At 43.6% G+C, this 144,179-nt stretch overlaps 5 long non-coding RNA genes across 5 annotated transcripts; 3 read left to right on the top strand and 2 right to left on the bottom strand.

Moving 5' to 3' along the window:
• The first annotated feature begins 46,527 nt into the window (after positions 1-46,527).
• LOC129384674 (uncharacterized) lies at positions 46,528-49,313 on the top strand. The gene is made up of 3 exons (XR_008612349.2): positions 46,528-46,611; positions 47,727-47,789; positions 49,140-49,313. It is a non-coding gene; the product is annotated as an uncharacterized lncRNA (long non-coding RNA).
• Positions 49,314-59,636: 10,323 nt separating this feature from the next.
• Positions 59,637-86,354, top strand: LOC129384672 (uncharacterized). Its single transcript, XR_011895291.1, has 4 exons — positions 59,637-59,729; positions 83,594-83,719; positions 84,826-84,888; positions 86,188-86,354. It is a non-coding gene; the product is annotated as an uncharacterized lncRNA (long non-coding RNA).
• LOC129384673 (uncharacterized) lies at positions 76,568-79,990 on the bottom strand. The gene is made up of 2 exons (XR_008612347.2): positions 79,743-79,990; positions 76,568-76,739 (listed from the first exon to the last, which is right to left on the bottom strand). It is a non-coding gene; the product is annotated as an uncharacterized lncRNA (long non-coding RNA).
• A 13,938-nt stretch (positions 86,355-100,292) lies between the features above and the next one.
• On the bottom strand, positions 100,293-103,124 carry LOC129384667 (uncharacterized). Its single transcript, XR_008612344.2, has 3 exons — positions 102,990-103,124; positions 101,824-101,886; positions 100,293-100,466 (listed from the first exon to the last, which is right to left on the bottom strand). It is a non-coding gene; the product is annotated as an uncharacterized lncRNA (long non-coding RNA).
• A 6,648-nt stretch (positions 103,125-109,772) lies between these two features.
• Positions 109,773-112,531, top strand: LOC129384669 (uncharacterized). Its single transcript, XR_008612345.2, has 3 exons — positions 109,773-109,865; positions 110,966-111,028; positions 112,358-112,531. It is a non-coding gene; the product is annotated as an uncharacterized lncRNA (long non-coding RNA).
• Positions 112,532-144,179: the final 31,648 nt, after the last annotated feature.

Genomic DNA, 144,179 nt, shown 5'->3' with positions numbered 1-144,179 from the left:
GTATTTTTCATTCTGCTTTACAGGCAAAATACAGTTCCAAAGGCTTGCAAAACAACACGGGCTGTTCCTTTCTGTAGGTCAGTTGTAAAAAGTGCTGCGAATAACTACAGACCTGTTTCTCTTGTTTGAGCGGCATGTAAATTATTCGAATCAACTGTGCACTCAATAATTCCATCTGCTATTCAATATAATATCATTCCTCCGAAGCATGGCTTCATATCTCGATGCTGCATCAGTACCAACTACGTTGGCTTCGTGATGCATATCTCTGAAGCAGTGTAGGAGAAAGGACGGTTGGATGTTGTTTATGTTGAGCTGAGAAAGGAGGTTCATGTTGTATACCATAAAATACTATACGAAAGATAGCGCCCATTCAGAGTGCCTGAATATCTTTTTGAGTGACAGGACTGGAAAAACGTTTCTAAGCGCGGCCCTCCTGCACCCCTGTCCAACAGAGTTACAGTGAAAAAGTTCAAAAGAGCGCAGTCGCCAGCTGGTTACGCAGAAGCAGAGCATGCCGGATCATCGGCGTGATGATATGGCACCAGTTGACAATCAAATCACCCCCTTTTAGCAGAGTTTTCCAAGCTCTGACAACACTGTGGACTACTTGCGCGTCAAGGACGAGAAGTCGCATCTCGCACCACCACAAATATCGATTCGGCAGCATCATCGTCTATGTCGCGCCGTCCTTTATCGTTCAATGATTCTACCAGGTCTTCTGCTGCGTTCCAGGATAACTGTAGAACCACCCCTCATGTATTTCATGGTCAGTCAGTTATCCAACTTGACATCTGTGATATTACAACGCCTGGACTCGTAATCCAAATGGCGGGCACATGTTTTATTGGTGTGTTGGAGTGGAATTGTAGAGGCCTCCCCACGAAAGTGCGGGAGCTCAAATCCCGTCTTCGCACGAAGAAGCTGGAGGCGTAGGTCCCGTTACTTGAGGAGACCAATGCCTTGCCTGCTATTCCGGGCATCAGTGGATACGTATCTCCTTCGATGAGTGACCATGACGTGCACATGGCTTCCCCTCCTGGAAAGGCGGCAGTGTATGTTGATACGCGTTATCCTCAGGTCAGCTTTTTTCTTGAAAACTGGTGTAACTAAGATCAGGAGGTAATGGTGGTAGCTGCGAAGCTAATCAAGGCAACATGTGTTGTAGTGTCATACTACGTAAGACCAGCCGGTGGCACTTCTTCATGAATTATTATGCACTGGTTATTAAATGTCCGTCGACAATACCCAGGATGTCCTATTTTCGTTGGCGGTGGCTTCAACACCCCTATCCAGATTGGGGGTACCCCCCTTCTAGCCCCCAACGTAGGGGTGTGCGGGACGCCTTCGCGAATGCATTGTTTGTTCTACAGAACCATCCAGATTCAGCAAAGCGCGCTCTGCCTCAAGCTCGACGTACAACATGCCCACAGGACCTTACGTGCTGATCGGGTCCCGGCACTCTCACTTGGCACCTGGAGCCCGACTGCTCGTGTAATGACCACCCCCATATCATCATCGGACTTTATGCGTCGCAGGCCTGCAGATTGTGCCGCAAATGAACTGCGGTCAACGGGGACACCTTCGCTCCATTCTCCAAGACCTCTGTTGACTCATCACCATTATTTGTAGACCACATACAAAGCGCGCTCAGTGAAGCTACAAGGATCAGCTGGGAAGAGATTTATCGACCAGCACGGGATGTGGGCCTGCACAACTTCTGGGCTGCTTGCATCCAAGCTGAGATGTCAGCATCCTAAGACCCCACTTTTGCACAACCACCTACAAGCTTGAATTTTCTTACTGATAAGGCCTGCAGATGCTAACAAGACCTCTCGCGGTGGCACTGGCATACGTTGTGTGAGCGGTTTTCATCCAAAACACCCAATGCTTCTCTCTGGCGAACATTCCGTGCCATGGAGCACGGTTGCCGCCGTCCCGACGCAACGGACACAGCCTGCTTTGCTGCTGACTTATCGCCGGATGATTCCGCCAGAGAAGCAGGCCGGAAGATTTTTGCCCAGTACGATGTGTTGCCTCAAACAATCACTGGTGCTTCCTTGGAGGCATTCCAACGCATACCGACAACTTCCCATGTACAGCAGACGCCGATGGAATTGCAAGCTCTTTCGCCATGCCTGAGTTGCTTCCAGCGATAGATGGGGCCAGTGGCAAGGCAATACCCGGTCAACACTTCGCAACTTATGAGGTTTACAAGAACCTGAGCCGCGCTGTACTGCCTCAGCTTCTCGACACCATTAAGAAGGTACGGCTATTTAGAATTCCCCCTCCGTGCTGGAAATGGGCTATAGTGATCCCGAATATTCAAACAGGCAAGCCGCCTTCGGACATGGCAACTTCGGACTCATTTCGCTTGCATCAACAGTAATCAAGCTTGCTGATAAAATGATAGCCACACTACTGTCGTGGTGGCTACAGCGCCAAGGTTTCTACACCGATGCTCAAATTGGCTTCCACACAGCCTTAGGTACTGAAGACGGGCTGGCTGTCGTGGCATCCTCAGTTTTACCATCAGTTTGCAGCCAAACTGCCCCTACTCTCCTGACTTGAGGCGTCGGAAAGGCGCGCCACATCAGCCATGTTGCCAACTTGGCTTCAATTGACCGATTGAATTTTCGCCCTAGAGTGCGGATTTTTATCAAAGCCTTCATTGAAGACCGGCAAATTGCAGTCCGTCTCAGTGGTAACGCCGTCGGCTCATTTGTTCTTCTTCGCGGCGTACCCCAGGCATTGTTATTGTCACCCACATTATTCAATATTCCTTCCATCTCACTTGGAGGTCCTTTACAGGATATGCCTGACATAAAGTCCTTGTTTTACGCTGATGATATCACGGTTTTGAGCACTCACTGCGACTTTCAAGCTCAAGCCGGTGCTCTTCAATCGGCTTTAGATATTACGATGACTTGCATTTATTCAGGCTGCCTAAAGCTTTCCGTAAGCCATTCTGGTTACGTGTCAGTCGCCAACCGCTGGGGCCGGCGTAAACTCTCTGCAACACCCTTTCGTTTTGATCTATCCGGTACTCCACTTCTGCAATGTTCAACTATAAAAATTCTAGGTTAGACGGTCCACTAGTCGGGAACTGAGACTGGTTGGCTCTCCAGCGATAAAAAAAGAGGTGATTGAGACGTTGCGTCTGACTAGACGCATTGCTCCTAAAAGAGGCGGCGCCGGCTCATATGTTGCGTGACAGTTGGTTAAGGCGTTAGTGCAACCACGCCTTGTTTATCAAACCAAATTCCTGTATTTGAGTGAGGCACAATGGGATCAACAGGCAATGAGGGTCATCACTTGCCTTGCCCACGTAACCCCGATCGTGGCTCTCCAAGAGAATGCACAGCTAAGCACAGTAAAGAGCTCGTGCAAACCCGACGTGATCCTCGAAGGCATAAGGCCAGCCTTTCGCACGCAACGTGTGCTCTCTGGGCTTAAGCTTTCGCGCACTCCTTTCTACATACCGCATCACCAGTTGTTCCTCCCTGGAGTTTTGTACAGCTGAGCGATACCAAGCCAACGGATATACGTCGACTGACATAAACTTACGCGGCGTCGTCGCTTTGTGACCAAACTATAACTCAAGACGCCCACGGCGCGTTTGGCTCCATCGTCAGCTACGTTGATGCAAGCATCCAGGACTGTGAAACGACCCATGCACTTTATTTTCCTTGCGCACCTGGGCTGAATAAGACGTCTTGCTTTCAAATCGAACGGCCGCCTTCCTCCTTTTGTGCAGAACTTCTTGCTATTCGGGAAACGCTGTGCTCCGTGACCGCCTTCCCCATGGTTCCCATGTCCTGCATCGTCATCAGCACTGATGCCCTCCAGATTAGGCGGTTCCTGCGACGCGCCAGTCGCTGACCTGAAATATATCCCAACTTTATATATGTAACTAAGTTTACGTTATTCATTGCACTACATTTGTCATTTGTATGTATTGGCAGTTTTTTTTCTGTTTTTGCACTATAGGCTTGTACACATACAATTTGTTTTCGTTTATTTTTTTTATGTTGTATATTCGCGATTTCCCGTGGCACATCCCGTAGCAAATATATATCGAGTTGATTCCACGCAACACCCTGAGCTTCCAAAGGATTACGGATTTTGCGACATGCATAGCGACCTATAAGACAGTTTTAATCATTTGATGCTCTTGAAGACAAGTCCCTCTGATAGCGATAGATTTGCATCCAGGGAAGGGTGATCGGAAAGCACGCCAACTCCGTCACTCTACACTTCGCTGTACACAGAGCCGAAGTACAAAGCCAGGACACCCGCTATATCAGAAACAGGTTGGCTGTCGCCGCTAAGTGGAGATATATATTGTTCGTATTGCTGGATAAGTGTTCATGAACGTGTCGCCAGAAAGATTTCCAATTTTTTAGAGCTACTAGCTCCCACATGTGCTATATAGTTGGAATAATCCCGCCTTTAAAGTCGCTTAAAAAGTGCCCTGTTCGTGATTTCTACGTTGTGCTTTCCTGTGAGCTTGGTCTTTAAGCTTTAAAGCGAAAAGCACTACCCCACTACCTTCCCCACTACCTTCAGCAGAAAGGTAGTGGGGAAATTTAGAGTGTTTAGTGCCTTTTCGTGGTACAAAGTTCTTCATACCATCGTGAATAAATAATAATAATAATAATAACAACAACAATTTTTGCCACCTTAATATATTCCATCCGAAGGCAGGCGCCTCGAAGCCAAGGAAGTGAAGTGTCCCGGCACATCGACAAAGACAACATGGCCACATGTACGAAAATGAAAAGCTGGTGAAGCTTATCACAAAAAATTGAAACACAAACTCAGCTCCAATCAGAGACAGCAGAAATACAAGAAACGAGAAAAAGATAACATTATATAGCTTATACATATCTTACAGTGCCTTCAACCAGTTTGGTTTCGTTGTTGCAGTAAATATATATACAGGTAGATCATTGAATATTCTTGCGACATAAGCCAACCCTCTAGCTTTACCAAATATTGTGTTGGAGGGCAGTACGATAAAACGCCATGTTTTCCGTAGGGCACGGGGAGTAATAGATTCCTGTTGGAAATCGTGGTTCCAAAAATGTCTTTCCACAACCATTTGAGTGAACAAACTTCTAAATGACGGAAGACCGGTACTTTTAAACAAGTTCACATTGTCGGTCGAGGGAGAGTTATACGCAATGGACTTCAACATACTTTTAAGAATTCTATCAATTCGACGCTGCCGTCGAGAATAGCAGAACCAGAACAATGCAATGCCATTACGTAACACACTGTATGCAAAGGCGTGCATGATAGTGACATTTACGGGCACCTGAACAATGGATTTAATGTTAAAAAGCAGCGATGAAACAATTCTGAGCCTGCCGCAAATATATGTCATGTGTTCATTGCATGAGAGGTCACTGTCAAAGAAAACACCAATGTATTTAATTGTGTACATATTCTACGGGGGCACCCTGGCACGATTGGCAAGTAGGGAAAATTTGTCACTGTTGTTTAGGTGGGTTTCCAAAACATAACATTTTTTTTCCCTTGTTTATTGACAAACAGTTGTTAGAAAACCAGGTCATGGCATCGTACACACTCTCTTGAAGTGACGCAACTGTTTTTGAGTAGCAGATACTTTTAATTAAAATGACAGTATCATCTTCATACTCAAATACCACAGACTTCGACACAGTTGAATAAAAATCAATTATAAATACCTTAAAAAGAAGAGGAGACACAATAGAACCCTGAGGCACTCCAGCTTTCAAAGGTAGTTTGTTATTGATGAATAACTGGTTGTGTAAAGATCTCACCGGCGAGCGGCCGGACAAATAGTTTTTTAGGAGCTGGTGAAATGGCCCCTGAAACCTAGCAAGTATGGTTTTTCAAGCTGAAGTTCGTAGTCCACAGTATTGAATGCTTTAGAAGTATCGAGAAACAATGCACATAGAAACGTGTGTTGTTCTAAACCTGTGTTTAATTCGTCTGAAAATTCCCCGAGCAATGCAATGGTGTTGAGTCCCGCAACAAAACCAAACTCACGGCTCGATATGACTGAAAACTGATCTAGGAATGACATCATGATTTGTAAGAGAATTTTTTTATTGTTTGTGACATGATAAGCAAGATCGAATTAGGTTGATGACTGTCCACAATACATTTCTTTCCTCCTTTAAATAGTTAATAATGTTAGTAATCATACTAACAATATTATTATTATTATTAGGCGTAAGCTAAATATGTATTTGAGAACATTGTGTTGATTGATGTATTCTTAAATAGTGCTTAAAAGTATGACAACATATATTTTATGTTTTATTTCCTGAGAGTCAGCATCGATGTCCTTGGCACTGGTTTTGTGATTCCTTTGTCTTTCTATTTCTTCAGCTGAAGCTATTGTTCGTTTCAATGAGTGTTACATTTATTGTTGCCATTTTGTTACTTCTGCTGTAACTGCCGGGCCCATTCCCTCGAGCCTCCTGTTCGGTTTGTCGGGCCAGAGTCACTCTGCATCCTGTACGAAGTGGCAATAATAATAATAATAATAATAATAATAATAATAATAATAATAATAATAATAATAATAATAATAGTACCTGGGTATACATGGATGCGTCGATTGAGGTAGAACGCATCACCGTATCTCTGCTTGTAGAAGCGCAGAAGGCGGAAGCGCTGATGAATTTTATTACTTATTGTTTGCCCTTATCGCACTTTCTTCACGGAAACTATATTGACACAATTATGTGGAGCTCCTGCACAAAAGGACGGCGCGCGCAAAGGTCGGCGCCATGAAAGACGCTGAAACGCGTTAGCTGCACGCTCTTCTTCTGAGATAGAGAGAAGTGGTTCGTGTGGGGCAGGAGGAAAGGCTAGCACTATCTTCTGCAACCTATGCGGGAGCACGGCTCAGCGCCGGAGGGTGGGTGGGATGGGATTAAAAGAGAGAGAGGGTAGGAGGGAGAAAGGTAGAGGATAGTCCCAGCAGCATCAGAGGGCCGTGGGTTTGACCGGAGCTGCAGGGTCCAGGTAGACCGTATAGGAGGTGGTGGGATGGCCGTTAAGCTATTCGTCTTTGTAGAAAGGTCTTACAGTCTCGCCGAGAGCCCCGACGAGTCGAGGTACGCGACGACACTTCGGAAGGCTGGTAGCTAATTACGGCAGGGGAAGAGGATATGTTCTTGTCGTGAACATGGGTGCCCCAGGTGGTGGAACTCCTACAAAAGTCGGCCGCGGTGCTGCAGGTGAGCAGGGAAAGCCAGCAGGAGGTGCTCCAGAGTCTGGTAATTTTTATTGTCAATCGTGACATGGTAGGACTAAGAACATTTGTGCAAATGTGCTGCAGGTACACTCTGGTGGCTCCTGCCACTGCGTCCTGCCACCACCGGGTCCTGACTACATCCACTAGGGAGTTGGGAGCCTTAGTGATGATGCCAAGCAGGCGGACAGCCGACAGAAAGATTCAGGTAAATACCTGTAATTAAGCGGTGTCTTTTTGAGTGAAGTGGCTTGTAGCCATTCAGCAATGAAAGAAGTAACTTCGAAGTAGTTTAGACTCCCTGCTATCCGTGCAGGGAGGCTCAAGTCCATGCATTTTGTCTTAGCTGCCAAGAGGCTATGTGTATTAGACGGAACGTGATGCAAATTTTGAAACTACAAGAGACCACTTGTAAATTTTTCTTCTTGCTTAACACAAAAACTACTTTGATAAAGCTTTACCAATTAAAAAACAATACAATGTACTCTCATACATGGTATTTGGCATAAATTTACGAGGGCGGCCTCAATGGTAAGTAGGCCGATAAACGTACACCAAAACTGACTTCTTTTCCAAGTTCATCCTCGTCTCTCTGCACTGCTGCATAATGTATCTTTCTGAAACCAGTTCTTGCACACAGCACAAGTCCCAAACATGTGGAGGACATAAATTTGCAGCTTTTGCTGTAGGTCACTTCTGTGACAATAAAGTTAATAAGCCATTTTGTCGATTTTTAATCAGCCATAATAAACTGAGCAGTGGCTAATAAGCAGTTAAGTTTGTGGTGTAAGGCCTCTCTTCATTGTCGTTAAAAATTTGGCCCTCCTAATGAAGGAACCATTTTCTTTGCTATGCCATTTAATGATGCGTAGTTTGGTGCGTTACACAAAATTTGACATAGTGTTTGCGCTTGTAGAAATTTTTTTGCTTTAAGTATTGCGTGAAATTGAGATTTGTTCCATATTGAAGGGCCCCCCAGTTTTCAAAAAGAAATTCCAAGTGGTCATGTGCCAGGTTAGAACAGCTGTCATGGATTAGCCTACTTACACAAATAGGGAGGGTCATGTACACTTGACTTTATGTTAAGATACTATTATTGATCCACAAAAGACAAAATGAAGGATTCCATCCTATAAGCAGCTCTTCACATTCATTTACACTTTTGCACATTTATATACCTTGAGTCTGGTGACTTGTGGCTGTTTTCATCATCTGCTATGTGCAGATGGTCAACTATATATTTGCCCGATGGTGCAGAATATTTTGGTGCTTATATATTTGGATCTGTGTTTGTCAGGTTGCCTTGAAATATTACCCAAGCCATGCCACACACTCGGGCCAGGACTCTTGCGAACGACGTGTAACCAGGCTCAACGAATCAGTGCCGAGTAAGTCCGGAGATCAAGGAAACCTGCTGTGCAACCAGCGCGCAACACTTGGTGACCCCTGTATGTGTTCCATCTATTTCATAGCTGTGCCTTACCTACCCCAAACAGCACCACCAGCTGTGGTCACTTATCGAACCATGGATGAATGTTGAGGTGGAGTGATTTGAACAGACATTCTATTTGTCTATTCAAATTCGTTGCAAATACTTCTGTTATTATAATTCATGTTTCTTTAGTACCTAGTTTTTAATAGTTCCTTTCTCTTAGAGTTCTCACCATCAACTCTTGCTATTATAATGTATACGTGTCTTTATGCCCCGTTTCTCATAGTTCTTTTGTACTTGTGAATGTAATTGATAGGTTCTTATTTCTTGTTGTACAAAAGGCTAAAATGCAAACTTACGGTATTTTTTCTTCCTTTGGTAACCTACAGCACTGCACTGTGTTCAAGAAATGTAACATAACACGGGCTTTGGTGCAGGATAGATTTAAGAGCCATATAGAGTACTTATTTCAAGCACCCGTTATTTTTGAAAAACTTAAGGATATAGGAGCACAAGAAAGAAAATATTAAACTAGAGAAACATGGGTTCCCCTCATAAGTATGGTAATAATGTGACTTCCTTTTACTGCAAAGATACCAATGGTACTCACATACAAGGTTTGAGACATGAAACCTATGATACCCTTCGCATTTCTCAGCGCTTATTAGTCATACTGACGAATGTCAAAGGCAGCATAGGTTTCATGCACACATTGGTTGTATTACACCTGTTGAGTATTGCATTTCTCTAACACACAGGTTTGCAGTAGTGCTTTAAATAGCAGATGTATCTACTAATTTTCTGAATTTGTTAATACAAGATTAACGCAACAGATCATGTTTAAATAATTTTACAGACTATATGTCCATGGATGCATGCTTCTGATGACGTAGCAGTGCCATGTGGTCGAGGGATGAATGTCTTTATTTCAGATTTAAACATTGGCTTCCAGGTCTGGGTTAGTCTCCTACACTCAGTATTCTAGATTAGAGCCCATTTACTAGAGGAAAGTGAATTAAACTGGGAATTATAAACATCAAAAGATCTTGTTCGGGATACTAATGTGGCAATCAGCAAGGTTCTTTGTGCATTCATTTCCAAATTTGTGAGATTATATTTTGACTGGTTTCACTAATGCGAGAACAAATATTTGTTTATTCTCACACTAGAGAACCCCTTTACAGGCTAAAAATTCATTGCATAATAGGCTGTTTTTTGGTTTTGCACACTCAGTGTTAAGGGATGCAAACGGTGACATACAACAGGATGCAGAAAAATGACTAAGGAATGCAAGCAGGGCGTGGGGCTTTTAGGCAGATGTGTGCGTGTGCTGTTTATAAAACTCCCTATGGTATGCCTCAAGGCATTTTCTAACCCTTTTGTAGAAACACTGACACCCACTTATTAAGGGGAAATGCTACTCGAAACAACTTTTTTTAATTATTTGTACGAGAGATTTGAATATACTGCCATTCATATGGAGTTTTATGTAGATTTGAATTGTCTTTGGCTTTTGTATAGCTGGTGTTTTTTAGTAATGTCCTACATAGTGGCAAAATATTTTTATGAGCACTTTCTTGCGTATAAAAGTTTCGCAAATAGTTTCTTGCTGTATCTTATTTAGCTCGTTGTATAGCCGCAATGTGGCAATACCTATCCAAACAACTTGTACAATTACTGGAACTATGCAAAAATGTTAGGCCACTTTAAATAATTTTTACAGATTGCAATTTCAATCGGATATCCGTATTCTGCATATCTTGAAGAGTATGTATGCCAACTTTCATTTGTATAGGACCATTATAAATGCACAAGGTCATTCTCATGCTATTGTGAGAAAAAAATTATTGAAGTATTCTCAATAATTTTTTCACACTACATGAGAAGTATGCAAGATTAGTAGGCAGGCCTGCCTGCCTGCCTACTAATCTTGCATACTTATAGTAACTTTACATGCTGTTTGAATAGATATCGGCACCTTACAGTCTACAGGGAGCTGAGTTAGCTGCAGCACACTGCTTTTTGTGAAAATTTAATACACAAGAAAGTGCCCGCAATTATCACTATGTATTTTGCCGTTTTGTAGGACATAACTCAAGAAGCAGCTAAATAAAAACTAATGGAATATATGAAATCTGCATGAACTCTACAGTTGGCTCTCTTTTCAAACCTCTAGTACAAATAATAAAAATATTTCGAGTAATATTCAATCAGAAAAACGTTCCCCTTGCTACAGTGACCTACAACATAGCGACGCAAAATTTAAGGCAAGTCCTCTTGTCGAAGCGAATCTGGGCTGTCTTCCCAAGGGCTTCTGTTAAAGACGGTGAATTTTCCTGCATTTGCCAGAAGTGCAATACTAAAATGTTTGTGAATGTGCAATAGGTATTGGCACACTAACAGAAAAAAAGACAGTTCTGTGAAATGTAGACTTTGATATAACTTTGTTCGACATTTACATTTTGAGTCTATATATTTATATTGTGTTTTGTACTGAGTGTTTCAGCGGAGGCTGCCACTAATTGCTGAACATAACTGCTTCATGAAAGTGCGACAATTTTCACTAACAGAAATTTATAGCAGTGGCAGGCATTAGAATTACAGTACTCAATAACGTCTACTTTGTAAGAACTCAGACTAGCACCAGTTCTGAGATACACATACCCAAAAAGTAATGATCAAATAGATTTCTCTTCCACACAGAATTGTCCCACAAGGCTTACAGAAGGCTTTTTGGCAAAGTAATAGCTGAAAGAGCAAAGCTTGTTCCACCAAGTATGGTGACAAATATTTCAGAGCTGCGAGTCTGAGGACTCCTACAAACTAACAATACCTTCAGCACTGACTAGCTTCAATAATGGGATGTCAGCATTTTGCTGAAATGAATGAAACTTCAATTATTGTGATCTTATTTAAGAAGACATTTGCAATTATCATGCAGTTCTAATCTCTGTCACTTTTGTAAATATTTTCCAATTATTTTTTGAGGCTACAATTTTTGGTAATAATGGTATTCATTGCAGAAAGAGCTTGTACATGGCATTTAATAAAAAAAGGTACTGGTCATTGTAGACTTTCTGTCTTCAGCATTTGTTCTGTTCCACAACGGTTTCTTGAAATCTGAAATGATGTACCCATCTCTTTGTTAGCGATAAACAGGGAAATCTGTCAGTATGATTTGTTTAAAATGCAGCTGATCAACCCAATAGTTAGGCTGTTTGCTAATTATAAATTACAATGGTAATAGTACAGGACCATAAAAACAGATTGATGCTTAATAACAGATGTGCCCAGCTACGTCCACGCAGCTGTGACACACAATGTGCATGTTTTCAGAAGAGCCAAATGCTCCAGAGAGAGAGCAACAGTAACTCTTTATTCGTCATCTTGTACAAGCAGATTATGCACCAGATGTAATTTATGCTCAGTAAATACATAAATTAGTCATGTGAGGTGTCTCACTTTAGGTTACAAGTTCGAACTTCTTGTAATCTTGCTTGTTTTTATTTTGTTTCCTTTGTGAGCATGAGTGACTTCGTTGCATTGGCACATATTGTCAAAACTGTTTCTTCATCACTGGGAATCACAAATATTCAATTACACATAAAATTCCCAGTTACTGATATGGTAGGCTTAGAGCTTAATTCTCTTATCTTTCATATGTTTATCTACCAAGTAGTTTTATTATTAATTGATACATATCCATGCAATGCACAGTGGGAACCCAAATAATAAATATCTGTTCTTGCTTTCTACCCTGCTCTACAACATAATGAAGATACAAAGCAAAACTATTAGTTCGCAATTTCCCCCCATAACCAGAGTTTCGCTTAGAATTTGAAAAACAAAATTGACATCCTGCTATGGTGTGAGAGTTGCTTTGGCCACCAAGTGAACTACGTAGCACCTGTGCTAAAGTACACAACAAAGCAGAAAATCACACCAGATTGGAATGGCAGTGGTAAGTTAAGCACAGATGTTTTATTTCACGCACCATTAATGTGGCCTATCATCTGCTCCTGTTTTGTTTTGTGGGAACGCGTACATTGGGAAGACAATTTTTTGCGCCAATCTTACCTTAGCGGGACACCAGAGAAAGGTAGAAATGAAGAACAGGTATTCACACTTGGTTGCCCACAGTTTAGTATCTGGATGTGTTTCACTCTAGAAAAGACTACTGTGGTAGATAATCATAAAGAGAAAGACAAAAGAATTAAAAGATGTATGTGTCAGTCATCCTTCCATGACCTCCAGTGTTTATGGAAACACTTCTTTCTGTGTATGTGCCAAGCCGTAGGGAAGCTTTACGTAACTCAGTCATGCTTTCCAAGTAAAAAATCGGAATAAGGACAATCACAAGAACATCGTATAAGTGATTTGTAAATGTGGCACCTAATGTAAGTTATTTATGCATGTGCTGACGGTAGATTACAGCCAGTGCATAATCTGCTCTTACAGGATAACTTGTGATGAGTAAAAGAAGCCTTCCTCACATCTTCCTCTTTGTTTCTTTTGGATCTTTGTGCACTATGGTGTATTATTACAGCTGTGTGCATGCTGGTGGGTATAGCTTGTTTATGTGTTCTGCTTCCTGCCTTGTCCTCATTATTCATGCGCTATCTTTGCCGCAACAAAATAGAGCTACCTGTGCTACATATTTTGTCAGCGTGTTTCCATTATGGCAAGTTTTGTATTAGTGGTTATTTCAATCTGTGAAATTGTCTGTGTCAACTATTATACTTCGTCTTGGAATAGTATGTTTGTCAACATAAATAAACAATTAGTATGAATGTTGCTGTATATATTTTTGTAATATTGTCTGTTATGAAGCTTTTATACACTGTTGCATGTTGTATGACAGAATAAAATTGATACACAACTTTTTAATGTGGTATTTTTCAGATCAATTTTCAACTGACGCTAAGACACACAAGTTGTGGGGGAAAAGTGCCAACAAGAGTGCCATAAGGTAAGACAGCTGTTTTTACTGTTAGATTGGGTTATCAATTGCCAACCAGTTGTTTTCAGCAAGCATAGTATAACGCGTAGAATATGTAATCTAAGTTGGAATATTGTTTTTATTGCACTTGATTATCTGGGTCTCTTTTGTAAATAAGTGCAGCCTTTATTATTTGTTATGTGTAGTTTACTTGCTTAAGATGCTAAATCGTAAGTTCTGAATAAGAACACGTCTCGGTGAAAAGTCAAACAGGTTTAACTTATAAATGTTTTGGCATTATAGACTTGTGCAGAGGTGAATTGAACTTCTACAAGAGTTACATAATATTTCGGGGTCTCATTATGGTTCTGAGTGGCATTGCAGTTTCATGCATATGCACCTGCATATGCATGCACCTGCATATGCAGACTGTTTTGCTTGGTTGGCTATTGATTCCAGTTTAATAGTAATGAGAACTGTCTTGCTTTCATGGTGATTCTATGCTGACTAATACATTTGAATTTTCCAGAAGACAACAAAGGGTGATGAAATATTACCTTTTTGTAGCTAACCTGTCATGTCCTTTTTGGCAAGTTTGCTATGGGTTCTTTCTCATATGTTGTCTTTTCACAGTAGTCATCTTGAGAACTAGCCGTAGTCATGTGTACTTGCAGCAAAAGTTGGTGACACATCTTGAAAAGCGGTTTGACACTGCCATCCGAGAGTCAAACGACTTACATGGATTAGTTATTTTACTCTTTTTGCAAGAGTCCTGCACCACGCACTAAGGGTAATTTGACACACACTGCTGGAGACATCAGACTCATCAAGAATAGTTACCAGAATCCTTCAGCAGTGGTCATGTGACCCTTTATATTGAGTCGTCTGACTCATGTAGAATAGTTAACGGACTCCCTCAGCACTAGTTGTGTAACCCTTCAGAGAGGGTTAGGAGACTACTACAAGAGAGTGTGCATGACTATTTTGTGTGGACACACGTAACCGCCTTGTATCGAGCACAGATAGTATCGGGACTCTCTCCGGAAAGAGAGTTCGGGTGTCTCCCACAAAGTGTGTCGTATACATCGCGAGTCCAGACTCTCCGAAAAGAGTAAGAGATACTTTTTTTTTCTTAGTGTGTACATAAACGGAGTAAATCTAGGAATTCTTGTAAATGAATATGAAATACAAGTTTACTTTGATGAGAAAATTTTATGCGTCTTTTTGAATAGTTTTTTCCCATAGCGTTGCTTTCATCTGTTTTTCCTGCCATACCCGGTATATTCAACCACCTTTCAAAGGCGGTTGCATTGCGGATGCGTGGAGAGCGCCAAACGCAATATGTATTTGAGAGAGAGAAAATAATGACCCAGTTCTAGAATCGTCGCTCCATGCAAGCCGCTATACACTAAGTCTCATTTCACAGAACCCAAATACAAAGCAAGCAGTTGCCCACGGCTCAACGATAGGCGCTCCACCTGTCTGCTTAAGTAAAAGCAAAAAGTCCCGACAGTTGAGAAATTCTGTTATTCATTGCTAGTTTTTTTAACGTACTATTGGTGCATGAAACATATTATTACTGCCCTCGTTTTTTTTATTATGTACAGTCTTTTTCAAACGACTACGGTTGTAAAGGGAAGTTCAAATTTATATCAGTGAGACAGCCGGCAATAAATGCTGTTTAGTACATTGAGAAATTTCATGCACCACAGCTGCTAAGACCACTGAACCCTCCAAACATTTGCAGTATATGAGAGATGGCGCAACCTTCTGACATTTCCTCCTACGCCTTCTCCTAGCGACAATGCTGACGCGCGCTTCAAAAGACCTACTGGTGAGTGAAGAACTTTCCATCGGGTGTATTGGGCGTAGTATTTTACCCTGCCTATTAGTGACACCTAAGTTTTATTGAGAGTGCACGTGCTAAGTAATGTGCATTATTTGAAAATGTTCCTCGAAAAGATAAAAGAAATGTCATATGGTGTATTATATAGTGCTTTCATAGTTTGCATATATATTTTTGTAAGAGATAGGCGTTCTATATAACTTAAACCAGATGTGAAAGGATATCGCGACCTCCAAATTTCTATTTCTAAACTTCTCCATGGACACAAATGCTTCTCGAAGGCACATAATCCTAGTATTATTTATTAAAAATAAGAGACATCGCAGTATCAAGCTTATATGTGCTCGAATAAGGAACGAGATTTAGCCGCTTTGGTGGAATTTCGATGGAAGCACATTCATTGTTCTACACTGGGTTAGAGAAACCCTAACCTGGAACATGGGTGCTTTACGATAATAAAGTGGTGTTAAGAAATATCGTTAACCAAAAGGAATACAAAAAATATGTTTAACATTAAAATAAAGCAGACATTAGTGGCATGACTGGAAAATAATATTTTAGTTGGATAGATTTTTCTTTTTTACAGAATAAAGATGACGAAACTGCATGTTGCACTTGTGGTTCTTTGTAGCTTGGGAAGTGGGGTGCAACGAGTGGGAGCTTGATCTCTCTTTCTAACAAAAAAAATGTGCACATAACCGCTGTCTCAGTGTTCTTACGGCATTCCTATGATGCAAATACATAATAAAAGAAAAACAAAATGAGATCTAATGCAGATTACCTGTGCAACTCATATGGTGCACAACGTATTTTTCTGCAGAACAAAGCAATATGAGCCGTCTGTTTGGACTGGACCTTCTGGTGGCGGCCGCTGTCGTATTTCGTAAATTCAATGCATTGCCTCTTGTAGACCTCATGGCGAAACAAAATCATGCACTACGATTTAGAAGCAGCAAGATTGTCTAATAAGCAATTTATTTAAACCGATTTGCTGCTCATTGTGGAGCCCGTGCAAGAAAATAGAACTTTACCACTTTGCGTTTTTATGCCATGCACTCACGTCACTTAGATGAAGATCACGAAAACGTTCGCGGCGTTTTTAGGAACCATCAGGAGTATACACATAAGAAGCCACGCTCTATTCTCGCATGCCTGCAGAATCAAATGCTTTATTTGGGTGTTCGCAGAGGCTGTGTTTTTTAAGGGAAACGCTCTAATATCAAAAGAATTCAAACCGATAAACAAACGCAATGAATCCCAGTGAACTGTATCCTGACGGTAGTCCATAAGAATGTGGCATCAAATAATTCCGTTTGTTTGTTGTTTTGCTGAACAATATATGTTCAAGAAAACAATGTTGGTTACTTGTATGACTGGTAAACAGGTAATACAACAGCAGAAATAACTAAATTTAAATTAGAATACTCAATCCTGGTCTATCCGACCAGGCTTTGTTATTGAGCGCTATTTGAAATGAAATGTATGAAAATACGAAATATTATACACATGGGAGCGATATAGTGAAGTTGCCTAGCCTTGTTGGTGGTGTCAAATGCTTAGCAACAAATTTGCAGACAGCGGGTCTCGTGGAACCCTTGTTGTCAGGGCAGAAAATGTGCAGGACAAACACCAAGCGCGTGTTATTACCGTAGAAAAAGTTGTCGTGCGTTTTTCGGACAGGCTGTTACAAGGCCGTCAACGGAAAAAATATGCCTCGGCTGGGACCAAACAAAATAGACCAAATATAGTGCACCGGCTCTTCAATCTCCTTTTTTTTCCCAAGTGGCTTCATAATTGCTGGCGAAAATGTTTCACTGCTTTTTCTGAGAACCCAAGATTTCATTTGAAATTCTACTTGTCGTACTATACATGCAAGTTATCATCATTTAACACATACAGACCTGATTTTAAGGAGAATTGGTGAATATAAATGTCCTTATTAGGCCCGGAACTGATATGTTCTGCGTTTCAGCTTTGACCGTCATGGCTTCGGATGAACATGGCTTTGACGCGGACGCAGCTGCGGCCGGAAGATAAGGTAGCCAAGGCTTGGTCAAGAAGTGAATTTCTGTGCATCCTGAATCTGAGCATTCCACTGTTGCCATTCTCTGGATGACCAGCTCACCAACAATAAAACGACTGCTGCAAAGATTGTTGTGTAAACATTTTCGCCACATTGCTAGGGTACAACTGCCTAGATATGGCTCAAGGCAATGCTCACGTTCTGTTTAATTTACAAAGTCGCAATTAATAAAGTGTTGTGCGTGTTTCCTGAAACGTATTTGGAAAATTTGGAGATCGAGGGTTACACGTGCAAAATTTTACGTGTCCTTGGCTATATGCTATATACTTCTATCGACATATTTCAAATGCTAATTATCGTACCGTTTATGTGCCCTCTGATCTCATGGCAGCACTGCCTCAATGTACAAGGATGCTTCAAAAAAATTTTTTTTGCAGTCACTCTCAGATCACCTTATGCTCATCCTCTCGCGCTTGACACCATGATTACCTTGACTCTCAACCTTGATGTTTCGATTCGATTATTTATTATCAAGGTTGGAGATTCCACGTCTGCAACATGCATGACCCCTACTGTTGTATATAAACCACAAGTCATGCTTCCAAAGCCGGGACTGGAGTACAGGAACCCAAGATTGCACATTTATTACAACATACAGAAATACAAGCACAAAACAAAGTTTACTGTCGCTTATTCGTCGCCGTTGGTCGACAGATTTGAAATTACGCCCTTCTCGCTGAATGTGCTGTGTCGGCTCCTTCCGGCGGAAAATTATTTTTTCTTCAACGTTTACTTCCGTTTCATGCTTATTTGTATGCAATTTTTATATCACCAAGAACAAGAAATCTTAGCCACGGTTCTCTTTATTCAATTCCTTTTCTCATACTGGGTGGGTTAAAAAGACTGGCACATTACAGTCTTGAATATTTATTAAGTTCGGATATATCTTTCCACTGCAACATTTCTATAGAAATGGGAATCAAGCGTACTGTCTACGCGAACGCTTCTTTGCTATTGTTTGCAAAAGCTAATTTGGAGAACTTCGAATATGCCTTACACGCACTTGAACAATTTACCAAGTTTAAGAGAGTGGATAAAGTTCTTTCAAGCCTTGGTATTGTCACGTTGTAGTGACGGAGAAGAAAAGAAAAGCGAAAATTGTAAATCGCTAAGCTCACACTTAATTCGCCGAACCTGTGCACAGAAACACAAGTGGCAGTGAAGATCAAATATAGCGGCAAGTACTCTCGGCGATCGTCCAAAATCATATCGTGTCGAGCGCGTGAGCTTTATTTGATGGCTCATCAAAGATTGCAGCGTATTCGCTCATGCCCGCATGCCTTCCAGAAAGTGCTCCACAATTTTCATCATGCATACAATGAGGTTGCACAACGATATAACCATAGATAACATTCGACAAATTTCCAACATATGCAGGCCAGTGTTCCGCCGAACGATAACGCTTAACGTTTGTTAGCCGCTGAAATGCGGTCAGCGGTAATCAGTACAGTACACCTTTGACTGCCCCCCTTTTAAAGAGCATCGCCCCAGTGCGGCGAATACAGAAGCAAATCATCCAAAGTACCAGTAGCAAAGAAAAAATGGCTGTGGCTTAGCTAAGGTTAAGCCCAGGATGCGAAGCATACTAGCCTTTATTTTAGTTGTTGAACCACTGTTTAGCCTGGTGAACTGCTGTTGCTTGGCTATATTTGGTTCGGCTAGACGAACAAACAACTCATGCAGGCGAGCGCACGAGCTGAGACCCGGCTATTTAGCTACGCGGCCGCAAGCGAGCGCACGAGTTGAGCCTCCGCTTTTGCAGCTGTTATGACGTCATATTGTCACGTGGTGGTGACGTTAAGAACGCAGTGGAAATACTGTGAAAGGCAAAACTAGATTTTATTGGGCGAACCTGTGCCCACAAAACAGGCTACACTTATAGCACAACGAAAGCGGCGAACACAGTCGGCGATCGTCGAAAATCTGATCAGCGGGTCAAGCGCGTCGGCTTTTATAAAGCAGTCGTCGAATGTTCCAGACTAATCGTTTGGACCCGCGTGCCTTCCACAAAGTTCTACACCATTCGCGTTACGCGATGAAATCAGATAACACAAGGTTCGGCGACAACAGACAGCCGGGTAGAAGCATCGATAACTTTCCAGAAACGTCGGATACATGCAGGCGCGTCCGTCGCTGTGCGATTACAGTTGTTAAGCGGCGAAACGTGGTCGCCCGATAAAGATAAGTACACGTGTCAATATGGTAGCTACGCGGCCGCGCGCGGCGCAGCAAGGAAGAGCGTGGTTGTGCGGCTAGTATGCTTCGCATAAAAAGCGACTATGCAACAAACAACCAAGAGCCAAAGTTCAACAGCGAGGCGCGGCAAGGTTTAAAACCCGCCACACGGACGACTGCGGGTCGCCTGCGGCACTGCTGATTCCAAATGCCTGTGTAGCACGACCGCATGTTAAGGAAAGCGTCTGATGTTTTCCGTTCGGTGTCGACGTTCCTGGATAACATTTCGGCCTGGGCATTATTAAAGCGCTATGGAAGATCGCTCGTCTGCGGGTTGTTGGTGGTTGTCCGGCGATGACTTGTCGGGCTGTACTGCAGGACGGCTTGAGCAAGCTCCGTCGTAAAAGCAGTTCGTCTGTCGCTGATCAGGGCTTTTGGCACACTATTTTTCAGCAGGATCTTATCGACGAAGAATATCGCTACTTCCGCCGCTATACCTTTGCTCAGGGCTTTCGTTTTCGCGTAGCGGGTACCGTAGTTGCTGGCGACAATGACCTACGAGTTTCCAGATGCTGCCGTCGGAAAGATCCCCAACAAATCATTCACCGTCAGAAACGGTCGGCCAGGAGGCTCGAACGCCTGCAGCTAACCCGGTTATTTTGACAGTGCTGTTATGCGTTGTTGGCATTCTCTGCACATATTGATGTAATTGTTGATATCGGTGGGGAGGCGTGGCGAGCAACATGCCTCTGGAATCCTCGCGAGCATACAGGAAAAGCCGAGATGCCCTTCCGTTGGGTTATTATGAAGGCCGTGCAGAAAACCTAGTCCCCGTACTGAAGGTAAAACCAGAATGAAGCTGGCGCGGACTGGCGAGGTTTTCTTTTCAAGAACGCAGTTTTGCAGCGAAAAGTGATCACGATCCGCGCCTAAATACCTTTGTGGCAAAGTGTGTTTTCCCTTCCAAGAATTGGGCATGGCTTCTTAGCTCCGGCTCAGCTCGGTACTGTCCGGACAAGACGTCGTCAATTCTTTTAGCTAAGAAAGAGGCATCGTCCTATTCGTCTTCCGACGGGTCACTAGGAGTGCTGGAGAGGCAGTTGGGATGAATGTTTCGGTCGCGACTTGTACATCACGGTGATGCAGAATTCTTGTAATCATTGGCTTCACGTTGCTAGACATGCTGACTGGTTCTTTAAATTGGCTAGGAAACGCAGTGTTTGATGGTAGGTTACGATGTTGAACGGCCTGTCATATAGCTAAGGGCGAAAAATCGTGTTAGGCGAAATTATGGAAAGCCGTTCGTTTTGCTTCGCTGAATAATTGTCTTCCGTTTTCAGCAGCGACCAGCTAGCTCAAGTTATGATCCGTTCAACTGCATGTTGCCCCTAGGCCGGGACAACGTCGAGGCAATACGCACCCTGCAAACAACGTCGGCAGCAGTCGGGCCAGGGATGCAGCTCTACTCGAGCATGTCCTTAACAACCACATTCGGGCAAGCTTCGTGGATGCTACCGTATATGTCCAAAAAGAAGCTTTCGCCGTCTCCATCGTGGACTCCAATTCCAGGCTGACTTGCTGCGCTACGGTACGCACTTCGAAGGCCACGGTAGCCGAACAGGTTGGAATCGCGCTGGGTGTGCTCGATCGTCGCACATGGGCAATATTTAGCGATTTCAAGGCAGCCATTAAGGCCCTACCAAAGCGGGATGCTCTCCCCTCAGGCCTTCTGCATACTTCAAAGCGTATCTTTCCTCATTCTGTCACTTTCCGCATTCTCTTACGCTCTCTTGAGGTCGACTGAGAGTTCTCCCTCTAACCATAAGGAGGGCGTGCATGAGGCCATGCGAGGACTCTCTGACCGCGTCGCTTCCGCAGTCCCCCTGCCCCGCGGGGTACCCTTGCTCTCGTTCAATAATATCACCCCGCGCTTCTATCTTTCAAGACAGGTATTCTCTCTCGCACACCCAGGTTATGTGGGGCACGGGCGGTCACCCTTCGTTCTTTACAAGCCTGTGTGTATGCAAACCTTGCGCTTCATCATGCAATATACCCTGAAAGGTATCCCAGTCGGTATGCCCTGCCTGTGGACTAACGGCAACATTAGATCATGTGTTATGAGAGTGTGAAGCCATCGGATGCTCCTTCAGGGTGGATAAGTAGGCTGCGCTCTTGGGTATCTCCGACGTCAACCACAACACCCTGGCTGTGCAGAGAGCCCGCAATCGGGCCGTCAAGCTCTGCTTGGCGATACCAACGTGGGACTAGCCGGGTCGAGCGGGGACTCCCCTGCGTCTTCTCTGGACCGAATATAGTTCTTTCATTGGCTCACTCACTGTCTGAACAAAGCCGAAACCATTTAATTGCATATAGCGTGACAACAATAAATGTCAAAATCGTTATTACCTTTGGAAGCCGTCCAAACTCAAGAAAAGCTTTCACATGACGCAATCACGAGGCTTTAAAGGCATAAATTGAAGCTTCTAGAGCTACAAGAATTATGTAAAATAATCTCAAATACTATACCTACAAATAAGAATAGCTGAAATCGCGAAAATGTTTCGGAATGGCAAACCTCAAACGAAAAAAAAAACTGCTTTAGAACCATTCAGTTCAGAATTTTTGGGGCGAATTGTGGCATTTGAATGTTAAAATGTGATTGCCACACGTTTTTAATAGCACAAACAATATTAAATATCGAACTGATGTACTTCCACTGACGAGATTTAAGTTATGTAGTAAGTGTACAAACTTGTGTTGGTTGATTTACACCTAATAATTTTATTTGTCTACAATGTTATCTGTACATATATATTTCGAGTTGTTGCTGTGAGTATAAGGACACAATATCATTCTAATTATTTTGACTATCTTCTATCCTTCGTTTGGTCGCTGGTGCGTAGCACTGATACTGAACAAGGGTCAGGAAAGAGGTCAGCTGCCACGGTTCACTTTTGTCGTGTACGTGTATGAAGTAATACCAGCAATTGCTGCAAAAGGCTAGCTGTGATGAAAACATCTCATGACTATGTTAAAATAAATTATTCCATTGTGTTGCTGTCATTGCTGCACTGCCCAGTATATTCAACTATATTTTAAAAAACGGTTGAATGGCGGATGCATGGAGAGTGCAAAACGCTAAATACATTTGAGAGAGGAAGTGACGATGCTGTGATAGAACTGTTGCAACATGCAACCTGCTATGCACTCATGGTTATATCACAGAATCTCATATGAGGGAACCAAAAATACAAGACAAGCAGGCGCCCACGGTTCAATGAAACGCCCTCGTGCTCTTTTTTTAAGTAAGAGGAAAATGTACCGGATGTAGGAGCAATAACTGGAATATTCTTTTGGGAGTTAGTTTCTTTGTATTGCACTGTTGGCGCATGGAACATTTTATTATTGTCCTCGTTTATTTTTGCGTCTCATGTATAATCTTTTTTATCATTCATGACCCCGATATGTATTTAGCAGAGTTCAAAACTGCACTTTTCATAAAATACTGCTGGGATACGTTGTCTCACATATCATTAGCCTTGATGTCACCATGATCAAAAATGCGGTAAATTTATATACAAGCACTTCTGCATTGCCTGCCTGGGCCACTCTGGGCTCAAAAGCATGCTGTTAGATATTCTGTAATAAGCCATATTGTAAGGCGGCTAACAGTAGTGTTATGCCAGTTCTTCAAATAGCTCAACAGATCAGGCAGTGGTGCTCTACGAAATCAGCAGTGCCCAAGAGAGGCAGACAAAAACTATTTTTTTTAGGTGAAGAGTTCACTTGTAAGCAAATATCTTTGTAAATGTTCAACCTTTGGTAGTTTCAGCACATTGGAAATTTCTTAAGTAGTACGAGGTACAAGCTACCTGCAGCTTGACGCATTAGAAAAATTTTAGATTGACAGATGTAGTCTGCGTGTCCCTAAAGTAGAACAGATTTCCCGAAAGAAATCTAAAAAATAAATAAATACCTAAAAATAAATGCACAAGCAGACTGACATGACAAGAAATTAGAGGAATCAAAAAAGGTACTTGCTTTATATTATTATGTAGCCAGTGGTACTATAACCATCGCACGATTCGCTTGAGCCCACATCACACTGAGACACTGATATGCGGTGTGGTCATCTCGAGGTTTTATAGAAATTTTAAGACATGCTGTTGCAGCTAACATATCTACGATTGAACTGATTTATACAGTGACAGACGTTACTTGCATGAAGAATGAAAACACATATAGTACAAATGGTAAACATTCACTTCTCTCGAAATTAATCAACATACAAATTGTAGCTGGTGATGTTATACGGTGTATGCACTTAAGATGAATTTCCAGAACGACGCCAGTGACCAAATACATGCCATCAAACTGTCCGCAAAAATGCACTGGTGTTCCACTTACGTTTTTACCACAACGCACTTTTATACATTGTAGCAAACAAATAACTGGAACGCCCATGTATTTCGTCCCATATTTCTGGAAAAATATCGAAAGTGCTATCAACCTGCAAATTAATTTCAAGTGAATACGTCTTTCGTACTCACTGGCTAGAATTTGAAAATTGCAATATTGTCCTAATGCAATTAGTGAATTAATAAATTTGTGAGAACAAATTCAATATGTGTTTCTATTTCTTCTGCCACTAATGTCCACCTCTCCATAATTGAGCCCAAAATAGGTTCACTATCTGCCACAGGCAATGTTAAACAGTTCTGTTATACTGAAAAGGGATCACTGTATAATGCTTATTTATTTGTTAAATGGCGCCTCCCAATTTCAGTTAACATTATCTGCTTCTGGAACAATATGCTCCCTGCAGTATATAATGCCATGGGAGCCATTTATTCTGCCGCATTGCTTGTTGCATGATCCAGTTGTGTTTTCTGCCATCATAACGTTGCTCAAAAGGTCATTCCATATCAGGGGACTACTTCAGATTTTTTCTGAAAAAAGAAACAGCTATTACTGACCTGCTGGAAGGCTAACAGAAATATTCCTAATGTGACCGCCATTTGAATTTTGTTCAGTGCCACAAGAAATAGCAAGAATTCACAAAAAATCCCGTTTTCTGTATACTGAAAGTCACACCATTGTCATTACCTAAGAGCATTTGTTGCACTTTAATAATAGGCTAACTTATAGCTATTAATTCTTGCTCGTGCCTTTTAGTTAGCAAAATAAATTATTTTTGTGAAGGCATCTAAAATGCAGTTTTTATTGAACAGAACCACTGACAATGGCACACATCCACTTGCATGTGGCTCATTCCATGGCGATACGACCAGCATTTATTCAACACAAGAGGTGTAGCAGAAAAAAATCTACACGTTTCCTGGAGTTCAAAAATCATTCACCACGTATTAAATTTTGCCACATATTTTGTAACATTTTTCTGGCAATTTATTTTTGCAGCCTAGCTCAGCTAGAAAACATCAATGAAAATTTTTTTCAACAGCATATGTTATTGAACGAGGCCTTCCTTTGGTGTGCATGCAAAGACGGTAAAGCGATGTGACTGCCAAAACAGCCAATCTTTCAAATACTTTGTCTTCGAGTACTTTTAGCACCAGCAAAATTGAGGAAAATTGCTATGTGTTAAAATTTCTCCTAACTCTTTGTGCGTCATCGGGACGCATACGTCTCACTTGTGCAGAAAAAAATATCTCTACATACACCCGTCAGGCAGCTCAACGGTAAAGTTCTGCCATCTAACGTAAGTCATATTAAGTTCAACAAAAATTGTTTTACTTCTACTTCTACAGGTGGCAGTAGTGCCTCAGTCAGTTGAAATTTGTATTGTTTTTTTAGGAAAGCGTCTGAATTTTCCTCTCGTTCAGTGTAAAAAAGCTGCCGTTCAAGATGCCGGTAAGTTTCTATTTGTGTGTTTTTTTCAGAGTGATCCTTCTAGATTCCAATCATCATGTATTTGCATAAATTTGTGCAGTAACTCGAGCTGTAAACATATCGAAGCGCAGTCATAGGAAGAATTGCCAAGTTTTTCGCCAAGCCTACTTGTAAATGGTACAAAGAAATATTTTTCTTGATTTCGCACGCTTTAATGCATTTCGTGGAGCTCGCTTACACCCGAAGAGGCCTTGGATTTGTTCTTTAGCCTTCCCGGTCACTCTGACCCCAGTGGCAATGAGGGCTAAAGTAGTGACTGATTTCGTGCCTTAGATTGCGCTGATAAAAAAGCAGCCAGGAGAGCAACCACATCGATACACAGCCACCCAGTCAGCGGAAAAGGTTGCAGAGAAAAAAAAAGAAAATCTAAGAGACCAGCTGACACCTCGGAACTGAGGGATGAAGGTAGCGACATGTCCGAAGCAGAGCAGGTTGAGCCTAGTTTGTGGAGTACTTACAAGCCTTTGAACATTGTTATAAGCCCCAAGATATGGGATCCGCAATTTTCTTCCAGAGCGCCGACAAATGCATCTGAAGCATTTGCTCTCTATTTCACCGATGTTCTTCAAGATGTCATAACAGAGCATACAAATCGCGAGGGTGCTCAAAAGTACGGACGCAAGTTGTCAGTTCTCAACATCAAGGAACTATAGGCATACTTTGGTATGCTTCGACTGATGAGTGTCTCTCCAAGGCACCATCTCTACCACTACTGGAGCCGTGACGGCTTGTTCCATATCCCCGAAATATCGCGAGTGATGACATTCAGGCGATTTCAGACAATCATGAACAGCCTGCACATGATTGACAGGAGCAAGAAAAAAACACGAGCGGATGAGAGCTATGATAGGCTTGTCAAAGTACGTCCGCTTATCGGCGCCCTCAACAAATCTTTTCAAGCTGAATATACTCCCTCTCCACACCAAACTGTAGATGAAAGCATGATTCCCTTCAAAGGCAGGTCCACCATGAAGCGATAATTGCCGCTCGAGCCCATAAAAAGGGGCTACAAGCTGTGGTGTAGGGCAGATGCTAAGGCCGGGTAGCTGTTAGAATTTGAAGTTTACGAAAGAAAAAACGCAAATCGGCCATCGGACCTGGGTCTAAGTGAACACGTAGTCCTCTCTCTTTCCAGCAACATACAGCCTGGAAGTCAACTTTATTTTGATAATTATTTACCGTTTGCGAGACTGATGGAAGACCTTGCAGGGAAGAGCATCCTTGCAGTGGGGACTGTGCGGGTAAACAGGAAAGATTTCCCCGACGAAATCAAGAAAGACAATAAGCTCTAGAAGGGCTACTACATATGGAGATCGAAAGGCCCAGTTACAGGTTATCAGTCGTGTGACACAAAAAACGTCCATGTGCTGTCTAATTTTCGCTATCCGGAAGACACTGAGGGGGTGTCACGCAAACTGTCCAAGACATCATCCATCGGTGTCACATACCCAAAGGCAACAGCTGATTACAACTGCTGGATGAATGCAGTGGGCAAGGTTGATCAAAAGTGAAACTCCTTCCGCACCGACAGACGCTCAAAGAAATCATGGTATAGGATTTTCTCTTTTCTTTTTGATGCAGCAGGGGTAAATGTATTGGTTCAACTCGCAGCAAGCAATAGCATTTCCTACATGGTTTTCCGCCTCGTTCTCGGCCGTCTCTTGATAAAAGGCAGAAATTCAGGGACAGCAGCAGTACTCGACCCTATTGACAGCAAAAGAAAGAACAAAAAATGGCCAGAAAATGGTTGGTGTATGCGATGAGGTGAGATTTGCGCCACAGACCACAGCCCCATGGAAGTTCCCAACAGGAACCTGTGTAAGTGGTGTTCTACTGCTGGGAATGAGGTGCGTACAAAGTTCCTCTGCACAACTTGTTAAGTATCCCTCTGCGCCACAAGTTCTGGCCATCTCATGCAAAAAACACGCCGAAGTAATCGAAAGATGGTGCCTTCATGAGTCAGCATGGGACAATGTTTTCCCACTTTTAAAAATCTCACATGGGTCAGCGCGACATATGTGTTCCACTTCTTTTTAATAAACTATTGGCTTGATATTCACAAAATTTGTTTTATAGTATTTCCTTGCGGTTTATATGCATATAGCACAGCCGTTTGTTATATTATCGTATGAAACTATCGTATCGACCCACAAAGGGGGAGTTCAAAACTCCTTGACCAAATTTTAGTTTTCCCAAATATTTTGTAGCATTTTTGCGACAGTTTGCTGCCTAGCTCAGCTAGGAAAGTCCAATCGACATTTGTTTTGCAAAGGCACTTTTATTGGTCGAGGCCTTCCATTGGCATGGATGCAAAGGGGGTAAAGTGATGTGGCTGCCAAAATAGCCAATCTTTCAGACATCTTAAAACTTCGAGTACTTTTAGTGCTAGCAAAAGTGAGTAACATTGCCATATGATAATATTTTCTCCTCACAGAGAAAAATTCAAAAGACGGAAATTAAACATACAATTATAGCCAAGCTGCAGTAGTGCAGCAGAAAAGTACTTTGAACTTTGAATGTTCAGCCGATTGGCTGCACGAAACTACAAAGTAGTAATATTTTAGAAGAAGTTTCGTGTTGAAAGGTTAAAAAAGCAGCTTCTGTGGTTGGGTTAAAGATGTATTTCATACATTATTAGATAGCTCTACATGTCTGCTTATCATAATCATCATCAAAATCCGCCTGGTTACGCCCACTGCAGGGCAAAGGCCTCCCCCATACATCTTAATTGTGGCCATGTTGTCCCTGCAAACTTCTTAATCTCATCCGCCCACCTAAATTTCTGCCGCCCCCTGCTACGCTTCCCTTCCCTTGGAATCCAGTCCGTAACTCTTAATGACCATGGGTTATCTTCCCTCCTCATTACGTGTCCTGCCCATGCCCATTTCTTTTTCTTGATTTCAACTAAGATGTCATTAACGCGCGTTTGTTCCCTCCCCCAATATGCGCTTTTGTTATTCCTTAACGTTTCTTAACACTAACGTGGACTATTACCAACTAAATTTATTTCTGGTAACTTTCATAATTACAATGTGTAGCGCTTTATTGTGGTTTTTCCTGCTCCAGATATTGTCATGTCCCTAGAATTGAGTAGGGATTCATTGAATTTACGTTTTTGGAGTTCACATGCAAGTGCGCTGCCCTTCTCCGCTTACAATGTCTTTCTTAAGACTCTCCACTTTGAACAACATACTGCTTATAGCAAAGTCTGTTTACTACGTCAGGATTTTCTGTAGCTGTGCATCAAGCTGCTTACCCTGACACATACAGAGTATGAGAGATACGAAGAAATACTCAGTCGTTTAAGAGGCATACCTTACAGGACTGACTTCTTTAACCCTTTGCAGGTTCACTGCTGTACATCTGTGGCGGCGATGGAACATTGGAAAAGTATGCCTTTACAGAACAAAGCTTCGCCTTGGGTCACAATGGAGGTGCTGCAACGTTCTCGGACTTACAGAAAAAATTATTCTGCTGTCGCCCCTAAGGTTTCTCCAAAACTGATTTTTCTGTAAGCTCTTAGGTGGCTGTCACTGAAATAGTTTGGGAATTTTGCCGATTCACCTAGTTTACTATAACCAAGATTTTTAACTTGAATTACGATAAAAATTTACCTACTTTACCCTGCGCAGAACAATAAACCATGTGTAAAACTGCAAATACTAAACAGGTTCTGTCGATTTATTGTCACATAAAAATTATTTAACCATATTTTCTCGAAAGGTCACTACGAAGAACTTAAATCTGCGATAAGCGATTGGTGCGAGAAGTGATTTCTGAGACCAAACCAAACGCGAATCGAATAATGCCAGAATCAATCGTATATTAGATAGCTTTTGAACAATAAACAGCTGACGTCGCAATTAATGCAAAATTCTAGGATGTTCTGGGATTCTAGAATGTAATAAAAATACTAGGATGTTCAGATCATAGCATTCTTATAGTTAGCAAGTTTCTGTCATTATATACTATGTTAAGAATAAGTGCTTACTAAAAGCAGAAATGGAGCAGCAAAGAAGTACTTTCGTTGCATGAACAGGACTCTTCGGTAGGCGTGTATGATTGCTGTACAGCCTCTAAAGTAGAGATACCTAAGTGACGTAGCCTGCTCTACTACAGAAGTTCCCACGTTTTATGTCTATACTATGTCTTGGTGGTTAAAATTTACCGTACTTCTGCCCAAACATTGTGTTTCATGGGTGTTTAGACATATTTTAGGGGTATTCGAAAAATGGTCGCATTTACGTATGGTGACTACTCCATTCAAAGACCGAATTGAATGGGACATTATTCAGTTCGTTCTTAAATATTTCGACTATTTTAACAAGCCTAAAGTACATATAACCGTTAAATTGGGGACACGTATTTGCCACCGAAATGTGATACTCAAAGGGTTAAACAAGAGCAACTGGAAATCCCATTCATCTTTTCGATAAATTTAAGCCCATAGGCTACTTAGCAATGGTTTATAGTAACCCTGTAACAGGCAAATGAAGTAAGAAAGCAAGATACACTTCCAACAATTTTAGAATTGGAGTTGTGACCTGTTCCATGGTGCGCAAGAAGCTCTAGACAGTAGTTGCGAAGGCACTATTCAGTGTTGCTCTATTATTCGAGCATATGGGGAAACGCCACATTAATGTTGTTTGTCATATATTGGCATACAAAGTGATAAAGCGCATGTTAATAAAATGGTTAGGTGCTTAGAATGAATAAGCGTTGACTAAACAGCATTTTTGAGAGTAATGCTGAAAATTTTGTTCTTATTGTTGCTTTGATTGAAACAACGACGAGAAATGCCACAGAATTTGTGTTCTCTCTGCTGGAAGGCTGCTGTCTGGCATCACATGGACCTCCTTCAAGACAGGTTCAACTTTAATTCAATGTGGTATATTAAAATTGGCGATACCACTGTTTTGCATTACAGAACCTGGAAAACTATTTTCATTGCTGAAATTTGGTGGCAGTGATGTTTCTCTAGTTGAGCACTAACTGCACTTGAGCATAGCTTCTCCACAATTCCTGTATGTTATTAACAGTTTGAGGCTGCCTAGCCCTCGATGGTACTAGATTGAGAGCGTGCTTCAGAGTCTATTTCTTCCAAAGACAGCCAAGTAGCGCTACTAATACACACGTGCACCTCATTTTGTCTGGTGGGCCAGCCAAAAACTCGTGGAAGTGAAGGCAGCTTTTTAATTTTAGAAGCATTTACGCATGAAGCAATTGGGCACTTAAGGTCATATGAACAGTCATACCAAATGGCAGACACGCAGTTGCAGGCACAAGCTATTTGAAAGCGATTTGTTAAGCTAATGGCAAGTTGGCAATCTAAGATACAAGATGTGAATGCAAAAATGCAATGGGAAAGGATGTACGGTATTACGTACAACAGCATTGACAATCGTGAAGTCGGTAGCCTGTTTTCCCCTTCTTGTTATTTCCCAAGAGTATATGGCCCATGAGCTCCTCCTCTGTGAAGATACCCTTGGAAACTTTCTTAGTTCGCCACGGCTAGCCACGGTAAGCTGTGCCAGGATAACCTGCTCAAAGCACACTCCTCCAACCTATGTCAACCTGCCTGCTTATGTAAATGTAAGCAAAGCGATTTCGAGCTTTTTAAGCAGATATACACAACAGCCCTACTGCAATAAATTACAACAATAGTGCCTGTAGCAGAGCTATAACGCTAGTCTTACTTTACTTACTAGCGTATGATGCTGTTTGGATGGTACGTGCTTCTGAACAAGGATTTATCTGGGACAATCAAAATCAAAATATTCAATTCATCTAGTATTATTTAATGCGTATATAATTCTTAGGTTACTTCGTACTTTTGGATGTCTGTCTCTACATATTTTCCCGCTCATTTGCGTCAATGGGTAGTGCACGGTCTAACAGGTAGCGATAGGGCTAATATTTATATGAAAGCGAATTCATAATCAACTGTCAGACGAGCTTGCTTCACTAGAGACGCGAACTTGGGTATGTGCCACCCTTTAATAAACCTCTTTCAATCCATCTTGCGCAACTGCTGCGGCTTGTGTTGGCAAGCAGAAGTACGTGCTCAAAGAGGAACATGAGTGTCGATATTAATAAGACCTCCAGTACACATCAAGTTGGCTGGCTCTGCTCCAGAAGTACTGTGCGAAATTCTACTCTGCCGTGTGAATTGTATGTAAGCCACAAAGACAGCTTGTGACAACCACCACCTCATCAATTAAATCTACTGACTCGCAAAGCACAGGCTGCGCCAGATCGCGGAGCGAACTTAGAAGTTTGTGCGCAAGCATAGCATTGGGAAGTACGTAACCCTTCCCGCCATCATCTTGCGGTCAGTCAGTCTCCACGTCAAAGACGTCGAGGAAGACAGTCATGTCATGGACATGCGTCATCGTGCCCTCAGACACTTTATCACAGTTCTGTCTCGTCAGTTCCACCATAATAAGGATGCTCATCACATATCACCACTAATTACAAATATAAGAAGATACTAATATCTGCTATGTTTTTAAATATTTATGGAGAATACTTTGAGCATGAGTTTCAGCAGGGATAAGTAACGCTGCAACTTGAAGAAAGACTAAAGAAAACCAAAATAAATTGTGAGAATTTACGTGCCAGAACGACAATCTGATTTTGAAGCATGCCATAGTCTGGAACTGCGGATAAATTTTGACCACCCAGGTTTGCACGGTACATGGGTAGTTTTGGATTTCACTTCTATCAAAATGCGCTTATTTGATCCCGCGACCTTGTGCTTAGCAGCGCTATGCCAACGCCACTAAGCAACCACGGCAAGTGAGCGCTAAACGCGAAGTAATTTCAGACAAAATGACCTTCATAAAATTCAAAGAATTCACTCGTACCGTGAGAAGAGGCTGAGTCAACTGTGAAGGATCGAAGACGAAAGATTAGCGACACTGCTGCCTTGGAGTTCTCATAACAGCTTGCTGTGGTGCCTACTCAGGTGTAGCAACTTCTTTTACAAATAAACGTGTCCATCATTGTACTCCAAAAAGCCCAAGACCCTAATTTAAAAGCGTCAAGAACTTTTACTGAACCAATATTGACCCAAGTTTACAAAAGTACTTGAAATCCAGGATGTGACAATCAGGTATCAGCACGGAAATTTCGGGGCAACGCTCTGAAAATTGAACTTTGTGTTTAATTTTCTCTAATAACCACCGTAATACGAAGAAATCAATAGAAGTACGTATATAAAACGGTAATTTTTTAGTTCACATTGAGTTAGGGTGTCATTAGTGTCTCCTCAACACAAAACAAGGAATGAACTTGGCTGAATAACAGGATAAGATACGTTACTAGTTTTAATTAAGAGGTAGCTTTAGCTCGGGTGCTTCTATTTAAATACATGTAAAAGCAGAATTCGTTTTTTTCTGCAACCACTACACCAAATTTGGCGAAGTTTGTTGGATTTAAAAGAAAAACTTAGGATCTAGTGATTGTTGATTTGGAATTTTCGATTTAGGTTGGAAAGTTTATAATAAAAACTGCCAAAATTGAAAATTGTTAGAAAACGAAACTATCAAGCTTGCAACTCAGCAATGAAAAACGAAATCACAATTTTGTGAATCGCATGTAATACTAAATCTAAATCGGACAAAATTGATTTGTTGCACATGAATCTCAAAAATATAGCAATATGATAATGCAGCTTTTGCAGAACCCTTGTACACAACGTAACAAATTCATGTGTGATATAAAATGATGTATTAATTTGTCCGCTTTGAATGATCTAACGGGTGCCGTTTACAGAAGCGTGACAGCTGTTTTTCATGCCGACCTATTATTTTTTAAAATTCGTGCTACTATCTTTCCAAACATTCGAATGTTTGAAAACTTTTTACCCGAAATTCAGGCTATAAATTGAAATTCCGCTTTCAACAGTCACTAGAATTTTACCTTTTATCTCGAACACAGCAAATTTCATTAAGATGGGTGCAGGGGCTATTGCAGAAAAACGTTTTTTGCATTTTACATGAATTTGAATAGGCTTCGGGGGAGTTGGGCCCGAGCTAAATCTTCCTCATATTGCAGCATTGCCAGTATAGCAGAGGGCATGCACTGGATTATCCGGAGGAGATCCTTGCCGCCTGTGCCCCAACCTCCCAACTTCCTATTGCTTTATGAACAGTGATCCGGTTTCTGGATGTTAAATAGACACAATTTCAATGCTATTCATGCTGCGCTGCCTCAGTATGTAGTGACCAGCACTGCACATTTTCCAGCTGGGCATCAATCGTTTCCGTATTCGGCCCCTGGAATGCGAAAGGCCGCATCACTGCTCGTTCTTCAACCAAGTTCCTGAATGTCTGGAGCAGCTTTTGCTTTGACGCCCCTAGCAGTGCACATTATACATTTACTATGCTAAATACAGAAAGATGGGCACTCTTGCTGACACCCAATGTGTACACCGAGTTTCTGGACGCCCCCAGGTACCAGGCATATACTCTGAAAAGGCATACTTTATGTTTAACTTGGTCACAAGTGATACCGCAATTTATTCACAGTCCCTGTGCGCATTCCAGTCATTTAGCTGAGCGCTTAAGGTCATCACGTCTGCTACTGAAGCTAATGTGGACAGATTGATCAAAGGAGGAAATGCTTGGGGTTGCATCAGCAAAGATTTCTTGTGCTCCCTGCAATACAATCTCATGGCATCACTGCATTTGATCATGGTGACGCGAAAGGATGAATAGCTAATGAATTCACCTTTCGTGTTACGGCTGTGGTGTCTCCCAGCTCATTTTGAATCTGAAAAGAAATGTCAGTATTAAAATTTGAAGCCACAATGCGCCAAAAGGAAGACTCGAAGACCGAAGTGGACCATTCAGTTCACGTAAATGGGCGGACATAAGTGACTGATTGGAAACGTTAAAGTGTGGCTGATCCTGCGACTCGCCGCGTGAGGTGGGTAAATAATTTATTTATAATTCCTCTCCTTATGTCCTTATGTGTGTTATGTCCACATCTTAAAGACGGCTACCCGTCTACCTGCTGCTACGGAAGCTTTGTTTACCATCAAAATAAGTATTTCATAGAATTCATCATCATTAGCCTGTTTACGCCCACTGCAGGGCAAAGGCCTGTCTCATGCTTCTCCAACTACCCCGGTCATGTACTAATTGTGGCCAAGTCGTCCATGCAAACTTCTTAATCTCATCCGCCCACCTAACTTTCTGCCGCCCCCTGCTACGCTTCCCTTCCTTTGGAATCCAGTCCGTAACCCTTACTCACCATCGGTTATCTTCCCTCCTCATTACATGTCCTGCCCATGCCCATTTCTTCTTCCTGATTTCAACTAAAATGTCATTGCCTCGCGTCTGTTCCCTCACCCAATACGCTCTCTTCTTATACGCTTTAACGTTACACCCACCATTCTTCTTTCCGTAGCTCGTTGCGTCGTCCTCAATTGAAGTAAAACCCTTTTCGTAAGCCTCCATATTTCTGCCCCGTACGGGAGTACTGCTAAGACACAGCTGTTATACGCTTTTCTCTTGAGGGATAACGGCAACCTGTTGTTCATGATCTCAGATGCCTGCCAAACGCACCCCAGCACATTCATATTGTTCTGATTATTTCAGTCTCATGATCCGGATCCGCTGTCACTACCTGTAGATGTATTGCCTTACCACTTCCAGTGCCTCGCTACCTCTCGTAAACTGCTGTTGTCTTCCGAGACGGTTAAACATTACTTTAGTTTTCTGCACATTAATTTTTAGACCCACCCTTCTGCTTTGCCTCTCCAGGTCAGTGAGCATGCAATGCATTTGGTCCCCTGAGTTACTAAGCAAGGCAATATCATCAGCGAATCGCAAGTTACTAAGGTATTCTCCAATAACTCTTATCCCCAATTCTTCCCAATCCAGGACGCTGAATACCTCATGTAAACACGCTGTGAATAGCATTGGACAGATCGTATCTCCCTGCCTGACGCCTTTCTTTATTGGGATTTTGATGCTTTCTTTATGGAGGACTACGGTGGCTGTGGAGCCGCTATAGATATCTTTCAGCATTTTTACACACGGCTCGTCTACACCCTGATTCCGTAATGCTTCCATGATTGCTGTAGTTTCGACTGAATCAAACGCTTTCTCGTAATCAATGAAAGCTATGTATAGGGGTTTGGTTATATTCGGCACATTTCTCTATCACACGATTGATAGTGTGAATAGGGTACACTGTCGAGTAGTCTTTACAGAATTCTGCCTGGTACTTTGATTCACAGAAGTGTAAGGTGTTCCTGATTCCATTTGCGATTATTTTAAGAAACACTTTTAGGCAACGGACAGCAAGCTGATCGTTCTATAATTGATCGTTTTTGGCGTCCCCTTTTTTATGGATTAGGATTATGTTAGCGCTCTTCCGAAATTCCGGTACGCTCGAGGTCATCAGGCATTGCGTATAGGGTGGCCAGTTTTTCTGTACAATCTGCCCGCCATGCTTCTACAAATCTGCTGTTACCTGATCCTCCCCAGCTGCCTTTCCCTTTTGCATAGCTCCCAAGGCTATCTTTACTTCTTCCGGCGTTGCTTGTGGGATTTCAAATACCTCTAGACTATTCTCTCTTCCAATATCGTCTTGGGTGCCACTGGTACTGTATAAATCTCTATAGAACCCCTTAGCCACTTCAACTCTCTCATCGATATTAGTAATGATATTGCCGGCGTTGTCTCTTAACGCATACATCTGATTCTTGCCTATTACTAGTTTCTTCTTCACTGCTTTTAGGCTTCCTCCGTTCCTGAGAGCATGTTCAATTCTATCCATATTATACTTCTTTATGCCAGCTATATTACGCTTGTTGATTCACTTACAAAGTTCTGCCAGTTCTATTCTAGCTGTAGGGTTAGGGGCTTTCATACATTGGCGTTTCTTGATCAGATCTTTCGACTCCTGCGATAGCTTACTGGTGTCCTGTCTAACGGAGTTACCACCGACTACGATTGCACACTCTTTAATGATGCCCATAAGATTGTCGTTCATTGCTTCAGTACTAAGGTCCTCTTCCTGAGTTTAAGCCGAATAGCTGTTCTGTAGCTTGATCCGGAATTCTATTCTCCCCCTTACCGCTAACTCATTCATCGGCTTTTTATGCACCAGTTTCTTCCGTTCCCTCCTCAAGTCTAGGCTAATTCCACTTCTTGCTATCCTATCGTCACTGCAGCGCACCTTGCAGAGCACATCCACATCTTGTATGATACCAGGGTTAGCGCAGAGTATAAAGTCTATTTTATTTCTAGTCTCGCCATTCGGGCTACTCCATGCCGACTTTCGGCTTTCCCGCTTGCGGAAGAAAGTATTCATTATCCGCATATTATTCTGTTCTGCAAGCTCTACTAATAAGTCTCCCTGCTATTCCTAGAGCCTATGCCATATTCCCCCACTGACTTGTCTGAAGCCTGCTTCTTGCCTACCCTGGTATTGAAGTCGCCCATCAGTATAATGTACTTTGTTGTGACTTTACCTATCGCCAATTCGACGTCTTCATAGAAGGTTTCGACTTCCGGGTCATCATGACTGGATGTAGGGGCGGAGACCTGTATGACCTTCAATTTGTATCTCTTATTAAGTTTCACAAGGCCTACCACCATTTCGTTAATGCTATAGAATCCCTGTATGTTACCAGCTATATCCTTATTAATCAGGAATCCGACTCCTAGTTCTTGTCGCTCCACTAAGCCCCGGTAGCACAGGACGTGCCCGCTTTTTAGCACTGTATATATTTCTTTTGTCCTACTAACTTCACTAAATTGCATTAAATTTCATAGAATTACTCACCGGGAAAGCATTGTTGCAAGCTCCTGGCTAAGCATCATGTAGTTTACAAAAATTAGCTCCCCTTTCACTTTGTTCTCCTTGCAATGAGAAAATTCCAAACAAAGATAGTTTTCTCACATAACTGTTTCCTTCTATGGCCGCAACAAACATGCTAACGTCGTCGATAACGCATACAAGCCACCTGGGAAGCACAATGGGACGACACGACAGATATCCCCAGCCATCTCCTTCCCTAGTGATTTCAGAACTTAGTCAACCCAATCAGTTGCTGAAGTGCCAAAAGCTCAATTTTCACGCGTATACATTATTTTGACTGTTTTATCCCAATAAAGTAGAACCTAGAATATCATGAAAATTTCATTTACCGTGAATGCAAAGAGCGCCTACGCTACGCCGTTTGCAGGAAGCACTCGATGGATTGCGACGGAGAACACGTAAAAAAAGAAAGTTCAATGTGCACAAGCTGGTGGAAAACAAAACACACGCGGCTGGCAAGGCATATAAAACCCACACCAGACATGCGCTTGCGGTCGCGTGCAAGCTCGCGTCTGCGCGCCTAGGCATGCGCAGACGGTGTGGTACTGCTCGCAGTCGCCAAAACGCGGTGCGATCTCGGTGAACAGCTCCTGTGTCATCTTGCGCTTGGGCTCCGTCGTGTCAGCGCGCCTGGCTACTGCAGCTACGGCACGCTGCATTCAACTCTCTGTGAAGCAGATTTATATCGTGCAAGAAAGTACATTTTCTTTTATTTTATGCTGATCTAACAGCTATAAAAATATAACGATTAGATTCATCTATATGAAGCATTTTGACACACTGTCAGTAAGGAAGCACGAAGTGGCCTCTGCTAAGGCGTCTATGAGGGAGCCCAGAGAGCGCGCGTCCTTGTGGATGCAAATCGCCAGTCCTCGCATGGCGCGACGGGCGCAAGGCGCCTAGATGCGAGCTTGCAGGCGTCCGAAAACGTACGTGTGGTATGGGCTTAACTGGATGATTTTGCAGCATTCGGTGGCACCGCCTCTATTTTATCTCACCTATCCTACAGAATTGCATGTACACCCCTGAAACTCCTTATTATTTTCGTGGCGTAGCCTCCCATGGTATTTTCTGATTGCGTGAGCATCGACCGTACGCTTATAAGCGACCCTGCGGCGAAGCAGGGGCATTCGAGCGTGAAGGGAACAGCGGAGCAGACGGCACTTTCTCTGATCCCACCACCCTACGCTGCTACAAGCCTGCTCACACGCCACGAAGTAGACGGCGTCGCGCGAACGAAACATATTTGGTTACAATACAGTTCGGATAATTACACGTGGCATTGTTTTGCGTCAATTAATAAGGCAAACTCAATCGGTGCTCGAACACCGCACCTGAAATCGTGGCGTACAACATGCCCTATTCTAGCTGGCGCCAAATAGCTGCCTTACGTCACCACAAGCGCACATTGAAGTTAACTCAGGATAAAACTCCATGCTCATTGCAACACGTCTACTACCGCACAACCAAATCTCGCAAAGGAGGGACAGTACTAAGAATCAAAAGGAGCAAAGAGGCGCGCAGAAGATACGCGCAGGCGCTCTACACACTTTCGCGCTTTTGTTTCGCATCGCCGTGAACGGACAAATGCAATTCGAAATACTCACTCTTCCTTGATGCAGGTTAGTCAGCGGTGATCATGGTGATCTTCTAGGCAACCAGGGGCCCATAAAAAGCGAACAACACGAAGGAACATTCTAAATGAGTCACAGCAAACCACGCGAAAAGCATAGAAAACGCAGGACGCTATCAAGCTAACCGCCCGCACAAGTTCCTTCAAGTCCAAGTGATTTTAGTAATCATATGAAGTTAAGTGCATTGTGCATGATATGAAGGTGGGGCCCTATAAAATTTGTAGGAGTTGTCAAAGGGGCCCCTATGTTATATGCTGTTATACTAGAGCGCATGCGGCAAAAAAAAAATATGTTTGAGGCAGTACAAGTTTGGTATATATTTATTGAACAAGTGACGCGAGCATAAAGAGCGAAGGTTAGTGTTGTAGTTGATAAATGGCTGTTGTGTTGTTAGATCAATTGGTAATTTATTCCAGAGCTGTGATGCGCCATGCGAAATGTAAATGGCCTGTAATTATTGCGACATTTTGGAACAGTCAGTGTTTTCGAGGTGACTGATCGTAATGGGTATGCGGTATTTTGATAATTATTTTTTACAGAACGGCGTAGTATAATTTTGTAAATGAATTTGTAAGGCAAAACGAGAATTGTGTAATATTTGCAATGTTTCGCGGGTAGTATATTAGGCAATGGGTGCGCGAATGTAATGGGGTCTAATTTTTTTAGCAAGAGAATAGCTCGAAGCGCTATATTTTGGGCTGGAAATATTGGCAGTAAAGCTGTGGGGTACGTGAGTCCGTATATGGTAATAGCATACGTAATATGCGAGTGTATAAAACTAACATGAGTACGGAGTGTGTTCAAAGGAAAAGAAATAACGTAGTTTATGCAGTATTGGGATTTTCTTATACATGGTTAGTGTAGTTTCGTGGTTATGTTTATGGCACTTTAGTTGGCTGTCGAGGTAGACGCCTAAAAATTTTGTCTCGTTAACCCTTTATAGAGGACAGTTGTTGAAGTTTTATGATTTAGTATTCATTAGCCGAGTGGTTTTTTGTCAGCGACAATTATGTATTTACTTTTCTTTGTGTAACGCAGTTATATTTAATCCAGTTAGATTGTTTTAGGTGGATATCATTGGATTTTTTGTAAAATCTGTTTCCGTACCAGCTGCCAGGAATATATCGGTACTGTCTGCGTGTAAAATGCAGTCTGCTGAACCAATTTCCCAGTAATTAGTTTAGAGGATTCTAAATGATTCGGCCTTTCACCGACACATCATTAACCTTCACTAGTGCTTCGAAAATAGGGACCTGCAGAATCGTCTAGATTTATCGAATGCGGTCCTCACAAAAGCAAATGAGTCAACGGACATTTTGAGCAACCTCAAGTGCACAGATGAGGCCAAATTTACAGCCAAACTTTGATTCTCTAGTTCGTCGCGATTTTTCGTCACCGTTATAAAAAAAAATATTGAATAGAAAAAGTGCACTATTCAGTAGAATAAAGAAAATCATAAAATAAGTGTCAAAACCACATGATGAATGATAAGGTGCCTCTTAACAATGCGAGGCACTTTCCTTATTTCTGTTTGTGTTCCCCGTTAAAGATTATGGCTGCGTAAGCTGCTCTGGTGGGAAAGGGCCAACATTAGCGAACCACTCAGCTAGTGACGTCATCAAACTTGATATATAGAAGAAAGACCTGTCTAGCAACTCATTCATTTCATGGCAAGACCGCTATGCGTTGACCACGCAAGGATTCGCGAAGAACAGCGTGAATACGATGAGCAAAAATCGAGCGCAAAATCGTTATGCTCAACAACGGTATCGTGCTAACACTAGGCAGAACAATAAGCATTTCATATCCCCATTGATGGCATTTGAGTAATTCATGGCAATTCCGTAAGGTGGATGGAAGTCAATATTTTTCGCAGAAACGGTCGGTTGGAGTTGCCCAATAAACATTACTGTAGTGACTGCTATCAACACTGGGTAATGCTTACTCCTCAGCAGTTCCAGCGGTCATTTAATCTGTGGTGCAGAATTTACGCCGGTGCTATAATCTGTCCCATCTACTTCGACAACACATGGGCTTGTCAGCGTTGGAGGAAACCTGTGAAGGAGTGGTGGATGAGTTCCTAAGCGACATCCCACTGTCATGTCTTGCACTTCTGTGGTACACCAGGAAGATGGGGCGCCAGCGCACAGCAGGTGTCGAGCACGAAACGGGCTGCATACGACTTTTCATGCTCAACAGGTTGTTAGGCACGGGCCTGTAAATTGGCCAGCAAGGTCACCTGACCTCTCTCTACTTGATTCCTTTCTTTGAGGAACAACGATATTATCACGACTAACAATATGATGGCAACTTCATCATCTCCAAGCAGCTTACATATCCTGCTTACAGCAGCTTACATAGGTCGTGATATATCGACTTAACCATAAATTTCGAGTGGTCTTTAGTTAATCTCATGTCGTAGGGCCTACTCCAGCGCACTGGAGTAGGCGCGAGTAATGTTTTCGCACCTATGATTTGAATGGGTAAGTACAATTATCTAACTCGAGAAGCGCTGCCGTAATTCTCAGAGTGTCAAGCTATCTGTAGGCACACAGAAACGACCTCTAACGGCACTGTTTTTAGCGGCGTACTCATTCCGCACAATTTTCGGCGACTCGCAAAGAGACCCCATGATATATAAATAAATACCACGTAACTCCGCCCCCACCGCCATCATAAAGCAGCGCCCTAAAACAAGGTGATTGCAAGCAACTGCTTTGCCTGTCGCAAGGCCGAAGAGACAGCGCTTCAGCTGGATATCGGTTCGCAAGGAGCAGCAACAGGAGGTTTCGCGGCTACCCAGCTATGCCTTCCTGCCATCTTTATGACACCCTTACTATGCGGCTCTCAAAGCCGACTCATCACATTGATCACAAAAGACCCTTGATAGTGCGGCCGAAGCGCCACTCTGACCACGCACGAAACGACAAAAGCAACGGAAAAGGTATCGAACGTTACAAAATGCCGGCTCTGCTCGCACTGCAGCGAAAAAGTGTGCGCGCAGTTATATTTTACGTATATATATATATATATATATATATATATATATATATATATATATATATATATATAGAAAAACAACCACCTCAAGAACACACACACTCGTGGAGAAGTAACTTCGCAGATTACTTTCTGGCTATGCACGACACAAAGGCGCGCATTCTAAGATGTGACGTATCAGTAACTTCCCCGACAAGTTGAGACCTTCACTTTCAAACTCCCTCGCGCTTGTCGTCACGAGGTGCTGGGATTTGATATTGCCTCGACATTAAATATATCGAATTAGGCACTTTCGCCACTTTACCAAATGCGCATAGTGCACTAGTAAAAAGGTAATTAGTACATTACATTTAATTACAATTCTAAACCTGATGTTCTTAACGGAAAAGTGCGTCTGCCTCGAATAGGAACTCGTCTGTCTGTAAAACACCCCATTCGCTGCGCGATTAGAAATTTCCTTAAAAGACTGCATTGTCATCCAATGTGCGCCAATATTAAACTACAAAAATAGTAAATGTATAATAGAAGATAACTTTGTGAAAGCACATTTCAAAACCAGGCATCAATTTTAGGAGAAGAGGATGTATGATTGCGGTTAATGCACTGTGATGCTGTAACACACGCTATTATTTATTTAGTTATTCATTGTCATACTCTCAAGGCCCAGGGGCATTACAGAGAGGAGTGGTGATTATTACAAACAAATTCGTTAACAATATTCTTGAAGTTTGTGGCTTCAGAAATGGCAGTGATGGAGGCAGGGAGCCGGTTCTCGTCATTCGTCGTTTTTGGTAAAAAGGAATCAAAATAAACGTTGGTGCGACAAGTTGGAACTTCAACCTTAAACCGATGATCCGTGCGTGACGATATGTATGATGGCGGGGAGATTAGCTCTTCCTTAAGGGTTTGGTTAGTGTATTAAATCTTGGGAAAAAGGCATAGGCGAAAGTATTTACGACGTAACTCTTGGTTAGGCTAGTCAAAAGTTCGTTTCATTGACGAGACACTTGCATGACGAGAATAATTCGGAAGAATAAAACGAGCAGCTTTGTTTTGAATGGATTCGATGGTATTTTTTAGCTTTAGAGTAGAAGGGTCCCAAAAGGAGCATGCATATTCAAGTTTAGGCCTCACTAAGGATTTGTAGAGAGGAAACTTGACAGCTGCAGTTGCAGATGAAAAATTACGCCGTAAAAACACAAGCATGCGATTAGCATTCCCGTAAATGTAATTTATAGGGATGTTCCATGTAAGCTTGTGTGTAATGTAGATACCAAGATATTTGTATCACGAAACATTTTCTACAGGTACGTTGTTAATATTGTACGTAGGAAAGGTGGTAATTCTGACAGCACGGGGCACACGCATCACCTTGCGTTTTAGAATTGAGCTTCATTTGGGATCTAGAACACCACGATGTTACTATTTCAATGTCTGATAGAAGAGTATCGCAGGACTTATTGCGCCATTGCGCTATTACCGAAGAGAAATGAGAAAATTTTATTTGGGTCTTCCAGTGCTTTAGACACGAAGCGCTTGTAAAAATACGCCTGCACCTTGATACGCAATTACAACTGCAATCCCCGACTGAGGACCTAGTACAATTTTCATGCTATAAGTACATCGTGCTGTGAACCTCTGGTATTTCAAAGGCACAGCTTTTTTTTCTATGGCGCTATCATCCGCAATCCTTTATTTTATTTTGGCATTGGTGGTACCAGTGTCGGCCTTAAGGCTAAGCGGACCGTTAGCAAACAGCACAAGCTAATCTCACGATATAGGTTGCCCCGGCTCCCATTAGTCAAACTGTTGAAAAAGATACTAAAAACACGGCGCCGGACGCCGTGTTATTACATACGTTGTCCGGTCATGAGACCCCTGGCGACCGAACACCGTAACATTATTAATGTATCTTGCACAGTGTTCAATATATATTTTAGTTGAAACATTTGGTTGGGGCCCACGGCAAGTTCTCTGCAAGGGTTTCCATAAACATATATTATCTCTCATGTTCCACAACAGTCGTCAACTCCTGCTTATTTTTTTCTGAGACAGATAATAAGGGTTTTAAATTCTGTCAAAAATAAATATACTATTTTGTAAGCGTCCCACAACGTGGCAGTAACTAAACACCAGGCATAATTTAGGCTGAAATATTAGGACAGTACATTTAGTAACTTCTACATCCTATTTTATAGATTCATCCATTCTGAAATTGTTCCCTTGATAATGAGTTTAAGCGATATTGCTACATTTCCAGAGACACAGCTTCGTGGCACGTTGCAAGTCAGGAAGCTTGGCAGCTTCTATTGAAGCAAGGGCAGCTTCAGCTAAAATCGAACAAAACTATTTATTTCCTCTGCGCCAATCAGCAAAAAGTCCAATCTAAGCCATACGTGTGAGATTCAAGAAAATGTCATGTGAAGGGAATCGCATTAGTTAGCACTGAATTTAACAAATGGTGTTGTACGGTGCTTAATGCTGTTGCTCTTGTCTAACAAATGAATCATTGCTACATCTACTGGGACGCTTTACTACCCCAGTGTTTAGGTTGGCGGTAGGACAAAGTGGGGTATTTGCCTACTCATCTCTCTCCTCGTCCCTCAAAAGCCACACCTTTGAAGGCGGGTTCTGTCAGCTGGCGACTGTGACATGCAGCAAAGCAATGCCTTAAGCCAAGGTTCGTTTGCACAATCTCACCCACACAAGCATCCATCTTTACAAGGCATTACTTTCATTGGCAACATGGATTGGTTTTCAGGCCTCGCCGTGATGCACTGTAGCCCATGACGCCCAAATGGTCGTACTAGGCAGTAAAGGTTTTCGGTTGTTGATTGTACTAGAAGTAGGAATTTAAGGTCGAGAGAGTGTAAGCGTGAGTTGGTGAAACCCGTTGAATTCCATTGTAGAATTGTGATGTTGCTAGGCAGATGGTATCGAGTCACGGTGTCTCGCCAAAATCCCCCATAATATTGCCTAGGGTTTTCGCACGGGCAAATCAGCTAAATAGTGGGAAGGTAGCCGAGAAATGTATCTAATGTGCGCTGTAAGCATATCACTGAAGATATGAGTGGTGATCGGGTGCTCATGTGCAATGCGAATAGGTGCAGCTGTCGAAGAACATCTCGGGAGGCCAAGAGATGTCCGATGTGTTGGGGCTTGCACGCTAGGTAGTGCAAGGAGAGTAGTGTTGCCTGTGTTGGACAAAAGAGGAAGACGTTATCCCAAAATCCCGAGAAAGAAGTTTCGTGTATAGCTGCAACATGGAGCACATGGTCGGTCCCCACGCTTTTCCCGCTACGAATTTGTTCTTCATGTTCTTCATGTATTTGTTCTTCATGTATGAAGAACGAGTTTGTTCTTCATGTATAAGACATGCGAAATTCAACTGAGGTGGCGATTCACAATAACGCCTGCTTATTTATCTTCTGAGATATTCGTAATGGTTTTAGCATCTGTGAAAATGTCAACTAATTTGCCATAATATTGTTAGTCGTGATAATATCGTTGTTCTTCACAGCTTAGTGGGATCATCACGAACTTGAAATTGTGGTCACAAATTCCATGCTTTCTCATTCTTTACAATATTGATCTCCATAGTTTTCAGCGTTGTGGATTCTTAGTCGTCACTAAATGCATTTGACTATTTCACGCAGCTAAAGAGACCGATACACCGCACAGAAAAGCCTACTTCTCTGAGCGTATTAGAGTACAACATCATTGTCTGTAATGCTGGCTCCACTCCATGGCTTCCTTTGGTCGCTGCTGTCTACTGCACATCAGCCGGTTTGGCTGTCTCCATGTTCGCAGTAAAACCTAAAATTGTTGTCAATGAATCTACCTGACAAGCGAGCTTTGATAAGCATGTTTCATGCCTATCTACAAATGGTTTCTCGCATTGTGTTGCTGTCATGTGTTGTCGCTTGCCTAGAGAGGATATTAAATAATTTCAAAAGCGGTTGAATAGCGGGTCCACCGGAAGTGCAGAAGGAAATATATATTTTTGATCGAGAGGAAGTAATCATGCTGTGATTGAATCGTTGCTCGGTTGAAGCTGCTATACACTCAGTGTCATTTGACAAAGGTAAGGATACAAGGCAAACATGTGCTAAAGGCCGAATGATGCCCGATCGTGCTCTCTCATTAGATAAAATGGAATACCACCGGACGTCAGGAGCAATAAACGAAATTATCGCTTCGGCATTGTTAGTTTTTTCAAGGTGCAGTACTGACCCATGGTCGATTTCTTTCGTTCTTTTGTTGCTTCGTTATATTTAATGTACGACCTTTTTCAAATGACTGCTGTTGCTGTAGGAATGTAAAACATACGTCACATAAACATCCCGCAAAATTGAATTTCTGTATCTTCAGTCATTTTATTCGACACAGCTGCAAAAACCAACAGAACCCCAAATAGATTTTGCAGTATATAAAGGAGAACTCAACCTTTTTAAATTCATCGAGCAACGTTTCAGACTCAGGCTTCCACAGACCCACTGGTGAGCATAACACTCTTTTTAGTTAAATTTTCTTCAATATTTTATCGCGGGCTCTTCATGGTACCTAAGCTTCATTCACAGTGCAGCTCCTAGGTTTACTGGTTCAGTTAAATATGTTCTCGGAAATTGACGAAAATGTCCCCATGATGTCCCCATGGTACATCTCATTACATGAAATGAAACTTTCATAGTTTGCATATAGAACTTTGTGTTTGACTGGTGTTCTGCCTAAATTTAACGAAATGTAAATTTATATTGCGACCAATGACACTCAATTTCAAAGCTTCTATACAAAATGGCTACGTTCACCAGAGTATTACTGGAAGGTCTATGACTTTGTTATGATTTTTGTAAAAGAGAAAAAGACACTGAATGGTCAAAATTATGTGGGCTCAATTTGGGAAAGATATTTTTTTAGATCTGGATAATTTCAAAAGACTCATAGAGATTGTGATAGAGAAGCATATTGACGCTTACACCTGGGACAGTGGTCTCATACGACAAAAGAAGTGGTTGCGATGAAATAGAGATAGTAAAGGCGAATACAAAATATTATGCTTAATACTCAAACAAAGTAAAATTAGTAGCATGACTTGAAAACAGCAGTCCTAGTGTAGGCTCTATTCGTCTAATTTAAGGTTTAGAGATGTTGAAACTGCATGTTTGCATGCGAGGTTGTAGAACACCGCTGTCAGTTTTATAGCATGTGAAGTTCGGTGCCACGCGAAAGGGGTTGGGCTGTATGTAAAGAAATATAGATATAACCATATTTTAGGTTTTTACGGGACTCCATTATTGCAAATACGATATTGCTGTCAGCGTATAGCGTAGAAGTTTTATAATACGGAAGCCAGTGCAGTTTACCTGTTCAAATCACATGCTTCACTTAACAGAACGCGTTGTACGGCTAGTTGCAGATGCAGTTTTTCTTTCATACGATAGTAGTCCAGCACAACTCTTTAGACGAGGACACAAAAAGGCTCGACTTGACGGGTGCATCCCGTCAGCGGCCGCTTCGACAAGTCTTCCCGTGTGTTCGTCTGAAAAACTAACGCTGGACTATTTTTGTATGAAAAAAATTAACTCCTATTGTTACACCACATATTTTTCTGCAGTGCAAAGCAACATGAACCGTCTGTTTGGAGTGGACCTTCTGGTGGTTGCTGCAATCGTAATTGGTAAGATTGGCTATTGTATTCATATTTTGCATATTCTTCAGCCTTTGGTGGAACAAAATCGTGCAATACAATCGCGAACCCGCCACTTTTTCCTGTGAGTTTAGACAGATGAAGGACGAGTAAAAATGTTTGAAAGTGTTGATGCTCATCATTGAGCCAATTAAAGAAAAAAGGATTAACATTTTCCGATCAGACATTATCCACTGATGTAAGTCAGAGAATATTCGAATAACGTGCACACTCCCATTTCAATGGACCTCGAGGACTTCACGAACAATAAGAAGCTTGCTTACGATCGCGTATGCAATGAGAATCAAATGCTTTGCTGGGCACTTGCAGGGGCGCTGTTTCTGAAGTAATACTTCTAATGCGAAAACAATATACAGTTAAAAACAGGAATGTATCCTTATGAAAGTTAGAGCGAAGTGAGCAATCATGTACTACGATGAAATTCTCGGTTCTCCTGCAATTTCCTAGTGACATATTCCAAGAATTTTTCCAGCGCTGACGTATCCGGTTGAGTTATATTTAGTGCAACGCTATTGGGGGATCACTGATCACTGATAAGTCCTTGCAAAAAAAATTATGCCCAAATTACGGCGTACATTTCTAATAAACATGTTACCTAATCTTCAACCACTAAACTAACAATTTAAGCAAACAAATATAAACCTCACTGTTGCGGCTCAGTTTAGGCTAATATTTTTCACGTTGAGTTTGACTCTTCGATCGGCCATCATACTAAGCAATACATGGCGAATAAAAGAATCTTGCGCTCTTGTATGCGTGGAATCAAGTTTTACTGGAGTAGACAAAACCATTATTAGCTTAAAGCACTCAAGTCTTTTGCATCCGACCACACTTCATTGTCAAATTTATTGGACATGCCTTAAAATATGCATTCTGTGAAATAAAGTGTAAGTAAACGCGAAATATGAGAAATGTGTGCGCCGTATTGTGAATTCGCCCACCGCTTTTGGTGGTGTCTAAGTCTTAACAGGAAATGAGCGCCTACGGCATTCCGAGAACTTTTTGTCTCGTCGCACGCTGTGAGCTAGACAAACACCCAGTGGCCCTTCTGAACGGCTAAAACTTATTTGGTGTCTCTCAGAGAGGCTCTGTCCTTGCAGTGAACGTAAAAATTAGACCTCAGCTGTGACCCTCATGATATGGATATAGAGTCGTGCTTAATGTTTCCTCTGACAAGCGAACGTTTGTGGTAAATTTCTTCCTTCGGAAATATAAATGCAGCTTCTGATCATTTGCAAGAAATTACACCTGATCTTTTAAGAGCCGTTTTCGTTAAAAATGCCATTATTAGATTTCAAATAGCTTTCTTCTGCGTTTCAGCTTTGATCGTAATGGTTCCGAATGAAGCTTGTTGCCTCGCCGGCTCTATTGGAGGAATCAAAGCTCCCGATATGACGGGAAAGAAGTGAATTACCGCGCATCCTGAATCAAGATATTCCACCCCTCGCAAGCTCTGCATGACCGCTACGCCTGCAATAAAATGCCTCTTCAAGATATTGTTGTGTAAACATTCATTTCTTATATAAGATACACAGCTTGTTAGATATGACTAAACGAAAGACGCGAGTTGTTCTGTACAATTTACGAAATCGCTATCACCACGCGGTCGTCTATGTTCATGGAAACAGACGTTGTGAAGAGGAGACGCAGTGTCCTTTCTTTGCAAAATAAGGCGGCCGGAGGGAGATAAGTCCGTTTGGCTCGGTTGAATTTTTCTTTATCTAAATATTCCGTAGACATCATGACATCATTGATGATATTGATTGCAGCTATGGTTTGGGATGCGTTTACAAATTTTCTTATAGTAATTCCCTTGATCCGCCTTCTTCTCCTCGCTCATGAGAGAGCGAGATTTTCAACTTTCGGTCTTTATGTTTAGGTTCGAAAATTTATGCGCAAAGTTGGAGATTCCACGTATAAAATCTGCGTGACGCCTAACGTTGGACATATCGAACCTGTCGGTCTGCCAAAGCAGGGACTAGGCTGGCTGCCGCAAGATTGTGAATTGTGTAGGAATACAAAAATACGAAACAAGGTGTACTGTCGCACATTCGCCACCGTTAATCGAATGAAATATTATTACGCGCATTTTGCTGATTGTGCAGCGTCGGCTTCTGGGAGGGGCGACTTGTATTTTCTTCAACGTTTATTTCGTTTTCAATTTCATTTGAATACGACGAAATTACAGGTGGGCTCGACAAACTTTTCTGATAAAAACAGGACGCATGGGTCAATCGAGAAGGCGGTGCAATGAAACATAGCGGCTGAATGATCTCTCCATGCCGATGGACGATTGTCCGAAAGTGGCAGGTGATGCACGAATCAGATGTTTCGAAGAGCGACTTTCGGATCCAATGTGGAACGCCTGCGATCGTGGGTTCGTCGTTAGATGTTTTGGATTCAATGCTCTCAGAAAGAGATGAAGTCAAACCATTGCTTGCGCGTTTCTTTATAGCGTTGCAGGCGGATTTCTACGACTTTGCTAATATATGAAAGAAAACTCGAGGTCCCTTGAGCATGTCACACAGTTAGAGAAATCGTGTCTGTATGTGCTTTAAGGTTTGATAACATGACTATACTTAATACGATTTGCCGAAGTCTCCTGTGAACTTAGCGCACACCGCTTTCTATATAGGATTCAAATATTTTTCATTGTGATATATTTATTTCTCACTAAAACAACAAATCTTGCTTACGGTTCTCTTTATCTCATGCCTTCTTAGCGTATTATGTTCGTGATCAAGGCTACCACTTTACAATTTCGACTATTTATTTTGGGTGGAATCTTTACATACAAAAATTTCTGCAGAACTATGAAATTAGCGATACCTCAAATTAGCTATACCTCAATTTGAGAAATTGTAAAAGTTTTCCAATTGTATTTCTTGCCAAGTTCGTATGACAGTGCGGAGCACAGCAGCACAAACTGTGAATCACAATAATAACGCTTAATTAATCCACCATGTGCCCAGAAAAAAAAAAAAAAACGAAATGCACGCGCGAAGACAGCAGCGAGCATAGTCGGCGATGGTACGAAATTTCATGAGAGGGCAAGTGCTCCCGCTTCTGCACAAGACACGCCAAACATTTTACCGCAATCGCTGGCGACAGCATGCTTTCCAGCAATTAGTACACCATTATTGTAGCCGATAGGATCAACTTTGTGCATACATAGAACTATATATAAATTCCATGAACTTCCTAGAACTGCTGGCACGTGCTCTTCCTTTGGGCGGCGAAAAGCGGTGTGCGGATACATATAGATAACATACACGACTGAATGCCACCTGTTAACGATCAACGTCCTGATGTTGGAAACAAACACACTAGCGAAAAGGAAAAAAAAACAACAAAAGCCCCTGTATAAAAGAAAAAAAAAACATCAAAGTAACAAAACGAGACAAAGCCCATGCCAAAGCCACATGCACGACAAAGCCACATGCGCGAAAATCAACAAAACTAAACTGCGAATTAGCCTGGAGTAATGCATTGCAAACTGGAATATACACCACTTAGGCGGCACGTAATGTAAAGGGCACTTTTAACAGTTGCATTCATCACACGCCAGAAGTAGCGAAAAGAGCTTCCGTAAATGAAAATTTATGCTGCTGCTATCACGACTTCTTGCCTAAAAGGCGCCATCGAAAAAAACCCGTGGTGCGCGGAGCGCCCCGACGTCCGCCAACCACGCGCGCGCGACAGCTTTTTAGTAGGCCGTTGTCGGTAAGACCCCTCAAGCTTTCAAAAGTAGCGCCATTCTTAATCTTTCCGCCACCCCGCTCACCCTGGCGCGTCCTCCTCCACGTCTCCTGTCGCCCCAGCCTCCTCCGCTCCCCCATTGGCCAATCTGTGTCAGGTGGAAGCAGGCGCCGCGCTTTTGTATATTTTTTTTTCCAGCGCGCGCCGACCTCCATTGTTGGGCCTGCGCGACGAAAGTACGGCAGGCGGACTGACGGAGTGCGTTAGCGTAATAAAATGTGCAAGGCCGAGAACTTAATTGCGATGCCATGCTGCTGCACCTTCGGTTGCCGCAACAGACACAGCGGGGGCAAAAAGCTTTTTGCTTTGCCGTCCGGCGGGCGCAACGCAAAAAGTGTGGATTCGCAGGATCGGGCGGGCTGACTTCGAGAAAGTGGCAAAGAGCGCACGGCTTAGTGAAGTAAGGGCCACGGCTACTCACAACCTCTTATTTTGAGCCTAGTTCACGCCTTCCGCTTCTAAAAAGGGGGTGTTCATGCTCTGCGTGGTTTTTAGCGCTTTGTTTGACTTTCTTTTTTCGAATGTGCTCTCTTTGTTTCATGTAGTATCGTCTTGTGGTGAAATGCACGCATCTGCAGCTGGCCTGTGACAGAAAAGCGACTTTATTCAGGGTGTGTTTTGAGTTCCACCAGAAGTTCGCACATTCTCGACGCTATTGCAAGGCTGACTATGACTTACGATGTAGTCTTTTAGCTTCGAATGTACGCCCGCATGTATTGATTTGGGTTGTGGTGATTAATGTTTTTAACGTTCCGAAGCGACTAAAGCTAGGATGGAGGTCGTAGTGGATGGATCCGGATAACTTTATCTAGCTCGCCTGGGGATGTTTAACGTGCACTTTGATCGTAGAGTCGTACGTAGGCCGGTAAATTCCTCGTTGGCGTTTCATAATACTCGTGCGCTAGCGCTGCTTTAGAAGTTGGCGCCTCGGCGCGATTGTATTTCTTCAATAAATTTTATTTACTAGTGTAACAACTTGTCATTATTTCGCATTATTGACGGCGCCTTCAGGGCACCAAAGCGGCAACGGGAACACCAAAGCTAGAACCAGCGCTGGATGGGGCTCGCCGAAGCCTGTGCATGCCAAGGGGGTATAGGATCGCGGACAGCCAATTTTCTATGCGAACACTCCCTGCGACGCCTGCATTAGTGTAATGTTATGTGCTCTTCAGAGGCCTCCGTTAGCCATTACATGTGCCCTCTTGGAGCAGTACTTGTAAAATATATATATATATATATATATATATATATATATATATATATATATATATATATATATATATATATATCGTCACGATTACCAAAGCACCCCGCAATGAAAAAACGGCCCTGTTGCCAGGCATTGCTGACGGCACACAGCCGGAATCTCCCACGCGCCGACCGAACAAAAGTGTCGTGCAGGTACGTGAATGAACCTACGAAACCACGTACACTTACTTTCACGCTGTCAACACCTGAAACTTTGGTAATTACGCGCGTGTTTGAGTACACCGCGTGCTTGCGTCGTGTTTCAGCAACACGAACTCTCAACGTCGAGCGCTTCACGCCTTAAGTACGCCTTGAATAATGGTCATTTTCTGTATTTCCTCCGCAATCCTAACACGAAATTCTAAAGGCCAGTTATCGACTGACGAAGAAAGATCTCGATTGAAAAAACTGCTCCGCAGGGCTCGAACGAACTTTTCTGCGGATTTCCTCCCGTAGCGTGTTAGCCGTGGTCTGCTACGGCAGGCCCACCAATGGCGGCGCCACCGTCGAGGCCGCGCCGAGCGGAGGAGGAGGGAAGCGAATGGCGCTACTTTGGGAGATTGAGGGGTTTTAGTTGTCGGCAGTCATGGGAAGAGTCGCGCAGGCATTACGTCACCTCTATGCGATAGGAAACATTGATTGCGCTTTCTAGACAATCACATGTAAGAAGACAGGACAGGCGCATGCGCCTGTCCTGTCTTCTTACATGTGATTGTCTAGAAAGCGCAATCAATATTTCCTATTACAATGAACCAACTTGCCCAACAACGCATCCTGCTAAACCTCTATGCGAGAACCAATAGTGAGCAAGGGCGTCCGGCGGGAGTTGCGCCGTCCTTCTCGCCTTCCTTTTTTACTCTCCCGTGCGGTATCATCCGCGGAAAGCAAAATACGCCGTCGTGCTGGCGGGGCTGTACCACGCGCGCGCGGAGACAGTCAAAGGTGAGGGAGTTGCGAGGGAGTTACGAGGAAGGGCGAGGGGAGAGGAGTTGTGAGGAGGAAGGGCTCGGCCAGTTGGATCGGCGCGCGTGCGCGCGACGATCTAGGAGGGCATGCATGGGAAACGGATTTTCGGGTTCGCCCTGCACACAAATGACGCCAATTACTTCTGCCACCGAAGCAGGGGAGTTTCCCCCCGCTGATATAATCACTGCATAAACCATATTTGCATTTACCAACATGCACAAGAAGTGAAACATGGGGTGACAGTCACGGTGGTTGTGCCGTGTCCATTGCTACTGAATGCAGCCGGCATCCCTTTTAAAGGTGTCGATCGAGTGATCACATGGGAATTTGTTGACGTCACACCGCGAGCAAGGTAGGTGTCACCCGCGTTATCCACGTGCAGTCCGGCCTGTCGGTCTAATGTCGAAGATGCGTGGTTCCTGAAACCCGTGCACAGTCGCAGTGGCCCGCTGTACCCGTAGAGACGTTGTCCATCAAGTGGAAAAGAAGCACCCGTGAGCGATCCGAGGAAAATGCATCCGTAGAGCACCTGCACAAGAAGCGGAATTTTAGGTTGACATAGTCACGGTGGTGCTGCCATGTCCATAGCTAAAATGACGCCTGCAGACGAAAGCAGAGGCCAATTATTCCACTACTGAGATGGAATGTCCGGAAATAATTCGGGCTGCCAAAAAATTTGGCCTTTACCTATATGGAAGGCCGCAAAAAGCCGCAAAGAATCATCACAGTCTGTGTTGGATAGCCAATTTAACAGTCCCTTGAGGGCCCTTAGCAACATGTGGCCTAGGACTGCAAGAAATCGCATCACCGTGTTATACAAGTCCCGACAAAAAAAAAAAAAAAACTCTCATGCCGACAATTTCTCGAGCGTTCTTGCTCACCCGCCACAAAACGACCAGGAGGGCGACTTCTCCTTAAGGACCATAGGTTGTTACGACTTGGCCTAAACAGCCAGTTGACACGGAGCTAAGAAGGCATGTGAGTGTCTAGGATAGGAAGCCCGTCTTTGTCCCAAGGATGATAGGGCACGGATTATAGTCGTTTTCGTGGGTAAACGTGGTCCTCCTATAGAAAACTTCTCGTGAGTCCACGCCAGCTTCCTTCTCGTTGTGCCTTCAGCACGGCGGCCTGAATTTCTAAACGCCCTTCAGGGTGGCCCAATAACAATGCATCTAGACTTTTCTCATAAGCTCGCATGGATTCAATAGTCGCATTACTGGCCACGTCTGAACATCGTCATTACCCGTTACGTCTAGACGTGCCGGGATTGCCAGTGATACAGGACACCCCCTTCATGATCAGCGAGATTGCTGCAGCCAATCGCGCTGCCGTGCCTACGGTTTCACTTTATTTGTACAGATATGTTACAGCCCTTCCCGAACTCAACATCTGGGAACAACTGATCATCCTCCATGGCCACCGATTGCGTTTTCCTGTGCAGCAAAACGAATGCCCTACTTAAAGGTATTGCTGTGAAAGTAGTGACATTCTTCATCGAATAAATGCTACGGCGTCATAGTACCCCCAGAAGTCCCCATCAACTAAAGGCGAAGTGCTTTTAAGGCGTTCACTCAAGCTATCCTGGAATACAGATAGAAAAGTCACCACTGGACGACTGCTTACCACGCGCTGACGAATGGCCTTACATACATCGCCTAATTAACCCGCCTGCGGACGTGTTATCTACGTACATGGGCGTCGAACAGAAAGCATGCGATGCCGCTCTTCCGTGCCTTACCTTCACTTACAACACGACAGTGCAACAAGCAACGCAGATCACAGCGTTCAACCTGGTTTACGGAAGGAACACGTCGACGACTCTCGACGGCATGATGCCGCCAATCATTAACGATGAGAATCTCGTGTCTGCCGCGAGCCGAGGCATGCCAACTCGCTGGTCTATGCATCAAGTGTCAGCCCCCCAAAAGGCGAAAAGCCGACAGTACAGTTTTTGACACTGCTACGTGAAGTACCAGCCGGGCGAGCGTGCTTGGGTTGGGCACCCGATACGCCGTCGAGGAAATGGTGAGAAGTTTTTCCACCGCTATTTCCTTCGCGAGAACATCATCTGGCGTATTGGCGCAATGGACTATGAAGTCACGGCAGCCACCATTTCGCAATCGCCAGCGGCGTCGCGCGCGACCTCAAGTCTTCCACGTGGTGCCTCTCAAGCATTTATGCGCACGGCAAACGAACATAGGGGCTTTGTCTCGCTTTGTTGCTTTGATGTGTTTTTCTTCAATACAGGTGCTTTCGTTGTTTTTTTCTCTTCGCTTTTATGTTTGTTTCCAACATCAGGACGATGATCGTTAACAGGCGGCATTCAGCCGTGTATGTTATTTATATGTATCCGATCACCGCTTTTCGCTGGCCAAAGGAAGAACACGCACCTGCAGGTATTGGAATTTCATGAAATTTATCTATAGTTCTATGTATGCACAAAGTTGATCCTATCAGCTACAATGATGGTGTACTAATTGCTGGAAGGCATGCTGTCGCCAGCGATTGCGGTAACATGTTTGGCGTGTCTTGTGCAGAAGCGGGCGCACATGACCCTCTCATGAAATTTCAAACCATAGCCGACTATGCTCGCTGCTATCTTTGCGCGTGCCTGTTACTTTTTTTTCTGGGCACATGGTGGATTAAATAAGCGTTTATATTGTGATTCACATATTGCGCTGCGGTGCTCCCCACCCTCATACGACCATGGCAAGAAATACAATTAGAAAATTTCTACACTTTCTCAAATTTGAAAAATTTTAGTAATAGCTGTTTTCCTATTTCTGCAGAAGTTTTGCAACGTAAAGATTCCACCCCAATAAATAGTCAAAATTTTAATGTGGCAGCCATCCTCACGAACATAATACGCAAAGAAGGCATGGTATAAAGAAAACCGTAAGCAAGATTTGTTGACTTTAGAGAGGAATAAAAATACCACAATGAAAAATATGTGATTCGTAAATAGAAAGTGGTGTGCGCTAAGGTCACAGGAGACCTCGGGAAATCGTATTAAGTATTGTCATGCTTTTAAACCTTAAAACATATAAAGACATGATTTCTCTAACTGTGTGACATGCTCAAGGGACCTCTAGTTTTCTGACATATATTAGCAAAGTCGTAGAAATCCGCCTGCAACGCTATAAAGAAACGCGCAAGCAATGGTTTGACTTAATCTCTTTCTGACAGCATTGCATCCCAAACATCCAACGACGAATCCACGATCGCCGGCATTCCGCTTTGGATCCAAAAGTCGCTCTTCGCAACATCTGATTCGTGCATCACGTGCCACTTCCGGACAATCCTCCATCGGCACAGAGAGTTCTTTCAGCCGCTATGTTTCATTGCACCACCTTCTCGATTGGCCCATGCGTCCTGTTTATGTCCGAAAAGTTTGTCGAGCCCACCTGTAATTTTGTCGTGTTCAAACCAAATTGAAAGGGAAATAAACTTTGAAGGAAATGCAAGTCGCTTCTCACTGAAGCCGGCGCTGCCCAATCAGCAAAATGCGCATAATATTATTTGTTCCAATGAACAGTGGCGAATGCGGGACAGTACACTTTGTTTCGTATTTTTGTATTTCTACACAATTCACAATCTTGCGGCAGCCAGCCTAGTCCCTGCTTTGCCAGACCGACAGGTACGATATGTCCAACCTTAGGCGTCACGCAGACTTTAAACGTGGAATCTCCAACTTCGCGCATAAATTTTCGAATCTAAACATCAAGATTGAAAGTCAAAAAACTCGCTCTCTCATGAGCGGAGAGAATCAGGCGGATCAAGGGAATTACTATAAGAAAATTTGTAAACGCATCCCATATCATAGCTGCAATCAATATCATCAATGATGTCATGATGTCTACGGAATATTTAGATAAAGAAAAATTCAACCCAGTCAAACGGACTTATCTCCCTCCGGCCGCCTTATTTCGCAAAGAAGGGACACTGCGTCTTCTCTTCACAACGTCCGTTTCCATGAACATGGACGACAGCGTGGTGATAGCGATTTCGTAAATTGCACAGAACAACTCGCGTCTTTCCTTTAGTCATATCTAACAAGCTGTGTATCTTATATAAGAAATGAATGTTTACACAACAATATCTTGAAGAGGCATTTTATTGCAGGCGTAGCGGTCATGCAGAGCATGAAAGGGGTGGAATAGCTTGATTCCGGATGCGCAATAATTCACTTCTTGCCCGACATATCGGGAGCTTTGATTCCTCCAATAGCGCCGCCGAGGCAAGAAGCTTCATTCGGAACCATGACGATCAAAGCTGAAACGCAGAAGAAAGCTATTTGAAATCTAATAAGGGCATTTTCAATGATAACCGCTCACAAAGATCAGGTGTAATTTCTTGCAAAAGATCAGAAGCTGCATTTATTTTACCGAAGGAAGAACGTTAACACAAACTGTTAGCTTGTCAGAGGAAGCATTAAGCACGTCTCTATATCCATATGATGAGGGTCAGAGCTGAGGCCTTATTTTTACGTTCACTGCAAGGACAGAGCCTCTCTGAGAGGCACCAAATACATTTTCGCCGTTCAGCAGGGCCACTGGGTGTTTGTCTAGCTGACAGCGTGCCACGAGACAAAGAGATCCCGGAATGCCATAGGCGCTCATTTCCACTTAAGACACCACCAAACGCGGTGCGCGAATTCACAATACGGCGCACACATTTCTCGTATTTGGCGTTTACTTACACTTTATTGCACAGAATGCATATCTTAAGGCATGTCCAGTGAATTCGACAACGAAGTGTGGTCGGATGCAAAAGCCTTGAGTGCTTTAAGCTAATAAGGGTTATGCCTACTCCAGTATAACTTGATTCCGTGCATACAGGAGCGCAAGATTTCTTTATTCGCCATGTATTGCATAATATGATGGCCGATCGAAGAGTCAATGTCAACGTGAAAAATATTAGCCTAACCTGTGCCGGAAGTGTGAGGTTTATATTTGTACGTTGCTTACATTGTAAGTTAAGTGGTAGTGGTTGAGGTTTAGGTAATGTGTTTATTAGAAATGTACGCCGTAATTTGGGCATACGTCTTTTATTGGCAAAGGCTTATAAGTGATCAATGATCCCCCAATAACGTTGCACTAAATAGATCTCAACGAGATGCGACACCGCTGGAAAAATTCTTGGACTATGTCACTAGGAAATTACAGGAAAAGCGATAATTTGATCATAGTACATGATTGCTCACTTCGCTATAGCGTTCATAAGGATACATTACTGTTTTTGACTGCACTTTATTTTCGCAATATAAGTATTACTTCAAAAAACAGCGCACCTGCAAGCGCCCAGCAAACCATTTGATTCTCATTGCATCGGCGACTGTAAGCAAGCTTCTTATTGTTCGTGTAGTCCTCGAGGTTCATTGAAATGGGAGTGTGCACGTTGTTCTTATATTCTCGGAGTGACATCAGTGCACAATGTCTGAGCGGAAAATGTTAATCCTTTTTTTTCTTTAAGTGGCTCAATGATGAGCATCAACACGTTCAAAAATTTTTACTCGTCCTTCATCTATCTAAAATCACAGGAAGATGTTGCGGGTTCGCAATTGTATTGCACGATTTTGTTCCACCATAGGGTGAAGAAAAAGCAAAATATGAATACAACAGGCAATTTTTACCAATTACGATCGCGGCAACCACCAGAAGGTCCACTCCAAACAGACGGTTCATGTTGCTTTGCACTGCAGAAAAATATGTGGTGTAACAATAGGAGTAAATTTTTTTTCATACGAAAGTAGTCCAGCGCTATTTTTTTCAGACGAAGACACCGGAAGACTTGTCGGAACGGCCGCTGACGGGATGCACCCGTCCAGTCGAGCCTTTTTGTGTCCTCGTCTAAGGAGTAGCGCTGGACTACTAACGTATGAAAGAAAAATTATGCATCTGCAACTAGCCGTGCAACGTGTTTTGTTAAGTGAAGCATGTGAGTTGAACAGGTAAACTGCACTGGCTTCCATTTTATAAAACTTCTACGCTATACGCTGACAGCAATATCGTATTTGCAATAATGGAGTCCCATGAAAAAAACTGAAATATGGTTATATTTATAATTTTTTACATACAGACCAACCCCTTTCCCGTGTGTTACGTTTCGCCTCGGACGCGCGGTATAGCCAGCGCGGATGCAACGGACGCCGGGGCTTCGTTCAAAGCGGCGGACATTTTGGCCCATTTAGCGCTGCCGCAACGCTTCCTCCCAAGCGCGTCCAGGCATGTTTCCATGCCACGTGTCTTCGTGTGTGTGTGTACATGTTGGTGCCCACGTTTGGCAAAGCGCGGCAGCCGGGCAGAGGAGCTCCCCAACTGTGAAGCGAGGAGGTCTGTCCGGCGCCGGCCCGGCGGATGCGTCACTTCTCGTCTCAACGTGTCCGTGCGCCGCCTTCACGTGCGCCTTATCACGAGCCGTTCCTTCTTGCCCTCGACTCCGAGAGTATCAAAGCAGCAGCCCACGGACGCCGAGAGAGGCTCCGATTTCTTCCGTCGAGTAACGTGGTCTCCCGTCTCTCTACTTCGGTCGACCTGACCGGCCGCTCTTTTGCGATTCTAGAATAAACAAGTTGTTCTGTTAGCAGTCGACTCATCCTTCGCCAGGACCTTCGGATGCTTCCAGCTGTGCCCCAGGCCGCCAGGCCAACGCTACCCTTGAGGCTTGCGACCCATTTGCAACACGTGGCACCCAACTTCACATGCTATAAAGCTGATAGCGGTGTTCTACAACCTCGCATGCAAACATGCAGTTTGATCCTCTTTTATCTTTAAATTAGACGAATAGAACCTACACTAGGATTGCTGTTTTCAAGTCATGCTACTAATTTCCACTTTGTTTGAGTATTATACATAATATTTTGTATTCTCGTTTACTAGGTCTATTTCATGACAACCACTTTTTCTTTATCGTATGAGACCTCTGTCCCAGGTGCAGGCGTCAATATGATTCTCTATCACAATCCCTATGAGTCTTTCGAAATTCATCCAAATCTAAAGAAATATCGTTCCCAAATTGAGCGCACATTATTTTAAGCATTCAGTGACTTTTTCTCTTTTACGAAAATCTTAGAAAACTCATAGACCTTCCAGTAATACTCTGGTGAATGCAGCCATTTTGTATAGAAGCTTTGAAATTGAGTCTCAATGGTCGCAATATAAATTTACATTTCGTTCAGTTTAGGCAGAACATCTTTCAAACACAAAGATTTATATGCAAACTATTAAAGTTTCATTTGTTGTAATGAGATGTAACATGGGACGTTTTCGTCAATTTCCTAGAACATATTTAACTAAGCCAGTAAACCTGGGAGCTGCACTCTGAATGAAGCTTAGGTACCATGAAGAGCCCGCGATAAAATATTGAACAAAATTTAACTAAAAAGAGTGTTATGCTCGCCAGTGGGTCTGTGGAAGCCTGAGTCTGAAACGTTGCTCGGTGAACTTAAAAAGGTTGAGCTCTCCCTTATATACTGCAAAATCTATTTGGGGTTTTTCGTTTTTGCAGCTGCGTCGAATAAGATAACTGAAAATACAAAAATGCAATTTTGCGGCATGTTTCTGTGATGTATGTTTGACATTCCTGCAGCAACAGCAGTCATATGAAAAACGTCAAACATGAAACATAGGAAAGCAAGAAAAGAAATAGAGAAATCATCCATGCGTCAGTACTGCACCTTGAAAAAGCTAACAATGGCGAAGGGTTAATTTCGGTTATTGCTCCTGACGTCCGGTGCAGGGGCGTAGCCAGGGCGGGGGGGGGGGGGGGGGGGGGGGCTTATGGGGCTTCAGCCACCCTCGAAATTTTGTTCGTGCTGTCTATGCACCGCCGACAAAAGCGACCCCCGGCGCCGGGAAACAGCGTTGAATTTGTCTAGAACACCATTTTCACGCTCGAAAAGCCATTTCACCGCGAAAATTGCGAACTCCGACTGAATTTCGCGGCAGCGCACACGCACCAGGAGTCACATAACGCAAGCACCCCATCTGAGCACAATGTTTCAAGGATGTTTTCATGGCGAATGGGCTCGCCGCGGCATTTCGCGGAGGCCGCGGAATCTGCACTATATCATGGAATTTACGGAGCGCGCGGATATCCATTCCCAAACATTATGGGTACAAACTTCTCATAAACTTTTGATGTGAAAGGTGCATTGACATTTCCAAACGTGTGCTTTAGATTTTCAATTGCGGAAATTTGTAAGTTTAATGCTCCCATAAATATTTGACGCCAAAGGTGCATTGACTGTTCCAAAGGCGCACATCTGGCCATACAACGAGACAAGTCAAATGAACACGCTATTAGACAAGTTGACGAAGCCCGCAGCGAGGCCCGATGAGACTAAGCGTTGTGGTGGTTCATTCGTGCCGTCATGTCACATAAAAAAAAAATTTTTTGTCACCTGCGCCAAAGCATCCAGTGAAGGCACTAAAGCCAGCCAAGGCAACTACGTTCTTATTTATTTTTTCTACTTTGACTTTTAATCGCGAGGACACATTGAGCCTCTTCAATTTTTTTCAACCCGCGCGCTACCAGAGCCAGCCAGAGCGCATGCGTTTTTCTCGTGTTGCCCTGACCACCGCGCGGCGCACTTCGGTGCGCGTTCGGTTTTCTCTGGCCGAGTGCATTTGCGCCTGGCAGAGCTTTGGAAGCTTTCTAGCTAGCAGACGAGAAAAAGAAACAATGGTCGATAGCCGCCATCACTGTGGGGACTCGACGGATTGCAGCGCGTTCGCTTGAGCGCAACCTCTCCAGAAAGGCTTGTCTCGCCGGTGTAAGGTACCGAGCAGTATGCGGATGGTTCTTGGTGGACCAAGCGTCTCGTGTTTTCTTCGATATTGCTTTATTATCCATATCAGTTGCCCAAAGTAGGCATTCTATTGTGACCAACATACTTCGCGTTTTTTTTTAATTACGGTGCCCCGGCCCCACAAAAGAAAAAAAGAAGCGTTGTTGTGGTGCAGCGAATTGTCGCATGGTGAAAGTGCTATTTTGTTACTTCTATTGCGGAAAGTAATGAGCCGTGGGACGCTTCAGCTGCCAGATACTCATTATATAATTGCGATAGCAATTATATGGACACTCTAGGCGCATTCCTGCCGTCGCCGTCACCCTCATATTCCGTATAAAGTCCAAGTGCGATAATATTTTGACCCCGCGCCGCATGCTGTATGTGCGAGTAAAAGCGTGTATAGGGTCGAGGGGGAATGGGTGAGCCGACGTTAGTGGCTCAGTCTTGTGTGCGCAAGAGAGAAAAGTGAGGAGCAAGCGCGCCGCCTTCCGTCGCGTGCGATACATCGGGGCGAGGGGATGGAATGGGGACAGGATCTAGGATTCTGTGAATCTGTGATTGTGCAACATGTTTATTTGCCTTGTTTGACGCATTATATACCGTGACTTTTTCTTAGATACGTAGATTTATTGGAGACTTACTTATACATATGTTTAAATATGTTGTTGCGAGGTTTTGTGCATACGTGCAGTGAACTTCGTTTCTAGTGGCACTTTTTTGCCCTTTATCAAGCTGTATCTTCGCATTTGTATATTCCATTGCATCTTCGCATTTCTAATGTACGAGGGCGAGTCAAATGGAAGTGAGCCTACCCACCCCGCGCAATTATGGTTCTGTTCATTATCTGCAAGGCCTGCGCGTAGCACACAGGCATCTCTCATTTACAAAGTGACACGCAGGTGTGAGGATAAATGTTCTTTAATGCTCTCATACACTGGGTTGAACATGGTTGCGTGCCGTAATGGACTCTCCAGACGTTGAGCAGCGTGGTGCCGTCAGCTTTTTGACAGCTGAAGGTGTTTCCCAAAAAGAAATTAGTCGCCGTATGGCTGCCGTGTACATGGAACATTTCATTTCATTGGCCACTGTAAAGCGTTGGAACAAGCGGTTCAAAGAAGGACGTGACATTTGCAATGACGATCCCAGACCGGGCCAAAGCATCGATGAACTGGCAGAGCGTGTGAACATCAGCCACGGTTTGGTTCACGCCATAATTCATGAACATCTCGGTTATCGGCTCTTGTGTGCGCAATGGATGCGGAAGATTTTGAACTACTACCAGAATACGGAGAAGATCAGCGCTGACTTTATCATCTGATCCAATATCCCAATACAGGTGACGATTTCTTGTCTGCAATTGTGATCGGAGGCGAACCATCATGCCACGACTGAGACCCTGAAACACTACGGCAAAGCTTACAATGGAAACATTCAAATTCATCTTCCCCAAAGAAAGCAAAGGCCGTCATTTTCGCCAGAAAGGTGTTGTTGACTTTTATTTTTTGATCGTCAGGGGCTATTACTGATAGAATTTGGTAAATCTTGAGAGACTATCCATTGTTTCCGATATTGTGAAATGCCGGATCGGCTGCGTGTCGCAATCAAGAACAAACTACGTGGAAAATTGACGAATGGGGTCATCTTGTTCCACGACAATGCCCGTTCCCGCGTTGCTGATGTGGTTAATACAAATCTATCAAAGTTCAAGCGGAAAACGCTGCAACATCCGCCATACAGCTTAGACCTGTCGCCTTGGGACTTCCACATTTTGGGGCAACCGAAAAAACAGCTTAATTGAACCAGCTTCGTCTCGGACGATGTCGTGAAAGTCAGTTGCCGACGTTTTGAAGCAGCAACCCAAGGAGCTTTATGAGACGGGAATTGCGCGACTCTTTAGTCAATGGGACAAATGTCTACATGCTCATGGGGGCTCTTTTTAATTAAAGTACCCCGTTTATTATATATTCGCATTGGTTCACTTTCATTTGACTCGCTCTCGTAGATTCTGCAGAACTCCTGCTTTTTATACGTGGCCTCTGTTGCGACTATAATTTCGGTGCAATTACTCACGATACACAACCGGCAACAGCTGCTGCTGCGTAATACATTGGAACAAATGGCAGCGTCATTGAGATTTTTCACTGGCCGTTGCATATGTACAAGAATGTAAACAAGGATCTTGAATGGCAAAGTGTCATTAACATAATTGTCCTCAACTTGTTCATTTCATGGCCTTTACATTTTTCATATCAGCAGCATGCACTGCATTGCTGGCTTCGAACTGATGTAGTTCTAAAGTTCGTGTGATATTTACTTTACTTATGAAATAGACAAGTTACATAGAAGCATTGACGTCAGTTATATTGGGCACAATTCTTGGCACGTACGAGTATATTCTTTTATGAAAAAATACACATTTTACTTGTATTGACAGTGCGTAGCGTTCAACAATTCGTTTGCAGCATCTTTGGCAATGGCAATGCAGTTATTATTCGTGTATTTGATCCCTAGGCAAATTGTTTAAGAGGAAGCTTTAGCTCGGGCCCAACTCCGACGCGGCCTATTCAGATACATGTAAAAGGCAGAAACGGTTTTCTGAGATAACTCCTGAATCGATTTATTGAAATTCGTTGCATTTGAGAGAGTACTTCAAATTCTAGTGTCTGTTGGAAGCGGAATTTCTATTTAGGGCCTGAACTTTTTTAAGAATATTTTGAAAAATTCGAAAGTACCAAAAAAATAGAAGCACGAAGTTTAAATATTAATAGCTCTGCATCAAGAACAGATATCGCGGTTCTGTAAACGGCATCCATTACACCATTCAAAGCAGACAAATTTGATATGTCAATTTGTATCATAAGTGAATTGGTTACGTTGTGTACAAGGGTTCTGAAAAACCGTATTTTCATAATACAATTTTTTTTTTTTGAGATTCATGTCTAACATATTAGTTTTGTCCGCTGTAGTTATACTATTATGTGCAATTCACATAATTGAATGACCTTCGATGATAAATATCTTGAATTAGGTACGCCTTCCAAGATATTGAAGAAAGAAGGGTGCATTAAAATATGGCTGCCCTAAATTTCGTCATTTTTTCACATGCCCTTAATGTACTTAAAAGGGTTTATTAATACATGATTTTTAATTACAATTCTAAAGGTCAAGTTATTAGCGCCAAAGTACGTCCACGTGGAATAGTAACACGTCTCTAAAAACAACACATTCGCTCCGCCATTACAACTTTTATTGACTCTATTGTCATAAAAGTCCCCTGTATACTGGAAATGAGAGTTCTGTATCCGAGCTTCGCCATTCATAAGGTACAAGGACAGTAAATGAATAATGGAAAATAACATTGCGGAAGCACGTAATTAAACCAGCCATCAGTTTCAGGAGAACAGGATGTATGACGGATTAGATGAACTGCCATGCTGTTTATGACACAGGTTATTACGAACTTCAAGGGATATTTGAAAATTTCATTTGGCAATTGCAGCGCTCTAGGCACAAAGCACTGAAAAAATACGCCGACAGCTCCGTACTCAATCAATAAATCTGCATTCCTCTAGAGAGGACCTCTTACATCTTTCAGGCTAGAACAAGTACATCGCGCTTCCAACCTCTGGTGATGGAAAAACAGAACATTTTCTTCTATTACCCACTGGTAGGCAATCCTTCAATTTATTTTGGCATTAGCGGTACCCAGCGCCGTACCTAGTTCGTCTGGCACCCGAGGCCCATAGGTCTTCTGCAGGCTCCCCAGTGCTGCAATGTACTGCAGGCTCTAGCACCCAATACTACTTTGTATAGAGAAGTTTTTGTTGACTTAACACCGCTTTGAGCCGCCCGTTCCCGCAATGCAGTGTTACATCTATATTTGCCAATTAAGCAGTTGTTTAAGATATCCTTAATTATTATCTGCCATATCTTGCCCGATTCCGAGTTCCTAGTATTCACAAAGACGCGTAACCTGAAAGAATATCGGGAAATATCCTCATAAAATTCACCTTTTTGTAAAATTCCGGGCAGCTGAAATAGGACAATGTATTTGTGACTTGAAGTCGCACAACAAGAGGAAAAGAAGGAAGGGCCGGTAGGAAGGTCAACCAGACGAATTTCCGGTTTGCTACCCTACACAGGGGAAGGTGTTTAAGGCAAGAAAAGAAAGGACAAGGAGGGAAATAAGGTACTATCAGTGTGACTACGTGGGGTTGTCCATAACTGTAGCCTCTAATCAGTCATTAAGGACAGCCGATTTTATGGAAAAGAAAACAGTGCCCGCGTCGCTTTGCAAGCCTGCGACGGGTGAGGCCACGGTCCGAGAATTTCATTCACAGAAAATGGTCTGCTATCTAATTGGTTTAACTCTCCGGAGAACGTCGAGTTCGATCTCATAGTGATTACAAAAACACAACACGTGCTCGATCGTCGCTTCACATTTGCGCGAGTCACAAATCGGTGTGTCGGACATTCCGATAAGGAACAAGTAAGCTTTCGTAAAAGTCACCTTTAACCAGAGGCGGCACAGTAATGTTGCATCACGGCGGGAGACGTTCGATGGAATCTGCAGCTTCAGTGTAGGATACGGCCGGTGGAGGCGGCAGTTGGAGAAAAATTTCAGTCTTGGTTTGAGCAAGTAAACGAAGACACGTTGCAGGGTCTTCCCTTGATGGTATAGGAATTGTCTCGGTTATTTTGTGGCCTGAAAGCGGGGCATTATCAGCAAGGTCATTTCCGACCATGCCACAGTGCCCCGGAAGCCATTGGAAGATAATGTCATGTGCGCTTCTAAGGGCTTGATGGAGAACCTCTCTGATTTCCAAAACCGGTTGTTCGTGGGTTTTGCGTCGTAAGACTGACTGCAGACTCTGAAGGGCTGCCTTGGAGTCGCATAAAAAATCATCGCCCTTCAACTCTGTGAAGAAGGATGACCAGCGAAGCTGTGTATGTCGGCCCCTTAATGGTCAACTGCATCTCCGCCGCGGTTCAGCCCGGTATTGCACTATCTTCGGGATCGGCCGACGTATGGGGAGTGCTGAAGGCCTGCTTCACCTCCACCCAGGGTCGGGCTGGGATTTCACTATCTTCGGGATCGACCCAAGCATGGGGAGTGCTTAACACCTGCTTCACCTCCGCTGCGGGTCGGCTCAGCATTGTACTATCTTCGGGATCGGCCGACGTATGGGGAATGCTGAACGCCTGCTTCACCTCCGCTGCGGCACGGGCCGGTATTGCATTATCTTCGGGATCGGGCCACGTACGGGGAGTGCTTCACGCCTGCTTAACCTCCGGCCCGGGTCAGCCCGGCATTGTACCGTCTTCGGAATAGGACCACGTATGGGGAGTGCTTAATGCCTGCTTCACCTCCGCCCCGGGTCGGCTCGGCATAGCACTATCTTCGGTATTGGCCCATGCATGGGGAGTTTTTTGCTTACCACAACGACACGGAAATTTCCTTGGACGGTACAGGTCTACAGCTTCGATGTAAAAACGACCCACTTTCGAGGTTTGGATTGTGCGATTGTACCAGCGGCACGTAGAGCGGCAAGTTCTGTTGCCGTCGAGGTCTTTATATGGGACAGTTTGAACGCAATTCTAACTTGTAAGGCAGGGATAAGAACAGCGCTTATGGAGCTGGTGGCTGAGACAGTTCCTTCAGTGTAAATGCGCGTGCTTTGTTCATATGTCTTGTTCAGTAATGACAATGTCAACTCTAGTATAGCCACTGTTGAATTACAGGTATTCTTAGTAATTCCCGGAATCGTGAGGCGTACTTGTGGCTGTCGTAGGCACCAGATGGGTTATAGTGGTCTTACTGTTGGTGAAATGCCCGTCGGAAGGTAGCCTTGATGTGTCGGAAGAAGCTTGGAAAATGAGGCTTCAGGTACTTGTGCTGCCAATGCAGTCATATAGTGGCCCGGTAGGCAACACACATGTTGAATGTGTGTTGAATTGACAGTCTTAGAGACTGTCAATCGTTATATATGTTGGAACCAAGTAGTCTCTAGCAATCATGATCGTTACGTGAGTCTAGGCGCATCATGGCATTCCAAGAAGTATACGTAAAGCCTGGCCTTGCAAACTGTCGAGAGTACGAATGTTACTTTGAGATATGTTCGCCAAAATCGGGAAGCTGTACTGTAAGCAGTCCAGAAACAGCTCTCCTTAAAGCTGCAGCATAGACGTGCCGAGGTGCGCCAGGTTTTTCTTCACTAGAACCTTACTATATATACAATCCACTTCAGGTACATGCAGCGGGGCCTCCTGGAAAGGCCGCTGTCGATGAGCACACATAAGAAGCAGTGAGACTTCTGGCATTTGATACCCTGGCCATTGAGGGAACAGGTTACTGTGCCACTGGTTTTGTACGTAAAGGCGATGAACGCGCGACGTGACACGATGATCGCGTAACGTCGTCCAAATCGGAGGCTGCCCTAAGCAGCCCCGATCCTGAAGCACAGCTATGGGCTCTCAATCGGGCCCATGGCGCAGCAGGGAGGCTCGGATTTTCTGTGCGGACGTGAGAGCGGCCCGGTACGTGCTGACGCGCATTCCGAAGGAGTAGAGAAAAGTTTAGCAGAAAGTAGAATAAACACGAAGGCCGGCCTATTGCGCCGATGCAATCGAGTTCAGGTGGCTACCCACTGAGTTCTTGCGCGCACTTGAAGACGAGTCACCGCAGAAGACGAAAGACAAATATCATCAGCTTCCATGGATAGGTGAATTGTCTTGCGTAATATTTCAGTAGGGCCAACCACAGTTAAGCTAAAGATAATTTTGCTTAATACCCCGCGCTGTGGGATGCCACCGTGGCAACACGTGACTAGGTAACGGTGCCTAGTAACCTAGTAACAGTAACCTAGTCACGGTTAGCCGTGACAAGGTAACAGTGCTTTTATTCAATACCGCGAAACTGATACAAAACCAAATGCAAACAATACAAAACTGATAAATGGAACACATTATACATACTGATGGCACACAAACCATGGTGGGGCATGAGCGCACCCCACAGAAACAACTTCTAAAGGCGCTGTTTTTACGGCGTACTCAATGCGCACAATTTTCGACGACTCGTAAAGGAACCCCACGATATATAAAAAAATACCACGTGACTCCGCCTCCACCGCCATCATAAGGCAGCGCCCTAAAACAAGGTGATTGCTAGCAACTGCTTTGCCTGTCGCAAACCGGAACAGATAGCGCTTCAGCTGGATATTGGTACGCAAGGAGCACCAACAGTAGGTTTCCGGGCTACGCAGCTATGCCTCCCTCCCATATTTATGACACCCTGACTATCCGTCTCTCAAAGCCGAATGATCACATTGATCACAAAAACCCTTGATAATGCTGGGGAAGCGCCACTCTCACCACGCATGAAACAACAAAATCAATGGAATAGGCATTAAATGTTACGAAATGCCGGCTCTGCTCGCACCGCGTCGAAAAAGTGTGCACGCAGTTATATTTTATATATATATATATATATATATATATATATATATATATATATATATATATATATATATATATATATATATATATATATATATGTGTGTGTGTGTGTGTGTGTGTGTGTGTGTGTGTGTGGCTTGAGCAAATCACGCGGGCCGCGGCAGTAAAATGTCGAAAAGTAGAGTACGAGCTACTTTGAATAAGCACAGGCTTTGTGAAAGATTTTGACAAAGGCTGGTCCATCAGCGGAACCGTCAGCGCAATATACTGTGCTTAATCAACGTACCCTTTCTCCTTCCTTCTACATATACATATATATATGCGCCTTAATAACCAAGAACAACCACCTCAAGAACAAACTAACGTGGAAAAATAACTTGGAAGGTAACTTTCTGGCTATGCACGACAGAAAAGCGCGCATCCTTGCGAGGTAACATGTGACGTAGCAGCAACTTCCGCGACTGGTCGACACCTTCAGTTTCAAACTCCCTCGCGCTTGTCGTCACGAGGTGCTGGGATTTGATATTGCCTCGACGTTAAATATGTCGAATTAGGTACTTTCGCCACTTTACCAAATGCCCATAGTGCACCAGTAAAAAGGTAATTAGTACATTGTTTTTAATTACTATTCTAAACCTCATGTTCTTAATGGAAAAGAGCCTCTGCCTCGAATATGAACTCGTCTGTCTGTAAAACACCCCATTCGCTGCGCGATTAGAAATTTTCTTAAAAGACTGCATTGTCATCCAACTTTGTAGAAGCCCATTTTTAAACCAGGCATCAATTTCAGGAGAAGAGTGTGTATGATTGCGGTTGATGCACCTTGATGCTGTAACACACGGTATTACGAAATTATTACGCCATTACGCTGTTACGGAAGAGAAATCAGAAAATTTCGTTTGGGTCTTCCAGTGCTTTAGACACAAACCGCTTGTAAAAATACGTCGGCACCTTGATACGCAATTACAACTGCATTCCGCGACTGAGGACCTCGTACAATTTTCATGCTATAAGTACATCGTGTTGTGAACCTCTGGTTATTGTACAGCACAGCTTTATTTTTCTATGGCGCAATCATCCGCAATCCTTTGTTTTATTTTTGGCATCAGTGGTACCAGAGTTGCCCTTAAGGCTAAGCGGACCTTTAGGAAACAGCACAAGAGAGAATAAACTTTTTTATTCGGTGAATGAAGCTTTGGAGAGGCGTCCTCATTCCAGGATGCCTTGAGCTCGGGCCGCGTCCTGGGCCCTCGCAATCAGCCGTTGCTGATCCTCGAGGTCGGAGCTGGCCAAGGCTCTCTCCCAAAGCTCGTTAGTGGGGCAAGGGTCCGGAGGATTTAATGGAGCCGCTCTGCAACCCCCTACTATGTGCCTGAGGGACCCGGGCTCTGCGCAGAAGCGGCATTGCGGAGAGAATTTTGTAGGGTCTATGAGGTGATTTCTGGTTGGGTGGGGGAATGTATTAACCTGTAGAGCTCGGAGGCATCGCTCCTGCTCTCTAGGTAGTGACTTGTGTGGGGGTGCGTATGTTCTGCGGGTGAGCTTGTAGTGTTGTGTGATGTCTTGGTAAGAGACTAGAGGGTGCATGCGCTCGGGTTCAGATTCCTCGGCGTCGGCTCGGTGGGTCAGATCTCGAGCCACGTGGTTGGCGACCTCGTTGCCAGGAATGCCTTGATGAGCTGGCGCCCAGATGATCATGACTGATCTCGTTGGCGGCTTTTGATTGATGATCCGGAGCGTAGTGGTATGAATTCTGCCGCTAGCAAAGTTGCGGCACGCCTGTTGGGAGTCGGTCACTATGACTTCAACCTCTGTTTGGGAGAGCGCGAGGGCTATGGCCGCTTCCTCGGCTTGGAGGGGATTGTTTCGTGTGAGTGAAATGCTGCTCCGATGTTCTGTGTTGACGACTACGGTGGCTGTTGTGGCTGCGTGTCTGGAGTAAGAAGCCGCGTCCGTGTAGGCTGTAGAGGGTAAAGTCCCGTATCGCTTGTGTATGGCCACGGCGCGGGCCTCCCTTCGCTCTGCGTGGTGCACTGGGTGCATATTGCGAGGTAGAGGACGTACGGTGATGTTTCTCCGGATGGCATGGGGTAAGCTCACAGTCTCAGGCGGCGGATGGCTCAGAGGGGCAGAGAGCCCCAGGCGTAAGAGAATGGACCTCCCTGCTTCCGTAACCGCCAGCCTTGTTCGTTGACTGGATAAATGTGCCTCGATCAGCTCCTCGGCCGTGTTGTGCACACCTAGTCGTAGTAGGCGTTCTGTGGAAGTACTGGTTGGCAGGCCCATCGCCTGCTTATATGCCTTTCGGATCATTGTGTTGATTTTCTTCAGTTCCGTCTCGTTGAGTAGTGCGTATGGAATAGCGTAAGTTATTCGAGACACGACGAAGGCTTGGACAAGCCGAAGCGTGTCCGCCTCCCCCATGCCTCTTGTCTTGGTTGTTATTCGCCGGATCATGTGCGTAACTTGGGCTGTTGTATTCTTAAGCTTTTGAATTAATATTGTATTGGTGCGATCCGACTGGAAAACCATTCCCAATATCTTTACGCTCTGAGACGGAACGATGGTGTGTCCCTCCAGTTGTATGTTGATAGTGGGCGAGTCGGATGTGTGCTTCTTTCGAGGTGAGACCAGGAGTAGCTCCGACTTTTGGGGGGCGCAGCTGAGCCCGCATGACTTAGCATAGTCGCTCACCACGTCTGCAGCTTCCTGCAAGCGGTTCTCCATTTCCCCTATGGACCCTGTGGACGACCAGATGGTAATGTCGTCGGCATATAGGCCATGCCGGATCCCTGGGATGTTATCGAGGAGCGGCGGTAGGCCTATTAGGGCGATATTGAAAAGGAGAGGGGATAACACTGCGCCCTGTGGTGTGCCGCGCCCGCCCAGTAGGAAGGGGTTTGTGGCTTTGTCCCCGACCTTTAGGATGGCTTTTCTATCTGAGAGGAAATCTCTGATATAGGAGTACGTCCTGGCCCCACACCCCAGCGCGTTTAGCCTCTGTAAGATTGCTGTGTGCTTGACGTTATCGAACGCCCCTTTAAGATCTAAGGCGAGGATAGCCGTGGGGGAGTTGCGTGTCGCTGGTACAATCACCTCCTCTTTCAGCTGAAGTAGGATGTCTTGAGTTGAGAGGTGTGGACGGAATCCTATCATCGTTGTTGGAAGTTTCCCCGAATCCTCCAGGAATGGCACAAGCTATTCTCTGGATACAGGTTGCCCCGGCTCACGTTAGTGAAAGTGTTGAAAAAGATACTAAAAACACGTCGCAGGACGCCGTGTTATTACATACGTTGCCCGGTCATGAGAGCCCTGGCGACCGAACCCCGTAACATTATTAATGTATCTTGCACAGTGTTCAATATATATTTTATTTGAAACGTTTGGTTGGGGCCCACGGCAAGTTCTCTGCAAGTGTTTCTATAAACATATATTATCTCTCATGTTCCACAACCGTCGTCAAATGCTGCTTCTTTTTTTCTGAGACAGATAATAAGGGTTTTAAATTCTGTCAAAATGTAAATTGAGTATTTTGGAAGCGTCCTGCAACGTGACAGCAACTAAAAACCAGGCATAATTTAGGCTCAAATATTCACACAGTACATTTAGTAACTTCTATATCCTATTTTATAGATTAATCTATTCTGAAATTGTTCCCTTGATAATGAGTTTAAGCGACATTGCTACATTTCCACAGAGACAGCTTCGTGGCACTTGGCAAGTCAGGAACCTTGGCAGCTTTTATTGAGGCAAGGGCAGCTGCAGCTAAAATCGAACAAAACTATTTAATCATCTGCACCAATCAGCGAAAAGTCCAATCTAAGCCATGCGTGTGAGATTCAAGAACATGTCATGTGAAGGGAATCGCATTAGTTAGCACTGAATTTAACAAATGGCATTGTACGGTGCCGAATGCTGTTGCTCTTGTCTAACAAATGAATCAGTGCCACATCTACTGGGGAGCTTTACCGCCCCAGTCTTTAGGTTGGCGGTAGGACAACGTGGGGTACGTATTTGCCTCCTCATCTCTCTCCTCGTCCCTCAAACGCCACACATTTGAAGGCGGGTTCTGTCGGCTGGTGACTGTGAAATGCAGCAAAGCAATGCCTTAAGCCAAGGTTTTTTTTTTTTTTTGCAGAATGTCGCACACACAAGTATCCTTTTTTACAATGCATCACTTCCATTGGCAACATGGATTGGTTTTCAGGCCTCGCCATGATGCGCTGTAGCCGACAACGCCCGGCTGGCCGTACTAAGCAGTAAAGGGTTTCGTGTGTATTGTAGGAAGAGAAGTAGCAATTTAAGGTCTAGAGAGTGTAAGCTTGAGTTGGTGATACCTGGTGAATTCCATCGTAGAATTGTGATGTTGCTAGGCAGATGGTATCGACTCATGATGTCTTGCGAAAATGCCATATAATATGACCTGTGTTCTTCGCATGGCGAAATCAGCTAAATAGTGGGATGGTAGCCGAGAAAGGTGTCTAATGTGCGCTGTTAGCAGTTCACTGATGATATGAGTGGTGATCGGGTGCTCATGTGCAATGCGAATAGTTACAGCTGTCGAAGAACATCTCGGGAGGCCAAGAGATGTCCGAAGTGTTTGTGCTTGTACGCTAGGCAGTGCAAGGAGAGTAGTGCTGCCTGTGTTGCACAAAAGAGGAAGACTGTATCGCAAAAGCCCGAGAAAAATGTTTCATGTATAGCTGCAACATGGAGCACACGGTCGGTACCCCACGATTTTCCCGCTATTAATTCTAATATATGACCACGAAAACCGAGTTTTTTGTTCATGTATTAGACATGCGGAATCCAGCAGAGGTCGCGATTTACAATAACGCCTGCTTGTTTATCTTCTGAGATATTAGTAAGGGCTTTAGAATCTGTCAAAATGTTAACTGATTATTTCGTTAGCGTCCTACGACATGAGAGTAACTAAAGACCACTCGCAATTTAAGGTGAAGTCATGATATATCGACTTGTCGATGTATCACGACCTATGTAAGTTGCTTTAAGAAGGACATTAAACATCCTGGACATGATGAATTTGCCAGCATATTGTTAGTCGTGATAATAGCGTTGTTCTTCCCTTACAAAAATTTTTATAGAAAGTCCATAGACAGTCTATAGACATTTGTCTATGGAGTCTATAGACTGTCTATAGACATTTCTTTAGACTAGTCTATAGACAGTCTATGGACTTATGGCCATACACTTTTTATAGACTAGTCTATAAAAAGTCTGAGTCTATAGACAGTCTATACACTGTCTATAGACTGTCTATAGACTTATGGCCATACACTTCTTATAGACTAGTCTATAAAAAGTCTGAGTCTATAGATTGTCTATAGACTGTCTATAGACTTATGGCCATACACTTCTTATAGACTAGTCTATAAGAAGTCTGAGTCTATAGACTGTCTATAGACGGTCTATAGACTTATGGCCATACACTTTTTATAGACTAGTCTATAAAAAGTCTGAGTCTATAGACTGCCTATAGACCGCTTATAGACTTATGGCCATACACTTTTTATAGAATAGTCTATAAAAAGTCTGAGTCTATAGACTGTCTATACACTACATATAGACAGTCTAAAGACTTATGGCCATACTTTTTACAGACTAGTCTATAAAAAGTCTGAGTCTATAGACTGTCTATACACTACATATAGACAGTCTAGTCTGATGGCCATACTTTTTACAGACTAGTCTATAAAAAGTCTGAGTCTTTAGACTATCTATAGACTTATGGCCATACACATTTTATAGACTAGTCTATAAGAAGTCTGAGCCTATAGACTGTCAATAGACTTATGGCCATACACTTTTTATGGACTAGTCTATAAAAAGTCTGAGTCTATAGAGTGCCTATGGATTAATTAAAATTCATGTTTGTAGACAGTTGTCTGCAGAATGTCGATGGACAAGTGTATAGGCTTACAGTTCTACTTTTGTAAACTGAAGTCTATAGAATGTCTATAGATGTCATTTGTCTGTATACATTTTATACACTTCAGTCTACAAAAGTAGAACTATATATACACTTCTACTTTTGCAGACTGAAGTCTATGGAATGTCTATAGACAAATGTATATAGATAGTCTATAGACATTCTATAGACTTCAGTCTACAAAAACAGAACTTTATAATCCGATACACTTTCTTCTATGACATTCTGCAGACATTTGTCAACAAACATGCATTTTCATTAATCTACAGACACTCTATAGACACAGACATTTTATAGACAAGTCTACAAAGAGTGTATAAGGCCATAACTCCATAGCGGCTACCTACTAGTTTTCTTTTTTACAAGTTAGTTTACATTTTTCTTTACATGCGGTAGCAAAACGTTTTGAATGTATTTATGCATGTGCACCTGTTCCTTTTCATCTGCACTTATGCATTACCGTTAGCAGATTAATAATGCTCCTGAACCAGCTGTACTTTCATATATGTTGCATAAACAGAAAGAATTTATATAGTGTTGAATCATGCAGTGCAAAAAAAATAAAACAAATGCACCGGCAATGCATTAACCGTTTTTATTGCTCGATATAATATATGAATTCCTTAAATTCATGTCTTATGCTAATTATGGAAACAGATTACATATTTACACTACTCCTTGGCAAGCATGGTCGCCAGGCTGGCCTTGACCTTTGTGTCATTAGTCCCAAAGGTGCTGCAGGTGTATGCTGCAAATAAGTAGATGCAGCAATATGAGGCAAAAATAACAAGTGTGTATTCTTTGTATGTTCATTAAGCAGCTTAATATATTTGCTCAAACCATCTAAGTCAATACTTAATGCGGTTTAACTATGACTAAGGGCTGCTTGTCAATACAAATCAGTACCTTTATACAATGTTTTATTGCATGGTATGGTGAACAATTAAACAGTCACAACTGCTGCTCGTGCCAGCAACAGTATGTTCCCTTTTATGACAAGTTCATATATGATGCATTAATGTACTTATCCCAAATGGTCTCTATATTTATTGCTGAAACGTTACCCAGTTGTGCTGTCTGTACAATTTTTTGCTGGTAGTTAAGTATGCCCGTGCAGAGGGATATTTTCAGAAGACGTGACTGGAATATTCACAGTATCATGCCTAAGATTGTAATTTATTTTGCTTAATACACATTTAAATGTCTTTCTCATACTTTTAAATGAATGGTCATTGGCCATAACTTCAACAGAAGGCAGATGGGTTGATTGTATTGATATGGTCACTTAATTTCTTACAGGTAATGAGGCCTCTTGGGCATGCTAACAGGTTTCCAAGTTAGGTATACCACATGAGCACCCGAAATACCACACGAGCACTTTGTGTCATGGCACGACAGATATGCACCTCCTAGGAAACAGAACTGATAAGATAGTTCGAATGAATTCTATCACAGTAAATTATTTAAGGTGCTTTGAAAGATGAAATTTTTTTCTAGGCTATCGAGGTTCAGGACGTTAACGCAAAAAAAACATATTGAGTAAGAAATGCCTTGTCAGTATGCTTGACATTCTTTTTTTTTTTTCAATAAATAGGACCAATTTCCCTCAATTTTTATGAAGTGAAAGGTTTTAAAAATATATTTAACACAGAGATTCTCTGGTAACGTTGTATGACATATGACAAGACAGCATACCTATGTGGCCATTTTAAGATTTCCCGATCTTTTTCCAAGCCTTCCCTGGCTGTTTTCATGAAAATTTTCTGGCAATCTATGACGCCTGCAGCTTAAGTGCAATAAAAAAAATATTGTGGTTTAATGCTTGCCAAGTACTGCCAGTCCATAATATTTAGATAAAACGAATAACACGTCGGTCACTTGATATGTAGTATTAGATGCAACTGACTTGAATCCCTTGTTTAATAAAGCTGACAAGGGCTTCGGCAAGTTCCTAATTGATGGCCGCACGAGTACAGCACGGAAGACACAGAGACACACGTAAAACAAATGCAACAATGTGAGCGAAAACTATACAATGAGATATTTTTACGGTTCAATAGTAGTTTTTTATATAATTTGCTCTCATCACTTATGCCTCTAGTTTAACTTTGTTTCTCTGACTAAAGACTACATGGCAATATTAATCAGTACCATTATGATGTTTCGTTATATTACAGTGTGATAAGCAGTTAGACAACCGTAATGGTCGCCGGTGCCAGCAACGGTACGTTTCGTTTCAAGACAGGTTCATGTGACACACAGTGTACTTATAAAAATAAAATAAATGCGAGAATCCCAAACGATTCCTATAATAATAATTGTTGAAACAAAGACACCCGGCTGGACTGTGCACATTTTTCAGGTGTTAATGCAATATGCCCGTGCCGAACGAACATGCTCAGCATACTGACTGCACTTTTGAACAATCACGTTAACATTTGCAATTTATTTCCGTTTAGAACAGTCTGCAATGTCTCTTTTCTCATACTTCGAGATGAATACATTTGCCACACTTTCAGTAGAATGCACATGAATGGGGGCGTACTGATCAGGTTACTTAGCAACTAAAACATGTTACAATCTCTTAGGCGTGGTGATAAGGGTAGAACAAATGCAATGTCCACTGAATTATTTGAATAATCTGTGCGTTATCTACTAAGAAAAGACCACCAAATTGATAATCTGGCTCTTTTTTCTTTTGTACAGCGCATATAGTATGCAGTCTGTCCAAGACGACGGCACTACATGCAACAGTAATGAAAACCGGAACACTTATTACACACGACAAGGGCTTCATACCATGCACGACTGGCACAATGCGAATCTGCGCCAGCAGCTGCCTAGTGATTAATAGCACGTAAACTGCATAACGCCGAAGCATCGAAAAGCGCTTAACGCTTTTCATATAGCTCGAAAGACAACTTCTGCTGCTAAACTGTTTAAAAAAAGAGACAAAAAAAAATCTTCCAACTACCGTCAAACGCAATGCCTTCAGTTTGAAACGTGTAAAGGTGCTTCCCGGAACGACTAATTTAGTGTTCTCCAATTTTTTCGGCTAAGTTGCGAAGCTGCAAGTGACTGAGCTTATCGCAGGTTTGATGCTCCAAAGCGTTTGTGGTTGCATATAAATAGATTGGGTGAATTAGAGATTTTTGCTTGATATTTCTTCAAGTCTCGTGTTTTGCTTGCGGTAACTTCCCAAAATTAACTTGCGGTAAGTTCCCAAACGATGCGAAAACGGCAGCGCACACACTGCTGATGCATGCCCCGCAAACACGGCCTTTCATTCGAGTACGTTAGCAGTTATTCAACTATACGTGTCTGTCTGAACATTCTTGATGCTAACACAATTTCGAGATATATACGTAAAGCCTGTCACGAGAATTTCACTAGACATGCGGCGCAGCATTCATCGCGGCCGGATCAAGCGCCACGAAATTAGATCTACCGCACTGGCTGCCCAACATACACAATGCACAACATACACAACATACAGTATCAAGTTAAAACATGGTGTACGTCCTTCTTTACGCACGTAAACTATAATGCTAAAATCAACAAGCCCGAGCGATCGCTCGCCGTAAAACATTCCGTATACTAGAAGCGAGAACAAGAGCGCGTTATCAAACCATGTCAACGACAAACCGACACTATACCCGAGTCGCCTGCGCTACATGCAGCCGCTTCGCGCTAAGAGATGCGCTCACATAATCATGAGCTATTGACGCAAAACGTCTTTGCTAAAGCTTACCGTTCAGTGTAGTTGACGTGTGATGCCACAAAGATGACACGCATACACAGACACCGACGTTCAGGCATACACCGCACACCGGTACAACCGTTTACGTGCCTGGCGCACTCGTTGAGACGGCGCACCGCCGCGCATGCGCAAGAGCTCCGAGCATGCGCAGGAGCTCCGCGCGCGAGGGCGTGCGCGCTCGGAGGAGTGTGAGCGCCTTTTCCTCCTTCATTTTTTTTTGTCTCTTTCTCTCTCTCTCTCTGCGCGCCATGCGCGCCGGAACGGGTGGCTTATTCATCTTTAACACCAGTATTCATCTTTTTTCATGGACGAAGGAAATGCGCTGGTAGGTTGTATGACAAACGCTGTGGGCTATCGTATGAGACTGGAACGCTAACATGAATGCGCTGTTTGTAAAAGCCGTTACAGGGCCCTTCAGACGTTTCAGACGCATTATTGCCAGCGTCGATTAGTAATACAGCGTACTTGTAGCATATCTTCCAGCGTACCGCCAAATGTGATGCCCGCACGTATGTTAGTGCTAATTTTCTGTTCCGATGATAGGTCAAAGCAATCAGTACAGCATTGAGGTACTCATATGCGTGGCTGCGCAGGCATACCGCCGGCGAAATACTGGGTGGGCTCAGAGAATTTGGCACCTATTTTAAGTGAATGAGAAACTTTGATAGGTTTATAGCGCAGGATATCAGTCAACAAAAAACCGCCCGATGTTAGTGACGCAGCCGAGATATGAAGACAATGTGAAATGTATCCGAGAATCGGACGACACACAACGCGAAGACCACATGCGCGACATCGGTTCATCGCACATTCACAAAGTCCGCGTTGTCAGCTACAAACATTACGAGTGTATTTGCTGTTAGCTTGATGCCTGTTTGGAATCCACTTGTAGCTGAAGCTGGCGTTCATAACATCTATTATAACAATTGGATCGGCGTTTTGCTTACTTTATTCTACTGCCGCAAAAGTGATGCGACAACTGTGAAGACTGTCTTGGGATTGCCGAGAGCGGCTACGTAGATGATATCATGTGGTCAACAAATGCGGAGGTATACACTATGTGTATACTAATGTCTACAAATAGGCTCTACAGCAATCTCAGCAGTATACAACTTCAGTGGCTTATATCAAACGCAGCTACGTATTATCCACCGGTACCTGCGCTTGGTTACAGCGTACACGGGTTGGGCCCAGATTAACGATGTTTGTCTATTGTTAATCTATAGACATGCAAGACCACGACAACTCAGAGGAAGACCAGGTGGTGAATTCACCACCTGGTCTGCCGGCTTTCGCCACTTATTCACCACCTTTGCCACATCATCACCATCTGACCTTCACCACCTGGTCTTCGCGAAGTGTACGTCCGGGAAGCAGCCAGGTTTAGGGCCTTCGGGTGCGTGGAAGACCTTGGTGACTCGGACGGTGCCTGCTCCGCCGCGATCCTCGTTCGGGGCAGCTGCACCGAACGCAGACTAGCAGTCTGCACGGTTTGCCCGCCGCGCCGGAGTTGCGGTGCCGTCGTGCATGAACCAGTGCCATATCATCGCGTTCGCAGAGGGCGGGGGGTATGGGAACTCGGAATTACAAATTATCGACTTTCTTCTATACATATTCAATACACCGGGAGTAGAGAAAAAGAAATAGAAACCTTGTCGACTATATTGTCCATAATATAGAGAGTCTATAGACAAAGTATGGACAAAAATAAATAGAAACTGTATCGGCTTTCGTCTGCAGGTAGTCCATATAGAGGGGAAATAGACAAAGAAGAAACAAACACCTTATCGAATTTTTTCTATAGACTGCAAGTAGATAAAAAGAAATTGAAATCTTATCGACTTTCGTCTATAGAAAGTCTATATACAAAGTATATGGACAAAAATAGATAGACACTGTATCGACTTTCGTCTAAAAGTAGCCCATAGAGGGGAAATAGACAAAAAGAAACAAACACCTTATCGATTTTTTCTATAGACCGTCTATAGACAGCGAGTAGACAAAAAGAAATCGAAACCTTATCGACTTTCGTCTATAGAAAGTCTATAAACAAAGTATGGACAAAAATAGATAGAGACTGTATCCACTTTCGTCTATAGGTAGTCCATAGAGGGGAAGTAGGCAAAAAAGAAACAAACACGTTATCGACTTTTTCCTATAGACCGTCTATAGACTGCGAGTAGACAAAAACAAATAGAAACCTTATCGACTTTCGTCTATAGAAAGTCTATAGACAAAGTATGGACAAAATGGATAGAAACTGTATCGACTTTCGCCTATAGGTAGTCCATAGAGGGGAAGTAGGCAAAAGAAACAAACACCTTATCGACTTTTTTCTATAGACCGTCTATAGACTGTGAGTAGACAAAAAGAAATAGAAACCTTATCGACTTTCGTCTATAGAAAGTCTATAGACAAAGTATGGACAAAATGGATAGAAACAGTATCGACTTTCGTCTATAGGTAGTCCATAGAGGGGAAGTAGACAGAAAGGAAACAAACACCTCAGCGACTTTTTTCTATAGACCGTCTGTAGACTACGAGTAGACACAAAGAAATAGAAAGCCTATCGACTTTCGTCTATAGAAAGTCTATAGACAAAGTATGGAAAATATAGATAGAGACTGTGTCGACTTTCGTCTGTAGGTATTCTTTAGAGGGGAAGTAGACAAAAAGGAAACAAACACCTTATCAACTTTTTTCTATAGACCGTCTATAGACTGCGAGTAGACAAAAAGAAATAGAAACCCTATCGACTTTCGTCTATAGAAAGTCTATAGACAAAGTATGGAAAAAAATAGATAGAGACTGTGTCGACTTTCGTCTGTAGGTATTCTATAGAGGGGAAGTAGACAAAAAGGAAACAAACACCTTATCAACTTTTTTCTATAGACCGTCTATAGACTGCGAATAGACAAAAAGAAATAGAAACTTTCTCGACTTTCGTCTACAGACAGTCTATAGACTTTGTATCAACAAAAGTCCAAATCTATAGAAAGGAAAGGTCGTCTATGAAAAGTCTATAGACTTTCTATAGACAGTCTAAAGTCATTTTTGTAAGGGTTCACAGCTTAGTGTGATCATCACGAACTTCACGTTGCGGTCACAAATTTCATGCTTTCTCATTCTTTACAAAACCGATGCGCCGTAAAGAAAAGCCTACTTCGCTGAGCGTAATAGAGTGCAACATCATTGTCTGTAATGCTGGCTCTACTTCATGGCTTCCTTTGGTCGCTGCTGTCTACTGCACATCAGCCGGTTTGGTTGTCTCCATGTTCGCAGTAAAACCTGAAATTGTTGTCAATGAATCTACCTGACAAGCGAGCTTTGATTAGCACATTTCATGCCTATCTACAAATAGTTTCTCGCATTGTGTTGCTTTCATCTGTTGTCGCTAGCCCAGAGAGGATATTAAATAATTTCAAAAGCGGTTGAATGGCGGGGGCACCGGCAGTGCAGAAGGAAATACATATATTTGATCGAGAGGAAGTAATCATCCTGTGATTGAATCGTTGCTCTGTTCAAGCTGCTATACACTCAGTGTCATTTGACAAAGGTAAGGATACAAGACAAACATGTGCCAACGGCTCAGTGATGCACGCTCGCGCTCTCTAATTAGATAAAATGGAATGGCACCGGACGTCAGGAGCAATAACCGAAATTATTCCTTCGGCATTGTTAGTTTTTTCAAGGTGCAGTACTGACGCATGGAAGATTTCTTTCTTTCTTTTGTTGCTATCTTATGTTTCATGTACGACGTTTTCAAATGACTGCTGTTGCTGTAGGAATGTAAAACATACGTCACAAAAACATCTCGCAGAATTGCATTTTTGTATTTACAGTTATTTTATTCGACATAGCTGCAAATACCAAGAACCCCAAGTAGATTTTGCAGTGTATAAGGGAGAGCTCAACCTTTTTAAATTCACCGAGCAACGTTTCAGACTCAGGCTTCCACAGACCCACTGGTGAGCATAACACTCTTCTTAGTTAGATTTTGTTCAATATTTTATCGCGGACTCTTCATAGTACCTGAGCTTCATTCACAGTGCAGCTCCTAGGTTCACTGGTTTAGTTAAAGATGTTCTCGTAAAGTGACGAAAATGTCCCATGGTACATCTCGTTACAAAAAATGAAACGTTCATAGTTTGCATACAAAACTTTGTGTTTGACAGAAGTTCTGCCTAAATTTAACGAAATGTAAATTTATATTGCGACCAGTAAGACTCAATTTCAAAGCCTTTATACAAAATGGCTGCGTTCACCAGAGTATTACTGGAAGGTCTATGACTTTGTTAAGATTTTTATAAATGAGAAAAAGACACTGAATGGTCAAAATTACGTGCGCTCGATTTGGGAACGTTATTTTTTTAGATTTGGATGAATTTCGAAAGAATCATAGGGATTGTGATAGAGAAGCATATTGACGCCTACACCTGGGAAAGTGGTCTCATACGATAAAGAAAGTGGTTGCGATGAAATGGAGCAAGTAAAGGCGAATACGAAAGATTATGTTTAATACTCAAAGTAAAAATTAATAGCATGACTTGAAAACAGCAATACTACTGTAGGCCCTATCCGTCTAATCGAAAGAATAAAAATGGTAAAACTGTATGTTTGCATGTGAGGTTGTAGAACACCGCTATCAGCTTTATAGCATGTGAAGGTTGGCTGCCACGGGAAAAGGGTTGGTCTGTATGTAAAAAAATATAGATATAACCATATTTTAGGTTTTTTACGGAACTCCATTATTCCAAACACGATATTGCTATCAGCGTACAGCGTAGAAGTTTTATAAAATGGAAGCCAGTGCAGTTTAGCTGTTCAACTCACATGCTTCACTTAACAAATCACGTTGCACGGCTAGCTGCAGATGCATAATTTTTCTTTCATACGATAGTAGTCCAGCGCAACTCTTTAGACGAGGACACAAAAAGGCTCGACTTGACGGGTGCATCCCGTCAGTGGCCGTTCCGACAAGTCTTCTTGTGTCTTCGTCTGAAAAAGTAGCGCTGGACTACTTTCGTATGAAAAAAAAATAACTCCTATTGTTACACCACATATTTTTCTGCAGTCCAAAGCAACATGAACCGTCTGTTTGGAGTGGACCTTCTGGTGGTTGCTGCAATCGTAATTGGTAAAGATTGCCTATTGCATTCATATTTTGCTTATTCTTCACCATATGGTGGAAGAAAATCGTGCACTACAGTTGCGAACCCGCAACATTTTCCTGTGAGTTTAGATAGATGAAGGACGAGTAAAAATTTTTGAACGTGTTGATGCTCATCATTGAGCCACTTAAAGAAAAAAAGGATTAACATTTCCCGCTCAGACATTATGCCCCGATGTAACTCAGAGAATATTCCAACAACGTGCACACTCCCATTTCAATGAACCTCTAGGACTATACGAAAAATAAGAAGCTTGCTTACAATCTCCTATGCGATGAAAATCAAATGCTTTCCTGGGCGCTTGCAGAGGCGCTGTTTTTGAAGTAAAACTTCTAATGCGAAAACAACGTACAGTTAAAAACAGTAATGCATCCTTATGAACGTTATTGCGAAGTGAGCAATCATGTACTATGATCAAATTCTCGCTTTTCCTGTAATTTCCTTGTGACATATTCCAAGAATTTTTCCAGCGGTGACGCATCTTGTTGAGTTATATTTAGTGCAACGTTATTGGGGGATCACTGATAAGTCTTTGCAAATAAAAGAATTATACCCAAATTACGGCGTACATTTCTAATAAGTATATTACCTAAACCTCAACCACTTAACTTAGAGTGTAAGCAACGTACAAATATAAACCTCACAGTTGCGGCACAGTTTAGGCTAATATTCTTCACGTTGAGTTTGACTCTTCAATCGGCCATTATACTAAGCAATACATGGCGTATAAAAGAATTTTGCGCTCCTGTATGCATGGAATCAATTTATACTGGAGTAGACACAACCATTAATAGCTTAAAGCACTCAAGCCTTTTGCATCCGACCACACTTCATGGTCGAATTTACTGGACATGCCTTAAAATATGCATTCTGTGAAATAAAGTGTAAGTAAACGCGAAATACGAGAAATGTGCGCCAAATGAGCGCCTACGGCATTGCAAGCACTCTTTGTCTCGTCGCACACTGTGAGCTAGACAAACACCCAGTGGCCCTTCTGAACGGCGAAAATTTATTTGGTGTCTCTCAGAGAGGCGGTGTCCTTGCCTTGAACGTAAAAATTATGCCTCAGTTGTGACCCTGATGATATGGATGTAGAGTCGTGCGTAATGCTTCCTCTGACAAGCGAACGTTTGTGTTAAAACTCTTCCTTCGGAAATATAAATGCAGCTGATGATCATTTGGAAGAAATTACACCTGATCTTTCAGAGCGGTTTTCGGTAAAAATGCCGTTATTAGATTTCAAATGGCTTTATTCTACGTTTCAGCTTTGATCGTCATGGTTCCGAATGAAGCTTCTTGCCTCGCCGGCTCTATTGGAGGAATCAAAGCTCCGGATATGACGGGTAAGAAGTGAATAATATCGCATCCTGAATCAAAATATTCCACCCCTCTCATGCCCTACATGACCTCTACGCCTGGAATAAAATGCCTCTTCAAGATATTGTTGTGTAAACATTCATTTCTTTTATAATATGCACAGCTTGTTAGATATGACTAAACGAAAGACACGAGTTGTTCTGTACAATTAACGACGTCGCTATCGCCACGCTGTCGTCCATGTTCATGGAAACGGATGTTGTGAAGTGGAGACCCAGCGTCCTTTCTTTGCGAAATGAGGCGACCAGAGGGAGATAAGTCCGTTTGGCTCGGTTGAATTTCTCTTTATTTAAATGTTCCGCATTTAATTCATTATGCAAGATATGTCAACGTAAACATCATGACGTCATTGATGACATTGATTGCAGCTATGGTTTGGAATGCGTTTACCAATTTTCTTATAGTAATTCCCTTGATCCGCCTTATTCTTCTCGCTCATGAGAGAGCGAGTTTTTCGACTTTCAGTCTTGATGTTTAGATTCGAAAATTTATGCGAAAATTTGGAGATCCCACGTTTAAAATCTGCGTGACGCCTAAGGTTGGACATATCGAACCTGTCTGCCTGGCAAAGCAGGGACTAGGCTGGCTGTCGCAAGATTGTGAATTGTGTAGACATACAAAAATACGAAACCAAGTGTAAGGTCGCACATTCGCCGCCGTTAATCGGATGAAATATTATTACGCGCATTTTGCTGATTGTGCAGCGTCGGCTTCTTGGAGGGGCGACTTGTATTTTCTTCAACATTCATTTCGTTTTCAATTTCATTTGAATACGACAAAACTACAGGTGGGCTCGAGGAACTTTTCGGATATAGACAGGAAGCATGGGCCAATCGAGAAGGCGGTGCAATGAAAAATAGCGGCTGAAAGATCTCTCCGTGCCGATGGACGATTGTCCGGAAGTGGAACGTGATGCACGAATCAGATTTTTCGAAGAGTTAATTTCGGATCCAAAGTAGAATGCCTGCGATCGTGGGTTCGTCGTTAGATGTTTTGGATGCAGTGCTGTCAGAAAGAAATTAAGTCAGACCATTGCTTGCGCGTTTCTTTATAGCATTGCAGGCGGACTTCTACGACTTTGCTAATTTATGTCAGAAAACTCGAGGTCCCTTGAGCATGTCACGCAGTTAGAGAAATCGTGTCTGTATGTGTTTTAGGGTTTAATAACATGATAATACTTAATACGATTTGCCGAATTCTCCTCTGATCTTAGCGCACACCGCTTTCTATTCAGGAATCAAATATTTTTCATGGTGATATTTTTATTCCTCACTAAAATAAACAAATCTTACTTATCCCATGCCTTCTTTGCGTATTATGTTCGTGAGGAAGGCTGCCCCATTACAATTTTGTCTATTTATTTGGGTGTAATCTTTACATAGCAAAATTTATGCAGAAATAGAAAATTAGCTATGACTCAAATTTCTTCAAATTTGAGAAAGTGTAAAAATTTTCCACTTGTATTTCTTGCCATGGTCGTATGACGGTGGGCAGCACAGTAGCGCAAACTGTGAATGACAATATTAACGCTTAACTAATCCACCATGTGCCCAGAAAAAAAAGTAACAGGCACGCGCAAAGAGAGCAGCGAGCATAGTCGGCGATGGTTCGAAATTTCATGAGAGGGTCAAGTGCGCCCGCTTCTGCACAAGACACACCAAGCATTTTACCGCAATCGCTGGCGACAGCATGCCTTCCAGCAATTAGCACACCATTATTGTTGATGATAGGATCAACTTTGTGCATACATAGAACTATATATAAATTCCATGAACTTCCGATAGCTGTAGGTGCGTGCTATTTCTTGGGCCGGCGAAAACCGGTGACCGGATACATATAGATACCATACACGACTGAATGCCGCTTTTAAAGATCATCGTCCTGATGCCGCAAATAAACAGAAAAGCGAAAAGGAAAAAACAACAAAAGCCCTTGTATTAAAGAAAAAACAACATCAAAGCAACGAAGTGAGACAAAACCCCTATGTTCGTTTGCCGGGCTCATAAGTGCTTGAGAAGCACCACGTGGAAGAGTTGCGGTCGCGCGCGACGCCGCTGATGATTCCGAAATGCCGTCTTCCGTGACTTCGTCGTCCATTGCGCCAATACGTCGGATGATGTTCTCGCGCCGGAAATAGTGGTGCAAAGACTTCTCACCATTTCCTCGTCGGCGTATCGGGTGCCCAACCCAAGCACGCTCGTGCGGCCGGTACTTCAGGTAGCAGTGTCAAAAACTTTACTTTCGCCTTGTCTCCTTTTGGGGGGTTGACACTTTATGACACTTGATGACCAGTGAGTTGGCATGCTTTGGCTCGCGGCAGTTGTGGTGAACACGAGATTTTCATCGTTAGTGATGGGCGGCATCATGTCGTCGAGAGTCCTCGACGTGTTCCTTCCGTAAACCAGGTTCAACGCTGTGATCTGCGTTGTTTGTTGCACTGCCTCGTTGTAAGTGAAGGTAAGGCACGGAAGAACGGCATCGCATGCTTTCTGTTCGACGTCCACGTACGTATATAACAGGTCCGCAGGCGTGCCTATTGGACGATGTGTGTTAGGCCAATCGTTTGCGGTTGGTAAGTGGTCGTCCGGCAGTGGCTTGTCTGGCCGTATTCCAGGATAGCTTGAGAAAACTCCGCCGTAAAGCATTTCGCGTGTCCTTGATGAGGACTTCTGGGGGTACCATGAGGCCGTATCATTTATTCGATGAAGAATGTCACTTCTTCCACAGCGGTACCTTTAAGTAGGGCATTCGTTTCGCCTCAGAGGAAAACGCATTCGGTGGCCAGGATGATCAGTTGTTCCCAGATGCTGAGTTTGGGAAGGGCTGTAACATATCTGTACAAATATGGTGAAACCGTAGGCACGGCAGCCCGATCGGCTGCAGCAATCTCTCTGATCATGAAGGTGGTGACCTGTATCGCTGGCAATCTCGGCACGTCTTGACGTAATGGGTAATGACGGTATTCAGACGTGGGCAGTAATTCGACTATTGAATCCATGCGAGCTTATGGGAAAAGTCGAGATTCGCTGTTATTGGGCCATCCTGAAGGGCGTGTAAAAATTCTGGGCGCCGTGCTGAAGGCACAACGAGAAGGAAGCTGGCGTGGACTCACGAGAAGTTTTACATAGGAGGACCGCGTTTTGCCACGTAAACGACTACAATATCCGTGGGATAAACACTGGCTTCCTATCCTAGACACTCACATGCCTTCTTAGCTCCGTGTCAACTAACTGTTCAGGCCAAATCTTAACAACCTATGGTCTTTCAGGAGAAGTCACCCTTCTGGTCGTATTGTGGCGGGTCAGCAAGAACGCTGGAGAAATTGTCGGCATGAGAGGATTTTTTTTCGGGGCTTGTTTAACACGGTGATGACGAATTCTTGCAGTCCTAGGCCTCATGGTCCTAAGAGTCCTCAAGGGACTATTGAATTGGCTCTCCAATACAGATTGTGATGATCCTTTGCGGCTTTTTGCGGCCTTCCACATGGGTAAAGGCGAAATTTTTTGGTAGCCCGAATTATTGCCGGATATTCCATTTCAGTAGGGGAATAATTGGCCTCTGCTTTCGTCTGCAGGGGTCATTTTACCTATGGACACGGCAGCAACACCGTGACTATGTAACCTAAAATTCCGCTTCTTGTGCAGGTATTCTAGGGATGCATTTGCCTCGGATCGCTCATGGGGTCTTCTTTTCCACCTGATGGACAACGTCTCTACGGGTACAGCGGGCCACTGCGACTGCGCACGGGTTTCAGGAACCACGCATCTTTGACATTAGACCGACAGGCCGGACTGCAAGTGGATGATGCGGGTGACGCCTACCTTGCTCGCGCAGTGACGTCAAGAAATGCCGGCGTGATCACCCGATCGACACTTTTAAAAGGGATGCCGGCTTCATTCACCAGCAATGGACACGGCACAACCGCAGTGACTGTCACCTCATGTTTCACTTCTTGTGCAGGTTGGTAAATGCAAATATGGTTTCTGCAGGGATTATATCAGCGGGGGGAAACTCCCCTGTTTTGGTGGCAGAGGTAATTGGCGTTATCTGTGTGCAGGGCGAACCCGAAAATGCATTTCCAGTCAGTCTCTGTGGGCGGCAAGTGTGCTCGAGTCCACAATACCGGCGAATAAAGAAACGATGTGTTGTCGAGGTACAGTGTACTAGTATTGCATATATGTTCAGAAACTGGGATGAAGGAATCGGTCATGAGGTAATTAATTTTTAACAGGAAATATATCTAGAAAATAATGTTGAAATAATATGTGAAGGAATTAAGAGTATGACAACTGTCGAGGTACACAAAGGATTAAGGCAAGGTTGTCCTCTATGACCTGCTGCTGTTCATGCTTTACATGATAAGTATGGAAATATGGCTACAGGAAGCAATCTAGGGTGTAATCTGTCGTAGAGATTAGGCGGAAAGGTTGTTGAGCAACGACTACCGGGTTTAATGTATGCGGACCATGTTGTACTGTTAGCAGGTAGCCGTGTGGATATGCAAACTCTGGTTAATTACTGTGGAGACGAACGAGCCAGTCCAAGTTTCAGTTTTAGTGCAGCTAAGTCCGGTGGGATGTTTTTCAACGATACAACTGATCAGGAGCTTACAATACAAGGCAATGAAATACCCCGAGTGGCCGAATACAAATATCTCGGGGTTTGGATAAACAAAGGGCAGATGTACGCGGAAAAGCATGAACAGTCTCATAGCAAAAGGGCGAAGAGATGCCGGGATAATGAAACATAGGGCATTGTGTGGGTACAACAGGTATGAGGTACTGCGAGCTATTTGGAAGGGAGTGTGGTCCTGTGCTTAAGGGCAGAAGTTCAGTCTAGACTAGAAGTAAATCAGAGATAGAAAATTAGCCCTAGTTGCCCACAGGAAAACCACAAACGAAGCAGTATAGGGGCATATGGGCTGGGCATCGTTCGAAGCACGGGAAGCTCAGAGTAAAATCCTATACGTGAAACGACTGAGGATATTGGATGACAACAGGTGGGCAGCTATGTTATTTCAATACCTATACAGAGAGAGCATTGACTCAAAATGGCGGAAAATAACTAGGAAGCTAGCCAGTAAGTATGCCAGACACGAGAACGGAGAAAGACAGAGCATTACCCTTACAAAATATTATTGAGAAAGCATTGAACTATCATTGGTCAATGTTAAACTTTGTATGGGGGAATTATGAAGTTTGTTGGACAATTATTCGGTTGATTGTTGAGGGCTCTTCAATACTGGCCACTGAAATATAACTGAAACACCACTGAGTGTCTCAATGTGAAATAATTGTTAAGTTACCATTGAAAGTCCATGGTGCCTAGACAGCTCGTTGTGTTCATTTTGTTGTATGGTTGTTGGGTTACCATTGATGACCCAATTTAACATAAATAAATTGCGTACTGTTTGTTCTTGACTTATGCCAGGGGGATAAACTGAATTCCGTAAAGAAAAGCATAAAAGGTTTATTTTTGAAGAAACAAATCTGGCTCGTTAGAAACACGATTCAGGTTTTCATCACTATGCCCGACAACTTTTCAAATGATGTCTCGTCAATTAATAGGTAAGTTGAGTGATATTATTTTATAGAATAATTGGGCAACATGTAAATATATACATCTCGAAGACAAAAAGCTCAGACAAGTCTACTTTGGTACTTCATTAAATTTTAATTGTGGTGAAAGACGTGTCCTATAGCTTGTATATATTTATGTGAAGTCATTTTTTTCCAGTCTATCATTTTGCCTTCTCACAGGCAGCCGTAAGTCTTCCAGTGATGTGTTGTTGTGCGAAAAATTTTCTGTAACAGTATTCACATGTCTTGTGCATTCACACATGCAAGCAGCTTCAAGAGTTCATGTTTTCAAAGTTGGTTGTTACAAGGGTATGCTTAAGCCCTACCTTTTGAATCGCTTTGCCTTCTAGACAAAAACCTAAGTCTCAAGTGATTCCTTGGATTGAATTCAAATGTGCAGGTTTTTTTCAGATGTATATATATCCTTAAGAGTGCTGTAGGTACTAGCCTATGTCTCCAGGTGCCCTGTAGTTGTGCCTTATGTACTGTAATATTGTTTGAAGTGCACGAATCTTTAGTGTAAATAAAGGTACTTCAAAGTGATCAGTCTATCTGCGTTTGCTTGTTTTAGGGGAAGTTATGAGCAGGCACCGTGGCATGGAAGTGCGAATAGGAAAAAAATTCATTATATGAATAAAAATTAATTAGCGCAACGAAATGTCAACAATATTTAAATGGCGAGTCTGAAATCTCAATGCCCTCTCAAGTGGGCCACAACGTACTTTTCAGTGCTGTTCAAATAAAAACTCAACAATAGGTCAACAGAACTACCACAACGTCAATTAAAGGCCGGATCAATGGTAATCCAACAACCATACAACAAAATGAACACAACGAACTGTCTAAGCATCATTGACTTTCAATGGTAACTTAACAATTATTCAACATTGAGACACTCAGTGGTGTGTCAATTAAATTTCAGTGGCCAATATTCAAGAGCCCTCAGCCATCAACTCAATAATTCTACAACAAACTTCATAATTCCTCAATACAAAGCTCAACATTGACCAATTATATTTCAAAGCTTTCTCAATAATTTTTTTGTAAGGGAAGTGCTCTGTCTTTCTCCGTTCTTGTGTCTGGCGTACTTACTGGCTAGCTTCCTAGTTATTTTCCGCCATTGTGAGTCAACGGTCTGTCTGTACAGATATTTAAATACCATAGCTGCCCACCTGTTATCATCCAATTTCCTTAAGCGTTTCGCGTATAGGATTTTACTCTGAGCTTCCCGTGCTTCGAACGATGCCCAGCCCATATGCCCATATGCTGCTTCGTTTGTGATTTTCCCGTGAGCAACTAGAGCTAATTTTCCAGCATCTCTGTGATTTACTTCTAGTCTCGACTGAACTTCTGCCCTTAAGCACCTCAACTGAACTTCTGCCCTTAAGCACAGGACTACATTCCCGAAAGTATGCCCCGGCACTATTACTCCCTTCCAAATAGCTCTCAGTACCTCATACCTGTTGTACCCACACAATGCCCTATGTTTCATTATCCCGGCATCTCTTCGCCCTCTTGCTCTGAGAGACTGTTCATGCTTTTCCGCGTACATCTGCCCTTTGGTTATCCAAACCCCGAGATATTTGTATTTGGCCACTCGGTGTATTTATTTGCCTTGTATTGTAAGCTCCTGATTAGTTGTATCGTTGAAAAACATCCCACCGGACTTAGCTGCACTAAAACTAAAACCTAGACTGGCTCGTTTGTCGCCACTGTAATTAACCAGAGTTTGCAAATCTGCACGGCTACCTGCTAACAGTACAATATCGTCCGCATACATTAAACCCGGTAGTCGTTGCTCAACAACCTTTCCGCCTAATCTGTACGACAATTACACCCTAGATTGCTTCCTGTAATCTTCTTTCCATACTTATCATATAAAGCATGAACAGCATTGGTAATAGAGGACAACCTTGCCGTAATCCTTTGTGTACCTCGACAGTTGTCATACTCTTCATTCCTTCCCATGTTATTTCAAAATTATTTTCTAGATATATTTCCTGTAAAAAATCATTTACCTGATGACCGATACCTTCGTCCCAGTTTCTGAACGCGCCTCTGCTATATATGCAATACTAGCACACTGTACCTCGACAACACATCGTTTCTTCATTCGCCAGTATAGTGGACTCGATCACACTTGCCGCCCACATAGACTGCACCATTTGATGAAGAAATGACGACGACGAAATGAAGACGAAGAAATGACGCCACCGTGGTGGCGTCATTTCTTCGTCGGCGCCAACGCAGTAAGTCATCCGAATCGTGGCGCCAGTTAATGTACGAGAAACGACGTCGACGAAGGGCGCATCAGCGATTGTGAGTTGCTGAGTGGTTACAATTCTGAAAACTTTACGGCATTAAATTCACAGTCGGCACTCCAAGCGGCGCGAAGGAACACGAGTGGAAGCCACATGCGCGAAAATCAACACAACTAAATTGCGAATTAGCGTGGAGTAATGCATTCGTCAAAATGGAATATACACCACTTAGGCGGCACGAAACGTAAAGGGCCCTTTAGCATTTGCATTGATCACACGCCAGAAGAAGCGAAAAGAGCTTCTGTAAATCAAAATTTATGCTGCTGCTATCACGAATTCTTGCCTAAAAGGCGCTTTCGAAAAAAACCCGTGGTGCGCAGAGCGCCCCGTCGTCCGCCAACAACGGGCACGCAACAGCTGCTTAGTAGGCCGCTGTCGGCAGTCATGCGAAGAGTCGCGCAGGCAATGGGGAACCAGCGCTGGAGTTTTCACGGCGCCTGCAGCGCCGCCCTGGCGGTCAGAACGTGCACAATGCAGCCTCCCCCGTGGACGAAAATTGCGTTGCGTGCCCTTAAAGTCGAAGGAAAACAAAAGGGCGCCGACGATACTGTTGCGTATACAAGTGCCACAACTAAGTCGGGATGAGGGAGGACGTATCCTTCTGCGTCTTTCCATCTAAACCCTACGAACAAGAACGGAGGCGGCGTTGTATCCAAGCAGTCAGGCGAGCGGAGTAAGCTCCCGTCTTGTCGCCTTGTCAAGCGGTGTCGGGCCGGTTTCTAAATCAAATTTCGCGTGTATCCTTGGTTTATTCGATAGTGAAGACGGTCATATTTGAAGTAGTAGCTTAGCGCAAATATAGCCACGGACACAAGGAAGACAGACAAAGACAAGCGCCTTGTCTTTGTCTGTCTTCCTTGTGTCCGTGGTTATATTTACGCTAAGCTACTACTTCAAATATGGACGACCAACTAGCCCAAGAGTCAACTCTTCGTGAAGACGGTCAGCCATGGCAGACAGTACCAAACAGCAGAATCTGCAGTCGGTATTTCGTCGGAAACAAAATGAGCAATAGCATGCACCATCCGGCATATGTACCATTTTTCCTTCGCAATGCCACAGCCAAGCCCCTTCCAACGCCACCGCACCAAGTGAACGATACGAAAGGTAAAAATTATCCATTCATTGCCAAGAATTATGTGGGAGGGAACCTGCCATGTAATAACAGTTGTATGCGCATAGTGCCGGCGCACGCGCGACTAAGCCACCTATGTGTTTATAAAAATGCGCACGCGGATGAGGACTCGGCGCTGAGATGCATCCGGCAAATTTATGTAATTAGTGCTAAATGTAGCCAGGATTGTTACGGATCAAGCAGCGGAGCACTCAAACCTTTGCTTGCGCGAGTCAGCTGATGCGATAAAGCTTTCTTCTCCATTGACTGCTGTGGCGAAGTAACATCAGAATTTTTTATGTCTAGCCAGAGAAATATGGAATATCTTCAGGCCAACTAATACTTACGAAACCATAGCGCAGCACGACCGGAGCCATAAAAGCTAGATTTGCGAGGCAGGCAGCCACGCAAGCATGGCATCGATACACGACGCAACCGTTAAAGAATCACACGTGCTCGCCGCGACGCACTGTGAAAAATATATAAAGCTTAAAAAGCTTCTTTCGTCATTTCTTCACTTGATGGCGCTAGCTTCTTTACAAAAACTCCACTTGAAACGGCGCGAAAACGGAACATACGAACTATAATACGGCTGCGTATGTGTGTGTGTCGTCTGGTTGTGTGGCTGGAATATGCCGCGTTTCGTCGCCAGGGCGGCGTGCAACGCACTCTTTTCGACGCGCCGCCTATCCAGCGCTGGTTCCCCATACATCACCTCAATGCGAGAACCAATAGTGCGCGAGGGCGTCCGGCGGGAGTTGCACCGGCCTCCTCGCCCTCCTTTTTTTCTCTTGCGTGACGAATCACCCGTGGAAAGCAAAATACGCCGTCGGGCTGGCGGGGCCACAAGAAGCGCGCGCGGAGACAGTCAAAGGTGAGGGCGATAAGAGGGAGTTACGAGGGATGGTGAGGGGAGTGGAGTTGAGGTGGGGAAGTGCTCGGCAAGCGGGATCGGCGCGAGTGCGCGCGACTATCTGGAGGGCATGCATGGGAAATGGATTTTCGGGTTTGCCCTGCACATAGATAACACCAATTACCTCTGCCGCCGAAACAGGGGAGTTTCTCCCCGCTTATATAACCACTGCAGAAACCATATTTGCATTTACGAACCTGCACAAGAAGTGAAACATCAGGTGACAGTCACGGCGGTTGTGCCGTGTCCATTGGTGGTGAATGAAGCCGGCATCCCTTTTAAAGGTGTCGATTGGGTGATCACATGGGCATTTGATGACGTCACTCCGCGAGAAAGGTAGGCGTCACCCGCATCATCCACTTGCAGTCCGGCCTGACGGTCTAATGTCGAAGATGCGTGGTTCGTGAAACCCGTTCGCAGTCGCAGTGGCCTGCTGTACCCGTATAGACGTTGTCCATCAGGTGGAAAAGAAGCACCCGCCAGCGATCCGAGGCAAATGCATCCGTAGAACGTCTGCACAAGAAGCGGGATTTTAGGTGACATAGTCACGGTGTTGCTGCCGTGTCCATACTTAAAATGACCCCTGCAGACGAAAGCAGAGGCCAATTATTCCAGTACTAAAACGGAATGTCCAGCAATAATTGGAAGGCCGCAACAAGTCGCAAAGAATCATCACAGTCTGTATTGGATAGCCAATTTAACATTCCCTTGAGGACCCTTAGCAACATGTGGCCTAGGACTGCAGGAATTCGTCATCACCGTGGTAAACAAGTCCCGAAAAAAAATCCTCTCATGCCGACAATTTCTCCAGCGTTCTTGCTGACCCGCCACAAAACGACCAGAAGGGTGACTTCTCCTGAAAGACCATAGGTTGTCACGACTTGGCCTAAACAGTCAGTTGACACGGAGCTAAGAAGGCATGTGAGTGTCTAGGATAGGAAGCCAGTGTTTATCCCAAGGATATTAGGGCACCGATTGTAGTCGTTTACGTGGCAAAACGCGGTCCTCCTATGAAAAAGTTCTCGTGAATCCACGCCAGCTTCCTCCTCGTTGTGCCTTCAGCACGGCGGCCAGAATTTCTACACGCCCTTCAGGATGGCCCAATAACAACGCATCTCAACTTTTCCCATAAGCTTGCATGGATTCAATAGTCGCCTTACTTGCCACGTCTGAACACCGTCATTACCCATTACGTCAAGACGTGCCGGGATAGCCAGCGATACAGGACACCACCTTCACGATCAGCGAGATTGCTGCATCCGATCGGGCTGCCGTGCCTACGGTTTCACCATATTTGTACATATATGCTACAGCCCTTCCCAAACTCGACATCTGGAAAAAACTGATCGTCCTGGCCACCGATTGGGTTTTCCTCTGCAGCGAATCGAATGGCCTACTTAACGGTACCGCTGTAGAAGTAGCGACATTCTCCATTGAATAAATGATACGGCTTCATGGTACCCCCAGAAGTCCTCATCAACGAAACGTGAAATGCTTTAAGGCGGAATTTTCTCAAGCTATCCTGGAATACAGCCAGACAAGTCACTGACGGACGACCACTTACCAACCGCAGACGATTCGCCTTACATATATCGCCTAATTAACCCGCCTGCGGTCCTGTTATCTACGTACGTGGACGTCGAACAGAAAGCATGCGATGCCGTTCTTCCGTGCCTTACCTTCACTTACAACGCGGCAGTGCAACAAGCAACGCAGATCACAGCGTTGAACCTGGTTTACGGAAGGAACACGTCGAGGACTCTCGACGGCATGACGCCGCCCATCACTAACCATGAGACTCTCGTGTTCGCCACACCTGCCGCGAGCCGAAGCATGCCAACTCGCGGGTCTATGCTTCAAGTGTCAGCCCCCCAAAAGGCGAAAAGCCAACAGTACAGTTTTTGGCACTGCTACGTGAAGTACCAGCCCCACGAGCGTGCTTGGGGTGGGCACCCGATACGCCGATGAGGAAATGGTGAGAAGTTTTTGCACCGCTATTTCCTGCGCGATAAGATCATCCGACGTATTGGCGCAATGGACGATGAAGTCACGGCAGACGGCATTTCGGAATCGCCAGCGGCATTGCGCGCGACCGCAAGTCTTCCACGTGGTGCTCCTCGAGCATTCATGCGCCCGGCAAACGAAAATAGGGGCTTTCTCTCGCTTTGTTGCTTTGATGTTTTTTTTTTGTTTAATACAGGGGTTTTGTTGTTTTTTCCTCTTCGCTTTCGTGTTTGTTTCCAACATCAGGACGATGATCGTTAAAAGGCGGCATTCAGTCGTGTATGTTATTTATATGTATCCGGTCACCGCTTTTCGCCGGCCAAAGGAAGAGCACGCACCTGCAGGTACCGGAACTTCATGGAATTTATATGTAGTTCTATGTATGCACAAAGTTGATCCTATCAGCTACAATAATGGTGTTCAAGATGCTGGAAAGCGGGCTGTCGCCAGCGATTGCGGCAGAATGTTTGGCGTGTCTTTTACAGAAGCGGGCGCACATGGCCCTCTCATGAAATTTCGAACCATCGCCGACTATGCTCGCTTCTGCCTTTGCGCATGCCTGTTACTTTTTTTTCTGTGCACATGGTAGATTAATTAGGCGTTAATATTGTGATTCACAGTTTGCGCGGCTGTGTTTCCCACCGTCATACTACCTTGGCAAGAAATACAATTGGAAAATTTTTACACTTTCTCAAATTTGAAAAATTTGAGTAATACCTAATTTCCTATTTCTGCAGAAATTTTGCTATGTAAAAATTCCACCCAAAAAATAGTCAAAATTGTAATGCGGCCGCCTTCCTCACGAACATAATACGCAAAGAAATTATGGGTTAAAGAGAACCGTGGGCAAGATTTGTAGATTTTAGTGAGGAATAAAAATATCACAATGAAATATATTTGATTCCTAAATAGAAAGCGGTGTGCGCTAAGGTCACAGGAGACCTCGGCAAATCGTATTAAGTATTGTCATGTTATTAAACCTTAAAACACATACAGACGCGATTTCTCTAACTGTGTGACATGCTCAAGGAAACTCGAGTTTTCGGACATATGTTAGCAAAGTCGTTTAAGTCCGCCTGCAACGCTGTAAAGAAACCCGCAACCAAAGGTTTAACTTAATCTCTTTCTGACAGCATTGCATCCAAAACATCTAACGACGAAGCCACGATCGCAGGCATTCCTCTTTGGATCCGAAATTCGCTCTTCGAAAAATCTGATTGGTGCATCACGTGCCATTCCGGGAAATCGTCCATCGGGACGGAGAGAATTTTCAGCCGCTATGTTTCATTGCATCGCCTTCTCGATTTGCCCATGCGTCCTGTTTATATCAGAAAAGTTTGTGGAGCCCACCCTTAATTTTGTCGTATTCAAATGAAATTGAAAAGGAAACAAACGTTGAAGAAATTACAAGTCGCCGCTCCCAGAAGCCGACGCTGCAGAATCAGCAAAATACGCGTAATATTATTTCATCCGATCAACGGTGGCGAATGTGCGACATTACACTTCGTTTCGTATTTTTGTATTTCTACAAAATTCACAATCTACAAATTATTTCTACAAATTCACAGCCAGTCTAGTCCCTGCTTTGCCAGACCGACAGGTACGATATGTGCAACCTTAGGCGTCACGCAGACTTTAAACGTGGAATCTCCAACTTTGCGCATAAATTTTTGAATCTAAACATCAAGACTGAAAGTTGAAAAACTTGCTCTCATGAGCGAGAAGAATAAGGCGGATCAAGAGAATTACTATAAGAAAATTGGTAAACGCATCCCAAAACATAGCTAGAGTCAATGTCATCAACAATGTCATGATATTTACGGGGACATATCTTGCATACTGAATTAAGTTCGGAATATTTAGATAAAGATAAATTTAACCGAGCCAAACGGACTTATCTCCCTCTGGTCGCCTAATTTCGGAAAGAAGGGACACTGCATCTCCTCTTCACAACGTGCGTTTCCATGAACATGGACGACAGCTGTGGTGATAGCGACACGTCTTTCCTTTAGTCATATCTAACAAGCTGTGCATCTAAGAAATGAATGTTTACACAACAATATCGTGAAGAGGCATTTTATTTCCGGAGTCGCGGTCATGCAGAGTATGAGAGGGGTGGAATATCTTGACTCCGGATGCGCAGAAATTTACTTCTTGCCCGACATATCGGGAGCTTTGATTCCTCCAATAGCGCCACCGAGGCAAGAAGCTTCATTCGGAACCATGACGATCAATGCTGAAACGCAGAAGAAATCTATTTGAAATCTAATAACGGCATTTCTAACGAAAACCGCTCTGAAAGATCAGGTGTAATTTCTCTCAAAAGATCTGAAGCTGCATTTATATTTCTGAAGAAAGAATTTTAACGCAAACGTTCGCTTGTCCGAGGAAGCATTAAGCCGGACTCTATATCCATATCATCAGAGTCAGAGCTGAGGCCTCATTTTTACGGTCATTGCAAGGACACAGCCTCTCTGAGATACACTAAATAAATTTTCGCCGTTCAGAAGGGCCACTGGGTGTTTTTCTAGCTATCAGCGTGCCACGAGGCAAAGAGTTGCCGGAATGCCGTGGGCACTCATTTCCTGTTAAGACAGACCCCACCAAAAGCGGTGGGCGAATTCCAAATTCGGCGCACACATTTCTCGTATTTCGCGTTTACTTACACTTTATGTCACAGAATGCCTCTTTTAAGGCATGTCCAGTAAACAACGAAGTGTGGTCGCATGCAAAAGGCTTCAGTGCCTTAAGCTAATAATGGTTATGTCTACTCCAGTATAACTTGATTCCATGCATACAGGAGCGGAAGATTCTTTTATTCGCCATGTATTCCTTAGTATGAAGGCCGATCGAAGAGTCAAACTCAACGTGAAGAATATTAGCCTAAACTGTGCAGCAACTGTGAGGTTTATATTTGTACGTTGCTTACATTGTAAATTTAATGGTAGTGGTAGAGGTTTAGGTAATATATTGATTAGAAATGTGCGCCGTAATTTGGGCATACTTCTTTTACTTGCAAGGACTTATTAGTTATCAATGATCCCCCAATAACGTTGCAATGATTATAACTCAAATAGATACGACACCGCTGGAAAAATTCTTTGAATATGTCACTAGCATATTACAGGAAAAGCGAGAATTTGATCATAGTTCATGACTGCTCACTTCGCTATAACGTTCATACGGATACATTGCTGTTTTTAACTGTACATTGTTTTCGCATTAGAAGTATTACTTCAAAAAAACAGCGCCCCTGCAAGTGCCGAGCAAAGTATTTATTCTCATTACATAGGCGATTGTAAGCAAGCTACTTATTTTTCGTGTAGTCCTCGAGGTTCATTGAAATGGGAGTGCGCACGTTGTTCGAATATTCTCCGAGTTACATCGGTGCATAATGTCTGAGTGGAAAATATTAATACTTTTTTTCTTTAAGTGGATCAATGATGAGCATCAACATGTTCAAAAATTCTTGCTCGTCATTCATCTATCAAAAATCACAGGAAGATGCTGCGGGTTCGCAATTGTAGTGCACCATTTTGTTCCACCATATGGTGAAGAATAAGCAAAATATGAATACAATAGTCAATCTTTACCAATTACTATTGCGGCAACCACCAGAAGGTCCACTCCAAACAGACGGTTCATGTTGATTTGCACTGCAGAAAAATATGTGGTGTAACAACAGGAGTTAATTTTTTCTCATACGAAAGTACTCCAGCGCTACTTTTTAGACGAAGCACAGGAAGACTTGTCGGAACAGCCACCGACGGGATGCACCCGTCAAGTCGAGGCTTTTTGTTTCCTCGTCTAAAGGGTTGCGCTGGTCTACTATTGTATGAAAGAAAAATTATGCATCTGCAGCTAGGCGTGCAACGTGTTTTGTTAAGTGAAGCATGTGAGTTGAATAGGTAAACTGCACTGGCTTCCGTTTTATAAAACTCCTATGCTGTACGCTGACAGCAATATCGTATTTGCAATAATGAAGTCCCGCAAAAAAACCTAAAATATGGTTATATTTATAATTTTATTCCATACAGACCAACCCCTTTTCCTTGGCACCCTACATCGCATGCTCTAAAGCTGGTAGCGCTGTTCTACAACATGTCATGCACACATGCAGTTTCACCCTCTTTATTCTTTAAATTAGACGAATGCGGCCTACACTAGGATTGTTGTTTTCAAGTCATTCTGCTAATTTATACTCTGAGTATTAAACAGAATATTTTGTATTAGCCTTTACTAGCTCTATTTCATCGCAACCACTTTTTTTATGGTATGAGACCGCTGTCCCATGTGTAGGCGTGAATATGCTTCTCTATCACAATCCCTATGAGTCTTATGAAATTTATCCAAATCTAAAAAAGTATTGTTCACAAATTCAGAGCACATAATTTTGACCATTCAGTCTCTTGTCCTCTTTGATAAAAATCTTAACAAAGTGATAGATCTTCCAGTAAAGTCTGGTGAGCGCAGCCATGTTGTATAGAAACATTGAAATTGAGTCTCATGGTCGCAATATCAATTTACATTTCGTTAAATTTAGGCAGAACATCTGTCAAACAGAAAGTTTTATATGGAAACTGTGAATGTTTCATTTGTTGTAATGACATGTACCATGGGACATTTTCGTCAATTTTCGAGAACATATGTAACAAAACCAGTAAACCTAGGTGCTGCACTGTGAATGAAGCTTAGGCACCATGAAGAGCCCGCGATAAAATATTGAACAAAATTTAACTAAAAAGAGTGACATGCTCACCAGTGGGTCTTGCAAGCCTGAGTCTGAAACGTTGCTCGGTGAATTCAAAAAGGTTGAGCTCTCCCTTATATACTGCAAAATCTATTTGGGGTGCTTGGTTTTTGCAGCAGTGTCGAATAAAATAATTGAAAATACAGAAATGCTATTTTTCGGCATGTTTCTTTGACGTATGTTTGACATTCCTACAACAGCGGTCATTTGAAAAACGTCGTACATGAAATATAAGAAAGCAACAAAAGAAAGAAAGAAATATTCCATGCGTCAGTACTGCACTTTGAAAAAACTTACAATGCCGGAGGGATAATTTCAGTTATTGCTCCTCACGTCCAGTGGTATTCCATTTTATCCAATTAGAGAGCAAGGACGTGCATCACTGGGCCGTTGGCACATGTTTGCCTTGTATCCTTACCTTTGTCAAATGACACTGAGTGTATTGCAGCTTGAACCGAGGAACGATTCAATCACAGCATCATTACTTCCTCTCGATCAAATATATATATTTCCTTCTACACTACCGGTTCACCCGCCATTCAACCGCTTTTGAAATTATTTGATATCTTCTCTATGCTAGCGACAACACAATGCGAGAGACCATTTGTAGATAGGCATGAAATATGCTCGCTTGTCAGGTAGATTCATTGACAACAATTTTAGGTTTTACTGTGAACATAGAAACAACCAAACAGGCAGATCTGCAGTAGACAGCAGCGACCCAAGGAAGCCATGTAGTAGAGCCAGCATTACAGACAATGACTATGTACTGTAATACGCTCAGAGAAGTAGGCTTTTCTATACGGCGCATCGGTCTCATTACCGGCGTCAAATAGTCAAATGCATTTAGTGATGACACAGAATCCACAACGCTGAAACCTATGGAGATCACTTTTGTAAAGAATGAGAAAGCATCAAATTTGTGACCACAATGTGAAGTTCGTGATGATCACACTAAGCTGTAAATAACAACGATATTATCATGATTAACAATGTGCTGGCAACTTCATCATGTCCAATCAGCTTACATATCCTGCTTACAGCAACCCACATAGGTCGTGATATATCGGCAAGTCGAAATATCACGACTTCATTTAAATTTCGAGTGGTCCTTAGTTACTCTCATGTCGTAGGACGCTAACCAAATAATCAGTTGACATTTTGACATATTCTAAAGCCCTTACTAATATCTCAGAAGATAAAATAGCAGGCGTTATTGTGAATCGCGACGTCAGCTGGATTCCGCATGTCCTATACATGAAGAACAAACTCGTTTTTGTGGACATATCTTAGAATTCGTAGTGGGAAAATCGTGGGGACCGACCATGTGCTCCATGCTGCATGTATACACGAAACTTTTTCTCGGGTTTTTGCGATACAGTCTTCCTCTTTTGTCCAACAAAGGCAACACTACTCTCCTTGCACTGCCCACCGTACAAGCCCAAGCACTCCGGACATCTCTTGGACTCCCGAGATGTTCGACAGCTGCAACTATTCGCATTGCACATGAGCACCCGATCACCACTCATATCATCAGTGAATTGCTAACAGCGCACATTAGACACCTTTCTCGGCTACCATCCCACTCTTTAGCTGATTTGCCCGTGCGAAGAACACAGGCCATATTATATGGCATTTTGGCGAGACATCATGAGTCGTTACCATCTGCCTAGCAACATCACAATTCTACGATGGAATTCACCGGGTTTCACCAACTCAAGCTTACTCTCTCGACCTTAAAGTGCTACTTCTCCTCGTACAATACACAACGGAAACGCTTCACTGCTTAGTGCGGCCAGCCGGGAGTCATCGGCTACAGCGCATTACGGCGAGGCCTGAAAACCAATCCATGTTGCCAACGGAAGTGATGCCTTGTAAAGAAGGATACTTGTGTGTGTGACATTCTGCAAAAAAAAACCTTGGCTTAAGGCATTGCTTTGCTGCATGTCACAGTCATCGGCCGACAGAACCCGCCTTGAAAGGTGTGGCGTTTGTGGGATGAGGAGAGATGAGGAGGCAAATACCTCACTTCGTCCTACCGTAAACCTAAAGACGGGTTTTAAAGCGCCCCAGTAGATGTGGCAATGATTCCTTTGTTGGACAAGAGCAACCGCATTCAGCACCGTATAGTACCATTGGCAAATTCAGTGCTAACTAATGCGATTCCCTTCACATGACATTTTCTTGAAACTCACACGTATGGCTTAGATTGGAATTTTTGCTGACTGGCGCAGAGGAAATAAATAGTTTTGTTCGATTATAGCTGAAGAGGCCCTTGGCTCAATAAAAGCTGCCTAGTTTCCTGACTTGCCAAGTGCCACGAAGCTGTCTCTGTGGAAATGTAGCGATGTCGCTTAAACTCAGTATCAAGGGAACAATTTCAGAATGGATGAATCAATAAAATAGGATATAGAAGCTACTAAATGTACTGTCTGAATATTTCAGCCTAAATTATGCCTGGTTTTTAGTTGCTGCCACGTTGCGGGACGCTTGCAAAATAGTCAATTTACTTTCTGACAGAAATTAAAACCCCTATTATCTGTCTCAGAAAAAAATAAGCAGGAGTTGAAGACGGTTGTGGAACATGAGATAATATACGTTTATGGAAACCCTTGCAGAGAACATGCCGTGGGCTGCAACCAAACGTTTCAAATAAAATATATATTGAACACCGTGCAAGATACATTAATAATGTTACGGTGTTCGGTCGCCAGGGGTCTCATGACTGGACAATGTGTGTAATAACACGGCGTCCTGCGCCGGGTTTTTATTATCTTTTTCAACAGTTTCACTAACGTGAGCCGGGGCAACCTGTATCCAGAGAATAGCTTGTGCTGCTTCCTAAAGGTCCGCTTAGCCTTAAGGCCAACTCTGGTACCACTGATGCCAAAAATAAAACAAAGGATTGCGGGTGATTGCGCCATAGAAAAATAAGGCTGTGCTGTACAATAACCAGAGGTTCACAACACGATGTACTTATAGCATGAAAATTGTACGAGGTCTTCAGTCGCAGAATGCAGTTGTAATTGCGTATCAAGCTGCAGGCGTATTTTTACAAGCGCTTTGTGTCTAAAGCACTGGAACACTCAAATGAAATTTTCTCATTTCTCTTCCGTAATAGCCTAATGGCGTAAAAAGTCCGTAATAGCGTGTGGTACAGCATCACAGTGCCTCAAGCGCAATCATACATCCTCTTCTCCTGAAATTGATGCCTGGTTTAAACATGTGGTTCTACAAAGCTATCTTCCATTATACATTTACTATTTTTGTAGTTTTATAGTGGCGCATCTTGGATGGCAATACAGTCTTTTAAGGAAATTTCTAATCGCGCAGCGAATGGGGTGTTTTACAGACGAGTTCCTATTCGAGGCGGACGCACTTTTTCATTAAGAACACGAGGTTTAGAATAGTAATGAAAAACAATGTAGTAATTACCTTTTTACTAGGTCACTATGGGCATTTGGTAAAGTAGCGAAAGTACCTTATTTGAAATATATAACGTCGAGGCAATATCAAATCCCAGCACCTCGTGACGACAAGCGCGAGGGAGTTTGGAACGGAAGGTCTCGACCAGTCGTGGAAGTTACTGATGCGTCACAGTTTACCTCGCAAGGATGCGCGCCTTTGTGTCGTGCATAGCCAGAAAGATCTTCCAGGTTATTTTTCCACGTGTGTGTGTGTTCTTGAGGTTGTTATTCGTGGTGAATAAGGCGGATCGTTGTGCTGCTGAAGATCATATGCATATTCACAGTTATATATTTATATACCCGTACAAAAAAGTATTGAGAAGTCACTGAAGTATCGTTGTTCAATGTTGAGTTTTTATTGAGGAATGATTGAGAGTTTGTTGGAGAATTGTTGGGTTGAGTATTGAGGGCTCTTAAATATTGGCCACTGAAATTTAATTGAAACTGCATTGGGTATCTCCATGTTGAATTATATTTAAGAGACCATTGAAAGTCCATTGTGCTTAGACTGGCCCGTTGTGTTCGTTTTCTTGAATGGCTGTTGGGTTACTATTGATTCTGTGTTCAACTGACATAGTCTGTTGACCTGTTGTTGAGTTATTATTGCCACAGCACTGAAAAGTAGATTGTGGCCCAGTTGAGCTGACATTGAGATTTCAGAAATCGCCATTGAAATATGATTGACATTTCGTTGGGCTAGTGGATTTTTATTCATATATTGAAATTGCTTTGCTATTCACACTTGCATGCCCCGGTGCTTGCTCATAACTTTCACAAACACAAACAAAAGCAATGGAGAGACTGATCAATTTGAAGTACCTTTACTTACACTAAAGATGCGTGCCCGTGAAACATTATTACAGTACATAAGGCACCACTACATCGAACCTGGAGACATAGGCTAGTACCTCCACCACTCTTAACAGTGTAAATACATCTAAAAAACCTATACATATGAATTCAATCAAAACGATCATTGTTGGCTTCACTTACGACTTGAGTTTATGACTAGAAGGCAAAGCGACTCAAAAGGCAGGGCTTAAGCGTACCCTTTTAACAACCAACATTGAACAAATGAACACTTGAAGCTGTTTGCGTGTGAATACACACAAGACATCTGAATACGTTACATTAAAATGTTTCGCACACTAACCCATCACAGCAACAGTTACGGCTGACTGTGAGAAGGCAAAATAACAGACTTGACACGAATGACTTCACGTAAATATATACAAGCTTTAGCACACGTCTTTCACCGCGATTAAAATTTAATGAAGTACCAAAGTAGACTTGTCTGAGCTTTTTGTCTTCGAGATGCATATATTTCCATTGAAAGTTTTGTTAAAAGGCTGTCTTGTCAGAAAGAAAAGAGCCCTCTATGCTGGAAAACAGTTCTGTATCCAAGCTTCGCGATTAATAAAGTACAAAGGCAATAAATGAATAATGGAACATAACCGTGCGGAAGCATGTAATTAAACCAGCCATAAATTTCAGTACAACGGGATGTATGCTGGGTTGGATGAACTGCCATGCTCTAACCTTAGCTATTACAAACTTCAAGTGATATTAGAAAATTTCTTTTGAGAATTGCAGCGCTGCAGACACAAAGAGCTAAAAAAATATGCCTAAAGCTTTGTACTCAATCAATACTTTGCAGTTCGCGACAGAGTACTTTCTACATCTTTCAGGCTACAGCAAGTACATGGTGCTTTCAATGCCTTGTGATGAAAACGACAAGATTTTTTGCTATTGCTCACTGATTGGCAATCTTTCAATTTTTTCTTTGTATTAGCGGCACGAAAGTTAGGCCCCAAGCTACTTGGATCTTAAGCAAATGTCGCAAGCTAACCTCTCTATATTGAGTGGCACGGCTCAAATTAGTCAATCTTTTCAAAAACAACAAGAACAAAAAATTTATTTCTTCATAACACAGCGCAAGAAGCCATGTTAACACATACGGTGTCAATACTCTAGAAGGCAAATTATTATTCACAACTGATAGGTAAGCAGATGAATCTCGCTGCACTATATAACAGGGTGTCTGAGCTAATGTTAGGGAGCTTGAAGATATGAAAATTCCACGAAGCTGGACAGAACCAAGGTAATGTTGTTTGCTGTGCGTTGTTGACACTCCAATTAATATTTATGCCGCCTAATTAAGTTATTATTCTTAATATTTATTAAGTCTTAATGGTAACTTCCGAATATTCTAATGCGATGAAAACTGTCATGGGGGTATTGTAAAGCCATATGAAAAACTCCGTACACAGCTTTCTGTTGCTCAATACGTGCTACACTAAAGTGTTTTTCCGAGCGTGAAAGAAGTGCGCAAAGGCACCCAAAATTGCCGCGCGACTGGCCGCTCGTGGCACTTTGCTTGTATTCACGAGCTTCCTTTACGCTAGGAAAAACACTTTTAAGCAGCACGTATTGAGCAACAGAAAGCTATATCGCGAGTTTTTCCTGTCGCTCTACAATTCTGTCATTGACACTTTTCATGTAAGTATATTATTTGAGAGGTTCACGAAATTATTGAAGCTAATTAAGGAATTGGACGGAATGAAAGAATAATTTGATTATCTCCGTGCTTCGACAAACAACGTTACCTAGATTCTCTCATGTGACGTGGCATTCTCATATATTTGCACGCTGGCTGAATTCAGCTAGTGCGCGCTGTATAAGCTCCGTAGACATGATGAAGCAATGGTTGCTTGCACTTTGTTAGCCTTCAGATTGTGCTTTACCGCACCGTGGTCATCTCAGACTTCACATTGCGGGGGCAAGAAGTGCTTTTTATTCTTTACAAAACCGACTTGAATGGTTCTGAGCGATGCGCTGCTCTCATCTGTTGTCGCTGGCCTACCCAGGATATTCAATTAATTTTAAAAGCCGTTGAATGGCGGATGCACCGACAGTGCAAAAGTTTTATGTTTTATAGAGAGGAAGTAACGATGTTGTGATTGAATCGTTGCTTGATTCAAGCTGCTATACACCCACTGTCGTTTTTCAAAACTAAAAATACAAGGCAAACATGTGCCAATGACTCAGTGACGCACGCTCGCGCTATCTAATTGAGAAAAATCGAAAGTTAGCGGACGTCGGGAGTGACAACCGAAACTTTCCGCTCAGCATTGTTCTTTAAAAATGTAATACTGACGCATGGAACATTTTGTTATTTCCTTTATTTCGTTATATTTTGTGTACGACCTTTTTCAAACGATTGCTGTTGCTAAGGCTATGTCATCTATACGTCACAGAAACATCCCGAAAATTTTCCGTTTCAGTATACTGAGTTATTTTATTTGACACAGCTGCAAAAACGAAGAACCCCGTATAGATTTTGGAGATATAAGGGAGAGCTCCACCTTTTGAAGTTTACCTAGCGACGATTCAGGAGCTGGCTTCGACAGACTCACTGGTGAGCATAACATTTTTGTAGTTAAATCGCGTTCAATATTTTATCGCGCTCTCTTGATGGCCACTAAGTTTCATAGACAGTGCAGTTCCTAGGTGTACCAGTTTAGTTAAAAACGTTCTTGAAGAATGAATAAGATGCCCCTTGGTATACCTCATTGCAACATATAAAACTTCCATAGTTTCCATACAAAACTTTATGTTTGACAGGCACTCTGCCTAAATTCAACACAATGTATGTTCATATTGGGACCTGTGAGGCTCGATTTCAAAGCTTCTATGCAATATGGCTCTGTTGGCCGGAATATTACTCGAAAGCATATAACGCTGTTATTATTTCTTTAAATGAGAGAAAGGCACTTAAGGGTCAAACTTATGTGCGCTCTATATGAGAACGATATTTTTGTACATGTGGGAGAATTTGGAAAGACTCATGCGGATTGTGATAAAAAGGTTTAGGGACACCCTAACTTGGGACAATGGCCTTTTAAGAAAAAAAGTGGTGCGATGATAAATAGCTATTCAAGAAGAATACAAAATAACATGTTTAATACTGAAAAAAGCCGGAAATAGTTGCATGGCTGGAAAATAGAAATCCTAGAGTAGTCTCTATTTTTCTAATTTAAAGAATAGAGATGGTGAACTCCATGTTGCATGCGCGGTTGTGGAACATCATTTTCAGGTTTATAGATTGCGGAGTAGGGTGTCGCGGGAATGGGCTTGGTCTGTCTGACAGAAAATATAAAAGCAACCATATTCTCTGTTTTTTACTGCACTCCAATGATGCAAATACGATATTGGTGCCGGCGTTTAGCGTAAAAGGTTTATAAAACTGGAAGCCAGTGCAGCTTACCTGTTCAACTAACATGGATTTGCTTAACAAAACACGTTGCGGGGCTAGCTCGCGATGCATATATTTTCTTCCATACGATAGTAGTCCAGCGCGACTTTTTAAACGACACAGAAACATTTGGCTGGACGGGCGCAACCCGATAGCGCCGGCCCCATCATGTATTTCTGTGCCTTCGTCTCAAATAGTAGCGCTGTATTACTTTCGTATGAAAAAAAATGCCTTATATTGTGACACGACATATTTTTCTGCAGTGCAAAGCAACATGAACCGTTTCTTTGGTGTGGATCTTCTGGTGGTTGCCGCAATCGTAATTGGTAAGATAGCATATTGTATTCGCAATTTGCTTATTATTCTCTTAGTGGCAAAGCAGAATTATACACAATAATTGCGAAACCGCAGTCTTTTTGTGATTATAGGTAGATGAAGGACGCGCAAAAATGTTTAAGGAACCCGTTGATGCTTGACATTGAGACACTTAAAGGAAAAAAAGTAGTTTAACCTTTTTTCTTTCTGGCATCACGCACCGGTGTAATTTGGATAATATCCGCGCAAAGCGCACGCTACATCTTAAATGAACCTCGAGGACTACACGAACAACAAGCAAGCTGGCAATCGCTTATGCTAGGAGAATCAAATGCTTTGCCGGGTGCTTGCACAGGCGTGGTTTTTTGAAGTATAACTTGTAATCTTAAAACAATACAGGGTGAAAATACCAAAGTATCGCTATCAACTTTATCGTGAACCTAGCCATTACGTTGTGTGATCAAAGCTTTGCTTTTCCTGTAATTTCATAGTGACATATTAAAACAAATTTTCTACCAGCGTCGCATCTGGTTCACCTTTATTTAGTGAACCTTTGAAAATAAAAGATGTGTGCAAAAATATCGCCTACATTTTTAATAGAAATATTACCTAAACCTTAACCACTACCACTAAACTTACAATGCAAGCAACGTAAAAATGTATAGCTCACGGTTGTGGCACACTATAGGATATTTTTCGTCACGTTCACTTTGACTCTTCGATGGGCTATGATACTAAGTAATATATGGTCAAGAAAATAATGTTTAGCACTTGTAAGCTTGGTAGATAGGTTATACTGGAGCGGAAATAAAGGTAATTAGCTTAGAACACTCAAGCCTTTTGCATCCGACCAACTTTGTTGTCGAATTTATTTGACATGCCTTAAAATAAGCATTCTGTAATATAAAATGCAAGTAAAAGCGAAATCCGAGGAAGATGTGCGCCGTGTTGTGAATTCGCCTAGCGCTCTTGGTGGGCTGGGAGTCTTAACAGGAAATGAGCGCCTACTGCTTTCCGGGAACTCCTTGTGCATTGGCACACTGAGCAAGACAAACACCCTGTGGGCGTTTTGAAGCGCGAAAAATTTATTGGTGTGTCTCAGAGAGGCTGTGTCCAGGCAGTGAACGTAAAACTTATGCCTCAGCTGTGACCCAGATGATAAGGATAAAGAGTTGAGCTTGATGCTTTTTCTGAGAAGCAAGCGTTTGTTCTCAAATTCCTTCTATAAATATATACACGCAGCTGCTGATCTTTTACCTGAAATTACACCTGATTTTCTATAGCGCTTATCGTCACAAATGTGGCTATTACATTTCAAACTGCTTTCTTCTGCGTTTCAGCTTTGATCGTCATGGTTCCGAATGAAGCTTCTTGCCTCGGCGGCGCTATTGGAGGAATCAAAGCTCCCGATATGTCGGGCAGGAAGTGAATTACTGCGCATCCTGAATCAAGATACTGCACCCCTCTCATGCTCTGCATGACCGCCTCATCTGCAATAAAATGCCTCTTGAAGACATTGTTGTTTAACCATCATTATATAAGTACAGCTCGTTAGATATGGCTGGATGAAAGGCGCGAGCTGTTCTGTTTAGTTTATGAAGTCGCTATTCACTACGCTGTCGTCCATGTTCATGGAAACGACCGTTGTGAAGAGGAGACGCACTGTCCTTTCTTCCCTTTGGGAAATTAAGGCGACCAGGACTCAGACATTTTGAGTCTGTTTGGCTCTTTTCTGTTTCCCTTTATTTAAATATGTCTGATTTAAGTAATTGTACGAGATGTGTCTCTTTAAACTTCATGATATCATTCATTGCATTGATTGCTTCGATAGTTTAATATGCGTTCAACAATCCTTTTTTTATAATGATTTCCTTGATCCGCCTTATTCTGGTCGCTCATCGTAGAGCGAATTTTTTACTCTCAGTCTTGATGTGTCGATTCGAAAATTAATGAGCAAAGTTACAGATGCCACGTCTAGAATCTCCGTGACGCCTATGGTTAGATATACCGTACCTTTGGGGCTGTCAAAGCAGGGACTGGAGCAGGCTAGTGCTAGATTGTTAATTTAGTATAATTATATAAATACAATAATACGAAACAAAGTGTACGTGGCATATTCGCCAGCATTGATCGAGTGAAATAAAATTACCCGGGTTTTCCTGAATGGGCAGTGTCGGCTTCTACAGGCGCCAACATGTATTTTCTTCAACGTTTATTTTCCTATTAATGCGCCAACATTAGATGGGCGTTTGAGCAAATTTTGTTGCATCAAACAGCAAACACGGACCAATCCTGAAGGCAGTGCACTGTAACACAGCGGCTCAAAGAAATTCCCGTGGTGATGGAAGAACGTGAGAATTTTACATGTAACGCACGCGCCAGATGCTTCGAAGAGCGACATTGTGGAACCAATGTGGAAGGCCTCCAATCGTGGGTTCATGGTTAGTATTTCTTGGGATGCGCTGCTGTCCGAGAGATATTATCGCACACCATCGCTCGTGCATTTTCCTTTGACATTACGTGTGGATTTCCACGACAATACCAATATCTGATAAACATCTTGAGGTCCCTTGAGCATGTCACACTGTCAGAGAAAGCGCGTCTGTAGATCTTTTAAGGTTTACTGACGTCACAACATTTAACTGGATTCTGCAAAGTGCCGCGTGACGTAAGCGCACACCATTTTCCATTAAAGCAACAGATATACTTCATGCTGATATGTTTAAATTTCGCTGACGGAAAGAAACCTTGCTTACGGTTCTCTTTATTCCATTCCTTCATTGCATACTGTGCGTGCTAGGAAGGCTGACACATTGCAATTCTGAATAATTGTTTCGGTGTAATCTTTACATAGCAAAATGTCCACAGCAATCGAAAACAAGCTCCGACTGAAAATTTTCCGACTTTGAGAGAGTGCAATAAGTTTTCCAGAATTTATATTGTTACGGGGAGGTCGGTTGTATAGACAGACTATATTTACAATATGTATACAAGCAGAGTCAATGTGGTTAAGATGTCTGAACAGCCACAACATGCAGAAGCAAGTGTTTCGCGATCTTCATCTGCTTTCTCTTCTTTTATCCTCCGGTAACAGTATTGTCATGTTGTTGTGACAGTGAGGAACACAGTAGCGAAAACTGTAAATCCCAAATCTAACACCCAATAATCGAATTGCAACGGGGTGTTCACCTAGCAAAAGGGTCACTAGTTATAGGTTGTAGCGCTAGGCTTAAAACAGGTCGGCGCTATATCGTAACAGGGAAGCAAGCACTTCTCGTCGTCTTCTTTTTTCACAAGCACACCAGCACCATGCCCACTGCCCAGTGCCTTCAGTACAATCACTCCCCACCGAAAGAGTAGCCATCCTGGCGACCTAAGGACAGGGGAACACAGGGGGGTCATGGCACTGCTTGAGCCGGGAGACGTGGACAATTTCCTGGCCCCGACGACGCTGGTCGGAAGGCGTTTCAATTGGCTCGATGAGGTAGTTGACTGCGGATGTTTGTTTAAGTACCCGATAAGGACCGTGGTACTTGGAGAGCAGCTTGGACGAAAGGCCTGGAGGAGTAGAGGGCACCCACAACCAGACCAGCGAGCCAGGCGCAAAGCACGTAGCCGTAGATGATGAATCGTGGCGAAGCTTTTGGCGCCACTGGTCCTGGGATGTGAACGAACGAGCGAGCTGGCGACATTCTTCGGCGTAAGCAGCCGCTCTAGAAACAGTCGTCCACTCCGAGGCATCTGGCCGATAAGGTAGAATCGTGTCCATAGTGCATGAAGGTTCGTGTCCGTAAAGGAGAAAGAAAGGGGAGAACCCAGTGGTGCTTTGCGTGGCGGTATTGTAAGCGTAGGTGACGAAAGGTAGAATGCGATCCCAATTCGAGTGGTCAGATGAAGCATACATGGCCATCATGTCACCAAGGGTGCGGTTGAAACGTTCTGTCATCCCATTAGTTTGAGGATGATATGCCGTGGTAGTGCGGTGAATGGTGCGACACTCCTTTAGCAATGCTGCAATGACGTCTGAGAGGAAAACGCGACCGCGGTCGCTCAGTAATTCGCGAGGTGCTCCATGGCGTAAAATCAGGTTTTGAAGGATAAAACTGGCGACGTCTTTTGCTGTGGCAGATGCTAGGGCTGAAGTTTCAGCGTACCGCGTGAGGTGGTCGATAGCAACAATAACCCAGCGGTTGCCGCTTGGAGTGTTGGGAAGCGGACCGTATAAGTCAATGCCGACGCGGTCGAACGCGCGCGCGGGGCATGGTAAAGGTTGCAAGGGGCCGGTGGCATGTTGAGGTGGCGTCTTGCGTCGTTGGCATAGGTGGCATGACCGGACATACTGGCGAACGAAACGGTACATACCGCGCCAGTAGTACCGAAGCTGGAGGCGAGAGTATGTCTTTAATACACCAGCGTGGCCGCATTGTGGGTCGTCGTGGAACGTGGTGCAGATGTCGGAGCGTAGGTGTCGGGGTATAACAAGCAACCACTTACGGCCGCTGGAATTGTAGTTGCGGCGGTACAGCAGGTTATCTCGAATGATGAAGTGCGTGGCTTGGCGACGAAGCGTCCGAGAGGTCGGTGCTGGCGACTGGCTGGACAGGAAGTCAATAAGCGAAGAGATCCATGGGTCTTTGCGCTGCTCTGACGGCATGTCGGAAATGTTGAGGGCGAAGGCACCGCAGGTAGAAATAGACGAGTGGACAGGACCAGAGGGCAGGGGTGACCGGGATAGAGCGTCTGCGTCTGAATGCTTTCGGCCTGAGCGATAAACAACGCGGATGTCGTACTCTTGTAGGCGCAATGCCCAACGGGCAAGCCGACCAGTTGGATCTTTTAGTGAAGATAACCAGCATAGGGCATGATGGTCGGTCACGATGTCAAATGGACGCCCGTACACATAAGGACGGAATTTGCCGATAGCCCAAATGATGGCCAGACATTCCTTCTCAGTAACCGAGTAGTTCGCCTCGGCTTTGGTAAGGGTGCGGCTGGCATACGCGACGACGTACTCTTCGAAGCCATCCTTGCGTTGTGCAAGAACAGCGCCGAGCCCGACACCACTAGCGTCCGTATGGATCTCAGTTGGAGCAGAGGGATCGAAGTGTCGCAGCACTGGAGGCGAGGTGAGAACGCGTCGCAGTTCTTGGAATGCGTCGTCGCACGCCGAGGACCAGGCTGATAGGTCAGAACTGCCGGTGAGAAGCTGCGTCAAGGGGGCAATGATAGAGGCAAAGTTACGGATGAAGCGTCGGAAATATGAGCACAGGCCGATGAAGCTGCGAAGCTCTTTCATGGTGGTTGGTTTAGGGAACTCGGATACGGCGCTAAGTTTTGTGGGGTCCGGAAGGATACCGTCTTTTGACACTACATGGCCGAGAATAGTAAGCGTATGAGCGCCGAAGTGGCATTTCTTCAAATTTAGTTGCAGTCCTGCAGTGGAGAGGCACGCAAGTACTTGCTCGAGGCGGTTGAGGTGCGACGCAAAGTCGGTGGAAAAAACCACAATGTCATCCAAATAGCAGAGGCACGTTTTCCACTTCAGCCCTCGAAGAATGGCGTCCATCATTCGCTCGAAAGTGGCAGGCGCGTTGCAGAGGCCGAACGGCATGACAGTAAATTCATATAGCCCATCAGGCGTTACGAAGGCTGTCTTTTGACGATCGGCCTCTGCCATTGACACTTGCCAGTAGCCGGAGCGCAAATCCAGCGAGGAAAAGAATTCCGCTCCCTGCAGACAGTCCAAGGCATCGTCGATGCGCGGCAGAGGATAGACATCCTTGCGCGTTATTCGGTTAAGGCGGCGATAGTCGACGCAGAACCGAATGGAGCCATCTTTTTTTTTAACGAGGACAACCGGAGATGCCCAGGGACTGTTAGAGGGCTGGATGATGCCACGCTCCAGCATGTCGTCAACGTGCTGGTCGATGATACGGCGTTCAGCAGCCGACACACGATACGGACGCTGGCGCAATGGTGTTTGTGGACCGGTGTCGATACGGTGAACGACTGCGGACGCTCGGCCCAAGGCTGGTTGGTCAATGTCAAATGAGGAACGAAAGCGTTGGAGAAGCTTGATAATTTCTGTGTGCTGCGCAGGTGTGAGTTCTGCGTCGACGGCACGAGCGAAGACGTCTACAGGGGCATCAGTCGCGGCGGGAGGAGTGACGGAACAAATCGGAAGTGATGCCGTATCACCAAACGTGGTGGCCAGGAGAACGCTATCGAAATCTTCAGCGGTACCCAGGCACTCGCCGCGGAGTAGGGATGATGGGCAGGCGGACGGATTGCACACGTAAAGGGCAGCAGAACCGTCGCAAAAAGTGACGACAGCAAACGGAAGCAGAAAGTTCCGGCGGCGCGCACAAGTGGCCGACGGTGTAAACAGAACTGATGAGTTTGCAGCAGAGTTACATGACACATGAACCAGAGCGGCGGAGAAAGGTGCGATATCGATGTCAGAGGCGGCAACAACTTTAGGAGAAGAATGGTCGTCAGGGTCGAAGCACGGCACTGATAATGTAAGTTCGGCACGAGCGCAGTCGATAAGTGCTTGGTTGACAGATAGGAAATTCCATCCAAGAATAACGTCGTGTGACGAACGAGATAAGACGACAAATTCTATAACATACATAACGTTTTGAATGACAACCCGGGCTGTGCACGACGCTGAAGGCTGAATGCGATGCGAGGTTGCCGTACGCAGAGAAAGAGAGGTAAGGGGAATGGTCACTTTGTTCAAATTGCGGCAAAGCTTCTCACTAATAATAGAAACGGCGGCTCCGGTGTCGATAAGTGCGTGTACGGTGACGCCATCTACGGAGAGTTCAATTTCGTTCGCCGGGTTAGAATGAGGCCTTGAAATGTTCGACGTAAACGCAGTTCTTGCCTCGGGAACTGCGACTGTTAGTTTTCCTCTCGGGCTGGGCTGGGTCGGCGAACCATCGGGGAAATGGATCGGCGACGTGGGGAAGGTGACCGACGGGCATCGAAAGGGAGGCGACTGTAAGATGAGTCCGGAGGAAGGCTAGATGGGTCCTGACGTGGAAGTCGAGCAGGCCTGTAGCTTGAGGCGCCCCCACTGTCAGGTAAACGGGGGCTGCGACGGCGGCAGAATCGTGCTACGTGGCCCGGAAGATGGCAGAAATAGCATATTGGCCGGTTGTCAGATGTACGCCACGGGTTGACGACAGGGGCTCCAGCGGCCGAGTAAGGGACGACCATCGGGCGTGAAGGTGGCGGCGGCACATGGAAGGTTCCAGTGGCCCGGTAGGCATCAGCAGCCGGAGGTGCGTAAGGCCGGGCGACAACGTCAGCGTACGTTAGCGGCCCAGCTGCAGGCTGCGGAGGAGGGGCAGATGGCAGCGCCGCGGCAACTTGGGTCTGAATGACGTGGCGAAGCGAAGGAGCCAAGGTTGTCGACGGCTCGGGTGTGCTGTTCGCCAGAGAGAGTTGGCGGGCAACTTCCAGACGGATAAACTGCTTTATCTCTGGCATTAAAGCAGAGATGTCGGCAGCGTCGCGGCCGAAATCCAACGGAGATAGATCCGTGGTGTCCTGCTGAGCAGCGCGCGTTGAAGCACGCTGCTTGCGCAGCTCGTCATACTGCTGACATAACTGTATGACTTCGGCAATCGTCCGCGGACTCTTCGCGACGAGCATCTGGAAGGCATGGTCATCGATGCCTTTCATGACGTGCTTGATCTTGTCAGCTTCGTCCATAGATGAGTTCACGCGCTTGCATAGCGAGAGGACGTCTTCAATATAGCTGGTGAAGGTCTCGTCCTGGCGTTGAGCTCGACCACGCAAGCGTTGCTCAGCGCGAAGCCGGCGAACGGCGGGACGGCCGAAGACCTCTGCCAAAGTCGCCGTGAAAGCCGACCAGGTGGTAAAATCGGCTTCATGATTGCGGAACCATAGGTTTGCCACGTCAGTCAAGTAAAAGATGACATTTGTGAGCTTGGCGCGGTCGTCCCACTTATTATAGGCGCTTACACGGTCATATTCGGCGAGCCAGTCTTCCACGTCGTGGTCGTCTGTGCCGCTAAATATAGCCGGATCGCGCTGGCGGATCACGCCAGAACAGACGATGGTGGGGGGCACGGGAGCAGCAGCCTGGGACGGTCCTGGTTCATCCATTGGAACAGCTGGTGGTAGCGTTCGGCTGCGGAGTTCCAGGATGTAGAAGAGAAACCCAGCACCTCCACCAAATGCAACGGGGTGTTCACCTAGCAAAAGGGTCACTAGTTATAGGTTGTAGCGCTAGGCTTAAAACAGGTCGGCGCTATATCGTAACAGGGAAGCAAGCACTTCTCGTCGTCTTCTTTTTTCACAAGCACACCAGCACCATGCCCACTGCCCAGTGCCTTCAGTACAGAATATATGCCCAGAAACAGAAGATAGCGGCGAGCATAGACGGCGATCGTTCAAAAATTCGTCAGAGGTCAAGTGCGTCCGCTTTTGCACATAACTCGTCAAACATTCCATTGTAATTGCTGGTGGCAGCGAGCCTTCCAGCAATTAGGACGCAATTCTTGTCGCTTGTTCAATTAGGTTGCGCATAGATATAGCTATAGATAACATTCGATGAACTTCCTATACGTGCAGCGGCGACCTCCTCTCTTTGCCGGTGAAAATCTGTCACCGGACGTACACATGCTGTTTCAGTTAAATTTAGTCAGAGTTTAAATATATTCCGACGCACTCTAAGACGACACGACCAAATCAGTGTTGCTCAGTTTTGTGTGTAGTGGGTCATGCTATTTTTGTTTTGCTTATTTGGGAAATTAGTAAAGAATAATAAACCAACTTCTGAAGCAACGAATGCAGAAAAATCTTGATTATAAAGATATGTAGAACGTTTTGAAATACGTTTCATTAGGCAGCTTCTAAGTTATCATGTATTAAGTATTAGTAATTTTCAGGTTACTGCGGATGCCTGCGAAGCACAAAAATATACCACATGACATACCCACTCGCGCGCCTTGACTGCAGCCCTCCCAAACTGTCCGTGTACAAACGAACATAGCATCTAGCAGGATCGTGCTGTCGCTTAGGAGACAGGGCAGCGACGAAGGCTTTGGCTATACAATTAAAAATAGCGATGTGCTTCCTTCGAGGTGGTTCATGATAGAGATAAGCAGACGTAGTGGCAGTGCCCCCGGCTAAATGCTATGTTTATGCGCGGAACGCTTAGGCCCAGTGCAATCAGGACGCGCAAGCGGGCACGTCACGTGGTGTTTCTTTCTATTTCGCAGACATCTGCATTATGCGGAAAATCACTAATACTTAATAGATACAAAGACTGGAAGTGTTTATTAGGACGTTTAGGAAACCGCTCTGCAACTTTCTAATTGGACTTTTGTTCCTAGCTTCGTTGCTTCTGATGGTGTTTAATCTATCTTCACTAATTATGCAAAAAAAAATGGAAGAAAATATTGTCACACACTACATGCAAAAGTCAGCGGCATGTATTTGGTCCCGTCGTCTTAGAGGCCATCGGCATATTCTTAAACTGTGGTTGATGTTAGCTGAAACACACTGTATAAATGGCATACGCTAGCCAATGCTCCACGCTAAAGAGCATCGTCCTCATGTTGTAAACAAACACAAAAGAAAAAAAAGTGGACGCTCCTGCAGTAAAGAAAAAAAATCTAAGCAACAAAGCAAGACAGAGTCCCCATGTTCGCGAGCGAGCTCGTAAACACTTAAGACGCAGCGTGTGACAGACTTGCGGTCATGTGCAGCGCCGCTTCGACTACGAAATGCCGTCTGCCATGATCTCATAGTCCGTTGCGCCAATACGTCGGATGATCTATTCGCGCGGGAAATAGCGGAGTAATCGCTTTTCACCATGTCTACGTCGGCGTGTCCGGTGCCAAACCCAAACAAGGTCGCGGGGCGGGTATTCCACGCAGCAGCGTCAAAGGTTCTACTGTAGGCGTTCCCCCTTAAGGCCGGCACTTGATGCGTAGACGGGCGAATTGGCGTGCCTCGGTTCTCATTGTCGGTGACGGGCGGCAGCATGACGTCGAGAGTCGTCGTCGGGTTCTTTCCGTGAACCAGCTTGGAACTGTATGATCACCGTTTTCATTTCCACTGCCATGTTTTGAGCGACGGTAAAATACAGAAGGACGGCGTCGCATGCTTTCCGTTCGACGTCGACGTACGTGGATAGCAAGTCGGCAGGCCGATTAAATATGCGATACATGCAGGGCCATTCGTCGGCGGGTGGTAAGCGGCCGTCCCGCGGCGACTTTCAATTCAATTGTTCTTTTCCGGGCGTGGAACATAGGGAAATGCCGAAAGCGGTTGGAGCCATAGCCAGAGGCGCTAGTGGCGGGTTAACAATAAATAACAGCTGCAAGTACAGAGCAACTAAGATACTTCACGTGCATACACTACGAGCGTACAAAATGAAATGTGATATAGTGAAAAGCTTGTTATACTATCAAATATTTCTATGTAAACATATAAAACAGCAGTTAACAGGATTGCCGGCATGTTCTTGCATTACTATGAACGTTAAAAACATACAATATTAATCTCGACAAAAATCGAAACCCTGGTTAGATGATATTTTGAACAGGTTTCAGACTTATTAAAAAAAGAAGGACATCATGATTGTTCACCTTAAAAAGTATTATTCAGGTTAAGCAAGTACTTTTTAAGCACGGGTGAAAAATTAATTGCTTGTTTTAATTCTGCTGCTAGTTTATTGCAAAATATTGACCCTGTAAACTATAGCAGAGGTTGCCCGTAAATATGCTTAGTTGGAGGAAGATTAAAATTACCCTACGTTTGATTTTTGCTCTCATGAAAAGATGTCTAAAACATAGAAGCATGAAAAGGCAGGTTGTGTTTAACAATATTGAAGGCACACGTGGGAATTTTCAATTCGTGTACCTTATCACATGGCAGAACATTCATTCTATTAAACAAAGGCAGACGTGGTTCATCGTAACATGAATGGGAAATTGTTCTCAGGGCACGTTACGGAACTTTGCGTAAAGGTTCAGCATAAGTTTTGTATGTCGTACCCCATGATTCATTACAGTATGTGATAGGGGTATAGATACCCGCCGTGGTTGCTCAGTGGCTATGGTGTTAGGCTGCTGAGCACAAGGTCGCGGGATCGAATCCCGGCCACGGCGGCCGCATTTCGATGGGGGCGAAATGCGAAAACAGCCGTGTACTTAGATTTAGGCGCGCGTTAGAGAACCCCAGGTGGTCGAAATATCCGGAGCCCTCAACTACGGCGTGCCTAATAATCAGAAAGTGGTTTTGGCACGTAAAACCCCATAATTTAGTTTAATACTACAGGAAACGCTCAAGGGCATTTCCGCGGCTTGAGGATGTCGTCAGGCTTAGTTTGGTCAAATTGTTGTATTATAGCTTGAAGTTCTGGCGTCAAAACACCAGTCCGCCCGTCCGTTCCGCCCCCGTCCGCCTGCGTGGAGACCGGCGCGGACCCCAAGAGGCGGATCGTGTCGAAAAATTGGGTGCACGCTCAATCCGCGCGAGCGGATCGCACGCGCATTTCTATTGGCCGACGCTGTCATCATCATCATCAACATCATCATCAGCCTGGTTACGCCCACTGCAGGGCAAAGGCCTCTCCCATACTTCAACAACCCCGGTCATATACTAATTGTGGCCATGTCGTCCCTGCGACGCTGTCAGTTTACAGCTATCTGTTTGCAGTTTAGAGCAAATGTCTTCAAGGTCGGCAATTATCTTTGACAGCGGACATCGCCTCGTTTAGGTAGAGGTGCTGCAGGAGACGGCTCTGGCATATATTCGCAGATGTGATTTCAAGTTTCATCGACATGGTGAAAATGCGACTATAGGCTTCCACATTCTGTTCAGCCGCTGCATACGTTGCATTGTCACCGTCGTCCTTGTTCAAAACACTGCACAGTGATCTTATCTGCGCCACTTTTAGAAAATATGTATTGCAATCGCATCATGTCGCAACGTGCGACGTATTCTCGGACCATTACTTCCTGTGCGCACTGCCTTCGCTGGTTCAGCATAACGTCTCAAATTATCCAACGTGCTGTGGTCTACGCCACGCGAAAGTGATCGAGCCGACGCAAGTTATTTATCCGTAATCCCCGTGTTCGGTCCGATGGCGCAGTATTGGTGGTGCTAGTGACAGCTTGCAAGAATACGGAACACATGCGCACCTGTTGCGGAATACAGCTGCGGAGGTCGCCAAGACACCCCTCTTTAACACTGAGACTACGTCTGAGTCTCCGAGTACAGCTTACTGATTTGCTTCTATTTCTTGCTCATATTATTTTTCCGCTTTTTTTTCATTCTGGCAATTTTATGTCTGCTTGGATGCATGAAATGGCTTTTCCTTTTTTTCTATCTATAAAACCACCAAAGATGATGTGAGGAATCAAATATGCATATTATAAATATAATACTTGCTGCTTGTGAACTTTCCAAAGAAAATATAACCTTAAATGATATGCTCAGCGATGAATGAAGTTCTCACCATATGGAAACAGTTGTGCATAAGTGGTTGACTTGATGCAGCTAGGAATTTAACGTTAAGCATCGATTGTGCATTACATTATGACTGGCATAACAGCAATATGCAAGTATAGCGGTGACTTTATGCAGATATATACTCATGAGATGTTTTCAATTAGATTATTTATTTGAAAGCAAATAATTGATATATCTAATAAGAGATCGTATTTCGAGTGAAATTTAATATTTACATTATTTTTCTCCAGGCTGGGTGCCTAATCTCTTGCCTTCTTACTACTTAGATATATCTAAATGAGCATTTCAACAATGTAAAAAAGATTAACAAAGTGCACAAAATTAAGCAATGCCAAGACGGGCATGCTGCCCCTCTCAGCCACGACAGCAAACAAGGATGATCGAGTTGAGACTCTTTGACACTTTCCGTATCATACATTCGTGTTCTATTTTGTTTACATATAAAAATAAGCTCACACAGGATGCACATCAGGCGTGGACTATTGTGATCTCTACTATGGTTATGTAAGTTAGTTGGTCATGGGCTGCATGTTTATTATGTTATCTCTGCAGCAGCCACCTAGCTAGCTGATGCACCGCCATATTTTAGGAAGGTGGAAAATGCATCGCATAACATAAAGAGCTGGCCAGTACCGATATTAGTAAGTGACTTACCAGAGAGTTCACTGACCTCGCGTGGTCTGAAAATGTTGATGTAGTTAGTGGTTTTGTGTCCCTTTTTCTTATTCAGTAGTGGTTATAACATAAACGTGACAATGAAATGACGGCTCATATGGCTGAAAACAGGCCTGCACAAAAGTGAGGAAATATTCATCGCCACTTTATTTATTTTTATAACAAACCAGGGGAATAGTTTCTTAGGTTCTGTTTTGTGAATAATGAATAGGGTGGTTTGCGTAAAACTGCAAGATTGGTGTGATCCATTATCGATTCACTATTTGGGTAGCCAAATGAATGATACCTTCATAAGCACTGTGAAAATAAGCACAGAAATTTGTAGTCAAGAGGCCACAGTGGCTCAGCCTCTGTGGAAAACGTAAAATTGTTCCAGAAAGAAAGACACATACTGGTTAATTGGGTACGTATTCACATGTACTATTTAAATCCGCACATCACACCCCGCACGGGTGTCTGCATAAGCAGGCGTTTGGTGTGTTGCGACACCACCTACCCAAGCACACGAGGGTTGGAGCTTACCGCGTGTAGCCGTGCGCGGCTTAGCCGTGTCTGGGGAAAGGAGGATCCTGGGGGTTGAGCCGATGCTGGGTGTTTGGACCTTTCAGGCCCGCCGGCGGAGGCAAGACACCTCTTCGGCCTCTGCTTCGCATGGACGGCACCTCCAGACTGACCCACCTGGAGGAAATCGGCAGTCGCCTTTTCCTGTCCCCCTCTTGGATCTTTTTCTTTCTCTCTCACTTTCCCATCTTTCCTATCTTCTACTCACTTCTTGTTTCTTCCTTTCCTGGCAGCTAGGGTTAACCTTTGTGTGGCTAACTACCCTGAGTTATGCCATATTGGGTTATAGCCGCAGCATACAGCTGGCCTGGGCAGGGCTTGCTTGCAAGCTTCTGTCCCGTCCCCTCGTATGGCTCCGTGATGGGTGGCTGGCGCCGCGACCGAAAAAGGCAATTTTTTATGGCTAGCTCTTTCGCTTTAACAAATCGTCCCCGTAACAAGAGGGGGCGCACCGATGTCACTGCCCAGTTTTTCGGTAAGAACAAAAGCAACTTTCCAAAATTCCACGTGGTACATACTGAACAGAAATTACTGCACGACATGTCTCTCCTTTCAATGTTACAAGAACCCTAACCGACATCATTGGTCAAGGATATAAAATAAAGAAACTAGCAAATGGGGACATTCTTTTGGAATTCTTGTTCCAACATCAGTACGAGAAACTTTCGGGAGGAACAGCCTTTGGTGACGGTCCCATAGCTATCAGCACTCGCAGATCATTAAATACCGTTCGTGGCGTCATTTCTGACGATGACCTAAAGTATGTCACCGAACAGTAACTCCTAAACGCATTAAATGCACTTCGTCGTAACGGTTGCATTGAGCATACTGCCTGACTCTGTGGAGGTAGGCCACGCCGATCAGAAACTCTGACGATACATACCCAACCCACGACGCTCTTTCAAATGCCAAAGGTACGGCCATGGCTCACAGAGCTGCCGGGGCCAAATCACATGCGCAAAGTTTGCTTCCCGTGACCACCCTTCAGACAACTGCGAAGTTGAATTACACCATTGTATAAACTGCGAGGGCAGTCATCCTCGTTACTCGCGTGCCTGTCCAACATGGAAACAAGAAAAAGGGATTATCATACTCAAAGTAAAACAAAATATCACTTTCAGGAAGGACTTTTATTGTTGCAAAAAAAAAAAAAAGAAAGCTATTCCGTTGTGCTGCAACAGGGCGTGGCAACACAGCGGTCTTCAGAGCCTGCCCACGTCACACACAGTGAGGCTCGGGCAGAGGCTCCAGCGCCCACAGTGGACGCAGCTAGCGTTGCGCCACTGCTTCAAAAGCAAGCCGTGCGGACCCCAGGTCAGCAGGCTCCAGGGCCCCTCCCCACACGGCGAGGTTGAACTTGAACGTAACCGTGCGTCCAGCACGGACGTCCATCGTATCTGAGGAGACAATGGACACAAGTCAAGGAAGCCCTGTACCGTCGATGTCGGGTGAACGGTGGGGCTCCTTGGATCGCCACAAAGAAGACAGGCTTCGAATCAAGGGGCCTGAAAACACAACTTAGACCCTCTTTCACTCCACACATATAATAGAAAATGGCTTTCGTACACTGGAATTGCAGAGGACGTTTACATAACATAAATGACATACTGACCACACTACAGACTGACATACTGACGTTGCTATTATAGTTAAAGAGTGGGTCGCAACTACAGAACATCATCTTAATACTAAATTAGAAGCTGTGGCAACCATCCTGCACACATTTAAAACAATTACCTTATGCGGTGTGTACCTGGAGCAACATCTAGGAGTAGCTATACATGAACTCGAATACCTTATAGAACAGTTACCAGAGCCTTATTTGTTAGTCGGAGATTTTAACGCGCACACCAGCTTTTGGGGTAGTTACAAAACCGATAAAAGAGACCAAATTATTGAGGATCTTATACTGGGGAGTAATATCCTATGTTTATTAAACACTGGAAAACCATCCTATTGTTCACCTAGCTCAGGATAAATGAGCTGCATCGACCTCTCCTTTTGTTCACCCTCTATTTTCACTGAATTAAAATGGGACGTACTAGACAACCCATATGGAAGCGATCACCTACCTGTACTGATCAGCTTAAAATTCTCACCGGAAGTAATCCCGACAAAACTACAACGGTGGAAGCTCCATTCAGCCGAGTGGTCCCTGTTTCACGAGAAAGCCAGCCAAGAAAAAAATAGTGTCAGATAATCTCACCATAGACAAACTAAATGAAGCTTTTACAAACTGTAATACTGACGGTGCAAACCTAGCTATAACTCAGTCCTCTGGAGTAGTAAAACAATATAACAAAATTTGGTATACACAAGAATGTAGAGAAGCGAAAAAAGAACAAAGCAAAGCTTGGCGAATATTTCGTAGATACCGAACAGCAGAAAACTTTATAAGCTTTAAAAAAGCGAGAGCAAAAAGCTCGATATATCCGCCGCAGTGCTGAAAAGTATTCATGGCAAAGCGATGTGTCCTCTATAAACAACTCAACCACATCAAAACAGATATGGGAGAAGCTGCGAAAGCTAAATAACAGATATTCCCCATTCACAGTTCCACTTCTCACAGCCCCCGGTATACAGACAAGCATAGAAGAACAGACAGACATATTGGGGGAATATTTCTCGGCAGCTTCCAGTTCATCACATTGTACAGAATCATTTATAAAATTAAAAAATACAGCTGAGAAACAAAGACTACCGATAAATGGCAGCAGAAATGAACCATACAATACATCAATTAAAGTTCAAGAAATCCATAGGGTACTGTCCGCTGGTAAGCAAACTGCACCTGGCCCCGATAGCATACATTACCAAATGGTAGGTCATCTCTCTGAACATGCTGTAAAAGCCCTTTTAAGATTTTTAAACAATATTTGGATATCGGAGAAGATACCTGAAGCATGGAAGAAAGGTATAGTTGTTCGATTTTTGAAACCCGGAAAACCACCAACCTCCCCCAGTAGCTATAGCCTGTAGCCCTTACCAGCTGTCTTGCGAAGTCTTTTGAAAATATCCTGACTATTAGATTAACCTTCGTGCAAGAAAGCCGTGAGCTGCTCAATATCCATTAATGTGGTTTTAAAACATGATCCTCCAATAATGACCATCTAGTTCGTCTTGAAAACACAGTACGAGAAGCATTTATACACAAATAAGACTTCCTTGCTGTTTTTTTCGATTTAGAGAAGGCATATGACACAACCTGCAGGTTCGGGATTCTTAAAGAAAGATCTGGCCGACCTTGGCATCCACGGCAGGATGTTGAACTGCATAAAATACTTTTTGTTTGACCGTTCGTTCCATGTGCGCCTAGGCTCAAGCCTGTCGAAAAATTTCGTTCAGGAATATGGAATACCTCAAGGGTGTATTTTAGGCACAACACTTTTTATTATAAAAATTAATTCCATTAGCAAAATAATCCCAAAATCCATTATGTATTCAGTATACGTCGACAATCTTCATATAGCCTGCACGTTACATACACATCAACATGCGAAAGACCAGGTACAGTTAACATTAAATAAACTAGCAACATGGGCAGACAGAAATGGTTTCCGCATTTCTCCACAGAAAACAGTAGTCATTCTCTTTTCACTCAAACGAGGTGTACAGACATACCCTAGCCTACACCTGAGCGAAACCGAATTACCTGTCCAAAAGGAGCACAAATTTCCAAGCATAATTTTTGACAAGAAACTCACCTTCCTTCCGCACATGAACGCCATCAAAAAGAAAGCATCTCGATCTCTGTACATACTTAGTCCTTTCACACAAACACTGGGGTTCTGATAGGGTATGCCTCCTACACATTTACCCTTCTGTTATACGCTCCTGCTTAGACTATGGTTCCATAGTGTATGGCTCAACAAGGAAGTCATATTTGAACCGCCTTGACCCAGTACATAATTTAGGTTTACGTCTTTCAACAGGTGCATACAGGACGTCTCCTATACACAGTCTGTATGTAGAAACCAATGAGCCACCCCTTCAGACAGAAGAACCATGCTTACATGCTCATACATCCTAAAAATTCGTTCACTGCCGAAACACATCTGCTACCCAATAGTTACAAGGTGCCCAGCACGAAGACTATTTACCAACAAACCCCAAGCGATAAGACCACTCCTTCTGCGCTTCGAGGAGAGATGCCAAGAACTAGATATAAGGGACACATTGCCTCAGATAGCCCGAAAACCCGATCCACTCCCACCTTGGTATTGCCAGCCTTCAGTGTGTGACTTCACATTAACACGTCTTCAAAAAAGCAAGCACGACATGAACACGTAATACAGTAAATTTTAGCACTAACCGAAAAATACGTGGAAAAGACAGCGTTTTAATCGATGGCTCCAAATCAGCAGGATACGTTGGCAGTGCCGCGATACAAAACATTTGGGAGAAAACGGTACGCCTAACTTAGTGTGCATCCATTTTTACTGCAGAGTGTTATGCAATCCCTCTAGCTGTAGAAAAAATATTAAATGAGAACATTAAAAACAGTATAATTTAAACAGACTCACTAAACGTACTAACAGCACTTCACCCTAGAAATGCAATTACACCTTTAATCGGCGACATCCTACATAACATAAGAAAAACCACAAGAAAAGGACACAACATAAAATTTTGCTGGGTGCCCAGTCACGTCGGAATCCGTGGCAACGAAAAAGCAGATGAATGTGCAGCGAAAGCTCGACATAAAATATCATCAAAACAAGAATTCCTTACACAGACTTATGAAATCAGTGAACCATAAATTAAATAAATGTTAGACTACATGAAATAATGAAGTAACAAATAAACTCCCCCTAGTAAAACCTGTCATAAAAGAATGGAAGTCATGCCCACACTGAGAACGCTTCATGGAAGTAATTTTATGTCACCTTCGCATCGGACACACGCACCTTACACAAAACTTCCTCCTGACAAAACAAGTCAAGCCTGGCTGTGAAAAATGCGGAAATGAACTTACTGTAAACCACATGTTATTAACATGCGTGCAACTAGAAACACTAAGGAAAAAATACTTTGCTTCGTTTTATAATCAACACATTCCCTTTCACCCAGCATTGATTTTAGGCGAAGATGCACTTGTGGATACCATACATGTTATTAGCTTCTTCAGAGAAGCAGGCATCATTGAAAAACTATACATGAGCCTATTCACAGCTTCATACTGGAATACACCTCACCCACCTTCTCATATTTGAGAAGAAGAATGAGTTGTTTAGTTTGTTGGGATCCTCGGAGTCCTTGCCCATACAGGGATCATCGCTGAGGTGACCCAACTTTTTAAAAAGAAATTTGACCTTGCGTTTGGCGCATGATAGCCTGAGTTGTTTACGCGCCATTTAACCCAACACAACACAACACAACACAACGCACATCCCAAGTAATCTTTCATTCCTTGCCGCAATGCTCACCATTGTACGGACTTCGTTTCATAGCTGTGTGTGCAGTGATATAACTTTACAAATGAAAGTTGTCGTAATTGAGTACACTGAAAGCAACTTTGCGTGTGGCTTAGATAATATAATCCTCCTACATATGGGGCAGCTTGTTGTCATTAGCCGCTTTGTTTACTATCTGTTCACTGTTACGCCTGATCTATACCATGCCACCGGGCAGTGCTGTATTCCTGCAGGCACGCTAGAGCAGCTTGGCTATGCACAAACATCGCTTTACATTGCGCTTAAATTAGGGTGGCGCAGATTTGTTGTCGGAGTGTGGTTACAAGCGTACCAGCCGAGCGTGCAAAAAGCAATTGAAATCTAAGGGCGCATGCACGCTGTTTCAGCTGTGATATTTTACATTTATAGTGCAAGGCCACATCGATGGACAGGAAGGATACCACACAAATACTCAAATTGTGACCTCGCAGTCACAATGCGAGTAGTTCTTTGTGGTTTTTAGCTATAAATGTGTGAAGCGATCTTTAACTTCAAAACTGTATTAAGTAAAAATAACGTACAGCGCGACGAACAAGGACTGCGAAGACGACATACACATCGCTGTTACACAACTGAGCCACTTTGAAAAGCAACATAGCATTCAGGCGTATATTTTGTTGTCACATCGGCTCTTTGTGGTGCAGGTCAAATACATATATGCGCTATTTCTAGCTGCGAACAGCATGCATTTCACATTTAGAGCTCAGAATAATCAGAGAAAAACATTTTTAATGTGTCAGACACACACACTGTCCCTTGCCTAATGCATTGCACACAGACAGTCATGTTTAGTGCAACTTGAGGAGCACATTCAAAATGGACTACTCAATACAAAATCCTTTGGACCTCTCCTTTTATATTCTACCTTCCTACACAGAAGTACACATTGTTATTTTTCTTTACGTCAAAATTCAGGAAAGCAAGCAAATTTGAGGCACCACGCTTTTCCATCTTCCACACATAGCTCTTATTGCATCTTCTGAATGCGCATTCATTGCTGGTAGTATATCTTCTACTGTGAAAATAGTTTCTTTGACGTAGTTTTACCTGTATATATTTGAACTCTCCCATAAGTTTTCTCTGCACAACTTGTACATACCTCCTTCAATAATGGTATTTGCGCTGTGCCTCCATTGCCGTGGTAAATTTTATGAAAGCTGTGAATTCCTAAAATAGAAACCTACCCAATATAAACAAGAAACTTGCAGACAAGGGAATCATGACACACCAACTGAGATAGTGTCACTATTCTACTTCTTTTCACGTGTGATAGCACTAGTGTTCCCACTTCTGCTGTGGCACGGTTGTGACCAATTTTCTCACGAAGGTTTGGGCCATTTACATTTCAAGGGTTGAATAAGGGTTGCATACGTGCAACATCACGCTCTGCCTATATTAATGACATAAGTACATGTAGCAGGGTCTGTTGTGTGATTATTCGTATAGATGAAGTGCGGTATCATACATAGTTTCCGCACACAATCTGATTGGCGAAAAGCATGCTGGAATTGTTTTTTTAGCTATTGGGTCAATGGGGGCTTTCCACTGAATTGGCTGTTGAAGAGGCACATTTCATTTAGGCCCGAGTGAAAAGAGCCTAGAACTCATGACATCTAATGCAGTCACCATGTATGGCTGAAGAACAACACGTGACTGAACAATGAGCAGTGGAATTTGTCTCACTACTGTACAAAGAAGGGCAGCTGCTTTCAGTATTTCAGTGCTGGTATACTAGACACAAACTTTATATGAGTTGTTTGGTAGCATAATACACAAGATCCCATCAATAAGCTATGGTAAGTGCAAAATAGAGAACTGCTGCCTCAGGGCAGAAGTCTTTTCAGCCACACAATACTTCGGGTCATATTGTGTTCTCGATAACGTCCGACAGCATTTGTCGTGGATGTCAACGGCCGCTCAGACAACTGCCCTGGAACGTCTCAAACCCGCCTACATTGAGGCACCCACGCCATCGGCCACATGCACCAATGCGCGACGCAACCCTGCTGCATCCTTCGTCGCCGCCTCTGTACGTGACACCCAAGACCAACGCCAAGACATGCCGTGTCACGTGGACTTTCCATCGCTCGTCAAATTTTCCTCCTCTCTAAGGTGGGGAGGGAGCCCTCTGTAGCGGCAGCAGCATAGGCGTCGCATGAGAATTACGTAGACGCTCGCGTCTACACGAGGCACGAGCGTCTGGCACGCTTAGGCACGGGCTAGTGTTAAAAGGACAAAAAAAACGCTACGCTAAGAGATCAAGTGTCGGTTTTTCCTCTCCCGCGAGAGCCCGAGACTACACTGATTTACGTGGTCGCTCGTCACCACAGAAAGATAGATAGATAGATAGATAGATAGATAGATAGATAGATAGATAGATAGATAGATAGATAGATAGATAGATAGATAGATAGATAGATAGATAGATAGATAGATAGATAGATAGATAGCCGTAATGAAGAGTCTAGATAGATGAATAGGCTCACAATAGCTAAAGTATAAAAATATGTTATTCGTGTAGATATATATTCTCAATTATTCTCCTTTGTCCCCAGCACATTCTATTTAGTGCCTTGATTGAATACTTGTGTGCGAAAGTTATCTTGCTTCCTTCTTGAAGCCGGCAGCATTTATGCAGTTTCGTGAAAGAAAGAACTTATTAAGTCCGCACCAATTTGAATTACAATTCTTCCTTAGAATGAGAGCGCGATTTGGGACAATCCAATCCGATTCGGTGAAACCGGCGCTTTCTTCAAAGTCAATTAAATTTTTTAATTGCTTGCAGGACGGCCTTTTTGTTCATTTGTTAGCGTTTCGCGCGAAGGTTACGTGCTGTACCAAAAGGAATTTTCTCATTACTGTGGCAATTTTTGCTTGCTGAAACGAGAGAAATAGGAAAATGGAGAGTGAAGGCTTATATTCAATTATTGCACTAAGCTTTCCTTATTTTCTTGCAGTTACCTTTGACAACATAAGCTGCCCCTGAAAAGCTCTCCATGAAAATAAGATGAAGCTTTGACTGAAACCTGTCATTAGTGTTGCCTTTCGTTTTTAATTACGCTGTTTTTTGTTTTTCACATTTAGCCTAATGGAGATACATGACGAATTCTTCCCGGTATTTAAGGCCAAATGAAAGGGACCTTCCATTAAACCAACCATTTCTGCCAACATCGGTGAAGGCTTGTCGTACAAGTACAGGTGAGTAAGCGGCTCTGTACACTTCAGCATAACACATAGATTATTTCGCTATGTAGAAGGGCAAATTGCGAGCTTGTTACCCATGGTTTACCAAAATGTGCATATTCGGATTACAAAATTCACTTTTGGAATGAAATTATACCTATTCCTAACTGATTTCCATTTCTTCTTCGGGCATCATTCAGCAAATCAGTTTGAGAGAGATGATGAAAATAAGCAGAGGAGGCAACATTTTGGTTTATCGAAAACGGCGACTTCTGCAGAAAGTACAAAGGATTTTTTTACCACAGTTGCCATTTCATACAAATCATTTTCAAAGCAGATTAGCATCGCGCTATATCGTTCTCTGAAAGTGATATTAACGGTGCGGGGACAGACTCTACTGATTGCAGGCTTACACAGCCTAGCCAGTACCATTGATAGCTAGTAGTGATGCTTTTCAATCAAAGTTTCACCATCTACTCTTAACTGCAATACAAATTTTAGCGTCAGTCAGGCGCTTTCAAAAATAATATTCAGCATACAGCGCTACTAGCCCTCGTCAGGTTGGCTACCGGAAGAGGAAGGCACTATTTGTAAGGAAAATGTCCATCTAGATGGTCAATTTAAAGAGTTTGTTGATTAGGTTTATAAGAAGTCGCGACAAGGCAGGTGTTGCCATTGTGGATTTGAAGCCGCAAAGCTCTAAAATTATGTCTGCTTAACGGAGATCCTGGAATTTTCGCCATTTTCCAGATGTCCATCATATGTGATACAGCGTTCCCAATAATACTAATACAAATAATAATAATAATAGTAATAATAATAATAATAACAATGATAATAATAGTAATAATAATAATAATAATAAATTTGCGTAGAAAAACTATCCTACTGACAAGAAAGATAGTACTTGGCAGGTGCCACCCGGAGGAGTACAACAACGGTGGGCTCCAGAGGCTAAATTGTGCATAGAAAATGATGATGTGTAGTGTTTTATGGCGCAAGGGCCAGGTATGGCCAAAGAGCGCCATGACAAAGGTAATGTTAGCGGTTCATTGTGAATGATGCAGGCAATGAATTACACAATGAATTTCTCATGGTATATGTGACATGGCTGTAAAAAGGCCTAAAATCGGTCGCTGTTGATGGCGTAAAATATATAGTTGTTAAAATCATGACTCTAAGTAATGCTGTGGGCTATGGTAATGGGGTTTCGTTAAAAGCATGATGCAATAAAACATAGCGTTGACACTTTAGATTCAAGAAAGCCTTTGAGTAGAAGGCTGTTATACGTGATCTAAAAATGTCCTGGCCAAATGATTTCGAGAGTGTCTGTTTCACCTAAAAACGCTAAAACTAGTTTCGGATTAAAAAGCGGTTCATTGCCGAGAAAAAATTTCGGGTGGAGAGGAATGTTTTCGCGATGTGCGGAAATGAAATACTTTTTCCTCTGTGTTTCTATTGCAGGGCATTGAATGAGAACGTGCAGTACTGTGAGGTTTTGGCCGCACTTACTACAAGTCGGAGGATACCCCCCAGTCAAGAGGTAAGAGTGGGTGCCGTAAGTGTGTCCTATTCTTAATCGACAAAGGAGCACTTCGTGATATCGTGATGTTCTCTCTGATACCCAATATCCTAATTTGGGTTTTATCAAGTGCAGTTTATTTGATATCTGAGCATTCCACTGTTGCTGCCAGTGTATTTTCAGCTTGTGACGCAAGTATGCTTTAAGATCTGTGGCTGGGATGGGTATGTTTATATCCGTGTCACTAAAAGCTACTGAAGTAGCTTTCTCATCAGCAGCTTCGTTGCCTTTTATACCACAGTGGCCAGGTACCCAGCATAGGATGATCGTTTGTCTAGTACTATAAGCTGAGCACAGCAATGTATACAGTTCATTAAAGACAGTGTTTTTATGTATACGTACATTCATTAGGGCTCGGACTACACTCAATGAGTCTGTGTACACAATAGCCCTAGTCAGATTGGTTTGCTTGATGTGCTTTATTGCAGAGAGTATTGCATACGCTTCCGCTGTAAAAATACATGTATGTGGGTTCAGTGTACCGGATATTAAAAATGCTGGTCCTAGTGCTGCGTAGGCAACACCAGAAGGGGACTTAGAGGCATCTGTGTAGAATTCAGCACAAGAATATTTCTCCTGAAGCTCAAGAAAATGTGACCGTATGTGTGCCTCAGGCGCTCGTTTTGATATTTCTGCAAACGAGACGTCACACTCGATAGTCTTCCACTCCCAAGGCGGTGGAAGCCGCGTAGTTGCCATTATGACATTCTCTAAAATCGGCGCACCAGTTTCTTCGGACAATGCTTCCAACCGAAGGGACAAAGGAGGTCTAGTGCCTGGGCGATTACGGAAAAGTCTAGCCGTAGACAAGTCGCAAATAAGTGAATGGCATGGATGATGGGAATCTGATTTGACCTTGAGGGCGTAAGAGAGAGTTAAATATGTTCTTTGAAGATATAGGGACCATTCGTTAGCTTCAGCGTACAGGCTTTCTACGGGGCTAGTCCTGAAAGCACCAGTAGCGAGACGGATACCCAAGTGGTGGACGGAGTCGAGCATCTTCAAAGCACTAGGCGTGGCAGAGTTATACACAATGGCTCCGTAGTCAAGACGTGACCGTATAAGGCTTTTGTACAAGCTCAAGAGGCATCTTCTATCACTTCCCCAAGATGTGCGGGATAAGAGCTTCAGTAGATTCATTGTCCTCAAGCATTTCATTTTCAGATATTTTAAGTGTGGGATAAAAGTTAGTTTGGTGTCTAAAATGAGGCCAAGAAATTTATGTTCTTGACTAACAGATAGCCGTTCTCCATTAAGATCAATAACGGGCTCCGGTATTACGCCTCTCTTATTGGAGAAAAGAATGCATGTACTTTTTTCAGGGTTTAGTTTAAAGCCGTTCTCGTCTGCCCACTTAGACAACTTATTCAGGCCAAGCTGCACTTGTCGCTCGCAAATACTAAGATTACATGACTTGTAACCCATTTGGATATCATCCACATATACGGAATAAAACATTGTACGTGGTATGATAGTATGGAGCGAATTCATTTTTACAAGGAATAAAGTACAGCTCAGCACTCCACCTTGTGGCACACCTGTTTCCTGAATAAATAGACGAGATAGGACATTACCAACACGAACATGGAATGTGCGGTTGCACAGATAACTTTGAATCACCTTTAGCAAGTTGCCTCGGATGCCCATTCCAGCTAGATCACGAAGAATTCCGAAACGCCAAGTAGTATCGTATGCTTTCTCCATGTCTAAAAATACTGATAGGAAAAACTGTTTGTGCACAAAGGCATCCCGGATATTTGTCTCGATACGGACAAGTTGATCTGTTGTGGATCTATGTTCCCTGAAGCCACACTGAAAGGGATCTAGTATCTTGTTACTTTCAAGAAAATGCACCAAGCGACGGTTAATAATTTTCTCAAAAAACTTACATAGGCAGCTTGTTAGGGCTATAGGCCTATAGCTGCTGGTCAAAGACGGGTCTTTGCCCTCTTTCAGAATCGGGATTATGAGTGCTTGCTTCCAGGCTGACGGGATGTAGCTGGCAGAGAATATGGCGTTAAAAAGGGAGAGGAGCGTTTTGTGTGCTTCGGGATGCAGATGTTGGATCATCTCGTAAATTATTCGATCGGTGCCAGGAGCTGATTTATTAAAACTATGTAGTGCAGCCTGAAATTCAGCCATATTGAAAGGACGGTTGTAGGATTCATTGCTCTTTCCTTTTAGGTCCAGAGGCAGTCTCTCAGCTTGTTTCTGGTATCTAAGGAATACATCGGAGTAATGCAATGGGCTAGAAATGTTTTCAAAATGTGCCCCTAGAGAGTCAGCTTGTTCCTGAAGAGTATTTCCTTGTGTGTTTACTAATGGTAGTGGATGAGTTTGCCGACCTTTTATTTTATTCACTCTGTTCCAGGCTTTTCGTTCGTCAGTATAAGAGTTGATGCTAGAAATATATCTCTGCCAGCTTTCCCTTTTAGCACGGCGCCGCGTTCTTCTACCCTCAGACTTTATTTTCTTGAAAATTATCAAGTTCTCTGTGGTTGGAGAGTCTCGAAGGTTGTTCCAAGCTTTATTTTGATTTCTACGCGCTTTCTTGCAGTCGTCGTTCCACCATGGAACACGTCGCTTACAGGACGATCCATTTGTTACGGGGATACATACTGACGCCGCATCAACTATGAACGCCGTGAAATATGCCACTGCATCTTCGATAGAAAGATTACAGATATCATTCCAAGTCAAATGTGTAAGCTCCCTGTATCGTGTCCAGTCGGCACAATCGACTTTCCACCGGGAGTCATGTGGAGAGCACTCATCACCTTTTGTTAGTTTTATGACAATGGGGAAATGATCGCTCCCGTAGGGATTCTTAATTACGTTCCACTCCAGATGCGGCAAGAGTAAACTCGATGCGATGCTTAAATCGATAGATGAGAATGTTTTGTTTGCGATACTGTAAAATGTAGGTTCTTTCCCATTAAGCAAGCAAGCATCTGTAGTGAGGAGGAAGTTTTCAATTAGGCGTCCTCTGGTATCACAGCGACGGCTTCCCCAAAGGGTGTTGTGTGCATTAAAATCTCCAACGACAATGTATGGTTCGGGCAGCTCATAGATAAAGGTGTGAAATTCTGTTTTGGAAAGCTGGTAGTTCGGGGGGATGTATACAGAGGTAATTGTGATCAGTTTATTAAACAGTACCGCACGGACTGCAACTGCCTCTAGAGTTGTTTTAAGCTGAAGTTGCCGGCAAGCAACACCCTTATCTACTATTATAGCCACGCCGCCAGACGAAGTGAGGGCGTCGTTGCGGTCTTTTCGATAAACGGTATACTGCCGGAGAAAGTTCGTACGTGAAGGATTAAGATGTGTTTCTTGGACACACAGCACCTTTGGACTGTACTTATGTAAAAGTTCCTTAATGTCGTCTAGGTTATGGAGTAAGCCCCTGACGTTCCATTGTATTATCTGTGTATCCATAATGTATGTGTTTTGTGCTGTGTGTCTAAGAAATATGGATTAGATTATCTCACGAGACCTTTGCAGGCCCCGTGAAACGAGATCTCTCAATCTTCCGGGCGCGCTCAAGGGAGCTGCGCCGTTCCTTCGGCGTCTGAAACGCCGGAATTGTATTTGTATCCATCACCTCGTCTGAGGTGGTGGATAGTGCCTGCGCAGCGGGCACGTTCACGGGGGTGGTGGGCCTATCTGCAAGCGCAGTGGCCTTGGGTCCAACAGGCCCGAGGGTCTGCTGGTCCTCCTTTGTGGGGGCCGGTACAGCGCTGGCTGTTCCAGCCGGGGGGGCTGGTGGCGTGACCGCTGTCACACTCCGTGTGACTTGGGCGGCCGCCGAAGGATGTAGCGCTGCCCCCCGGCGCGCCACATCGGTGTAGGATGGATTAGATTGATTGATGGAGAAGCGTTTGCGCGCCTCTTGGAAGGAAAGGTTCATTTTTACTTTGATTTCGATGATTTGTTTTTCTTTTTTCCAGGATGGACAAGAACGAGAGTATGCGGGGTGATTCCCTTCACAGTTAGCGCAACGTGTGGCGGAAGTGCAAGTGTCGGACGAGTGCTCCTTTGATGCACATTTTGCACAATTCGTGCGCCCTCGGCAACTTTGCGAACCGTGCCCGAACCGCTGACACTTGAAGCATCGGCGTGGGTTAGGAATGTATGGCCTTACCCGCAGTTTGCAGTATCCTGTCTCTATTGAATCTGGTAAGTCGCTAGTTCCAAAAGTGATGATTATGTGCCTGGTTGGTATTTCTTTGTCATCTCGCCTTATTTTTATCCTTTGTACCTTGACGACGTTCTGATCTTGCCATCCTTCGAGTAATTCACTTTCAGTAAGTTCGATAAGGTCATCTTCTGAGATGACACCGCGCACTGTGTTCATCGACCTGTGTGGTCCTACAGAAACGGGAATGTCTCCAAACGCTACAAGTTTTGATAGTTTGTCATATTGTGGTTTGTCGCGAACTTCTAGTAGAAGATCGCCACTTCCCATCTTCGTAACTTTATAACCTGGGCCTATTGCTTCAGTGATAGATTTAGCTACAAGAAATGGTGATATCATTCGGACGGTCTTGGTTTCGTGCTGGCTGTGGACAACGTGGTATTTAGGAAAGGTCACTTTTGGTTGCATGAAAAAGTTGAACTGTCCATCGGTGCGCCCCCTCTTCAGGGAGCGATCAGGTAATAGGGGAAAAGCTTCAGCCATAAAAATTTGCAAAATTCGGCGGCGATGGTGGCCACCCACCACCGAGCCCAACAAGGGGACGCTACAAGGTCGGGAAAATACCTGCAGACGCCAGCCATGCATCGCCGCTATAACCTAATATACGATACCCAAGGTTGGATAACTACACCAGGTTAACCCTCGCCACCTGGAAGTCTGGAAGTAAGAAGAAGCGAAGAGATGACAGGAAAGATTGAAAGTGAGAGAGAAAGACGAAGATTGAAGAAAAGGACAGGAAAAGGTGACTGCCGATTTCCTCCAGGTGGGTCAGCCTGGAGGTGCCGTCTACGTGAAGCCGAGGCCAAAAGGGTGTGTTGCCGCCGCCGAGGGGCCGTAAAGGTCCAAACACCCGGCATTGGCTCAACCCCCAGGATCCCCTTTTCCCCGGACACGGCTAAGCCGCGCACGGCTACACGCGGGAGGGTCCAACCCTCGTGTGCTCGGGTACGTGGTGTCGCAACACACCAAACGCCTGCTTGCGCAGACGCCCCTGCGGGGATTGTGCATAGAAAAGAAATTGTGTATGAACAGCACCAGAGAGCAAGAGGGTGGTGCATGGTCAGTGCAGAAGACAATGTAATGAAACAAGATGAGTGGAGACCAACAGAAGAATAACCCACGCATGGATGACACGAATTCATCAGGCGTCAGTTTTATTCTCAGTAGCTGCTGCACATGGCAAGTGGAAGTAAATAATCTGCTGCCTAAAACGCAGTCGGCTGTATGCAGTAGAAAGGACAATCCTATCGTCTATGACAAAGCATTTACGTTACACCTCAACAGGCAAATACTGCGCTAAGTTCCACCCGTGTCTGTTAAACCATTCAGCCATGATGAGCATACCCATGAGGAGCCTTCAGTAACATAGCTCTAAGGCGGCGCGGTAAACTGCGGCCATGAACACGTGGCGGATATATTTAAACTGAATCTCATTTATCAGCATGATGTCCGAGTAGGTCGCGGCGTCTCTGCAGACGAGCAACACTGAGCGGGAAGAGTGTTCTTGGCGAACGCAGCCCTCCTTTGTGGGAGATAAACGTCGCTCGGCCTCTTCATTCTCAGCAACGCCCATGTTCGACGGTATTTTTCTGTCAGATTACGGATACTCCCCGTGAAGATATTGAGCAGACGGCTTGATAAAAGAAGTTACAGTGTCAGGTTGCTGTGGGCGACTACGCGCTGCGCCTTAGTTTGTCAGGAGAACAAACTTGCAAGCTGTGAATTCTTCCTACGTGTATTTCAGTGCTACGAGGAGGACCATTGACTGAGGAATTGTGATAAAACCAGCGTTTTGAACACGGAAGATACGTCGTACTTAAATTTCTGTTCGGAAGACTGCATAACATGTAATTTGGAGGCTACAACTGGGAAGGTATTGTATACTTTTAGATGACGATAAAATTGTCAGATAGAAAAGATTTAGTAGACGCAAAAATCCATTGGATTTTAGAAGCGAATATACCGGCGTGGTTAACGTACCCTTTTGGGCAAATATTAGTAGAAATTTCCTTGCGATTTCTAGCCCAATTAAAGACGAATTGTACAAAAGTTGTCCTAGTTATAACACTTCTGCCTAATCAAACATGAATTCCCTATAGCTCACCTTCAATTTTGGAATCATTACTGGCGACCTAAAGTGAATAAATGCAAATGCATGCAATATTTTTTATTGCTACAAGAATAGTGCTGTTTCTGTGCCCGAAGCTTTCGTATGTTGATATTTCAATTCGGAAAAGCGAAAGAACGCTACCTCCACAACGTTTAAAATATGTGGCGACTATACTGACAAATCTGATTTGCCTTTCCATACTCGCTTTACACTTTAATAAAAGCGAAACAAAGCTTTGGTGAAAGAAGGACAAACATGGGAATACCGTAAAATAGTTCATTTCGAGGCATTATTGTTTTTTATATTTTATTGGTCTCTGACAACGTGTGCATTTTCCTCTCCAGCACCAGTCAAGATGAACCGTGTATTGGGAAGGGACCTTCTCGCAGCTGTTGCCGTCGCCATAGGTACATATGCCACGTCAAATTCTGTAATATGTATCATTGGTGGTATTTTGATTATTACAACTGCTATTGCTTTTCATGGTGACGCTTATGGACCTTACGAATGAATCCTCGTTGAAAAGAAGTACACAAATAGCTTGTCGTGACGGCGTAGCGCCTGTACTTTTGCTGTGGCAAGCACTGGGTCGCAGGATGGAGTCCCGAACGCATTGGCGGCATTTATATGGGGTTGAAATCCAGGAACGCCCGTGTCCCGTACTTTGGAGGCTCGTTAATGATCCACATGTGGTCGAAATTTATCATGTGTTCTTCTCTACGGCGTGCCTCACAATTAGAGCCTGGTTTTGGAAATTGGTGAATTGGGCTAAATGGCAATAATTCCTGATTGTTACAGCACGTGGTTGTGTCGTTACGTGGCGCCCCTTCGTATTCGTTGCAGGTGCTTTAATAATTATGAACCTAACCTGGTCGATTCCCAAATATTTAGCCAATATAGTGTATGAAGGACACTCCAGCTTAGCATGGTCGCTGTCTGATACAGCCAAATCCCGTAATAGGTTCGTCGTGATATTTCGGAGAAAATGATACTGGTAAACAGGCGATTATGTTTTCTTATCCTCTCTAGTCGTACGTTAGAGAATGATTACCTCAGAAATAGAATTCCAAAATCATTTGTACTCTACAACCAGTTCTCTTTGGTCAGGCTTATCGTCTAATGTCGCGGTTTGTAAACATGCCTTACGTTGTTGCGTTTTATTTGAGCTGTATTATTTGTACTGAATTCATCCGGTGTACTAAGGACAAACTGCAAGAAGTGATGTATATTTTCCCTTGGAATTTTCTATCAACATGATGTGAAGTGTTTGTTTGAAATGCAGTTATATCCTCTATTTATTCTTGCTTGAGATATTATCGCAGCTTTATTACTCAACGATAATTGGTTATTACGTATGTATTGCATAATTGTGAATACTGACAACTCTTTTTTTAGGAGCCTGTATTTGCACTTATATTGACGCTGTTGCCACTGCAAATGTAACTGCCTGCATGGTACCTCTCAAGCCTGCATTTCTGCTGGCTGTTACCGCTGCCCTCCTAGCAGCTTGAAACGGTGTTTTTAAAAGAATTGATTGTTTGATTCATTTACTTATTTATTGAAACAGACATTCGTGCCAAAACCGACGCCCCTAACCATCGCCTCAACATCTGATGACCGACAGGCATGTAGTATTAAACGGAGACGTAACTTACTAAGCCATACTCGCAACGCCTTATTCTTTTTCAGCTATGATCATCATGGCCCCCCATGAAGCTGCCGCTCTAGGCGGCGCTGTCGGAGGTATTGACGGAATCGGCCGCAAGAAGTGAACCCGCTCTCACAGAAGATGAAGGGGCTTCATGTTTTCGTATGACAACGCCGGCATGTCATGAAATAAAGTACGCGATTGAGCAAATGGAGGAACGTTCTGTATGCTTTTACACGCCGTGTTCTTTAAGCTAACAACGCTTACACCTTCTACTATGGGAGGAAATATTAGAACTCGTTCGTCCAAGGAGAATGAATTAAGGTGAGCAACCACAAAGAAAGTTATTTTGGAAAGAAGTGATTGGTTTAGCTGTAGGTTAGGTGAACGATCGTACTGTGGGAATTCTACTGAACGTATCAATTGTACAAAAAATTTTGTTTCCACAATTCTACCGCAGATTAGCATTCATGACACATCGGCGTTCTTTCTGTTGCCGGCTTCGACATCGTAAGTGTGTGCCTCTCGTTATCAAAGCTTGCCATAATGGCGATATCCAAATACGTGTTGCTGACTCGCGATGATCAGGTCTCTCCCATAACAGAAGTAAACTGCATACGAATGGAGTGAAAAAGATGCAGCTGAGGTTTTATCACACGATTTCACGTTCACGAAGAAAGCATCACAGTGTGTTTAGGCAGTAGCATGTGTGTCGTCGTTCAGGTGGCTAAAAAATAAGAGGTGCGGATAAGTGGTTTACATGTAACAGATGTATTGTAGATGGTATGTATTGCAGGTAGCTTCTGTCAGGTTGATAGTAGCCGTTCCTCATCATATATTGTTGCCTTTCCTTGTAAAATACCAAAGCCATTGGCTGTGTTATTGCATATGCGAGAACCTATGATACATTAACGTACTCTAAAAAAATTCCTCCTCTTATGGCGAATCTGCTGGTAATGTGTGACCGAACGCTTCTCCCTAAATAAAGAAAGGTCATTTTCGTAGAACGGACAGCCGTAAAAGAGACACCGTACCACCAAATACAAGCTTAGAACGACTGGAACCTGAGCTAGCTGAACATAGCCTGTGTGCACGCCTCACTTTTTCTTGCATAATGAAGCAAATACAAGTGCTCCAGAATCTAGAAAACGGAAGACTCTCTATACTGAATCTGCACTATAACCGTTAAAGTACGGGTGCTTCCCGTATTCAGAAAACGAAAGACTATGTATGCTT

The sequence above is a fragment of the Dermacentor andersoni genome, chromosome 6, assembly GCF_023375885.2.
Source record: "Dermacentor andersoni chromosome 6, qqDerAnde1_hic_scaffold, whole genome shotgun sequence".
NCBI lineage: Eukaryota > Metazoa > Arthropoda > Arachnida > Ixodida > Ixodidae > Dermacentor > Dermacentor andersoni.
The sequence above is the reverse complement of the archived record's forward strand: the minus strand, read 5'-3'. Positions and strand labels throughout refer to the sequence as shown.